The sequence below is a fragment of the Rana temporaria genome, chromosome 1 (genome assembly GCF_905171775.1).
Source record: "Rana temporaria chromosome 1, aRanTem1.1, whole genome shotgun sequence".
Lineage (NCBI taxonomy): Eukaryota > Metazoa > Chordata > Amphibia > Anura > Ranidae > Rana > Rana temporaria.
The window spans coordinates 20,587,300-20,731,478 of NC_053489.1; the positions used below are offsets into that span (position 1 = coordinate 20,587,300).

General features: G+C 45.0%; 1 protein-coding gene across 1 annotated transcript; it reads left to right on the top strand.

Annotated features, from left to right (window-relative positions):
• The first annotated feature begins 44,528 nt into the window (after positions 1-44,528).
• Positions 44,529-111,067, top strand: LOC120927707 (vomeronasal type-2 receptor 26-like). The gene is made up of 6 exons (XM_040338584.1): positions 44,529-44,674; positions 45,827-45,913; positions 64,736-65,027; positions 103,013-103,249; positions 104,934-105,057; positions 110,105-111,067. The coding sequence occupies exons 1-6, from the start codon at positions 44,529-44,531 to the stop codon at positions 111,043-111,045; spliced, it is 1,827 nt and encodes a 608-aa protein (XP_040194518.1). The 3' UTR covers positions 111,046-111,067.
• Positions 111,068-144,179: the final 33,112 nt, after the last annotated feature.

Genomic DNA, 144,179 nt, shown 5'->3' on the forward strand with positions numbered 1-144,179 from the left:
AATACTGGTACTCTGATCCACACAAACTAACTACATTTAGTTCTCTATGTTTTTGGAGTTTTTCTTTTATTATGGAAACTTTCTACTCAAAATTCTGTTATATAGCCGATATATGTTCTTGCCGCTTTATTCTCTTATGCCGCGTACACACGACTGTTTTTAATGTCATGGAAAAAACAAAGTTTTTCTTGACGTGATTCTTGTCAAGCCGCCTGCCTTGCATACACGCGTTCATGAGAAAAACGATGGGAAAAAAACGATGGGGCCCACACACGATCGGTTTGTCCGATGAAAACCGTCCATCGGTCCGATCGTGTGTACAGGGCTTTATTAGTAGTGATATCATAATCAGAAGAAAAAGGAAAAAAGAAAACCAAGGGAGGGGAAGGTGCACAATGGATCTTGACACGACATATATATATATATATAGAATATATAGTAATAATAGTATTCAGGCAAATCATTCGAACATGAAGGGACTAGTTGCCTAGGGGACATTTGATAGCAGTTCAGGATAGCGATTCAGGATTGAAAGAGGAATTGTCCCAAGGATTCTGTATCTTTGAGAATTGAGGCATAGAGTCGCGAATCACTGATGTCATATGTTCCATTCTACGTACCTGTGCTATAGCCAAGATCAATTGGGATTGTGTGGGGGGGGGGGGTTGGGGGATAACCAATGGGTAGGTATTACTCTCTTGGCGGCTAAGAGAATATATGACATCAATTTTTTGGCATGTTTAGATATTCCAGGGATTGGTAATGGACCGGGTCTTTTGGGAAGTCCATCGCCAACACAGACTGGAGCACTGATTGGACCGAGGACCAAAATGGCAGAATTAACGGGCATATCTCGTAAGCATCTCCAGCATTTCTGGGATATAGAGGGATCATATTTATGGATAACCTCTGGGGTCCTATACCAGAACATGAGGACCTTATAAGCTGTCTCTCTCTGCTCCACGCATCTGGAAGTAGTTGCTAGTTTTTAGGTCTATTGGGTCACCTACGACCATTGAGTCGGATCATTAGGGACCGCGTACTATAGGTCTTTTTTTATGGTTGTAGGCTCAGCATAATACTGGTACTCTGATCTACACAAACTTACTACATTTAGTTCTCTATGTTTTTGCAGTTTTTCTTTTATTATGGAAATTTTCTACTCAAAATTCTGTTATATAGTTGATATATGTTCTTGCCGCTTTATTCTCTAAGGCCCAGATTCTCAAAGGGCTTACGACGGCGCAACGCCATGTACGCCGTCGTAAGTCCTAATCTGGGCCGTCGTATCTATGCGACTGATTCTTAGAATCAGTTACGCATAGATATCCATTAGATCCGACAGGCGTAAGGCTCTTACGCCTTCGGATCTTAAATGCATTTTTTTTTTGTCCGCTAGGTGTCGCCTCCGTCGTTTTCCCCGTCGAGTATGCAAATTAGCTAGATACGCGAATTCCCGAACGTACGTGTGGCCGACGCAGTGAAGTTACGACGTTTACGTTAGGTTTTTCTGGAGTAAAGTTGCCCCTGCTATATGAGGGGCAACCAATGTTAAGTATGGCCGTCGTTCCCACGTTGAAATTTATAGATTTTTGTCGTTTGCGTAAGTCGTCCGTGAATGGGGCTGGACGCTATTTACGTTCACGTCGAAACCAATGACGTCATTGCGACGTCATTTGGAGCAATGCGCCCTGAGATATTTTTTGGACGGCGCATGCGCAGTACGTTCGGCGTGGGAACGCGCTTCATTTAAATACTACACGCCCCCTACCCACCTAATTTGAATCAGGCGGGCTTGCGCCGGGTGATTTACGCTACGCCACCGCAACTTTACACGCAAGTGCTTTGTGAATAAAGCACTTGCCTGTAAAACTTGCGGCGGCGTAACATAAATGAGATACGTTACGCCCACCGACATTTACGCCATTCTACGAGAATCTGGGCCTAAAAGTCAAAAATTGTTGCATTTGCCGCTTCAAGAAAACGGATTACTCACCCTAATTTCGATATGTCGAACCTGGTTTGATTTTGTTTTCATATGTCTGTTATATATTATTCTCAATAAAAACGTATTGAAAAATAAATAAAATAAAATAGAAGTCAGTGTACTGACATGCCACGTGTCTTGTAGTGACCATATTTTGGGGGTGGAGAGGGAAGGTTAATAACAATTGAACTTCTCTTATTTGGTCGGTTTTTGTTTGTTAAATATAATACTGAAAGCATTTTATCATATAAGTACAAAAAATACCTGTTGATCCCGTGAGGACAAATCTAGTCACTACCTGTGCACTCCACCACTGCCTCTGTTCTTCCAGGCTCCTGCTGATAAAAGTCTTAATTGCCTGATTTACAAAATCCTTTGATAGGCAGTGATTAGCCAAGTTTCTAAAGAAAATTTTGAGAATTTTGTGGAAATATATCCATAATTTCCTCTAAGGATAGGCTCATACAACTTTAACTTTTTATTTAGATATACTACATTCCCCGGAACATGCATAGCCTAGGGATTAGACCTCTTTGCTTCCATTTATGTGGTCAAGAAGCCAATTTATTTCACACTTTAACCACTTGCTTACTGGGCACTTTCACCCCCTTTCCTGCTCAGGCCAATTTTCAGCTTTCAGCGCTCTGACATTATGAATGACAATTACAACATTGTACTCAAATTTAAATCATTTTTTTTCACACAAATAGAGCTTTCTTTTAGTAATTTTTAATAACTGCTGTTTTTTTTGTTGTTTTTTTTTTATTAAAAAACAAAAAAAAGTTTCATCGTTTGGGAAAAAAAGTTTCATAGTTTGTTATAAAATTTTGAAAACAGGTAATTTTTCTTCTTCATTAATGTGCGCTGATGAGGCTGCACTGATAGGTTGCAAAGATAGGCACTGATGGGCACTGATAAGTGGCACTGGTGGGCACTGATTCAGCTGCAATGGTGGGCACTGAGAGGTGGCACTGATAGATGGCACTGATAGGTGACACTGATAGTTGGCACTGATGGGCACAGATGGACACTGGTAGGTGACACTGATAGGCAGCACTGATGATGAGGCACTGATGGTCGCTGATTGGCAGCACTGATAGGTGGCTGTGGTGGGCATTGATAGGTGGCACTGGTGGGCACTGGTAGGTGGCACTGATGGACACTGATAGGCAACACTGATATGCACCTTTAGGTGGCACTAGAGGGTGCTGTGTGACAGTGAATGGACCAGCTGACACTGAGCTTTGTTCCTGGAGAGCATGGTAAGTAAAACACCAGGTATGTCTCTTTACTCCCTCTAGTGTCGGTGTAACAGGAGGGCCTGTGGAACCCATAATCTCTTGGAAAGTATGAGATACCCTTTTTTAGCTCCCCATGCACCTCTTATGTGTACTATTTGCTGTGATGAGGTGGGGTGTGACTGTATTCTATTGTCTATTGCTTAACGATGTTGCCTTTGTCTGAATAAGTACCAGTAAATTATGTTAGCTTGTCTGAGGCAGCTTTCCATTTACCTAATATTAAGTGTGCTGATGAACTCACCAGTTGTTTGCTAAGGGATGTATTGACACTCAGAATAATGTGTATTGGGGGCTCGTTATGTAACCATTGTGTGATGTTGTGGATGGATCCGGGTCATTGTTCATGTGGTTACTGCAGTATTCTCAAGTGTATATAAAGAGCCTGTATTCCTTCCAATAAAGTTTATATTCCTGTTTGATCCTCAACACTAAGCTTTGTCTCGTATTTGGGGGAGAATCATTCATATGGGGTTCTTGTTCGCCTGGTTGGAGTGTCTGGTAGCTGCCTTGGTGTTCAGGAATGGAATATCCTAAACGACTTTCATACACAGAGTGTCGTTACAGGTGGAAATCAGGAAAGACGTGCAGCTACTCACAGAGGAAAATCCTTAAGATTTTTCTCAGGATTTTCTTCACTTACCTTATCCCCACCGCAGGATACTGCTGAAGATCAGACAGATCCAACCTTCACCCATCACGGCGGGTAGTGTTGTGCCAACCATTTAGGGTTCTGGGTTCCTATTTAAAGGAGGCCTCTTCCCTGGACCTGTAGAAGACTCTGCCAGAAACCTTTGCACATTTTTAATATGTGCCCAAAGTGCTGGATCCCAGAGCCCAGTCCTACAAGAGAGACATTACAGGCAAAACCTCGCTCTCACACGAGGCCCGGTTACCATCCATTTTGGCGTTTTTTCTGGCCTTCTTGAATGGATCATGTGGTATAGATCCTTGACCCCGGGAGGGGTCTTTCAGTCAAGCTTTCTTCTTAGCACATCTTTAACCGTGACCACCAACTTAGACACTGAGGTACTCTCCTTATGGGAGGGGTTATATAGAGGAGGACTTGTCTTCTTTGGGTGTGCCAGTGTCCAATCACCTATTGAGAAAGCTATAACTTATTAAGTAATTAACATAGCTCTGTGTCCCGTGATGTATGAAAAATAAATGTCAGTATTATCTTGTATATCCCTGTTTGTTGTGGTCATTCAGGTGCTTATCTAATAGTTTCTTGAAACCATCAATGCCCCCCCGCTGAGACCACCGCCTGTGGAAGGGAATTTCACATCCTTGCCGCTCTTGAAGTAAATAACCCTCTACGTAGTTTAAGGTTAAACCTCTTTTCTTCTAATTTTAATGAGTGGCCTTGTGTCTTGTTAAACTCCCTTCCGCAAAAAGGTTTTATCCCTATTGTGAGGTCACCAGTATGGTATTTGTAAATTGAAATCAAATCCCCTTTAAGCGTCTCTTCTCCAGAAAGAATAAGATTCCAGTGCTCGCAACCTTTCCTCATAACTAGAGTTGAGCGGACACCTGGATGTTCGGGTTCGGGTCCGAACCCGAACTTTGAAAAAAAGGTTTGGGTTCGGGAACCCGAACTCCGAACCCCATTGTAGTCAATGGGACACAGACTTTCAGAAAAAAAAATGTGCGGAGGTCCCCGCAAATTCAATAACCAGACCCTTTAGGTCTGGTATGGATATTATGGGGAACCCCACCGTCAATTAAAAAAAAATGACGTGCGGTTCCTGGTAAATATCCATAACCAGACCCTTCAGGTCTGGTATGGATATTAAGGGGAACCCCGCCGTCAATTTAAAACAAAAATGACGTGCGGTTCCCCCTAAATATCCATAACCAGACCCATTATCCGAGCATGTTGACCTGGCCGGCCGCAGAAAAGAGGGGGGGACAGAGTGCGCCCCCCCTCTCCTGAACCGCACCAGGCCACATGCCCTCAACATGGGGAGGATGTCCCCATGTTGATGGGGACAAGGGTCTCATCCCCACAACCCTTGCCCGGTGGTTGTGGGGGTCTGCGGGCGGGAGGTTTATCAGAATCTGGAAGACCCCTTTAACAAAGGGGACCCCCAGATCCTGACCCCCCCCCCCTGTATGAAATGGTAATGGGGTACACTGTACCTCTACCATTTCACGAAGGAAGTGAAAAGTATTGTAAAAAAAACACACTGACACCGTAGAATAAAGTCCTTTATTAAAAAAAACTCCAGCGCTGAAAAATCCACTCGTTCCCGGCTTCCAGCGTTGTCCTCATCCTGCGACGGTGATCTCCCGCGATTAGAAGATCCTGCGGCGTCCATGTCATCTTCGATCCATCGCTCAGAAGGTCCATCCGGAGCGCAGCACCCCCGACCTCCTCATCGCCGGACACAGCCCAGCGGAATGACGCGCTGGGGCTGTGTGACATTACATATATAGAGGAGGCAGGGGCACCCGTCACGTGACCCCGCCCCCTCTGACGTACCCTCTGCTACGTCACTGGCAAAGCCCGGCTTCCCTCTTTTTGGGCTTCCCCAGTGACGTAGCAGAGGGTACGTCAGAGGGGGCGGGGTCACGTGACGGGTGCCCCTGCCTCCTCTATATAAGTAATGTCACACAGCCCCAGCGCGTCATTCCGCTGGGCTGTGTCCGGTGATGAGGAGGTCGGGGATGCTGCGCTCCGGATGGATCTTCTGAGCGATGGATCGAAGATGACCCGGACGCCGCAGGATCTTCTCATCGCAGGAGATCACCGTCGCAGGATGAGGACAACGCTGGAAGCCGGGAACGAGTGGATTTTTCAGCGCTGGAGTTTTTTTTTTTTTTTTTTTTAATAAAGGACTTTATTCTACGGTGTCAGTGTGTTTTTTTACAATACTTTTCACTTCCTTCGTGAAATGGTAGAGGTACAGTGTACCCCATTACCATTTCACACAGGGGGGGGGTCAGGATCTGGGGGTCCCCTTTGTTAAATGTCTGATTTCCTCGTGAAGACTGAGATGAAAAATAAATTGAATGCCTTCGCCATCTCCCCATCCTTTGTAACCAGATCTATTTCCTCATTATTTATGGGGCAAATATGGTCTGTCCTCCCTTTTTTACTGTTTACATACTTAAAGAATTTCTTGGGATTTTGTTTTGCTCTCCTCCACTATGTGTCTTTCATGTTCTATCTTAGCCACCCTAATTGCACCCTTACATTTATTGTTGCATTCTCTATAAAGTATGAATGCTGATGATAATCCCTCAACCTTGTATTTTTTGAAGGCCTTCTCTTTTGCTTTTATATGCATTTTTACATTGGAGTTAAGCCATCCACTACTTTTGCTCTGCGTTTTAAATGTATTACCCAATGGGATGCATTGGCTCACGCCCTTATTAATATGCTCTTAAAGCAAACCCATCTCTCCTCCATGTTCTTTGTTCCTGAGATTTTATCCCAATTCATGCATTCTAGCAAGATTCATAGTTTAGGGAAGTTGGCTCTTTTGAAATTCAGTGTCTTTGTATTCCTCTTATGTTTCCTGTTTGTGTGATTTATACTAAAACCAATTGACCTGTGATCGCTGTTGTTACCTAAATTGCCTCGTATTTCCACATCCGTGATCAGGTCTGTATTGTTGGTAATCAGTAGATCCAGTAACACTTTATTTCTAGTTGGTGCATCTACCATCTACAATTGTCCTGCAAGACATTTAGGAACTGGCGAGCCTTAGATAAATGTGTGGATCCCTACGCCCAGTCGATGTCTGGATAATAAAAATCCCCCATTATGATAACACTTCCCATCCTTGCTGCTAGTCCAAATTGTGATAGGAGATCTGTCTCCCCCTCCTCCCTCAGGTTAGGGGGCCTATAGCATACTACCAGTATTTTTTTCCCCTTAGCTTCATCCCTTTGGATCTCTACCCATAAGTATTCCACCTCCTCCCTAGATACTTTAGTGATATCATCTCTCACATTCAATTGTACATTATTCTTGATATATAGGCATACCCCTCCCCCTTTTTTACCCTCTCTATCCTTGCGATAAAGGGTATACCCTTAAATGGTCGCCAGACAATCATGAGAGCTTTTGAACCAGGTCTCTGAAATTCCCACAAAATCCAAATCCTCCTCATGCAACAGTATCTCTAGTTCACCCATCTTGTCCGCCAGACTCCTGGCATTGGTGAACATGTCACATAGTTTAGACTGGTCGCATACTATCCTCTTACTGGGTGTTCTGAGATTTCAACTAGAACTTGCTACTATACTTACCTTGGGTTTATGTACTTTGGTTACCCTACCACTAATGCCCCCAATACTACCCTCTGGAATATGTTCCGCACTGACTATCTCTACCTCTGGACCCTTCCCCCATCACCTAGTTTAATAACCCATCTAACTTTTTGGCCATCTTCATTCCCATCTGATCTGCACCCTCCTCATTTAGGTGCTGTCCATCCCTTCTATAGTACTGGTTATCGACTGAGAAGTCGACCCAGTCCTCAAGGGACCCAAATCCCCCCTGTTATTAAAAATGACCCTTCCTTTTCAATCTGATGCCACTGTAATTTTATATAAATGCAAAGCAATATGACTACCTGGAGTTGTTCTGTACACATTGTGTGTACTGACCACCCCCCCCCCCCCAGAAACATAATTTCCTGCTTGTGTGATTGGCTCCCCAATTTTCCCAGAAGTCTGGAAAAAAAAATGGAGCTACAGGATTTTCATTCCATATATGACCAGTTTGGAGAAACATAGGGATTGCCTACCAGACCTCTCCTTCTGTGAATAATGCCTTGTTACAATGATCTGACAGCTTCAATACATTTGGTTCCACTGATGCCGATAAAGCATTCACGTCACACATGGCAGTGTTCATGATCAGAAAGAGCCTTCTTTCCTTCCTCATCTTGGCTGTAATTACATCTGATCATCTGTGAGCGGTTGGAGATTTTTTTGTCACTGGAGAAAGGATATCCTGCTACATAGACCCCTAGGCTGGGTTAGAAAGCCACACGCCAACAGAAGATCTCTGGTTGGGATCTTCCCTTTCGGTAAGAGGCAGTTTTTTTGGAAGGTGGAGGATTTCCTTTCTATCTCATCACTGTTCTGTGGTTCCTTTTGGTTTGATGTCACCATTTTACTTGTAGGAGAGCAGTGCATTTCCAGCTATTAAACCACCATCTTTCCTTTCCTTTGAATATAGGACATTGATTTGCTCACCCCTTCTCACTGGGACTCATTAGAATGTGTCACAAATAGAGCAACCTATTTGTTATAGTGATTCCAACATATCAATAGCACTATGATTTCAAATATGTATGCTAGTTGGCTTTCTGTTTGAAATATCACGTTATTTGCGCAGCTTGTTTTTTCTATATTGGTTCATTTTGTGTGTGTCTCACATTTAAAGTTGCAGCATTTGTTTTTTGTTAATCTACTTGACAGCACAGTATCACCACAACTCTTTCCCATAAGTCTGCCTAAGATACAAGTCAGATTTCATGCATCCCCTGCAACAAAATTTTTATTTTTGGTCATATATTTCCAGTAGGAACACGTCTAAAGGGATGCAGGCCCAGCAGATTTCCTCATTAGTGCTCTTCAGCTCCATACCGACCAGAAAATTATGAAACCACTCCCATTAGACCCACTTGACACAGAGGCACAGACAAACACACATGGCTTTCTTCAGAATAACAAAAGGTAGAAATCTGCAACAAAGGTTGTAATAATCCTTATAATGTACATCGATCACCCAGAGGGGAATGTTTTTTTTTATCAGCAAAAGTGGAGTTACGCTTTATTATTATTCTTTTTCAGGTCAGCTACGGAGCCACCGATTACTCATTAAGTGACAGACTCCTTTACCCACATGTATTCCGGACCGTTCAGAATGATCATGTCTGTTATTTTGGGATTGCCAAACTAGTGAAACATTTTGGCTGGAATTGGGTTGGAATACTTTTCTCAGATGATGATACCGGAGAGACGGAGGCACAAATTCTGAAGAGACATTTGGATTCCCAGGAGATTTGTGTGGCTTTTGAAAAAAGAATAACTGTAAATGATGCTGCAATGGATCAGTGGACAGACACACTTCATAAAGTAAATTGTAAAGTTTTAATACTTTGTGGTTCCTTCACAAGCAATGCTGAAAAATACATTGTTGAATACACTCGGATCAACAAAAACAATATACTTATCCTCCCCCCAGCCTGGACTTCACAGAAAATCAAGTTAATAACTATTTACCAAAGTTTTATAACATCTTTGAATTTCGAGTTTTCTAATCTACAAATTCTTAGAAATACAAGTCTATTTGATGACAAATTATTGTCAAAACATCCACAAGTTCAGCTTTTGTTGGATGATCTGATCGTTACATTATACAATATAACATCAACTCAAAACGGAAAGAATATTTATTTCAAAAATGTATTTTTTAGTGACAATGGATTTAGATTCTTTCTTGCAATGTCTGGCATACCAAAGCTTCACGGAGAATCTGTACAAGTGTATTTTGCGGTAGAAGCGATGGCTGAAGCTATACATCTTTTCACCAAGTTCAATCGCAGTTTTAATATTAACAGATTTAAGCAGGTAAAACAGTATAGCGCCACCCCCTCTATTTCCTCCCTCTCATGGTAGGTTGAGGTTTACCCCGACTTTGTCTGGGATTTTGGTCTCAAGGCCCGTGACTCAGGTTTTCCAGCTATTTCATTGTTGCCCCCCTGTTTTTTTGTGGCCTTGTCCTCTTCGATCGGTCTTGCCCTTGGAAGTGACTGCCACCTTGGACAGCCCTTCAGATGGCATTCCTGATGTTTCTTCATGGTTCAGCGCAGACTGTCCTGATTGGAGTGTTGGGGACCCACTCGCCCTCGGTTCTTGTAGGCTGTCATGCCCCCCACCCTAATCCCGGACTGTTGTCTGGGTTCCCTGGAGTTTTTTTTATCTTCCGGGCTTTTTGAAAAAATGTGTTTTCAATATTTTTTTTTGTTTTTTCTGTTTTCTTTTGAATGTTTTCTTTTCTTTCTTTGTAACAGCCCCACTGCTTTCATACGTGATCTCCTTCGAGATTGGCCCAATCACCTGGTCAGATCATGCACACATTGAGATCGATATTGTTTTGTCTGCTCCTGCCCCCAGGACGTGCCACTGGCGTCTCAACGAGTCTTTGATTAAGGATCCGTTGATACAAGCCCAGTTACAACAAAAATTGTCAGAATTTTTTTGATCGGTGACGGAGGTTTCCACTTTGTGGTAGGTCCATAAGGCTTTTTTCAGGGGGGGATGTATTTCTGCTAGCTCCCGTCTGAAAAGGGATTCCATGAAGCAAAAAGATGAGCTCCTGATCCAACTTAGAGCTGCAGAAGCACATCTTCTTGATTCCCCTACTGTGGAGCGTCTAAGGGTGGTGGTCTCCTTGCGGAATCGTATCAAATCTTTTAATATGAATACGATTTCTAAATCTTTGTTATGGGCTAGACAGAAATTTTACGAATACGCCAATAAGCCGCACAGAATGCTAGTTAACAGATTGAGACCACGCCCCTTCCTCTCGATCCCTGATCATCTAATGCAGCCAGATGGTACTCCCACATACTGCCCCAAAGCTATGACGCAAGTTTTTGGAGATTTTTTAAGAAGTTGTATAACTGCTTGGGTGGGGATCCGTTGACACTATTCTCTCAGGTTGACTTTTATGTCCTCTTTAGCTTTACCTAAGTTGTCTAGAGAACAACTCTCTATACTTAATGCCCCTGTCTCTCTTGAAGAGATAACCGAGGTTGTGAAAGCTCTCCCCGCTCACAAGTCCCCTGGTCCGGATGGACTCTCATATGTTTATTATAAAACCTTCTCGGAAATTTTAAAGCCCCATCTTCAGTCTCTCTTCTCCTCACTACTCAAGGGCACCGTTCCCCACACTCACTTTCTACACGCATTCCTGACGGTCATCCCAAAACCAGGTAAAGACCCTTCATTGCCAGATAATTACCGCCCCATTGCGCTATTGAATTCGGATTACAAGAGTTTTACTAAATTGTTGGCTAACCGACTTTCCCTGCTTTTGACGACTTTAATCCACAAAGACCAAGTGGGTTTTGTTCCAACGAGACATGCAGGTGATAATACCAGAGGGACTGTAGACCCGATAGATCTTTTAACCAAAACTAAACAGACAGCAGTTGTTCTCAGCCTAGACACGCAAAAGGCATTTGATCGCCTTAGTTGGCCATTTATGTTTGTGGTCCTTGATAGGTATGGGTTTTTGGGTCCTTTTATCCAAGCCTTGCGAGCCATTTATTCCACCCCTACTTCCCAAATACAGCTTTCCTCTTGTCTATCTCAGCGGTTCTCCCTAAGTAATGGCACTAGGCAAGGGTGTCCACTGTCGCCCTTGTTGTTTATTTTGAGTCTTGGGCCTCTGGCGACGGCCATTAGGCAGCACCCAGACATACGGGGAGTTCCGCTGAGGCAGAGAGATTATAAGCTTTCACTTTTTGCTGATGACATTCTACTGACCCTCACTCATCCTTCTACCTCTTTACCTGCTTTACATGATATTCTTTCTATCTTCGGTAGCATGTCCGGGTTTAAGATTAATCAGTCAAAGACAGAGGCTTTACTTTGTCACCGGGGATGCTCACATCTCTCCAAGACAAGTTCAATTATCATTCATGTTTGCAGAGATAACTTGTCTCTTGAATTTGTGGTCCTCTCTCCCAATCTCCCTATTAGGCAGGATCAACGTCCTAAAGATGTCCATACTCCCTAAAATACTGTATCTTTTCGAGACACTCCCTACTTCTGTCCCAATGTCCCAATTGAAACTCCTTCAGAGGCTATGCCTCAGGTTTATCTGGAATAATGCTTCCCATAGGATCGCACAATCAGTAGTTTACACCCTTAAGCATAGAGGTGGGATGGCGGCACCGGACATTATTAAATACTATTATGCCTCTCACCTCCGTATATTAATCTTTTGGGTGTCTTGAAAGGCCCCTTCCAGGTGGGCAGATATAGAAATGGGGATTACTGCACCAGTACATCCCTGTTATATGCTTTGGCCATCGTCCGCTAAATTTATGCCCCAGCTGAGATCTTTATGTTTAGCTCCAATGCTGTTTACCCTGGCTATTTGGAGGAGATGTGTGGAGCGGTTCTCCCTCTCCTCCAAATGTTCCCCCCTGATGAACGTTCTTTTCAATCCAGATATCCCTGATGGCCTGTCATTTGGGAGGATGTATCCCTGGACTCAAGCTGGAATTTTTCAGTTGCGACATTTAGTCAACCCGGTCACACATATTTTTCTATCTTTTTCAGAATTACAAGCAAAATATGATCTGCCAACTTCCCTTCAGTACTCTTATCTACAATTTAAGCATTTTTTCCTCTCCACGTTTCCCTCGTTATCACTAGAGAGACCCACATATTTTAAAGCTTTTATGTGTAGCAGGTCCCTATGCACCTAAGCAGATTTCATCAATATATAAAATTCTACATGAAACCCCCCTCTGACGGACTCCACGCATAACTATATGAAAAAATGGTCTACTATACTAAAACGCCCGATTTCGTTGCTAGATTGGCAGAAAATATGGGCTAACACTTTGAAGATTTCGCGCTGTGTAGTGCAGAGGGAGACTGCCCTTAAAATGTTGTTATTTTGGTATAGGACCCCGGACTTATTGCACGCTCATGACCCTACCCTCTCTAAATTTTGCTGGAGGTGCGTGGGGACCGTGGGCTCTCTTTTTTATATTTTCTGGGAATGTCCTCTCATTGGCCCTTTTTGGATAAAGATTCCCTTGTCACATTTACACTTCATATTGGGCCTGCCCCTTACGGGTCTGCCTAAGACATCGCAGAAACGTATGTCTTTTGTCCTTTTAGCCGCAAAGAGAGCCATCCCTAGGCTCTGGCTCTCCACTTCACCCCCCACTATTCACCAGGTTCTTTCAATTATAGTAGATACACGTAGGATGGAACACTTAACTGCTAAGATTGAAGACACTCTGCCTTTGTTTGAGAGCATTTGGAAATTGTGGGATGATTCCGAGTTCTCATCGGGTTATCTATCTGAACCCTCTCATGAGTCTTGATTCCCATGATGCATATTTTACGTTTATTCTTTCTTTGTTTTTATTTTCTAGTTCTTTTTATATCTTTTATCTGGTAATGGCTGATTTTTTATAGTTCTGTCTGTCTTGGACTGTGGCTAGCTTACATTGCCTTGACACTTGATTATCTTACATGATTTTGTCAGATTGTGCCTGTATCTCCACACTGTCCAAGGTTTGTCTGCTATGTATTACCGAAAGTTGAATTTACTTGTCACAATGTCATATACTGTATACTGTCTTTGAAAATTTCATAAATAAACAATAACAAAAAAAAAAAACATGGGAGTCTATGGAATGGGTGCCTGGATTTGAAAAATAGGTGCTCCCCAGCTGTAGGTTCCCCAGACAGCAAACTTTGCAAACTTGTAGAGGAGAAATGGGGCTACATGTGTGCCAAGTTCTGGGTTCAGGGGACCGGACAGTACTGGGTCCCCAAAGTCACGGGGGAAATTACCGTTTAACATGGGAGTCTATGGAAGGGGTGCCCGGCTTTTAAAAAAATCTGTGCTCCCCGGCCGTAGGTCCCCGGACAACAAACTTTGCACACTTGTAGAGAAAGAGTGTGGCCAGTACTGGGTCCCCAAAGTCTGGGAGATCAGGCGCTAAATAAATAACATGTTGATAAAGTGGGATAGAGAAACAAGGAAAACAAAATATAAACAGTTTGAACTTCAGCTCTAACTTGTTTGAGGTTTTTCTATCTCCCAGTTGCATAAATATGTGAAACAAATAAAAAATCCATTTAAGATCGCAGACAGAATGACCTTCTTTGATGACAACGGTGAATTTCCTTTCCACTACACAATAGCTAATAGGATTGTTGCTTTGGGTTCCATACCACCAAAAAGCTATATTGATGTTGGTTCGTACACACCATGGGCTAAAGAGGAAGACCAAATTCATATTGACCCCAACAAAATAATATGGAGCAAAGGCAATAATAAGGTGAGGAGGAGCACATGTGGCTCTCTCTGTTCATGACATTGGCCACCCATTGTACAGTTTTCACGACAGATGTGTATCGATTATAGTCAAGCAATGACATTTTCTAGTGTTAAACCTCGTTTGCACAGCCGGGATTCTCGTAAGGAAAAAAACATTGTTTTTCCTGACGATATTCTTGGCAAGATTCTCTTGCCGGCCGAGTGTACACACACAGCATTCAAAAGAACCACCTTTCTTTTGAATGGCACAAATGCGGTGATGTCATCGACTACGACGAGCATGCGCTCGTCACATTCGATGCTGTCACCGCCATCTTGCTTCACCCTACCTATGCCTTGGAAGCTACTGTGAATGCGTCAGTCATTTAAAGCATGCGCTGGTTTCCATGGAGGCTGGTAAGTATACAGACCCTCGGGTTTCTCGTCGGGAAACAGGCCAACAAGAATCCCAAAGAGAAAATAGAGAGCATGATCTCAATTTTTCTCGTCGAGATTCCCGGCAGTTTTCCCGAAGAGAAACCATACACACACACATGCTCCATAGCGTATCCATAAAGGGTGCACAGGCGCCACCCCCCCTGATCCATGCATATGGCCCCCTGATCTACATATCAGGGCGCCAGACTATGGATTCCAATGGGGAGGAGTGTTTTTTTTTTTAAGCACCTGATTAGAGCCAGAGGCTTCAAAAAAAGGGTGGGCTTGGGGCACAGAGCACTGCGCCTCAATAACACTGATGCCGCATACACACAACCGTTTTTAATGTCATGGAAAAAAACAAAGTTTTTCCTGACGTGATTCCTCTCAAGCCTGCCTTGCATACACGCGATCGTGAAAAAAAATGCTCTAGCAAAGCGCGGTGACGTACAACACGTACAACGGCACTATGAAGGGGAAGTTCAATTTGAATGGCGCCACCCTTTGGGCTGATTATGCAAATTTTCTCATAACTTGCTTCTGAACACGCAGGTTTTCCCCCCGTCGTTAAAGCCTACACACAACCGGTTTTCACGATGAAAAAAGCGACGATGAAACAAACGACAAGAAGAAATAGAGCAGGTTCTAAATTTTTAATGTGCATTTTTCTCGTCAATAAAAATGCATTGGAGCCCACACATGACCGTTTTTAACGACCAATTAAAAAAATTGCATTTTTTCTTGTCAGTTGTGTGACGATAACGAATGAATTTTCAAAATTTTTACGCTAAAGTTCATTCCTGCCAATCAGGAGGCAGGTCGTGAGAGCTGTTTGCCGATTGGCCAAAGCATCAGGCGATCCTATTGGATGCCTAGCGCTTAGGAGCAACAGAGAGGAGACACACGGCAGAGCAAGCCGCGGGAGGAGAGGACACTGGAGCCGCTGCCCGCAACCCGGAAGAGGTGGAGAGGACACCACAGCCTGCCAGTCCTAGATCGGGTAGGTGTGTGACCGCCAGCATTCCGGAGGGGGGGTGGGGGGTTTGTCAGTGCCATGCCGCCGGCCTCCCAAGGAAGGGTGATTGTTTGCCACCCCCCAGATAAAAAACCCACCAGCCACCACTGTTTCCCAGTATGTTCAGCATAATGGCTTCTTAAGCAATTCATTATTTGTGAATCCTTTTCAGTTTCTTACCCAATTATCATGATCATTTTAAAGTGAAATGGAAGCAATGGATAAGGAGATGCAGCAACATTTTGCAACACAATCTTATTTAATCTTCAATGTTATTTCACACAAGTAGACTTCATTTTTTTTTTACTTGCTTTTAGAAGCTGGAATCTCGGTGTGCGGACACTTGTTTGCCGGGATCCAGAAAAAAGCAAGGATCGTCTATCCACTCTTGCTGCTATGGCTGTGTCCCATGTTCAGAAGGACAGATATCCAATAAGACAGGTATACCTTATTTTTTATATAAAGTTTTATTTATTAATGCTTTATAACTTTACATTGAAAATCACACATGTGAAAAAGCAAATTACCGTATATACTCGAGTATAAGCCGAGTTTTTCAGCACATTTCTTGGTGCTGAAAATGCCCCCCTCGGCTTATGTTTGAGTCAACTTTTTGCGCCTGATCTCCCGGATATTTGGGGACCTGGTGCTGGCCGTAGGTTCCCTGGACCCCATATAGCCCCACTCTTCCTCTACAAGTGTGCAAAGTTTGCTGTCTTGGGGACCTATGGCCGGGGAGCACCGATTTTTCAAAGGCGGGCACCCCTAATATATACTCCCATGTTAAACGTAAGTCTAGTCATGGACACAGTAAGGCATGGGCATAGTGAGGCATGAACATGGACACAGTGAGGCATGGTCACAGTGAGGCATGCACATTGACACAGTGAAGCAAAGTGAGGCACAGTGAGGCACGCAGATGGACACCCTAGGCTTATACTCAAGTCAATAAGTTTTCCCATTTTTTTGTGGTAAAATTAAGTGCCTCGGCTTATATTCGGGTCGGCTTATACTCAAGTATATACGGCATGTCATACTCTAGTGGTGCAGGAAATAACCACATATGGGAGAATGTAATACTACTTGTAGCCTAATGCCGTGTACACACGATCAAAATTTCCGACAACCACACCGTGTTTTTTTTGTTTTTGTTTTTCAGTCGGATGTTGGCTCAAACTTGTCTTGCATACACACATTCGCACAAATGTTGCTCAGAAATTCCAATGGTCAAGAACACGGTGACGAACAACACTACAACGAGCCAAGAAATATGAAGTTCAATGATTCCAAGCATGCGTCAAATTGATTCCGAGCATGGACAGTCGGAAATGGCTACACACGGTTGGAATTTCCGACAAGAATTTTTGCCGTCCGAAAAATTGAGAACCAGCTCTCAATCATTTGTTGTCGGAAACAGCAAATGTCCGATGGAGCATACACACAGTCAGAATTTGCAACGAAAAGCTCCCATCGAACATTTGTTGTTGGAAATTCCGACCGTGTGTACGCGGCATAAGAGTTTTTGGACTATTGAGGAAAACCTTAATTTAATTAGAAATGGAATTCAAACTAACTACAGGCAGTCCACTGGGTTTTCATCAGATTAAAATCATAGCACTGAGATTTAGAACTTTTGGTAAAGTCCCTACCAGTGGTGATGGGAGACGGACAGGAAGGCATCAATTTTTCCCCACCCCACCCCCCCCCCATGGAGATGGATGGGAAATCGGCGACCCCCCACGCAGGAGATGGATGGGAAGGCGGCAATCCCCCCCCAATGAGAGACAGATAAGAAGGCAACGATCCCCCCTTTAAAGTGGTTGTAAACCCCACTTTTTGACTTTTACCTACAGGTAAGCCTATAATAAGGCTTACCTGTAGGTATAAAGAATATCTCCTAAACCTGTACGGTTTAGGAGATATTCCCCTCGCAATGCGCCACTGATTGCAGCGGCGCATGTGCCAGGGGGGATCCTCGGCTAAAGGGCCGGCCGCCGCCGGCCCTTACCAGAATGAAATCTCCCACGCGTATGTGCGGAAGTGACAACATTGCCGCTCCGGCCAATCACAGTGCTGGAGCGGCGATACCCGGAAGACACGCCGGAGCAAGATGACATCTCGCTCGGCGTAGACCAGGTAAGTTCCCTACACCTCGCGCATTATGGCTTTTACTTTTCAGGTGTAAAAAAAATAAAAATGCGGGTATACAACCGCTTTAAGGAAGAGGGAAGGAAAGGTGGTAATCAGAGGCCTTCTTACCTTAGGATGACAAGGATTCAGGGTAGGGCTGCTGTTCCTCTCCCTGAGGGTAGAGCCGGGACCACTGCTTCTTCTCCCGGCTGAACAGATAGTGGGTCCTGAGACCCAATTGGCTGACCAACTTCCTGATTGTCCAGGAGGAGAATCAGAAAGACAATAGTGAATATTAATTTGCTATTGTCATACAACTGGGTGGGCTCAGTAGTTTGCTTGCCGAACCCACCCTTTTTTTAAGCCAATTACAGCCTCAGGCTCTAATCATGTATATTAGGGTGCAAGGATTAGGGGGGTGGTGGTAACCAGCATGCACCTCTCGATCTCATGCATGCGCAGTAGAATGGCGCTCGTAGCTCTGTTAGTTTGTTTTGTTGTCATGACAACAGGCGCGATAGAGGAACGTCCCGCCTCGTTATGACAACACAGATAACAGAATCCAGACGATAAGATCCCCCTTAATTGCGTAATTTCCTTTATGGAAATAACACAATTTTTTCGGCACACAGTCTCCTGGGAATTGATGACACTCATTTCCCAGGAAGTCATGCGGCTTAGGAAGGGAAGAAGACCCACCGCGGTCCAGGAACTAGGCAGATTAGAAAATCTGCCTAGTAACAGCAATTTGCAGGCAAGAAAACTTTATTTTTTGACAAAATGTTTTGATTTAGATTACAGGGAAGCTATTAAAATTAAGTTTAATTTTAGGGTGGACCTCTGCTTTAAACAGAGGCAAAGATGACAGCTTCCCTGGCTGGAAATGACAGGGGGGGGGGGGGGTTACTTACACTTTAACTGTATATAACTGTTTTAAATTATATAGACATTGTAAGGTTCAACATTTTTTTGCCCTTTGGTTAAATCAACCTTTGTAGCTTAATCTTTGATATGTATTTATTGTAATATATACATTTATTACTTTATTGTAATGATTTAAATTCAATAAAAAAAATGTCAAAACAGAGAGCACAAAATAACTTCAAAGTCACAACCCCACACTCACTGAACCCCCTTTTATCCAGGTTTGCCCAACTATTACCAAAATATTCAAAATATAGGCGTCAGGCAGGGGCGTAACTAGAGCATTTGGCACCCGGGGTGGATCCTATATCGGCCCCCCCCCCCCCCCCACATTAAAATGTAAAAACACCCCACTATGCCCCCTGCATACCTCTGCATCCTTCAATATCTCTTTCTCAGTACTGTGTACCCCCTCTCTACAACTGCACCTCTGGGCCCCCTTACATTACACAGCACCCTGCATCTCTGGGCCCCTTTACATTACACAGCCCCCTGCACCCCTTTTCATTGCACAGCCCCCTGTACCTCTGTACCCCTCTACATTACACAGCCTCCTGCACCCCTGGACCCCTTTACATTACACAGCACCCTTCATCACTGGACCCCTTTACATTACACAGCACCCTGCATCTCTGGACTACTTTACATTACACAGCACCCTGCACCTCTGGACCCCTTTACATTACACAGCACTCTGCACCACTGGACCCATTTACATTATACAGTCTCCCACAGCTCCTGAACCCCTGTATGTTACACAGACCCCCCTTCAGTGCAGACCCCCTCCCTTCAGTGCAGACCCCCCTTCAGTGCATACCCCCCTCTTAAGTGCAGACCCCCCTTCAGTGTAGCCCCCTCTTCAGTGCAGACCCCCCTTCATTGTAGCCCCCCTTCAGTTACAGAACCCCATTTCAGTGTAGCCCCCTCTTTAGTGAAGACCCCCCTTCAGTACAGACCCCCTCCCTTTAGTGCAGACCCCCTCCCTTCAGTGTAGACCCCCTCTTCAGTGTAGCCACCCCCGCTCCCCCCTCGCCTCACCACGCCACTATAGTTTGCCTCACCTCTACCTGCTCTTACCTGCCTGTGCGCTGTCACTGCTTCAGTCGCGGGGGTAGCCCGCCCCCATTTGATAAACCACTGGCTTCAGGTATGTGTTTGGTATAAACTAGCTAGTGTGAGGACAGTAAAAGAGCATTTGAAAATACAACAAATAGAAAGAGACTGAACAAAAGCAACAAATATTGTCCACTGACTGGGTAATATGTAAGCAGTTTAGTAAGGTTGAAATAACAGTGGAAGAGACAAGGCAGGTTTTATTTTGAAATAGAAATTAGGGTATTACTTGTGTGGCAATGGGGTTGATTTACTAAAGGTAAATAGGCTGTGCATTTTACAAAGTGCAGTTGCACTCAGCAAATGCAATTGTTCCAAAGCTTAGTAAATGAGGCGAAGCTTCACTTTGTAAAGAACATCCGATCACATGCAAGCAAAAAAAAAAAACACTTTGCTAGCATATGATTGGATGATGGAAGTCAGCAGAGCTTCTGCTCATTTACCAAGCTCTGGGGCAACTACTCTTGCAGAGTAAAGTACACTGTCTATTTGCCGTAAGTAAGTCAACCCCAATAGCCACAAATATTGTTCAGTGGGGACACCATAGGCGTGGCGACCAACAACATAGTGGCCGTAGTAGTAGTAACAGCAGGTGCGGGCCAGGGAACAAATTCCTCTGCGGTCACTGTTCCGGCAATCCAGTCAACCCAATATTCACGGGGCGACTCGGTTGGTTGCTCCACTTGAAACAAATATTCCCCACACTTTTTGCATCGGGCAAAGGGCATGATCCTGATGGCCATCTCTGCACATCGGGGACAAGATAAGCCAAGGGCCTCCACGCTGCTGCTGGTGAACAGCACAAACCACCCTAGCGTCCCCATCCGGATTCCGGTATCGGTAAGGGAAACTCCAGTGACAACAGGAATCAGTTTGAATCCCACTGAAGAAATTGGAGGCCTCAATCTCTCGAACATTACTGGGGGGCATAGGCATGTTGCACAATCCTCTCTCGTGGGAGGGCAATCACTCTGTCCTTTGGCACCAAACTCGCCCTACGTCACATGCAGGGGTGGGTAACTCCCCCCGTGTTGAGTTATTTTCTGGGCACGTTGCAGGCACACATCACTCCGCTGCACGTGCGCCCAGACTTTCAGTACCTGAAGTTAACCCCTTCTTAATCAACACAGTCCAACACCACGACAATTCCAGGCTTTCAATGGTGGAATTAATTGCTCAAATTCCGTTGAAAGAGGTAACAGCCAATCAAAGGCGAGCCCCCACGTGTAGCACTACCCCGAAAGAGCTGCTGGTTTGTTTTGGTTGGCATGTTACCTCTGTATCTCCGCCATCTAGGGTACTTGATGAGAGTTGTAGTAAAGGGAATGTCCACATGACAGGTGTCTTTCTGTGCTTTTATTACCCAGCCGGGTAAAAACGATCAAACAGTGAAAAGGTGAAGGGATAGCAACTAGAAGACAGCAGACCAGGTGTAACTGCATACGGGGAAACAGTCCTGCTTCCAACAACACTTTACTTTGTCACTCCAGCCGGAGTGGGTGTAGCGCACCTGGACAGGCCTCTTTTACAAGCCTGGCAGCCAGAGTGTCACTCAAACTCGGGATCAATTCCAGGCTTTCAATGGTGGAATTAATTGCTCAAATTCCGTTGAAAGAGGTAACAGCCAATCAAAGGCGAGCCCCCACGTGTAGCACTACCCCGAAAGAGCTGCTGGTTTGTTTTGGTTGGCATGTTACCTCTGTATCTCCGCCATCTAGGGTACTTGATGAGAGTTGTAGTAAAGGGAATGTCCACATGACAGGTGTCTTTCTGTGCTTTTATTACCCAGCCGGGTAAAAACGATCAAACAGTGAAAAGGTGAAGGGATAGCAACTAGAAGACAGCAGACCAGGTGTAACTGCATACGGGGAAACAGTCCTGCTTCCAACAACACTTTACTTTGTCACTCCAGCCGGAGTGGGTGTAGCGCACCTGGACAGGCCTCTTTTACAAGCCTGGCAGCCAGAGTGTCACTCAAACTCGGGATCAAGTCTCTGCCACAGACCCTTCCAAAAGAATGGAGACAATTATGGTCCAGAATCCTCTCTCATTAGATTCAGCATCCAGATCTCCTTCAGGTAGTTCTTTGCAAGTTAGCGACTGACAGGCGATCAACATCCAGCCTGTCAGATGCCAGGTAGTCCCTGATGAATGAACAGACCCCCCCTGGAACACCAGCCTCGTGCTTGGTATCCTTCGGACAGGCTCCTCATCGTCCAGCCTCCTCAAATTGGACAGACAGCTCGGGACTCCATCAAGTTGGAGACCCAGTCAAACACTGGGCCCACACAGCAGATCAGTTGCTCCGGGCCAACGTGGTCCCAAAACCAGGAACTCTGCTAACCACGCACACCTCGGCCAGGAGGGCCATATGCGGGGTGTCGTGGAATGGCCACCCCAATGGTGGGTGCCACACGAGGAAGAAAAAGGAAAACCTCAAGGCAATGGCGTCTGCCCCCTTTATACCCCCTCCCAGCATGCACAGCAGGGCGGCAGAGCACTTAACCCCACTGCTGCCACCTGCCATCCGGAGTGAGACCTGAGTCCCTGGACGAAAGGTTAGCCCACAGTACAGCCAAGCTAGAGCAGAGACCTAAATTTAAACAATCAAACTAATTCAGAGCCAACTATTTCTCCGAATTTTCCCCTTAAATTTAACATAGCATTGGCTCTGAAAGTAGCCCGGCACTACATATGCTATTTCAAGGGCAAAAAGTGTAAGTGTTGTAAGTGTTTCAAGATGGCTAGACAGTAGTGTTGGTGAATGGTTCAGCCCATGCATAAGTTTGAGTCGAATATTTGCCAACATGGGGACATCCTCCCCATGTCGAGGTCTAGTATGGTCCACGTGCACACAACCCTTATAATGAAGGATTGGGTATAGCTTAGGGCTCTAGCCAGAAGGAAGGTGTGGTCCAGTCTGAATACATGGAGACAGTGGTAATCTATTCAAAAGTCAGCACTCCATGTTGTTCCATACCTGTTGGACTGAGAGGGTAGGGACAGCCAAGAGAGTCTGGGAGACTAAGAGATCTGAGGTAACTAGGAGAGAGTCCAGGTGACTGAATGAATCGGTAAGTCTCAGCCTAGGGTGTTAGAAGAACCCCTATCCAGAGCCCAGGATTGGGCCAGTACAGCAAGGTGAGTAAAGGCTAAGTGAAGCCCTGTACACACGATCGATTTTCCAGAGAAAACCGAGAACCTGCTCGGTAGCTTTTTTCCCCTACACAAGGCCGGGTTTCCAGGCAGGAAAACTGCCATGTGAGCTTTGGCCAGGAATCCCAGCCATGTGTATGCTCCATCGGCACTGTTTCCTCGCAGTGTTTACCATAGTGAATCTGGCGTGAAAAAAAACGCTGGGAATGCTGATGGGAAAATAGAGAACCAGCTCTCTTTTTCCTGTCGGGAAAATCGGTACGGGGCTTGAGCCTGAGGAACCCGTGGTCAGAGGGACCAATGTAAAGATGTACTACTACTGAAGGAGAGCCAAGTGTCTTGACATTTTTTTGGCTTGTTCTGTTGTGTAAAGCTGAACCTCTGCGTGGACAAGTTTATGGACTTCCTTTTTAATAAAAATAGGCTGCTTTGCCTTTAACCACTTCCCGTCCACGCTATAGCGGAATGACGGCTACAGCGCGGACCTACTTTGCAGGGAGTCCGTCAATAGATGTCCTCCCATTTGCACGCTCCCCGAGCGCCCCCTGCAGGCCGCGTGCGGTGCTCGCTGTGATCACGAGTCAATGAGACTCGGTTGATAACAGATCCGAGTAAGGGACTGATCCCGGCCCCTTACCACATGATCAGTTGTCTGCCAATGACAGCTGATCATGTGCTGTAAACAGAAGCTCGGTAATGTTTTTTTTTCCTCCTAAGGCCCCGTACACACGACCAAACATGTATGCTGAAACTGGTCCGCGGACCAGTTTCAGCATACATGTTTGGTCGTGTGTAGGCGCGAGCGGGCCGAATTCCAGCAAACATTTGCCCGCCGGGCCTTTTCCCAGTGGGCAAATATTCCTGGACGTGTTTTAAAACCGTCCGCTGGAATCCTGCCCGCTCGGACATGTACGGTCGTCAGTACAGACCTACCGTACATGTCCGAGCGCCCGCCGTCCCTCGCATGCGTCAAATGACTTCGACGCATGCGCGGAAGCCTTTAAATGGCAGGCCCGCCCACGTCGCCGCGTCATCGTCGCGGCGACGACGCGGACACGTAGTGTTTACGCGCGGACTTCTGTACGATGGTTAGTACAACCATCGTACAGAAGCCCTCTGGCAGGCATGTACGGTGAAAACGGTCCGACGGACCGGTTTCACCGTACATGTTTGCTCGTGAGTACCCGGCCTTACGCTAATAGCATGACGAGAAAAAAGGCGATCACTGGGTTATGTGCAAGGGACATCGGTCCCGAAGAGTAACAGACACAGGCACCTCATCTGTGCCCATCAGTACCACCTGCCAGTGCCACCTGCCAGTGCCCCCTGCCAGTGTCAATCAATGCATAACAGTGCCACCTATCAATGCCCATGAGTGCCACCTATATATGCCCACCAGTGGTGCCAATCAGTGCCTCATCAGTGCCACCTAGCAGTTCTGCCTATCAGTGTCATCTACCAGTGCCGATCAGTGCCTATCACTGTGCCCATTACTGCCAGATATCAGTGCCACCTATCAGTGCCACCTATTAGTGCCATTTCTCAGTGCCCACCAGTGTCACCTCTCAGTGCCCATCAGTGCCGCCTATCAGTGCCCACCAGTGTCACCTATCAGTGCCCATTAATGCAGCGTATCAGTGCCCATCAATGCAGCCTATCGGTGCCCATCAATGCAGCCTCATCAGTGTACATCAATGAAGGAAAAAAATTAAATGTTTGCAAAATGTTATAACAAAATATAAAACAGCTTTGTATTTTTTTTTTAAATCAATCTTTTTTATCAAAAAGTAAAAACCACAGAGGTGATCAAAAACCACCAAAGAAAGCTCTATTTGTGGAAAAAATGGGTACAGTGTTGTATGACCGCACAATTGTCGTTCAAAGAGTGACAGCGCTGAAAGCTGAAAATTGGTCTGGGCAGAAGGGGGGTTTAAGTGCCCAGTAAGCAAGTGGTTAAACCACAAGTTTGTACTGGTGTGGACTGACTTAAAAATTCTATCTATCTATGTATATATCTATCTTAAATTATTGAATATCTTTAACATTTAAATATTATATACTGTATTTAGGAAATGTATGATTTATTATATATTTTTTAATATTATAAGTATAATTATATTTATATTTATTAACTCTTTATTTAACTATCCCACAAAGCCTTGATGGAAATTCCATTGCTATCTGTGGGACAACACAACAAATGATTTTCTCAGAATCTCTGACCCCCGATGCTCATTGTGTTTGTATTGTTCTTCCTGCAGACAGTGAAAACTGCATGAAATGTCTTGATGAAGAATGGCCAAATGAGAAGAAGGATTGGTGTGTTCCAAAATTGATGGAATTTCTCTCCTACACTGATGATCCCATTGTTGGGGTATTTTCAGCTGTCTCCATCCTCTGTTGTCTTCTGACTGGTTTAATATTGAGGATATTTATACATAACCAGGACACCCCCATTGTTAAAGCCAATAACCGGAACCTGAGTTATCTTCTCCTGGTCTCCATCATGCTGAGCTTCCTCTGTGTCTTCTTGTTCCTCGGCCATCCAGTAGATGTGACCTGCATGCTGCGTGTCACCTCTTTTGGTGTCATCTTCTCAGTTGCCGTCTCTTCTCTACTTGCCAAAAGTATCATGGTGTGTATTGCTTTTAAAGCCACCAAACCTGGGAGTCCCTGGAGGAAATGGATGGGAACCAAACTGCCCAATTTTATCATTTGTGTCTTCTCACTGGTCCAAGTCATAATCTGTGTCACTTGGTTGTCTATTTCTCCCCCCTTCCAGGATCGGGACACTCACTCTTATCAGGGGAAGATCATCATTCAGTGTAATGAGGGTTCAGTTATCGGCTTCTACTCTGTCCTGGGATATATGGGGCTTCTGGCAGCTGTGAGTTTCATTATCGCTTTTTTAGCCAGGACATTACCGGACAGTTTTAATGAGGCCAAGTACATCACCTTCAGCATGCTGGTGTTCTGCAGTGTCTGGATTGCCATGATCCCGGCCTATCTGAGCACCAGAGGGAAATACATGGTGGCTGTGGAGGTTTTTGCTCTAATGGCATCAAGTTCTGGACTTCTTGGCTGTATATTTTTTCCCAAAATGTTACATAATTCTGTTCAGACCTGACCTGAATACAAAAACAGTTATCCGCTAATATGTATGGAGCAACACTGGGTTACCAGTAGGTATAGCATTATCTCTATTATTGGCAATTTTGGTATTTGTGTATTGAGAATGTTAAATTTTAACATTTAATACAAAGGATAATGGATGGTGAGTTTAACTTTTGCTCTGGATACCGCTGGTATCAGACAATTTGGGTTTGTTGGAAACCTTGGGCCAGATCCACAGCCAGGCGGCGCAGCGGAACGTAACCTATTTAGGATACACCGCCGCAAATTTTCGGGCAAAGTGCCCGATCCACAAAGCACTTACCTTGAAATTTGCGGCAGTGTATCCTAAATCCGTCCGGCGCAAGGCGGGCCAATTCAAATGGGGCGAGTCCCATTTAAATTAGGCGCGCTCCCGCGCCGGACGTACTGCGCATGCTCCCGACGCTATTTTCCCGACGTGCTTTGCGTTACGTTACGTTGCGCCGAGTTTTGTGAATCGCGACGTGTAAAAAAGAGATGCGGCGGGGAAAAAAAAAATTAAAAAAAAATTTGACAGCGACGCGGGAAAGAAGGGTATACTTTTACATGGTGTACTAAGTTTACACTTTGTAAAAGCAGCCCTAATTTTGCGATGGCAAACTAACACTTACGGCGACTTAACGAAGGGAAAAAGCTTTGTGGATCTCTGTAAGTGCTAATTTACATACCCGACGCTAGATTACGACGAGAAATGCCCCCAGCGGCGGCCGCGGTACTGCATCCTAAGATCCGACAGTGTAAAACTATTACACCTGTCGGATCTTCTGCCTATCTATGCGTAACTGATTCTGTGGATCAGTCGCATAGATAGAAACAGGGATACGACGGCGTATCAGCAGATACGCCGTCGTATCCCTTTTGTGGATCTGGCCCCTTGTCCCCTGCTGGGTGTAGTGGTTCCTCCCACCAGCCGTTACATCACTACAGAACAATGTAGTCACTTAGTGAGGAGGAACCACAGTGACCAGAGGAGGACAAATTATTCAAATCATCCTAAAGTGTTCCGATACCAGAGACACCCATCACTCTTCCAGAGAGGGAAGATTTCACTCACCATCTTCCCGGAAGATAAATATTAAACATGTTCTTTTCATAAGCTGGTTGTAATGTATTTGTAGTGTCAAGGTCACTTTAAATATATTGTATATAGATTTATCCGACTATATTAATAAAAACATATTGATGGTTTATTCAAAAAACATTTTTTAATATTAGTTAAGATTGATGAGAACATGTCCTCAGTAAATTCACATGTTTTTTGATAAGTTGACTTCATTTTAAAGGATATTTTCTTTATAGGACCTAATAAAAAATCCTCCTCCTTGTGTAAATCCCTTTGAAAACTTCTGCCACAAGGGAGTATTCATCTTCCCTATACAATGCTGCAGAACCAACACTCCCACCCCACACCTTTCCAGATCCTAATATGAAGACTTCCAAAGCTAAAAACAGATTCCAGGTGCTCATTGATCAATCATTGGATTTATTCTGAAAAATACATTTAACATTAGAATTATGTTAGCTTAATATGTTTTGAAATTCTTGTTCTTACTCATAAGGGCCCCATAATAGGATATTTCTGCCACCTCCAAGATCTTATCGTCAAAGAAAAAGCTAAAAAGATTAAAAAGTAACAGCCCCCCGACCCCTTCCTACAAGTATTCTAATCATACACACTAAATATAACATTGTATAAAAAAAACTATATGTAAATTCTCCCCGAATTATAAAAGCCTACATATCTACCTCAACAATTATTATACGAGTTTGCCCCTTTTCTGCCACCTGTACCGTGAAAAAACTTTGACCTGCGTTACCACCAGAAAAAAACACAAAAGGCTTCCCACAAAACTTAGTGACAACACGGTTACAAAGGGGGAATGTACAAGTATGAGGAATGAGGTAGTGTTGGCTGTGAATTGGAGGGACAAGAAAGATGTCTATGTCTTGTCCACCATCCACAATGACATCTTAGCAAAGACACTGATAAGGATTGATAACCCCTGACACAACTTCAGGGCATAACTATTCTGCCTGCTGGCCCAAATTGTGAGAGCAAGAAAAAACAGACTATGAGGTAGATTCATTCACGTTGCGCCGGCGTAGTGTAAATAGGCAGGCGTAAGCCCGCCTAATTTAAATGTGGATGGTAGTGGGTGTGTTGTATACAAATTAGCCGTGACCCCATGTAAATGTTTTCACGAACGAACGGCGCATGCGCGCGCATGCTCAGAATCACGTTGCATATACTCCCTAAGATACGTTGGCTCAATGCTTTCAACATGAACATAACCTACGCACAGCCCCATTCACGTACCACTTAGGCAAACAACGTAACATTCGACGGCTGCTCCAACGTCCATACCTTAACGTTGGCTGCGCCTCATATAGCAGGGGTAACGTTACGCCGGACGTAAGCCTTACGTAAACGGCGTAGTGGGCGCAAGTACGTTCGTGAATCGGCGTATCTAGGTCATTTACATATTCTACGCGTAAATCTACGGAAGCGCCCCTAGCGGCCAGCGTAAATATGCACCCTAGATACGGCGGTGTACTAACACTTACGTCGGTCGGAGGAAGCTGTAATTCAGGCGTATCTAGCTCCCAGAATGGCACGCATAGATACAACGGCGCATCTTTCTACTTACGCAGCGTATCTATAGATATGCCGACGTAAAGCAATGCTGAATCTAGCTCTATGTTCTTGCTTGTCCCAGTGCAAAGAGGAACAGCTTTTATTGCTACTGCAGATTTATAGACAAAATGACATCATTCACATGAGCACATGTGATTGGCTCAGTCCATATAAAGTCTTCTCCTTGCAACGTTTATTCTTGGCACAAAAAGTCCTCGTGGCATATCCAGAAGCACAGGGCCCCCCACTCAAGCTCACAGGGGCTTTCGTCGATGGAGGGGGCTTTGGAGTGGGAAATAACAGCTGTTCTTCATGTATCACTTCAGGGGGGTTGATTAACTCTATAATGTCTCTTAAGGAAAGTAATTTTCTAATACACTCACATACACATGTACATATACATATATACAGGCTGTTTTTCAGCTGATCAAAAGTTTAGGACCACATGCCTTTTAAAAGGCCAAATCTGTGCAAAGATGTGGATTTATTGTCATTTTCTGTCAGGTAGTCTCACGTTGTGATGGCAAAGGCAAAAAAACTCCCTTTTTGAACGTGGTCGGGTTGCTAAACTGCATAAGCAGGGTCTCTCACAGCCCGCCATCGCTGCTGAGCTGGGACGCAGTAAGACAGTCATTTTGAATTTCTTTAATGATCCTGAGGGTTATGGAACAAAAAAGTCAAGTGGAAGACCCAAAAAAAATTCACCAGCACTGAGTCGGAGGATCCAATTGGCTGTCTGTTAAGACACTGGACGATCCTCGACCCAAATTAAGGCCCTTACTGGTGCTGACTGCAGCCCCATAACCATCAGATGGCATCTGAGACTGAAGGGCTTCAAAAACAAAAAAACGTCTTCAAAAACCTTGTCTCCTTGAACGCCACAGAACTGCTCGTTTGGACTTTGCAAGAGAGCACAAAACATGGGACATTCAAAGGTGGAAGAAAGTTTTATTCTCTGATGAGAAAAAGTGTAACCTTGATGGTCCTGATGGTTTCCAATGTTACTGGCATGACAAGCAGATCCCACCTGAGATGTTTTCTACGCACCACAGTGGAGGGGGCGCCATAATGGTCTGGGGTGCTTATTTCTTCAGTGGAACAATAGAGCTTTAGGAAGTGCAGGGGCATCAAACGGCCGCTGGCTATGTCCAGATGTTGCAGAGAGCATTCCTCATGACTGAGGGCCCTCGTCTGTGTGGTAACGACTGGGTTTTTCAACAGGACAACGCTACAGTACACAATGCCCGCAGGGCAAGGGACTTCTTCCAGGAGAATAACATCACTCTTTTGGCCCATCCTGCGTGTTCCCCTGATCTAAATCCAATTGAGAACCTTTGGGGATGGATGGCAAGGGAAGTTTACAAAAATGGACAACAGTTCCAGACAGTAGATGGCCTTCGTGTGGCTGTCTTCACCACTTGGAGAAATGTTCCCACTCACCTCATGGAAACGCTTGCATCAAGCATGCAGAAACCAATTTTTGAAGTGATCAACAATAATGGCGGAGCTACTCATTACTGAGTTCATGTTTGGAAGTTGGATTTCTGTTTTGGGGGGGTTAGTTTTTTTTGGAGGTGTGGTCCTAAACTTCAGCTGAAAAACAGCCTGTTTCAGTTTATTTGTTGTTTTCATTAAATTGAATGCTCAAAAAATGTTTTGTCTCACTCTCATTTCTTCTTGTTGCATGTTGAAGCTCTATTTGGAACCTTGTTAAGCTCCAACAATGTAAAATATGATTTTTTGCCATTTTTCAAGTGGTCTTAAACTTTCGATCAGTACTGTATATCTTTATTTATATATATCTTCATTTATATATATATTTATATATATATATATATACCCTGCCAGTCTAATAGAGGGAAGGAGATTATAGTACAGTAATCAAATGTACGAAAAAAAGATATATAGTTTCATGCTGATGCGGGTGGCACAGTCCATCATATCTCATCTCCAGAGAATGTTTTTGAAGGAACTTCTTAACCATCACCCAGGGAGTATGCAGTGAATATCAGTACCTACATCAGAATCTGAAATGCAAGAAAATACTCGCATGCAGGGCCTTGATCACTCTCTATCACCTCAGTTACCCCATGGAGCCATCAACATACAAGGTGTGTTAAGGCATTGGGGCCGGGGCACACAGGACAGAGGTTAGATGAGCGGATTCCACCTTCATGAGTTCAGAGCAATCATGTTCATCCAGGGTAGGAGCAGGTAGGTTTGCATCATTCTCTTTTTTCTGTGTTTGTCCAAAGACATGGCATGATACCCCCCCCCCCTTGGACAAAACAAAGGAGAGAAGAAGAGTTGGTGGGTTACAGACCACAGAATCTGGGATAGGCAATGGGCGGTGGGCAGGAGAGGATGCATCTGCATTCACAGGGGATAGAGGGGGTAGTGCAATACTGATCACATGGGGTTGGGGCAGGATGGGGCAGGTTGGAGCAGGGCCTGTTTGCAGGGGGGTGGACCTCCAGCACAGAACAGCATTCGGGCGGAACCCATGCTTCCACAATAGCAGTGGGGATGTATGCTCAGCATACATACAGCAGCTTAAACCTTGGGCAGATCACCACCCGGTAGGTAATACCAACAGGGAAAGCAGCAGGGGCACCAGTCCATAAACTTGACATCAGGCAGGGTCATGAAGGGTCCATATCCACAGTAACAGCCCTTGGGCACCACATTATAACAGTATAACAGGAAACAAGCCATATATGTATCAGGTCGTGGGTCACATACCACCATCATGGTAGGTAGGTCACGTGAGGCTGTCTCAGCTAAGGTGGCAGGGCAGAAGGGGAGTGGCAGGTCATGTATCAATATCTAAATTAAGCTCAGCTTTAAAAATAAGCTTCAAAGATAAGCATTGCGAGTTACTAAAAAACTCCTTCTCACGTATCAACATTAACAGTTGCTGTGAACGTGAAACAGATAAAACTCATATATTATCTAACAAAGTAACAGTTGCAATTCACCAGTCTGTCTTTTAAAAACCTGTCCCCTATGTTTTTTTTTTCCTTTTCCCTTGGCCTCTAACAGCCAGCAGACACATGGTTAATAAGACACACAGCAGGAGAGGGGGGGTGAAAGGGGGGGATTTCGTAAGCTGCCAGCAGGCAAAGCAAACAGGGCTACACGGACTGTTCCTTGAAATGAACTTTTACAGAGCAGGAGACTACTTGTATTTTAACTTTAAAGAACTTTAGCTGATGACAGAAACGAACAATTGATTAGACACGCAGTCTAACAAACATTAAACTACACACACACGTAGAATATGACTATTTCAGTCCCTCTGTCTACAGGGCGTTAATTCTTAATATATATATATAACTAAAAAAAAGATATTTTACGTGTTTACAGAACCCTCCGTCAGTACGCATGTAATATACAAGTAAGCTGATAAGGCAATTACCGTGTTTACATCATTACCATACACTTCGTCCTACACATCAGCCTATTTGACACCACGTGTAGCCCAAAACTTTACTAAAAGAACAAGGCTAACGTAATTCTGTGTTTATCCATAACCACATTTCCTGAGACCCCTCTCTTCAGACCAGACATATCCATATGTGAATTCACATATATACATAGCTACCCTGAGACATGCCACTTTGCGTCACCGGCCCAGGAACCCTGAAGAGAAGAAACTGTCCACCCGTCTCCTACAGACATACACTAAAATAGCCACATTCAAGTTAACATAAAACATAAAACGTCAACCGGCAGAAAAGGAACAATGGGTACTCTTTAAAAAGACTTTGTTCAAGAAATTACCCATCTTTGCTTGACTGAAACGGACCGAGAGAATAAAGGGCGTCTGTGCGGGAGTTTTCAGGCAAGAAACATAAAACAAACATCTCTTACCAAATGTATAAAGGTGATCAGCCTCTCCCCGTCCGCACAGTCGCATTCCATCGACATCTCAGTGTGCCGCCAAGAGAACAAAGCCAAGTTGGATGCGCCAATTGATAAGGATTAAACCCCTGACTCAACTTCAGGGCCAAAACCCATTCTGCCTCTGTCTCAAATCATGAAAGCATGCAGAGAGCTGAGGAACAAACTGCTCGCTTCCTTCTGTGTCCAGCATTCAAGAGAAAGGCCGAACCCATTGATTGGCTTTTTAAAGACAACATGACATCAAACACATGAGCACAATTGATTGGTTCAGTCCATACATGGTGGTTTATCCTTGCAAGTCCATATTTGGCACAAACAGCCTTGTGTCATACAGGGCTCTTACACCCAAGCTCACAGGGGCTTTCTTCACTCAGAGCCATATTTGGTCCTTCGGTGGAAGAAGGGGGAGGAGGGGGTTTGAAGTGACATCTGCATGGTATTATTAGTTCCCTTTGTCTCCATTTCAAGCTGAACTTTAAAACATTATAATCTGTCATAGCTTAATTTAAGGATAATAACAGTATTGTAACATATACCCATACATACATATGTATTCATATCTTATATAGATCAAGAAATAAAAGAAGATAAAACAAATAAAGATATAAGAAAAGAAAAACAACATTTCAGTGGCTCAGGAGAAAACTAATCATAACACAAAAATATTTATTTTAGTAACTTCCATCACACTCAGGCCCGTCGCTACAGGACAGGCAAAGCAAACAATTGCTTGGGGCCCCGAGCTGGCCTGGGGCCCCCAACTTCGCCTTTCCAGGCTGTAGCGTGGCCCAGCTCCTCTTCATCCTGTCAGTCCGAACAAGTACCGTGCGGTACAGGAGATTCAGTGTCCTGTTCCCGGACAGACTGACAGGAAGTGCACACTGAGTGCTCACTTCCTTTCAGTCCGGTCGAGAACAGGAAACTGAATCTCCTGTACCGCGCGGTACCCGGCCGGACTGACAGGATGAAGAGGAGCTCGGCCACGCTACAGCTTACAGGGAAGAAGGGGAGGTGAGATAGAAAAACATGGGGGGGGGGTAAAAAGAACACGGGGGAGGCAGGCAGTCTGTATGACAGATCTCCCTATTTCATGGTGGAGCTGTACGGCGATCAGAGTTTCCCAGCCAGTGCTCCGTAGCTGTCATTTGCAGGGTTTCACCCTGGTAACTGGGCAGGAAGAGCTCCGCCCACCCGTGTCCCAGTGTACAGAGACAGGCGTCTGTTGCTAGGCAACTGTAAACACTCTCGGGACCTGGAAAACTCTGTTAGTTTCTGGCCGTTCAGTAAGTCTCTCCCTCCATTGCATAAAGTGTTTATTAAAACATGTACTGTATGTGCCTATTATTTTTCTGTAATGTCAGTACAGAGTGCAGGAGACAACAAATTACAATATTATAGTCCTAAACGCTCCTGTATGGATTTGAATCCTTTTTAAAGATTAGAGTTAGAAATATGTATACATTTGATCATACACTATACAATCTGACTGTATAATCTCCTTTATATCTGCTATCAAATATGTAGCACAAGCACCTGCCTGATTTAATAAAAAGCGTATGTTTTTAGGGGGGGAGTAAGAAGGACACAGGGAGGGGAGTAGGAAGAACATGGAGTAAGCAGAACATAGGTAGTGGGGAAGGAATAAGAAGAACACAGGGGTGTGGGTGAACTTATACTGTATGGCTATGCTGTGGTTCCTGTAGACTTTGCGTGCGTGCGGGGGGGGGGGGGGTTGGTTTGGGGTCTCCATGTCCATTTTGCTTGGAGCCCCCAAATTCTTTCAAACGGCCCTGATCACACTAGCATATTAACCTTGAAAATTAACACTTTTGATTTCTCCCATAGACTTCTAAAGGGAGTTCGGCGGCGGCTTTACATATTAATTGCATTGCGCCCTCTGCTGCGCTGGTTCATGTGCCTAATTTAGGATTCATCCGGCGTGCCAATTAAGCCATGAACCAGCGCAGCGCATTGTTAATAGTAAATCAGCCCCACTGTATATTATACACAGAGAACAATATATATTATACATAGAGCACACTATACACAGAGTGCACACTATAAACAGAGAACACTATACACAGAGCGCACACGGTATATTATACACAGCACACACTATACACAGAGCGCGCACTATACACAGAAAACACTATATATTATACACAGAGCACACTATACACAGAGCCTACACTATACACAGAGAACACTATACACAGAGCGCACACTGTATATTATACAGAGAGCGCACACTATACACAGAGCGCACACTATACACACAGGGCTGGACTGGGACAAAAATTTGGCCCTGGACTTCATCCAGACCGGCCCACTTTAATTCAATAAAACACTGCAGTCCCAGTGTGAAAGCCTGAGTGCTTTCACACTGGGATGCTGCCAGGGCGTTAAAAAAAGTCCTCCAACCAGCATCTTTGGGGCGGTGGAAGAGCGGCATACAAACTGCTCCTGCCCATTGAAATGAATGGCCACTGCTGCTGAAGCGCCTGCAAAGCACTTCAGCAGCAGCGATACACGGGCGCATTTAACCTTGAATTCGGCTGCTAGCGGGGGTTAAAAGCGCCTGCTAGACACCGAATAGTGCAGCTAAAACGACAGTCAAGTGCTGCTAAAACTAGCAGTGTTTTACCGTCCATGCCCACCCCAGTGTGAAAGCAGAATAAGAGTTAGGGAGTGAATGAGACAGAGGGGGGAGCTGAGAGACAGAGGGAGGGAGCTGAGGGGGGGTCAGAGAGACAGAGGGGGGGGGGGTCTGAGAGATAGAGGGGGTTCTGAGAGATAGAGGGGGGGCTAAAAGAGGGGGGACTGAGAGACAGAGGGGGGGACTGAGAGACAGGGGGGGACTGAGAGACAGGGGGGCCTGAGAGACAGGGGGGCCTGAGAGAGTCTCTGTTTAAAAAAACATTTGTTTTTTTAAAACGGCCCACTGAGCCATCGGCCCACCGGGAAACTCCCTGTAGTCCCTATGGCCAGTCCATCCCTGTATACACAGAGCGCACACTATACACAGAGAACACTATACACAGAGTGCACACTATACACAGAGTACACTATACACAGAGTGCACACTATACACAGAGAACACTATACACATTGAAACAGATTCTCAAAAGAGATACGTCGGCGTATCGCCTGATACACCGTCGTATCTCTGAGTCCGCCCGTCGTATCTATGCGCCTGATTCATAGAATCAGTTATGCATAGATAACCATTAGATCCGACAGGCGTAAGGCTATTACGCTGTCGGATCTTAAATGCATTTTTTTTTCGCCGCTAGGTGTCGCCGACGTTGTTTTCCCGATCGAGTATGCAAATTAGCAAAATACGCGAATTCCCGAACGTACGCCCGACCAAATACGTAAGATTTGCGACGCGTAAAGTTGCCCCTGGGTATATGAGGCGCAGTCAATTTTAAGTATGGCCGTCGTTCCCGCGTCGAAATTTGAACATTTACGTCGTTTGCGTAAGTTGTCCGTGAATGGCGCTGGACGCCATTTACGCCATTTACGACGTCATTTAGTGCAATGCACGTCGGGAAATTTTAGGGAAGGCGCATGCGCAGTACGTTCGGCGCGGGAATGCGCCTAATTTAAATGATCCACGCCCCCTAGCCGGATCTTTTTAATTAGGCGGGCTTGCGCCGGAGGATTTACGTTACGCCGCCGCAACTTTACAGGCAAGTGCTTTGTGAATCAAGCACTTGCTCGTAAAACTTGTGGCGGCGTAACGTAAATTAGATATGTTACGCCGCCGCAAAGATGCGGCGATCTACCAGAATCTGGCCCATTGTTATTGTTTAGGGTGGAGAGGCAAGAAGGGAGGTTATTGTTTATGGTGGAGGCAGGAAGGGCAGTTATTTTTTAGGGTGGAGAGGCAGGGAGGGGGGCCGTTTTAGGGTGGAGAGGCAGGGATGGGGGCTGTTTTAGGGTGGGGAGAGGTAGGGAGGGGGGTTATTTTTTAGGGTGGAGAGGCAGGGAGGGGGGCCGTTTTAGGGTGGATAGGCAGTTTGGGAACCCCACAGGCTCTGCAGCAGCAGCTGAGAAGTGAACAGAAGTTGGGGGAGGGGAGCCAGGCTCACGGCAGGACACACTACACACTGAGCTAGTGGAGCAGTCTAGCCGCCCTACAGAGGAGTCTGACTGGATGGGAAGCATGTTGCAGAGAAGGAGTGACAGTGAGAGAGCTCACCTCCGATCCCCGCACCCAGTCACTTACTTCCTGCTCTGGTTCCCCTGCACTCAGGCTAGGTACTGCACCCACCCGCCGCAACTGTGATCACTCCCTGCCTCACATTTAGGGTTGCCACCTGTCCGGTTTTGACCCGGACAGTCCGGGTTTTGACACATGTGCTCAGGTTTCAACCCGTCTGAAACCCGGAAGCATATAGCAACAGTTCAACTGTCCTTTGGCCCCGGCCGCAACATCTAGAATGGTGCATCGATTCCCGAGCCCGCCGCCATCATTGTACACTGACTGTCACATACTACCAGGTGGGAAGCGGGCACCCTGTGTCTGGCTAAACCAGTCATGTGCGTGCGGCGCTCGGGTTTGCGATTGGTCACATGTGGAGGCGGGCTGGACTGTGGGTGATCGTGGCAACCCGGAGTCCCGCCCCCCTGCCTGACGCGCTGTGTTTCTCCTGAGTCCTGACTGAGATGAGGTCTCTGTTTCATCCACTCTTTCACCCACCCGTTTGTCAGCCTGCCCCTTTCTGTAAGCCACCCCCCTCGTCAGTCCCCCTCTCTGTGAGCAACCCTCCCTGTCAGCAACCTCCCCTGTCAGCCCCCCTCCCTGTCAGCAAGCCCCGCTCTGTGTCAGCAACCCCCCTGTCAGCAAGCCCCCTCTGTGTCAGCAACCCCCCTGTCATCCCCCTCTCTGTCAACAACCTCCCCTGTCAGCCCCTCTCTGTCAACAACCCCCTCTGTCAGCCCCTCTCTGTCAGCAACCACCCCTCCATCAGCCCCCTTCTCTGTCAGCAACCCACCCCTGTCAGCCCGCCCCTCTCTGTAAGCCACCCTTCTCTTTAAGCCACCCCCCTCTGTAAGCCCGCCCTTCTCTGTAAGCCACCCCTCTGTCAGCAACCCCCCCGTCAGCCCCCCTCTCTGTAAGCAACCCCCCTGTCACCAACAACCCCCTGTCAGCCCCCTCTCTGTCAGCAAGCCCCCCTCTCTGTCAGCACCCCCTGTCAGCAACTCCTCTCTGTCAGCAAGCCCCCCTCTGTGTCAGCAACCCCCCTGTCAGCCCCACTCTCTGTCAGCAAGCCCCCCTCTCTGTCAGCAAGCCCCCTCTCTGTCAGCACCCCCTCTGTTAGCAACCCCTCTCTGTCAGCAACCTCCCCTGTCAGCACCCCCCTTTCAGCAACCCCCTGTCAGCCCCTCTCTGTCAACAACCCCCCTGTTAGCCCACCTCTGTCAGCAACTCCACCTGTCAACCCCCCTTTGTCAGCAACCCCCCCTTATTTCAGCCTGCCCCTCTGTGTAAGCCATCCCCCTCTGTCAGCCCACCCCCCTCTATAAGCCACCCCCCTCTGTCAGCCCACCCTTCTCTGTAAGCCACCCTCTCTGTCAGGAACCCACCCTTGTCAGCCCGACCCTCTCTGTAAGCCACCCTTCTCTATAAGCCACCCCCTTCTGTAAGCCCGCCCTTCTCAGTAAGCCACTCCCCTCTGTCAGCAACCCTCCTCACTGTCAGCAACCCCCCTGTCATTCTCCCTCTCTGCCTCTGTCAGCAATCCCCTTGTCAGCCCCCCTCTCTGTCAGCAACCCATGTCAGCCCCCCTCTCTGTCAGCAACCCCCCTTCCTCTGTCAACCCGCCCCTCTCTGTAAGCCACCCCTCCCCTCTGTCGCCTACCCCCCTCCTCTGTCATCTACCCCCTCTCCTCTGTCAGCTACCCCCTTCTATCAGCTACTCCCAAACAGCATGCAAACCCCTTCTTTCTTCCCCCGCTCGAGCAGGGCTAATGTCCTGCAGTCGGGTCACACTGCACTATCTGTCTGTGCACTCTCTCTCTCCCACCCAGCTGCCGGCACCAATGCCACCAGAGACAGTGAATGGAGGGCCACTGGACTGATGTCCTAGCAACCAGTGATGCTTTTGCAGGAGACAGAGTGGTATTACAGACCCCGCCCCCTAACAGGTTCACACGCGTCTTTGCAGCGGCTCCTGGAAGGTAAGGGTTTTTTGTCTCGCTGTAATGGAGGTCTCTATTGGGGGGGTCACAGGCACTATCTGATATTTAATCTGTTATTTTTTTTTCTCTATTTGTGGCGTGCCTGTGTATTGCTTTGAATTTTCTGTCTTTTTTTGTAATTAAAAGAAGCTTAAAAGGGTTGTAGAATGCACAGTGACACTTTGTGAACAGTTTGTATGGGGTTGGGTTCAGTAGAGCTGATTCAGGTTTTTGGATGGAGGTAAAATGCTGCTGACACCATCCACTGCATTGCTGACACCGTCCACTGCCCTACTGACACCATCCACCATCCTACTGACACCGTCCACCGCCCTACTTACACCGTCCACTGCTCTACTGACACCGTCCTCTGCTCTACTGACACCGTCCACTGCTCTTCTGACACCGTCCACTGCCCTACTGACACCATCCACTGCCCTACTGACACCATCCACCATCCTACTGACACCGTCCACCGCCCTACTTACACCGTCCACTGCTCTACTGACACCGTCCTCTGCTCTACTGACACCGTCCACTGCTCTTCTGACACCGTCCACTGCCCTACTGACACCATCCACTGCCCTACTGACACCGTCCACCGCCCTACTGACACCATCCACTGCCCTACTGACACCGTCCACTGCTCTACTGACACCATCCACAGCTCTACTGAAACCCATCCACTGCCCTACTGACGCCGTCCACTGCCCTACTGACACCGTCCACTGCCCTACTGACACCGTCCACTGCCCTACTGACACCATCCACTGCTCTACTGACACCGCCCACCGCCCTACTGACACCATCCACTGCCCTACTGACACCGTCCTCTGCCCTACTGACACCGTCCACCGCCCTACTGACACCGTCCTCTGCCCTACTGGCTGACAGTGTCCACTTTAACTCCTCCCACTGTTAATGAAATTTGGCCACAGCCACTGTTCACCGTAGCACACCTCATTACTACTCTCTTTGGGTAACCCAAAAGGTGTCCCAGGTATTTTATAATTCTATAGCCGCGTGTACTACAAAAAAATTGCTGTGCGCCGCAAAAGTGTTCCGGTTTGGCTTAAAGAAAAGGTGGCAACCCTACGTACGGTCCCAGCCAATGAAAAAAAAGGAAAAAGAGCCAGGGACAAATCACTGGAGAGTGGGAGTGTGTGCGGGCGCACAGCTTGCACCCTGCACATGGGCAAATTAGCTTCCCAGCTTGCTCAGGGAGAATCAGTGTCAGCGGCAACTATCCATTGACATTTAAATGAAAGCCAAAAATCTTTCTGGGAAAACGTCTTGTGGACAGATGAGACCAAGATAGAGCTTTTTGGTAAAGCACATCATTCTACTGTTTACCGAAAACGGAATGAGGCCTACAGAGAAAAGAACACAGTACCTACAGTGAAATATGGTGGAGGTTCAATGATATTTTGGGGGTTGTTTTGCTGCCTCTGGCACTGGGTGCCTTGAATGTGTTCAAGGCATCATAAAATCTGAGGATTACCGGAAACCAGGATTGAGCTGAATGCACTTTGAACTGCTTATATATACTAATACAATTTATTTTATTTTTTTCCATTTATCCCCCTCCCCTCTCTATTCTGACTTTCCTGTTACTATATATTTTGAATATATAGCTAATTCTATAAACAGATAATTATTTTGGATAACAATGCCTACCAATTATTATTTGTGGTTGTTATTCTTTCGACCTTAACCACTTAAGGACCCCTTCACGCCGATATATGTCGGCAGAATGGCACGGCTGGGCACAAGCATGTACCTGTACGTGTCTCTTTAAGAGCCCAGCCGTGGGGTTGTGAGCTCCGTGACCGCGCCCGCGGGACCCATGGAGCCGATCGCCGCCGGTGTCCAGCAATCGGTCTCAGGAGCTGAAGAACGGGGAGAGGTGAGTGTTAACACACCTTCCCCGTTCTTCATTGTGGCAGTGTCAGTGATTGTCTGTTTACTGATATAGGGAAAGACGATCACTGACATCACACGTCCAGCCCTGCCCCCCTACAGTTAGAAACACATATGAGGTCACACATAACCCCTTCAGCACCACCTAGTGGTTAACTCCTAAACTGCCATTGTCATTTTCACTGTAATCAGTGCATTTTATAGCACTTTTCACTGTGAAAATGACAATGGTCCCAAAAATGTTTTAAAATTGTCCGATGTGTCCGCCATAATGTCACAGTCATGAAAAAATCACTGATCGCCGCCATTAGTAGTAAAAAAAAATATTAATAAAAGTGCCATAAAACTAATCCCTATTTTGTAAACACTATGGGCTAGAATTGCCTATCTTTAGGCGGGCGTAGCGTATCTCAGATACACTACGCCGCTGTAACTTAGTGAGGCAGGTACCGTATTCACAACGAACTTGCGTCCTAAGTTACGGCGGTGTAGTATACATGAGCCGGCGTAAGCCCGCCTAATTCAAATTGTCCAGGCAGTGGGCATGTTGTATTATAATGAGCCTTGACCCCACGTAATTGACGCTCCTAACGAACGGCGCATGCGCCGTCCGTGAACATATCCCAGTGCGCATGCTCGAAATCACGTTGCAAATAGTCAATGCTTTCGACGTGAACGTAACTTACGCACAGCCCTATTCGCGTATGACTTACACAAACGACGAAAACGATGGAAAAATCTACGCTGTCCTGACGTCCATACTTAACATTGTCTATGCCTCATATAGCAGGGGTAACTTTACGCCGAATAAAGCCTTACGTAAACGACGTAAATCAATGCGCCGGGTGGACGTACATTTCTGAATAGGCGTATCTAGCTCATTTGCATATTCTATGTGTAAATCTACGGAAGCGCCCCTAGCAGCCAGCGTAAATATGCACCCTAAGATAGGACGGCGTAGGAGACTTACGCCGCTCGTATCTAGGCCAAATCTATGCATCACTGATTCTATGAATCAGGCGCATAGGTACGACCGCGCTCATTTGGACATACGACGGCGTATCTGAATTATGCCGTCGTATATTCTTTATTAATCTAGCCCTATAAATTTTGCGCAAACCAATCGATAAACGCTTATTGCAATTTTCCAAAAACAGGTAGAAGAATACGTATCGGCCTGAACTAAGGAAAACAATTTTTTTATATCTTTTTTGGATATATTTATTATAGCAAAAAGTAAAAAATATAATTTTTTTTCAAAATTGTCGCTCTATTTTTGTTTATAGCGCAAAAAATAAAAAACACAGAGGTGATCAAATACCCCCAAAAGAAAGCTCTATTTGTGGGAAAAAAAGGATGCCAATTTTGTTTCGGAGCTACGTCGCACAACCGCGCAATTGTCAGTTAAAGGGACGCAGTGCTGAATCGCAAAAAGGGGCAAGGTCCTTAACCTGCATAATGGTCCGGGTCTTAAGTGGTTAAGATTGCACATGCAGTAACGTATATAGTGCTATGTCTGTTGCCATACCCTAGATCTTTGATCTTTGGTGCAAACTTAATGATATACCTCTTTGACAGACTGTTATCTGTTACTCGCAATAATTTGTACTGTTATAACATTATCTTTAATAAACTTTTGATGCAAAAAAAATACAAAATCTGAGGATTACCAAAGGATTTTTGGTTGCACTGTAGAGCTCAGTGTCAGAAAGCTGGGTTTGCGTCTGAGATATTGCATCTTCCAGCAGGACAATGACCCCAAACATATGTCAAAAAGCACCCAGAAATGGATGGCAACAAAGCACTGGAGAGTTCTAAAGTGGCCAGCAATGAGTCCAGATCTAAATCCCATTGAACACCTGTGGAGAGATCTTAAAATTGCTGTTGGGAAAAGGCGCTCTTCCAATAAGAGAGACATGGAGCAGTTTGCAAAGGAAGAGTGGTTCAAAATTCCAGGTGAGAGGTGTAATGCTGCGTACACACGATCATTTTTCGGGTTGTAGAAAAACAACGTTTTCAGGCTCTAGAAAAAACAATGTTTTTTTCAACTTGATCATTAAAACGGTCTTGCCTACACACGCTCGTGAAAAAAAAGGCTCTAGCAAAGCGTGGTGACGTACAACGCGTACGACGACACTATAAAGGGGAAGTTCCATTCGGATGGCGCCACCCTTGGGGCTGCTTTAGCTGATTTTGTGTTAGTAAAAGACGATTCACGCTTTTTAGTCTGTTACAGCATGACGAATGTGCTATCTCCATTACGAACACTAGTTTTACCAGGACGAGCGCTCCCGTCTCCGAACTTGCTTCTGAGCATGAGCAAATTTTTCACGTCGTTAAAGCCCACACACGACCATTTTTTACAACCTGAAAAACGACAACGTTAAAAACGTTGTTAAAAATTAGAGCATGTTTGAATTTTTTTTTGGCCATTTTTCAGAACCCGAAAAATGCTCTGAAGCCCACACAACATCGTTTTTAAAGCGGAAGTAACCCCATTCATAAAACAGTTACCTTTCCGGCACGTGCCGGAAATGTAACATTCCCATATATGTTCGTCCGCAATGGTCCCGGGAAAGGCTGTTGTCACTCGTGGTCCTAAGGACTGGATCAGCTGGTCCCCTGCCTGGGATGGCGGCTTGTTTCCCGAGTGTGTTGTTGGTGTAACGTCACCTCCGGGTGCGGGAGGATGCGCGCGTTTTCTAGACATGCGTGTCTCTTCTTCAGGCTCTGCAGACGAACATATATGTTATGAAGCTCTGTTTGTGAGTACAATATTTTTTACTTATGTTTTCATCAGAATAAACACTTACCTGCTACGCTTAGAAGGCACCACTTTCTTCTTTCTCTTCGGGTTTACTTCCACTTTCATGACATTAAATTAAAAAACTTAATTTTTTACAGCCCGAAAAATGATCGTGTGTATGCAGCATAAGAAGCTTATTGATGGTTATAGGAAGCGACTGATTTCCGTTATTTTTTTTCCAAAGGGTGTGCAATCAAATATTAAGTTAAGGGTGCCAAGAATTTTGACCTGCCCATTTTTGAAGCTTTGTGTGACATTATGTACAATGTGCTTTTTTTTTCCTCCCTTTTTTTGTTTTGTTCCAATACACACAAAGGGATAAACATGTGTATAGCAACACATGTGTTACTGCAATACTTTTCTGTGAGAAATACTTGATTTTCTGTAAAAATGTCTGGGGTGCCAACAATTTCGGCCATGACTGTAGAACATCATTGTGCATTGTTATATTATAGAGTTTACTTTCAAATAAATTCTGTGTCTTGGTTTAGAGTTGTTAAAGTAAAATGAATAATATTAGAGGTCTATACTTAAGCACTTGAAAAAAAAAAAAAAAAAAACTACCTGCAAAACAACTAAAAGTAGATAGAAGACGATGTCAGTATATTGAGAACGATAGAAGCTGTATGGTACTGAACTGTATAAAAGGAGGGTGAGAGGAGCCAGCTCCTTGTATCGTCCTTGTGACACACATGCTGCAGAGGTCGGTGTCACAATGAAACCTAAGAAGAATCCAGTGAGCGGAGCGATGGTCATATTATGTCTCTACATCTTCCAGTTCTGTTTGATGCCGCAATGTGTGACCCTCTGGAGATCGGGGATGGGAAGTCCAGCCTGCTCCCTCAAGCTTCCTGATGTCATTGATGAATTTGAATATTTTCAGGATGGAGATTTGATCATTGGAGGAGTGCTCACTCTGAGGTCAAAAATCGAATATCTAGGACTGCCTGAAGAAAAGACATACAGGTATGTAACTTACTTGCTAGGAAGAGGGGGGGGAGTGATCGGGGTGACAAAGAACAACTAATAGGACTTTACACAATGATTAGAAGAAATACATGTGATGGAAATATTGTAAGAATGTAGCAAGATGCCAGGCCTTGTTTAGTCTAATAAGAACTTCCAGGTCCAGGAGTTGTTGAATGTTGACATCCTTCTTTGTAGAGTGGGTTGTAAGGCATAGTGGGTGCAATGCAACGTAGATTCATGGGCGCCAGACACTTGGTTACAAAGAGATTTTATTTCTCTTGAATAGATTTTTGGGAGAGAGGGTTAGGCCCAGGACACCCTTAGGTGGTTGCAATGTTAATTGGCAGACTCTGAGGCTTCTACAGGTAGACAGCCATGCAGGGAAAGGCATCCAGCAAGACACCACATCTGCATGTGTAGGAATGCTGTCTCCTATGGCAACTGTTCCTAACACAAGTTGAAAAGGATTGATAACCCCTGACACAACCTTAAGGGCATAACCCATTCTGCTCTGATTCAAACCATGAAAACATGCAGAGAGCGAGGGAGACAACCTGCTTGCTTTCTGTGTCCAGCCGTCAAGAGGGGAGTCTTTATTGCTAGCATAGATTTATAGACAAAATGACATCATTCACATGAGCACAACTGATTGGCTTACTCCATATAAGGGTCTTTCTGTTACATGTTCTTCTTGGCACAAAGTCCTCGTGGCACACTCAGAGCACAGGGTCCTCTATTCAAACTCACAGGGGTTTTTTTAATGGAAGGGGTTTTGGAGTGAGTACAAGGGAGGAGTTTGGAGGAGGGGTAACAGCTGTTTAGTATTAATAGTTCTCTTGTCTTCACTCCGAGCTGAGATGTTACTGTAACCCTATATACTCTGTTACTTCATTTAAGGATAATAACATTTGTTGCAATACCTGCACACATATATATTTATCAAGAAATAAAAGAAGTAAAACAATATAATGAAAGAAAGGCAACATTTGAGTGGTTTTAGTATAAGATAGCATAAACACATAATATTCATTTTAGTATCTTCCATGACAGTCCCCCCTTAAAATGACTATTTTATCAGTACTGTCCCTATGCTCTCTTTGTCCCTGGTTTGGCCTCTCAACTGTCAACTCTTTTATGTTTTTCGCATAGCGTCCAGACAGGGCTTATCCGTAGTCCTTCTTCGACAAAACTTCAGGAAGCAGTCAAACACTATGCTTTCCCTCACTTGAGAATGTGGTATGTGTTTTTCTTAACAGGTAAGGACAGTAATGGAGGATACGGTCAATGCAACAGAACATTATCGTAACCAATATAAGCAGAAACAAAATTGCTATACCTGAGTACAGATGCGTTATCACCCAAAAATACTGTCCCCAGGTAACATTCTAAGTACACCCCCCTTGTTAGCTAAAATCTTGTCTAGGGCCATACGTTTTTTTTTTTGTGTGAAGTGGCCTCTAGTTGTTCAGCTATACCTTGGAGTGCATCCCTGTTATAGTTAACAAACCTCTGTTGGTTATAGTAAATATAATTAATCCAATCTACATTCTCATTTGAACCCTCTTTATCCCATTACTAAATCAAATTTTGTAAAAGCAACAATCTTACCAAGTTATTGTATTATTCTTCTTACTATACTTTCAATTATAACCATTTTAATTTTGCAAAAGAACATTGATTTATATTGGGCTTTCCTAAATATTTTATTTCTGAAACAAACTTAATTATATTGAATTACCCAATTTTTCAGAACCAATCATACAGTATGATCGACTAAACCACATATGCTCTTGTCACACCATGACTGTTAAACACAATTTCTATTCAACACAAGGCAGTCTTAGTTCATCCTTCAGTGAAGACAAACATACTGGAAGTTCCACTGTGCTAATATATGGATCCATTTATAAAAGCACAATATTCCTCCCCAATAAAAAAAATTGTCAACCTAAAGCCTGAAAAAGTGACTTTTTGACTCATGACTGTGGCTCTATCATACTGCATCATTTGTTCATGATGGATTTATACACTATTTTAACTGACCTTTCTTTTTAACATGCAGTTGTCACTAGACAACGCTCAGTCAAAGCTGTGTATACTGACACCTCGTGTCCTCCTTAAAATAACAAGATGGTGCAAAAACACACACATTTTATTAAAATACCAATCATAATCCACATACACTTGTGCATTGCAAATGTTATTTAGGCTCAAAAATGTTTAAAACCATTACTCTAGAAAGCCACATCTTCTAAATATATTTTCCTCATGTGTGAACTCCATTACAGGTCTCTGATTTCAACAGACTCACAGAAGGGTAATTTACCACAGCGTGTAACCTGATCTGCATCTCTATGCTAGAAGCTTATTCCTTTCCTGGTCTCCAGAGAAAAACATCTGCTAGCTACTAGAACTGATCTTCCAAGCTTTCTACGCCATACATTATACAATCTGATTACAATCGGATTTATCGTTTTTCAAATTTTTAACCTTTCTAAAAAAAAAACAACATATTTGGTTTGTAAATCTGCCAAAAATCATGTACATTACATTATAATATGATGTTTCTTGACTACAGCAGCGACAAAAATTGTTTAGGGGACAAACTCGTGAAATTCACAGATTAGTTCCAGCCTAATGAACTGTGAATTGGCTATTTTCCCGAGAAACTCCTCCTCCCAACCAGAGCCTCTACTCTCATCAGAAACATCAAATTAAAAAACTTTTAACACTTGTTTTTTTTTTTTGTTTTTGTTTTTTAGATTGAACATAACTTTCATATTTTAATATTTTTTTCTGGGTAACCTTAAGTAAATTAGAACAATCTACTACCTTAATTTAACAACCAAACCCCAGTTTGGAATCTTTTGTAAACATTGCTCAATCCTCAACTTATTATTAATTCCTGCAACCAAATCTGTAGGATTTACTGTTAAACACTAAATACCATGTTGTTTACCATTATCTGAATTTTAAACAGTTCTTTACACAATCTTAATCAATAATTTTCTCTTAAAACTTTGTTCTGATCCCATGTTTGTGCTTTTGAATGACCACATGTAATAACACATTTTCCTGTTTAGGGCTATTATATTCATAAACATTTACATGCAGCATTAAACTCAGTTTCCTCATTAAAGAACTTCTTTACACTCTGGCATTAATTACTCTATGGAATATATCACAGTGATTATGGGACTCAGGGACTCCAAACCTGCAGATACTTGGTCTCTTGCTTTAAACTTATCCGGGACCCCCTTGGACCCCTCTGGCATCTATATCAGAGCCTATATCCCCAGTCATCAACTATATTCCAACCCACAGATTCCCAGTGGTCACAATCATCACCTATATCACACATATATATGGTTCCTTGACATGTTACCCAGCCAGTCTAATGGAGGGAAGGAGATTATAGTACAGTAATCAAATATAAGAAAAAATATATATAGTTTCATGCTGATGCGGGTGGCACAGTCCATCATATCTCATCTCCAGAGAGTGTTTTCAAAGGAACTTCTTAACCATCACCCAATCACCAGGGAGTATGCGGTGAACATCGGTACCTAAACCAGAATCTAGAATGCAAGAAAATACTCAAACATGGATATTATTTTTCAAGAGCGGTCACATAATTTCTCCAAGTATCAGACTGTAATTGCAACTGTTTTGGGTAATAAAAAACTAATCTAGAGGCTGTTTCAAACAAGATTTCAAAAAGGGGGTAATGAATGCTTCCCCCCTGGGGCCACTTTCCCACTTCTCTGAGGCTGGTGTTAAGGTATGTGAAACGTTAATGTGGTACCCAGGACCTTGATCACTCTTTATCACATCAGTTACCCCATATCTGAATCTGGAGCCATCAACATACAAGGTGAGTTAAGGCATTGGGGTCGGGGCACACAGGACAGAGGGTAAATGAGCGGATTCCACCTTCATGAGTTCAAAGCAATCATGTTCATCCAGGGTAGGAGCAGGTAGGTTTTGGCCATTCTCTTCTTTTTGTTTTGTCCATAGACATGGCATGATACCCCCCTGGACAAAACGAAGGAGAGAAGAAGGGTTGGTGGGTTACAGAACACAGAATCTGGTATGGGCAATGGGTGGTGGGCAGGATAGGATGCCATCTGCGTTCACAGGGGCTAGTGCAATACTGAGCACATGGGGCAGGATGGGTCAGGCTGGAGCAAGGCCTGTTTGCAGGGGGAGGGACCTCCAGCATAGAACAGCATTCGGGCAGAGCCTATGCTTCCACAATAGCAGTGGTGTTGCTAAGCATACATACAGCAGCTTAAACTTTGGGCAGATCAGCATCCGGTACAACAGCCAGTGTTCGATAGGTAATACCAACAGTGAAAGCAGTAGGGGCACAAGTCCATAAACTGAACATCAGGCATGGTCTTGAAGGGGCAATAGCCACAGTAACAGCCCTTGGGCACCACATTATCACAGTATAACAGGCAACAAGCCATATATTTATCATGTCGTGGGTCACATTTCACCATCAGGCTAGGTAGCTCATGTGAGGCTTTCTCAGCTGAGGTGGCTGGGCCATAAGGGCAAAAGGGAAGGTTGGTCTGGAACTCAGTGATAAATACAGGCAGGGCCCCACAGATCACACAATCTGACTGATAAAACGATAAAAATAAGTGTAGGCTGGTCATCTATCAATATCTAAATTAAGCTCAGCTCAAAAAAAATAAGCTTCAAAGATAAGCATTGTGAGTTACTAAAACTCCTTCTTATACATCAACATTATCAGGTGCTGTGACGTGAAACAGATAAAACTCACATATATATCTAACAAAGAAACAGTTGCAATTTACCAGTCTTACTTTAAAAAAAAAAACTTTTCCCTTTCTTTTTTCTTTCCTTGTCCTCAAACAGCCAGCAGACACATGGTTAACCTGGCTTCTCCTGGGATCTACAGACAGACAAAACCTGACACTTCCAAGCTTGTCAATAGGATTTTAAAGTCTCCTGGTCAAGAAAAAAGGTGGGAGGGAAAGGCTGTGTTAGCTTCTGTCCCCCTTAAAATGCATTTAATGATGCATAGCAGCTTATGATATGAACAAAACAGTAAACAACACACACACAGTTAGAATATGACTATTTCAGCCCCTCTGTCTGCAGGGCGTTAATTCTTAACCCCTAACCCCGAATATATATATATATATAACTAAAAATATATACATTACGTGTGCATGTAGCCCTCCGCTAGAACACACGTAATATTCATGTAAGCTGATAAGGCAATTACTGTGCTACATCAGTACCAAAAACCTTGTCCTACGCATCAGCCTATTCAACACCTAGATCAGCCCAAGAACTTTTCTAAAAGAACCAGACTATCTAAATTCTGTGTCTATCCATAATCTTATTCCTCGAGACCTCTCTCTTCAGACCAGACATCTCCACATGCGTATGTTACCAAACCCAGCAATACCATACACATATATAGATATCTACCCTGAGACACGCCCAATATTTGCGTCACCGACTCAGGAACCCTGAAAATAAGGTATTGCCTACCCACCTCTTACAGACATCCACTAAAACAGCCACATTCAAGGTAACATAGAACATGACTAGGCATGTGCATTTCGTTTCGTTCTGAATCGAAATTCGGACGAATTTTTCATTATTCGGACATTCGGATGCATACGAATTCCCGAATTGCAATATTAATGAATTTACCGAATCTGAACGAACGTTTTCGATTCCGAATCGAAAACCCGCGGACGAAATTCGATCGGAATTCGATTTTTTTTTTTTTTTGGAATTCCGATCGAATTTCGTCCGCGGGTTTTCGATTTGGAATTCGAAATTTTTTTTTTTTTTTTTTTTTTTGGAATTCCGATCGAATTTCGTCTGCGGGTTTTCGATTTGGAATTCAATTTTTTTTTTTTCTTCGAATTCCGATCGAATTTCGAAATTATATTCGAAGAGAGAATTTTCGAATTCGACCGGATTTTTCGAAATTCGGTCGAAAACGAACGAGTTTCCGAAAACGAATTTAACACATGTAACAAACCTAACTTAACGAAATTAATTAAATAACGAATTAAAACGAAACGAAACGAAACAAAATTTTCCCTTTTGCACATGCCTAAACATGACAGAACATGAAATTATCAACCGGCAGAATAGGGTGACGGGTTCTCTTTAAAAAAAGACTTTGTTCAAGAAATTACCCATCTTTTCTTGACTGAAACAGACCGAGAGAATGGAGGGCATCTGTGCTGAAGTTTACAGGCAAGAAACATAAAACAAACGTCTCTTACCGAATGTGTCCGCACAGTCGCACTCCATCGACATCTCGGGGTGCTGTATTTGGCCAAGAAAACAAAGTCCACGCTAGGCGCCAAAATGAAATAGACATGCTATAGCACAACTCTAGAGCATAAAAACCCATTCTGCCGTTGACCCAAATTATGAAAACATGCAGAGAGTGAGGAACAAACTGCTTGCTTTCTGTGTCCAGCCATCAAGAGCGGGAGTCTTTATTGCTAGCATAGATTTATAGACAAAATGACATCATTCACATGAGCACAACTGATTGGCTTAGTCCATATAAGGGTCTTTCTGTTACATGTTCTTCTTGACACAATGTCCTAGTGGCACACTCAGAGCACAGGGTCCTCTATTCAAACTCACAAGGGCTTTCTTCGATGGAGGGGGTTTTGGAGTGAGTACAAGGGAGGGGTTTGGAGGAGGGGTAAGTATTAATAGTTCTCTTGTCTTCACTCCGAGCTGAGATGTTACTTTAACTCTATAATATGTTACTTCATTTAAGGATAATAACATTTGTTGCAATACCCACACACATATATATTTATCAAGAAATAAAATAAATAAATCAATATAATGAAAGAAAGGCAACATTTGAGTGGTTTTAGTATAAGATAGCATAACACAAAATATTAATTTTAGTAACTTCCATCACAAAGTTGTAATGAGCTGCTTTACTTCCTCTAGAGTCACTTCTTTTTGATCAATAGAATTTTATTGAAATGTATGATATATGTCAAGAATAAGTAGATAAGTAAATATACAGATGAACAGTTACAGTATCTGTCGAGCAATGTTAGATTGTATCATATACCATCTATGTATACCTGTATATAAGAGGTAGTATAGGGACATCAAGATGGATAATATTTGGTCATGCCATTTGTTAGGTTTTCGGTATAGGACAGAGGCAGAAGGGTTGACTGCCATCCCGGACACCCCGGTGGGTGCAATACTGTTATAATGTATACCTTAATTATGTAAATCTATGTTTTCAAAGTACTATATATACTCGAGTATAAGCCGACCCGAGTATAAGCCGAGAACCTAATTTTACCACAAAAAAACTGTGAAAACGCATTGACTCGAGTATAAGCCAAGGTTGGGAATGCAGCAGCTACTGTATGTATTTGCATGTCTCACTATGCCCATTGCAACCTCACTGTGCCATACCTCACTGTGCCTGTTGCAGTCTTACTGTGCCATACCTCACTGTGCCCATTGCAGTCTCACTGTGCCATACCTCACTGTGCCCATTGCAACCTCACTGTGCCATACCTCACTGTGCCCATTGCAGTCTCACTGTGCCATACCTCACTGTGCCCATGCAGTCTCATTGTGTTATACCTCACTGTGCCATTGCAGTCTCACTGTGCCATACCTCACTGTGCCCATTACAGTCTCACTGTGCCATACCTCACTGTGCCTATTGCAGTCTCACTGTGCCATACCTCACTGTGCCCATTGCAACCTCACTGTGCCCATTGCAGTCTCACTGTGCTATACCTCTTTGTGCCCATTGAAGTCTCAGTGTGCCATACCTCACTGTGCCCAAGTACCTGCAATCTTGACAGGCATCCATTTTTAAAAGTCGCGGGCTTCCTCTTGGTGTTCCGTTCCGTGATAGGCATTTGACACTGTGTTCTGCCTATCACGGAGGTCCGCTAATCCTCTGACTCAGTTTCTCAGCAGACACTGTGTTCAGTGTTCTGCCAATCATGGACATTCTTTCATCTTTGAACAAAAGGACATCCGTGATTGGTGAAACATCGAACACAGTGTATGCTGGGAAACTGTCCGAGGTGAGAGGACCTCCATGATAGGTGAAACACAGTGTCAAATGCCTATCACGGAACGGAACACCAGGAGGAAGCCACAACTTTAAAAAAATGGACGCCTGGCAAGAATTCAGGTACTAACTCGACTATAAGCAGAGGGGGGTATTTTCAGCCCTACAAAAAGGGCTAAAAAACTTGGCTTATACTTGAGTATATACGACAATTCAAACATTAAACTTAAAACCAATGAACAAGAACAATAGAGTTCCCAGATAGTGAGGTTAGGAACCAAGAGCCTTGACACTTCCCGGGGAGCTAACCCAGTTTATCCATGGTCGCCACAATCTATAGGTGTGATCCTTGTTTTTGTTTCTTAATGTTAGTGTTTTTTCATAGATGAAATGTACATGGGTTGTGTTCACCACATCTCCCAGTGTGGGTGGGTCAGATTTTTTCCAATTTCTGGTAATGTTGAGTCTCGCTGACAGTAATTTATGAGTAATGGTATGTCTATATGGTTTTGGTTAGTTTTCCATGTCAAGGGACAATAGTGCAAGTGAAGGCCTCAGTGGAAATGGTGTTTGGGTAATTTCAGAGTAGGTGGAAGATAGATTTCCAATAATGAGTTAATTTGGGGCATTTCCAACATATATGGAGCATATCTCCCCTCTGTCCACACATCCTCCAGCATTTAACGTCTAGTTTAGTGTCGTATTTGGACAGTCTATCAGGGGTAAGGTACCAACGTTGTGTCAGTTGGATTGATAGCTCCCAGATGGGGGAACAACAGGTGAAGTTGCAAGCTTTAGCCCATTGATCTATGGTATAGGTACATCCCAGATCCAATTCCCATCTAAGTACTGTAATAGGGTTGTCTTGATAAAGATATTCTTTTATTGAAGGAGATTATAAAAAAAGTGAAATTCCCTTTTTTTTTTTAAGTGTATTTTGTGCGTGTACTCGAGAGAGGAGCTGGACTGCAGGAGTTGGGAGTAGGCAGGCCTCCCCCAGAGGCAATCTGCCACCTTTCTCCATGCCCCGGGTGGCAATGGCGGGTGTGTGAGGGGGTCCTCCCACACAGCCCACCCTACCTGCTCCGCTTTGAAGCCCAACGGGGCAGAGGGACTCCCTATAAGGGAGTGAGAGGATTCGCCCGCTCAACCAGCCCCGTTAGTCCTTCGCCTCTCTTTTTTAGAGACCGCGTGGTCAAAGTGCGTGCATGTTAACCCAATTTCGAGTGCGTGTAAGTGTGGTGGTTTTTGTGGGAGGGGGTGGGCGTACTAAGCGCAGGCTTTCCTCGCATAGCACACCCACCGGGGGTCGGACTGAGACCACCAAACTCAATTCACATGTAGCCGAGACCGGGATCCGAACCCCTAGCTGCAGAGGTGAATGGCTTGTCAGCGCAGTGCCAATCGCGTTGAGTCACCGCAGCTCTCTTGAAACACTGCACCTTTTGGTGCGGTGTGGGGTTTTAAAGAAGATCCAAGCCAATTGGGGGATTGTGCAGGCCCATGTAGGTAGTTTGGCTATGCAGTGTAGAGTGCAGATGTTAAGGAAAAGGTCTGAGTTTGGTAACTGAAATTATTTTTGTATGGTGGGATATGATTTGATTTTTTCTTTACTGAGCAGGTCAGTTACTGTATATACTCGAGTATAAGCCAAGTTTTTCAGCACATTTTTTTGTGTGCTTAAAATGCCCCCCTTGGCTTATACTCGAGTCAACTTTATGCGCCTGATCTCAGGGATCGTGGGGACCCGGGACCCAGAACTTGGCATACATGCAGCCAAACTCTTCCTCTACAAGTTTGTTAAGTTTGTGGTCTGGGGGACCTACGGCTGTGGAGCACCGATTTTTCAAAACCAGGCACCCCTTCCATAGACTTCCATGTTAAATGGTAATTTCTCTGGTGATTTTGTGGACCCGGTACCGGCCGGGTGTAGGTCCCTTGGTCCCGAAGCTTGGCACACATGTAGCCCCATTTCTCCTCTATAGGTGTGCAAAGTTTGTGGTCTGGGGGACCCACGGCTGTGAAGCACCGATTTTTCAAACCCGGGCAACCCTTACATAGACTCCCATGTTAAAAGTCAGTTTAGTCATGGACACAGTGAGGCATGGGCACAGTGAGGCATGGGCACAGTGAGGCATGCACATGGATACAGTGAGGCAAAGTGAGGCACAGTGAGGCATGCAGATGAACACCCTAGGCTTATACTCGAGTCAATACGTTTTCCCATTTTTTGTGGTAAAATTAATTAGGTGCCTCGGCTTATATTCGGGTCGGCTTATACACGAGTATATACGGTATATATGTTATTCCTTTCGCTTTCTACATTGCAAAGGATGTTAAGTGAATTAAATTATGCAGTGCTTCTAGAGGAATTCGGAGAGTGGATTTGAGAGAGTATGATGAGCTACTTTTTGTAAATCGGTCCCAGGTTTTGAGTGTTGCTAAAATTGTTGGGAAGACACAAGGAGGGATTTTTGCTCCAAGTGTAATAGAGTAAAGCCATGTAGACAAATTTCCACCTGGGATAGTAAAAAGCTTCCATTTTCCCCCATAAGGTGGAGGGAGAAGATAAAAACCATTCTCTCGCTTGTGTGAGTATAGAGGCGTAGTAATCCTGAAAGACTATGTAACCAGTGCCTCTCGCTTGAAGGTGCTTAATTAGTTTTACATGAGTGCATCTAGATCTTTTACCTTGCCATATAAGTTTGGATAGTATAGTTTGAAGTGATTTAAAGTAGGTAGATGGAATTGGGATTGGGAGGGATCTTAATAGATAGAAGATTTGGGGGAGATGAAGCATTTTAAAGGCTGCTAAGTGCCACATCCAGGAGAATTCCAATGACGCCAACCTGGTGAGGTCCTCTTGTAGTTTAGTGCAAAGTGGTAAATAGTTGTGATGAAATAGTGATTTAGTTAAGTTGGTTAATTGTACACCTAGGTCGGGTATACTTTTATCTGCCCAGGTATAAAGGAATTGTTGTTGGAGATGGTCACTTGTGGCATTGTTCACTCCCAGGTTTAAGATATATGATTTTAGTTTTGTTCACTTTGTAATAAGAATATTAATATACCAGGCCAGCATCTTCTGAATCTCCAGTAAGGAGTTAACTGGATCTGTGACCATGAGAATAACGTCATCAGCAAATAAATGGATTTTATGCTCCTGGTCTGCGATGGATATTCCTGATATTTTTTTGTTGGATCTGATGCTCTCAGCTAGGGGTTCCATAAGGAGGTTAAAGATTAGGACGGAAAGAGGACAGCCTTGTCTTGTTCCATTCGAGATTTGGAATGGTAGTGATAGGTTGTCTGCTGTATATACTTGAGCCGATAGGACAGAGTTCAAGGCCATGATGGCATTATAAATTTGTCCATGTATCCCGAATTTGGCCAGTACTGATGAGAGGTAGTCCCAGTTAACCCTATCAAATGTTTTTTTCCGCATCTAAATATAGGAATTTAAAAGGTATGACTGATTTCTCTACTTGGTGGATAACATGAATTACACTTCTGGTAGCTTCTGAGGCTTGGCGGCCTTTTGTAAATCCCGATTGGTCCTTGTGAATAAGGGTTGGTAAAATATTAACCATTCTATTGGCTATAAATTTTGCATAGATTTTTAAATCGATGTTGAGCAAGGATATAGGTCGGAATTTTTTTGGTGAGATGGGCTCTTTTCCTGGCATTGGGAGGGTCACAATTATTGCACTAAGCATTTCGTGGGGACACAGTGGCAGCATTTGATGGGGCACAGTGGCAGCATTTGATGGGACACAGTGGCAGCATTTGATGGGACACAGTGGAAGAATTTGATGAGGCACAGTGGCAGCATTTGATGGGGCACAGTGGCAACATTTGATGGGCACAGTGGCAGCATAACATATGGAAAGTATGACATAAACAGAACAACAACCAGATGGACAGCTCTTAATGGACTGGATGTTTGTATGTGGAGAGTCACAAGAGTCAATGTTGACATGAAGTAAGACAAATGTTTATTCCTCAATGAGCAAAAATTATAATGGTTAAACAATGAAACACTTTGAAATAAAAATGGAAAGAGCCAACGATACCACACAGGTTCCTATGGGCGTTAAGGGGTTACCATCCTTCAGCAGACTAGCCGATAAGGCATGGAGAGGCGGCAATGTCCATGCTGTGCAGATGGAAGCCTGGTCTGGGAAGGGGGGAAGAAGGATGACTGAGGGACAGAAAAGCCTGGAGCAATAGAATGTAATGGAATCAGCGCAGGGTGGTCATGACAGGGTTAACAGGGGAAGTGAAGTGTAGGTAGGAGGTGCTGTGGTAGAGTTGTGTGGGAGGGGTTGGGTAGCAGATAAAAGCTGGCCCCTCCCAATGAGAGACAAGCACAGCGCGGGGGAAAGTTCCCACCCACCCTCCCTAATTTTTTAGGTTATGGGGTGGTATGTTTTGGTTGTCTTGTTTTCTGTTTTTCTTCCTGATAGGTCGATGGATCGTTGGATGTCGTGGCAGTGGCGGGTGTTGGTCTTTGCAGGGGAGGGAAGATATTGCAGAAGGAGGAGTTTTGGGAACTCTCATTGCTATGGGTCCCGATAATGGAGGTTAGCTGGGAAGTGGTAATGAGGGCACTGCGGTCAGTGGTTGTCTCTGAGCCAGCTAGTATGCTGGAGGCCTATTAATACACTGGGAAGGTACCGCAGTGCATTATGGTTTTCTCCCACATATGGGTATAGAGTTCCTGCTAAGACCAACACTTGATAGATTTATGTTTTTTTAACAGATGTTCATGTTAATTTTGTTATTTATATATATTTGTTTAATAAAATAAGGCTGCTACGGCCTTTTATAACTCCAACACTGATGTGGTCTCAATCAATAAGGTTAGGAGAAATAGTTGGGGTTGGATTAAAGAGGGGGAATAGTTACATCTGTTATACATCAGTCATGAGGAATGCAGGCGTTAGTTGAAGGTGTGACTACCAGTCGCTGCAGAGTGGTGTGGGGCGCCTTGCAAAGGAGGCTGTAGAACTGTGGCTGCCAGCCACTCGAGCCAACCGGTAAGCCAAGCAAGGCCGAGGAGTCGGCGTGCCTGGATGAGGCGACTGCACGGTATCAATGGGAAGGAGGTAGGTGGAAGCCCATAACCAGGGTGGAATGCAGGCTCGTCTGTTGCCATGATGACGTGTTTCGCACAAATGCGCTTTGTCATGGATGTTGACAAAGCTTATGCGCATAAAACACGTCACGGCAACAGACGAGCCTGCGTCTCACGCTGGTTACAGACTTCCCCCTTCCTCCTTCCCACTGACACCCTGAAGTCGCATCATCCAGGAGGCTGGCAGCCACAGTTCTCCATCGAGAGGTAAGATTCTTCAGTCTCCTTTTCCAGATACCCCACTGTAACGGACATATGCATGCTGACGGGACAGTTATAGTCTTCATGCAGGGAGGACTACAAGGAACTGCATGGCTTGTCACAATTGGATGTACCACATTGTATTCTGAGCTCAAAGGGTTAATTGGACAAGTCTCTTTCATTGCTGAATGCTAATGTTCCCTTCATATAGCTAATGAGAACTCTCTCTTGTGTAGGTAACAGCCCCCCCTGTGAGGTGTATGCTGATGGGGATTATGTGTGAGTGATAATTGTTTTAAAGGTTAATTGAATTCTATTGAGAAAGGAATGTGCCTGGCCAGAAAATGTTAAGTGGTTTGCGGTGCCGAAGCGTCTAGAGACTGGTCAAGTGATTAATTCAAGGAGATGTCATTGTTTCAGGGGGTCTGTGTTGAAGCCCCCTACTGGGTGAAGGGGGGGGGGGGCGGAAACTGTCATTGTTCTTGTAACAGTTGTAAGCAGATATAAGCAGGTGAAATATGCCAAATAAAGTCAGTCTGCTTGACCCTTCAAACGTAGCCCGTCTCGTTTCTTGGAAGGGCGTTCGATGGGATATACCGGCGGTACTTGCATATCGCAGCTTGCCAGGGAAAAGGACGTCTCCAACGGCTGAGACCCTCACACCAGTGGGTAGCCATTACACCCACACCACTCTGCAGCAAATGGCAGGCACACCTCCAACTCGCGCCTGCATTCCTTGGTCCATCGGTCATCTTTCCTCTCCCCTTCCCAGACCAGGCTTCCATCTGCACAGCATGGACATTGGTGCCTCTCCATGCCTCATTGGCTAGTAATCTGAAGGATGGTAACCCCTTAATGCCCATAGGAACCTGTATGATATCATTGACTCTTTCCATTTTTATTTCATTGTTTTAAACATTATAATTTTTGCTTATTGAGGAATAAACATTTGTCTTTCTTCATGTTAACATTGACTCGTGTGACTCTCCTCATACAAACATCCAGTCCATTGAGCGCTTTCCTTCATCTGGTTGTTGTTTACTTTGTGGAGGCCTTTTCAATGACATTTCCATTATATATTTGATAGATTTATTCATAATCTCTGATCCCTCCTGTGCACACATAGTCATACATAGATATTATCTACATACCGTGTGTATAAATATATATATAATACGGCCCAGATTCACGTAACACTTACGCCGACATATCTCGAGATAAGCAGCGTAAGTGTAAATTTGCGCCGTCGTATCTTTGCGCCGTTCCCACAGAACTAGATAAGCCTGAAAATAGGCTTCTTCCGACCGACGTAACTTTCCTACGCCGGCGTATCGTGTGCGCATATTTATGCTGGACGCATCTGGCGCTCTTATTGATTTCCTATTCAAATATGCAAATGAGGGAGATATGGCGATTCACGAACGTACTTGCGCCCGGCGCAGGCTACACGCGGTGCGCGAATGTTGTACGTCTGGCCTAAAGTTATCCCTCATAAAGCAGGTGTAACTCAGCAACAGACGTGCACAGGTTAGCTGGAGAGCAGCTGCAGCAGCACCGTTACGGACAAGCTGAGCAACCACACTTGCAGGACAACACATCTGTATGCCAACATGCCAGGGGCAGCCATGGTCATAGCACTACTACTGTGTCCACAGGCACGTAGGAGGGCACGGGAGAGGATATACCGAACGCGCATGAACATCTTTGGCATGGGGGAATCAGAGGTGTATCACATCTTCAGATTCAGCCCTGATGCCATCCTGGAATTAGCCACAGCCCTGCATGATGACATCACCAGCAAGACACAACGCTCACATGCAGTGCAGCCACTGGTCGAGGTACTGGCAACACTCCATTTCCTTGCCAGTGGATCTTTTCAACGTACAAGTGGAGTAATGTCTGGGATGTCACAATCCACCATGAGCAGATGTGTGCACCAGGTTGTCCCCGCAATCCTCACACGCATGTCCCACCACATCATCAAACCCACCCATGAGCATCTGCGGCAGAAGGCAATGCAGGATTTCTACAGAATTGACGGATTCCCGCGCATCGTGGGGGCCATTGATTGCACACATGTGGCACTACGGCCCCTCCGTGCCACAGAGCACATATACCACAATCGTAAGCATTGGCATTCCATCAACGTACAGGTGATAGCCGATTCCCAATGCCATATATGGCACGTTCCGTGCCAAACACCCCGGGGTCAGCCACGACAGCTACATATACCGTCAAAGCAACATCCCAACAGTTTTCGAACAAAACAAGTACAGGGACAGCTAGCTGGTTGGTGAGTGACATGGGTGTCAGGCATGACTGTCCGACCCCATGATGCAGACATCACGAGGGGCACATGCACGACTAACAGCCTCCTGTCTTTTCCCTTCCAGGTGACTCGGTATATGCACTTGGGCCCCATCTCATGACTCCATACCGGAATCCCCAAACCAGAGGAGAGAGAAGATACAATGCTGCACACATACATACCCGTGCAGTGGTGGAGCGCACATTTGGCCTCCTGAAGTCCCGTTTTCGATGCCTGCATAAGTCCGGGGGGACCCTGTTGTATTCCCCAAACTTTGTGTGCCAGATCATCGGTGCATGTTGCGTGCTGCACAACTACGCCATGAGAAAGGGCCTGGAGATTGACATATGTGATGACCTGACCCCCAACCACACAGTCCCTCCCTGCCCGAGGCTACCCCATCTGCTGAGGGAACAGCAGTCAGGAGATGCCTCGTGGAACGCATCTTTGCACGTTAAACAAACACATTCATCATGGCACACGGAGAATGCATGCATGCACACCACTGTGGTGTGTAAATTACACACACCACATCCATCTCACATTGGATTAGCCCAAGTCCACCGCACGGGACTTGGGAGCAGCAACGCCGCGCCAAGGCCCCATTGGTGTTTCTGTCCATTCATACCACATTCACATGGTCGTAGGGATAACCTCTCCCTGACGACCCAGGGTGACACACCTTGCTTGCAGGTATGTCACCCACACATTCACACACCAGTCACACTGTAGCCTGCACTCCTCACCATGTGCGTTCACTACAAAAACAAAAACGCTCATAACCTGAGCATAAACAAAAATAAAACGCTCATAACCTGAGCATAAACAAAAATAAAATGCTCATAACCTGAGCATAAACAAAAATAAAACGCTCATAACCTGTGCAAAGATAATAAAAAAAAGGCAATCAATTGCCCTGTCATGGGCCACGCCTGGTGCCACGGCTCTGGCTCCTTAGTTGTCTGGTGGGGCATCAGGAGGAGGCTCATCCCCAGGTCTGCCACTCCAGGCAGGTGCTGGCTGCCTGCCCTCCAACGCCAGGGCAATGCGGGTGAGGACCGCATTATTCTGCGCCTGCATCCGCAGCTGGGGGGTGGTGTTGTGCTGCTGGTGGCGCCTTGTCTGCCTCCCCTCCACCTTGATAGCATCAGTATTGGCCTTTACAGCCACTGCCAGGCTCTTTACCTCTGCCATGAGGCATGATGTTGTGGCCTGCAGCTCCCCAACGCAGGTGAGAATCGCAGCACAGTTCCCACTGACATCCTGCAGGCTGTCATGTATCTGTTCTGAGGAGGCCAGGCTGTCTGCAACACCCCGCAGGTCCCTGGCTACAGCACCCATATGGCGGGTCTGGCGGGCCTGATCCCTCGCAAGATTTTCCTGGAGGGACTCAGGAACATCCCTTGTCTTGAGCGTCGCCTTCCTGGGGGCAGGAGAGGCTTGGGGCCGTGTGTACGGGGAGGTCCTTGAGGGGCTTTCCCTGATGGTGGAGGAGGGTGAGGGGCTTCCCCTGATGGGGGAGGAGGTTTGGGAGGGTCCAGGGATGATGGGATCCTCAACAAGTTAGACAACTTCCTCAGGTCCCCATGCTCCTCCACAACTTCCTCTAGAGGAGAGGTGTGGGCACACTCATCCGGGGATGGCGTGGGTCGTCCAGCAGATGACAATGGCCCAGCTCCCTCCAGCACATCTGTGGATGACACAAAGCATTCACATTTTGGTGGACCCACACACTTGTCACATGTTCCCTTCCACCCCCTCACATGCTACACACTGGATAGGGGATAAAACACACTTACCTGTCCTCAAGGCCTGGTCACCGGAATCAAATCCCTCCATGCCCTCCACCTGCTCCCGCTGCAGACAATGGGCGATGACCTCCTCCTCATCGGTCAACCGCAGAGCAGAGGCTGGTCCTCCTTCCGTGCCCCTGGTGTGCCTCCTCATAAGGGCCAGCTTGTCACGGACCCGATGTCTCAGGTCATTTATCTTTTTGTTCACATCGTCGGGGGTCCTGGTCTCATTACCAATGGCATTGACCTCCAGGGTGATCTCCTCCAGGATCTCCCTCTTACGTGCCCTGCTGGTCCAGGCACTGTGGGCACCATGGAGGAACTGATCAAATTTAGCTATTGCCGAAATAATAATAGCCCTCTCCTCCTTAGAAAAGTTATTCTTCCTCCTCTCCTTGCCTCCATTTACAGCTGCCGCCATCTCTTAGCAAAAGTACCTTGCTTCAGGGGGGAAACAAGCAGGATGTACTTTTGTGCCGGTTGGCGTATGGCTGGGCGTATTTATGCGCTCGGCATAAGCCAGTGGGCAGGCGTATCCCAGGAAGTTGCACCGGCGTAGTTGTGAGCATGCGCACAGGGGAGCGCTCATACGTCCACGTCACTGCGCATGCTCCGTTCATGATACTCCGGGCGTAAGACACTGCTCAACTCTCGGACCATCATTTGCATAAGGTCACACCCACTTACACTTACGCTGGCTTACGTCAACAAAATTACGTTACGCCGGCGCAACGTTGGGAGCATTTCCATTGTGAATACTGTGCTCGCCACTCTGCCCAACATCGGCATAGCGTATATTCGATACGCTACGGTGGCATAAATATGCGCCGATGTATGTGAATCCGGGCCTACATATATAACACACAGATAACATTATATCCATCTATCAAATTCCGCTTTTCAAGAAGACAATATACAGTTCAGTTTTGGTCACCAGTCCTCAGAAAAGATGTTGTTGAATTAGAAAGATTTCAATGACGTTGAGCAACAAAATTAATAAGAGGGATGGAGGAGCTCAGCAATTAGGTCTGATCACATAGCTTTTTTTTTTCTTTTGCAAAATCTTTTTATTGAAGATTTCATCATCTTTTTTTCAGGGTTTACTTCCTCTTTAAAGCATGTCAGAGGAGTTTTAATCCTCCTCTGACTGTCATATGAGGCTGCATGGCCCCTGGCTTTCTGTCTGGACAGTGCTGATTGGCCCTGTGCTGATCACATGTACCCTCCCCCAAAAAAAGGGAGGATCAGAAAAGACAGAATCAAGCAGCCTTTTTACACAATGTGGAGGATTAACCCCTTAGGTTCCACAGTGCGTATAACAAGTGTAGCGCTACCCCCTCAGGAGCCGCTGGTTGTTGTTGGGATCAGCATATTAAGTTACCTTTCAGTGTTGTCTGGGGGTGTAGCTGATGAGTAGAGTAGTGAGCGAATGTCCAGTCAATGAACAAGAGCTTTCAAATGCTTTATTTCCAGGCAAAACACGGCCAACATCAACATCAAACAGGGAGAAAAGGTTGATGAAGCAAGAGAGAACTTTGCAGTATCAGGCCTGGATATGAATCGAGCAATCCTGCTCTCAGTAGTATCAATTGCAGTTTGTTGCCACTCTAGCCAGAATGGGTGAAGTGCCCCCAGATAGACTCCTGCCACGAGCCTGGCAGCAGAAGTGTCACTTTAGATTGCTGGGAAGAACAGGCCTCTGCCACAGGCCTGGCTCTACGGCCCCTGCCACAGGCCTATTACTTTGAATGAGCTAAATGGACGAATTGAGCAAATCCTCCAAGTAGATTTAAGCATAGGTCACCGGATGACAGCAAAGTGTACCTGTCAGCATTCCGGTCACCAGATCCCTGATGGTTCGTTCAAGCCCTGTTGGACAACCTGTCTCCGGGTTCTCCTCAAGCCAACCCCCCAATCCAGCGGCACCCAGCCTGGGATCCTTTCAATAGAACTGGGGACCCAGTAAGTCACTGGGGCCCCTCTCAGGAACATGGAACTCCACATAGAATGCGACCCCGGCCTGGTAGGCCATCGCCGGGGTCCATTGGATGCGCACACCCTAAAGGTGGGTGTCGCACCTGGAACCCGCGAAGGACCAAGGAAAATGGCGTCTGCCACAGATATACTCCTCCTCCCCAGCATGCTCCGAGAGGGAAAACTCCTCCAATTGACTGCTGGGGAAAAGTGGCTCTGCCAGAACCCCTCTAGCGCCACCTGTCGCCCAGGGGTGGAAACAACACCCCTGGAGCGCAGACTGACCTACAGGACAGTTCAGGAATGACAGCAGCCCAAATTTAACAAATTGCGAATGGGAGCAAAATAATTCTCCCATTCCTCACTAACTTTAGCATAGTGCCCATACTGAAAGTAAGGGGGCGCTACATAAGCATGCTTTACTGCATACAGTATACAGACTGATTTTACTGTTGTGGGTTTAGTAACACTGTAAGCTGATCACATGTATGAATATTTGAGAAATATTTTAAATAGATATACAAATTGTTAACTTACTGCTTTTGGGTGGGGTGTCTTTTTATAGCTCATCTGTTGGGTATTACATGAACCTCCTAGCTTTCCTCTACGCAATTGATAATATCAACCAGGATCCAGACATCTTACCCAATATCACTCTCGGCTTCCATCTATATGACTCATGGCTGGAACCCAAGAAGGGTGTACAGAGTGTTCTGCAGATCTTATCTGGACCAAATGGGACAGTTCCTAATTATTCATGTAAAGGACAAGGCAAGCTGGCTGGTGTTATTGGAGATCAATATTCATCCACTACAATCCCAATCGCCCAAATCCTCGGATTGTACAGATACACACAGGTCAGTGGAAACGACTTGTACATTTGTAATACTATTCTAGGTCACCAGAGACAACAATATACATTTTACAAAGACATGGCGGTCTGTGAAAGTTAAAGTGTATGTAAATGCAAAGCCGGTCAAACACATGAAAAAACACCTGGCACCATCACTAATGGTTTTTCCCCATTTTTCATCTAGAAAATCCAATGTAATTATTTTTTTTGGGGCTTTTATCTATAGCCATGTGAATACTTGGCCCCCTCTTCTCCTGTTGCTTGGAGGGATGGCGGTAGAGACTGCCAAAGACTTCTGAGAGTGGCTGCCAATTACAATGGTGAGGGCTGGGTTATGGGATAGGAGGAGCCACTGTTAATCCTACATATTTTTTCACTCCCGTTAGGCTCCCATTTTTCTACTTCACCAACAGCAATGTTTGACAAGTTGGGCAGGGGTATTTGATTGACAGTGGCTCCTCCGGTCATAAGGTAGACTATTCACAGCAGGGCAGAGGTCCACCCAACCACCAGGGCCATTCAGAGAGATACGTACCTTATACACCTGGAGTATGTACACAAGTAATGGCAACATGGGAGCCATCACAAATTTTGGGGCCCTTTACACAGCTTTAGGCAGGGCCCCACTGGAGGAGCAGAGAACTGGGGGGAGGGTGGTGGTGACGAAAAAAAAGTGTAATCTCTTCTCTCCTGACATGAGATAATAAGCGGGGGGCCCTGGGGACCATCGGGCCCCTTACCGGTGTAATGAAAAAAATGGGAGCGGGCTGGCCTGGCATGTAAGGGGCCCTGGTGACCATTGGGCCCCTTACATGTGTAATGCAAAAAAAAGGGAGGGGGGCAACCGGGCTCCTGGGGACCATCAGGCCCCTTACAGGTGTAATGCCTGCACCCCCCTGATAGTGGCCCTGAATAGAAATAAAGGGTAGAGGTCAAAGCCACTACACAAGTTGGTTAGAGAAGAGGATAAGCAGTAGACACCGGGAGCATGCTCACAAGGGTAGCAGCACTGCAGAGTGTAGAAAAGCCGTCAGATCTTGCCACTGCCAACAAGAAGAAAGAAGTGACTAGCAGGATGAAAGGATATTTTGGATTAAATGTATTAAATAAAATCGAAGGCCCTTGTCATGATCCATACACCACTTAGCTACTACTACCAAATTCCTGCCGGTCGGTCACTTATTGTCCTCTCCCAATTTCCCAATTTAGTTTCTTCCCTTTTCTTCTTCTTCTGCCTGCTCTCACTTCTTCCTGATATCCCCCTAATGGGTTTTTGCTGTCCCTCATGATTGCCCTACTCAGAGATTTTGACCATAAGTAGTCGCCAGTTTTTAGGTCTATCGGGTCATCTATGACCATTGAGTCGCATCATTAGGGACCATGTACTATAGGTCTTTTTTTTATGGTTGTAGGCTCAGCATAATACTAGTACTCTGATCCACACAAACTAACTACATTTAGTTCTCTAAGTTTGTGTAGTTATTCTTTTATTATGGTAACTTTCTACTCAAAATTCTATTATATAGCCGATATATGTTCTTGCCGCTTTATTCTCTTATGCCACATACACACGACTGTTTTTAAAGTCATGGAAAAAACAAAGTTTTCTTGACGTGATTCTTGTCAAGCCTGCCTTGCATACACGCGTTCATGAAAAAATGCTTGAGCAAAGCGCAGTGACGTACAACACGCACAACTATAAAGAAGAAATTCCATTCAAATGGCTCCACCCTTTGGGCTGCTTTTGCTAATCCTCGTGTTAGTAAAAGTTTGGTGAGAGACGATTTGCGCTTTTCAGTCTCCATGCTTTTCAGTACATTACAGCGTGACGAATATGTTATCTCCATTACAAACCAGAAGGAGCGCTCCCGTCTCATACTTGATTCTGAGCATGTGTGTTTTTTCCCCCACGGTATTCGCAATGAGAAAAAGAACAACGGGAAAAACGACGAGAAAAAATTTAGCAAGTTCAAATTTTTTTCTAATTATTTTTGCGGGCAGTTTTCATGTCGAGAAAACTGCTATGGAGCATACACACGACCAGTTTTCATGACCAATCTAAAAAATTGCAGTTTTCTTGAAAAGTATCATTATCATCTTATAAAGAAAAAGAGAAGCATCTCTTACACACTATTAGATATCTGATGCGATGGATTTTTTCGTCGGATAACGGATGAAGCTGACTTTCATCAGTCTTGCCTACACACCATCGGTCAAAAATCCGATTGTGTCCAACGCAGTGACGTAAAACACTACGACGTGCTGAGAATAATGAAGTTCAATGCTTCCGAGCATGTGTCAACTTGATTCTGAGCATGCGTTGATTTTTCTCCGATAGAGTTCCCCACAGACGATCATTTTTTTATCCATAGGAAAATTATAAAACAGGTTCTATTTTTTTCACTGATGGGAAAAAAAACGATGGGGCCCACACACGATCGGTTTGTTCGATGAAAGCCGTCCATCGGTCCGTTTCATCAGACAAACCGATCGTGTGTACAGGGCTTTAGTAATAGTGACAATATGGCAATACTGGCAGGAAACCATAAATGATGGCACGTATATACCCCATCACAAATGGCAATTGAAAAATACATCAATTATAAATTCATCAATAATAAGTTAAAATACATAAAACACATAAAAATACATCAATTATAAGTTAAAATGTGCATTATTCATTAGTTAAAACAGTTAAGATCCAACTCAATATTTAACCCTAACGGCTGCATCGTTCTTAAACGATGTATTCACTCCATTTAGTTTTGGGAGACAGTTTTTTTGAGATCAGTGCCTCTCCAGTGTTTGGTAACCCTGTCTATGCCGTAAAAGATACGTTTGCGGGGATCTTTATCATGGCAGTCTGCAAAATGCTTCGAAACACTGTGGTTGGGGAACCCTTTAATAATATTCGCCACATGCTCGTTAATTCTCACTTTGAGTTCTCTAGTGGTAAGTCCTACGTATTGTAACTTACAAGGACATTCCAGAACATAAGTTACATATTCAGAGTGACAGGTAATGAGGGGCTTTATCGTGAATTCTTGTTTAGTGACATGGGAAATAAATTAGCTCTTTTTCTTTCCCAGCCTATTGGTGTTTTTGCATGATCTACATCGGGTGCAATAGTGAAATGCAGATCCATCTAAGATGGTCAAAGGTATCTCAGGTGGATCTGGAACATTGGCCGTTATCTTGTTTCTAAGGCCCGGGGCTCTCCTATATATAAAAGTAGGTTTGGGTGGCAATATTTTGGCCAAATCTATATCATTCAATATGATAGGCCAACATTTTTTGAATATTTTTTCCACACTCCTATATTGCCTGTGAAAGCCGGAAAGGAAAGGCACCTGGTCAACCCGAGAGGTACCCCCCTTGGACTCATACAAGGTTAGGCGGTCCATTTTGGACACCTTATTATGAGTGACCTGTAACATAGGTAGAGGATATCCTTTTTCCACAAATCGTTTGGTAAGTATATTTGCTTGCTGGTCAAAATCAGTAATTCGGTCACAATTCCTTCTAATTCGCATATATTGGCCCTTAGGGTGATGGCAACTAGAGGTAGGCACAAACCCATTACTATCTGTAGGTTTGAAATAGGTTTTTGTGTCGACCTGGATGCCTTGTTTGTATAGTGTTAGGTCCAGGTAATTAATGGAAACAAGGCTGTACTCAGCGGTAAACTTCAGACCATATTGATTAATATTCATATTCAATATGAATGCATCTAAAGTAGGTTTGGAACCTTCCCACATTAATAGAATGTCATCAATATATCTTTTATAGTATAATAAAAAAGAAAGAGAGAGCGGGACTTTAAATGAAGCATGTGCAGGGATCAAATTACAATGGATAGGGGGAAAATAATAAATCTGGAATAAGTTATTAATTTCAAGACTTTCAAATAATGCACCGTCCATGACTATATTGCATTATTAAAGAAATTTGGTAAACATATATATATATATATACTTGACAGAAAAAGCTGGGGTATTTAATATAGAAAAAAGGGGGGGGGGTTTATTTGGGGCTATAAAATAGATGACAAACTAAAATACAGGTGAAGCAATAAACATTTCTAACCAGGTTCCTCCTTACCATCCAATCAGCAAGCCAAGTTCAACGGTCTAACTATACATATTAAAAGCAGAGGATTGGTCGCACACATTTGCAAATATATGTTTTAAGCTGCAGAGCCATCGCCAAGGCTCCCTGCGATTCTGCAGTCCTAACTACACATTTTTTAAAGTCTCCTCCAATTTTTTTTTTTTTTCATTTCTTACCAGGCATAGGTGCAGGTGGGGACACACCCCCCAATCACCTGTCCTTCATCTACCCATCAGTTTGTACATGCCTCCATTGAGGAGACTTTAAAAAATGTGTAGTTAGGACTGCAGAATCGCAGGGAGCCTTGGCGATGGCTCTGCAGCTTAAAACATATATTTGCAAATGTGTGCGACCAATCCTCTGCTTTTAATATGTATAGTTAGACCGTTGAACTTGGCTTGCTGATTGGATGGTAAGGAGGAACCTGGTTAGAAATGTTTATTGCTTCACCTGTATTTTAGTTTGTCATCTATTTTATAGCCCCAAATAAACCCCCCCCCTTTTTTCTATATTAAATACCCCAGATTTTTCTGTCAAGTATATATATATATGTTTACCAAATTTCTTTAATAATGCAATATAGTCATGGACGGTGCATTATTTGAAAGTCTTGAAATTAATAACTTATTCCAGATTTATTATTTTCCCCCTATCCATTGTAATTTGATCCCTGCACATGCTTCATTTAAAGTCCCGCTCTCTCTTTCTTTTTTATTATACAATCAGGGATGGAGGTGGTTTACTAACCACCTCATTTAAAGTCCCATATTTGAACCCCCCCCCCTTTATTCCAAAATGATGAGGGATGGAAGCATGTGAGTTGTGGGACTCGATTGTTTAAATCAGGTATCTGCATTGATTTTATCTATTGCTGCAGTTCTTTTTTGTGTTTTTTTTTTCATTTCTTACCAGGCATAGGTGCAGGTGGGGACACACCCCCCAATCACCTGTCCTTCATCTACCCATCAGTTTGTACATGCCTCCATTGAGGAGACTTTAAAAAATGTGTAGTTAGGACTGCAGAATCGCAGGGAGCCTTGGCGATGGCTCTGCAGCTTAAAACATATATTTGCAAATGTGTGCGACCAATCCTCTGCTTTTAATATGTATAGTTAGACCTTTGAACTTGGCTTGCTGATTGGATGGTAAGGAGGAACCTGGTTAGAAATGTTTATTGCTTCACCTGTATTTTAGTTTGTCATCTATTTTATAGCCCCAAATAAACCCCCCCCCTTTTTTCTATATTAAATACCCCAGCTTTTTCTGTCAAGTATATATATATATATATATGTTTACCAAATTTCTTTAATAATGCAATATAGTCATGGACGGTGCATTATTTGAAAGTCTTGAAATTAATAACTTATTCCAGATTTATTATTTCCCCCCTATCCATTGTAATTTGATCCCTGCACATGCTTCATTTAAAGTCCCGCTCTCTCTTTCTTTTTTATTATACAATCAGGGATGGAGGTGGTTTACTAACCACCTCATTTAAAGTCCCATATTTGAACCCCCCCCCCTTTATTCCATCTTTTATAGTATATCAAAGCAAGATCATTGACATTGAATATGGTTTCTTCTTCCCACTTATTTAAAACCAAATTAGCCACACTGGGGGCATAACGAGCCCCCATCGCAACACCCCTGACTTGCTGGTAGAATTTCCCCTGTGACCAAAAATAGTTATTCCCCATAGCTTGTTTTAAACCTTCAACCAAAAACTGAATTTGGGCCGATGGTATTGCAGATTTGCTCTCAAGAGTCTCAGTGACTGCCAAAATCGCATCATGTTGTTTAATATTAGTGTACAGCGATTCGACATCGACTGTCACCATCCAGGTATTTTCCGTTACTGTCACGCAGGGCAAGGACTTGATAAGTTCCCTACTATCTTTCAAGTAGGCTTTGCCCTGAGTGACCAAGGGTTGGAGGTATATATCTAAATACTCCCCCACCCTTGAATAAAGGGAGCCAATCCCACTGATGATGGGCCTCCCCGGGGATTAGATCTATCTTTATGGATTTTGGGGATTATATACAAGACAGGAATCCGTGGTACTTTGGGTATAAGGTACTGTGCTTCTTTTTTATCCAAAATAGATAGTGCTGTGCCCTTAGTGACCCAAAGCAACAGTTGTGCCTTAAGTTTGGTTGTTGGGTCTCTTGCTAGAGGCTGGTAAGTGTCAATGTCTGCTAATAAACGCTGGATTTCTCCATAATAAGATTCTTTAGTAAGTACCACCACTCCTCCGCCCTTATTTGCTAGACACACCACTATGCTTTTATTTTTCTCAAGTTATTTAATACCTTCACTAATGAGATTATTTTTGTGGTTGGTATGTGTGACTTCTAATTATTTTATTTCTTCTTGCACCATATTCTTAAAAACTTCCACATGATGGTGTGTTCCCTTTTTGGGATTGAATACTGAACTGTTCTTTAGACCACTATGTAAAAATTCTGTAACATCTGATTCAAGTGGACTGCCAATTTGATGTGAAAAATGTTTCTTAATATTTAGCTTCCGCACATATTTTTCCACGTCAATAAACAGGTCAAACTTATCAATATTCTTGTTAGGGGCAAATTTCCTTCCCTTAGATAAAACTGTTAATTCTGCTTTCGTAAAATCAACGCCCGCTAGGTTAAATATTCCTTCCATTAGTTGTCCTGTGGCCTTTTTCTTTCTGGTTCCCCCCTTCTGCCCCTTTTCCTAGGTTTTCTCTGGGAGGTTGTGGTGTGGAAGTGGGGATTTTGTAAGGCTCCTTTCATCCCTTCCATTCCCCCCCGGTGGTTGGTTATACTGATAATGGGAGGGTCTCCCTCTGTAATTTCCCCTAAATTGTCCCCTTGGAGGTCTAGGTGCATATTGTGAGGGACCCTGGTTGTATTGGGAATAACTATAATCCACTGGTCTATTGTCCAAAGGGCCATATCTATTATGGCTGGGTACCATGTAAGGGGTGCCATAATAATCATTTGAAGGCCCATAATTTCCCTCATAGACTGGTGGTGAACCTCTACCTCCCTGGTGATTAGGTCCTTTTGATTGAGACAGTGTTTTTACTTTCTTTGGTAACCCCTGTTGTATAAGGCATGGGATTTCCACCTTAATAGAATTGCCATTTTCAATGTCACTTCCGCCTGCTGTTCAGGCAGTGTGTGTGTGAAATTCACACGCTAATCATGAGTGTTCCGCCCTTAGATTACTAAAATGTGAGTGTCGCTTCCGCCCGGAGCTGTTGTGGTGCGCATGCGCAGTTGAATCTGGCTCAGTTTACCTATTAGAAGAATTAGTATATAAGGGAGGGATCAGTAGCTGTGTGGCCAATCCCATGAGTAAGTCCTATGTGACGAAACATGTCGGGGCGTGGTCACACAGTTAGCATCTGAACCAACGTGATACGTCAATGCGTGTGGCACATCAAGTTTGACAAGGAATCAGGAAATAAAGCTTCCAAACAGAGTGTTTGCAGTGCGGTGGAGTGGTGAGAATACCTTTGGCTGATCTTAGATCCGCCGTGATCATTATTACACCAGTTGAGGATATTGAGGAGAATTTTGTTGCTGTGATTCATTGCTGAATTTTAAAGTTAGTTTGTGAGTGCAACTTTTGAAGATTTGTGCGTGGTGTTTTATTAAAACTGACCATTCGGTATTACACTATTGTGCACTTCCTTTTTTTCTTATCATCTATGTGGAGCTATTTGGATCACACTGTTGGGAACAGAAATCCTGTCTAACCTATTGGAGAGGTCTTGGTTTAAGCTTCTTTGCCAAAGCATGCGAGTGTTATGCCGCGTACAGACGGTCGTTTTTTGTGATGAAAAAAACCCGACGTTTTAAATCATGAAATAAAACAACGTTTTTGAAACTTCATTTGTACACCATCGTTTTTTCAAAATGCTCTAGCAAAGCGCGGTTACGTTCAGCACTCTTTTCCATTGAATCTAGCTTCATAACTTGCTTCTGAGCATGCGCGGGTTTAAAAACGTTGTTTTAAACGTCGTTTTGCCCACACACTATCATTTTAATTGACACAAAAAATTGAATTTTTTAATTTAATTTGAAAAACGACACAAAAAATTCAAGCATGTTCGAATTTTTTTTTTGTAACTTTTCAGAAGACATAAAACAACGTTTTCCCCACACACACGGTCATTTTAAATGACGTTTTCAAAAACAACGTTTTTTTCATCACAAAAAACGACCGTCTGTACGCGGCATAAGGCATATTTTTTTGATGAGTGGTCAATTTGATGGGTGAAGGAATCACTGAACACATTTGGTGTGGTGGAAGACTCTGAAGATTACAAGATCATTTATCACTTGTTTTTCACTTTACATTTTTTTCACGGGTTCTATATATATTTAAAATTTCTGTTTATTTACAGCATTTCACATTCATTTTTTGAAAGCTATTTTTCATATTAGTTACATTTATTTTTGTATCTATTATTTGTGTTTACTTTTTTGAGAGGAATATACACATATTCACTTTAGCGCTGCTGTATATTGATTTCTGAAGCAGGACTGACTCCTATATATTTCTGTCCCTATAAGCAAAATCAGGAACCTTTCCCTAAAGTATCAAATGCAGAGTATCTCACAGGAATATATGCAGCGCTGGTGTAATATGATTTCTGAAGCAGGACTGACTCCTATATATTTCTCTCCCTATAAGAAAAATCAGGAACCTTTCCTCAAAAGCAGCCCTCAAAATTTGCACTCGCCTCCTCACATTTGGCGAGGGAATTTATGTGCAGTGCAAGTGAGGAACAGGGGTGGACAAGTCTGACAGCTTCCTGGCTGATCGCTTCTGGCAGAAGCAGTGCAGGCTCTTTTTTTTTTTTTTTTAAAGGACATCAGAGTGGCCAGAGGGGGATTCCCTGATCGATACCGCAACCCCCCCCCCAGGGGCGTACTAAGGGGGGTGCGGGGGGCGTGCCGCACCAGGTGCCACACACTGGGGGGTGTCAGGTCAGCTCCCCCCCTCCACGAATAAAAAAAGACAGCGCAGCCGCGGGTTTAACTTTGTGCCGATGATAGACTAGATATGTAATGGAGAGCCCGAGCGGAGCAGGTAGTGTCTTTGCGAAGGGGGGGTTGCGAGCTGCACCCGAGCCAGTCGGCACATCTGAGACTGGGGCCACAATCCCCTTCTCTCACGGCTCTGATCAGTCTCGGGCAATGGCTGTCAGCAGAGCAGAGAAGCCGCCTCCCCGCTCCTCCTTTATGTCTATACAGTGCTCTGCATGCAGGAGGAGGGGGAGGCGGCTTCTCTGCTCGGCTGACAGCCGCTGCCCGAGACTGATCAGAGCCGTGAGAGAAGGGGATTGTTGTGCCAGTCACAGATATGCCGACTGGCTCGGGTGCAGCTTGCACTCCCCCCACCAAGCCACTACCTCTGGCTCTCTGTCTGCGGTGTGTGTTCTGAGTCAGATACATTATAGGTCTGAATGGGGGGGTCTGTATTGTAAGAAGGGGGGGTCTGTATTGTAGGAAGGGGGGGGGTCTCGGGTCTGTATTGTAGGAAGGGAGGTCTATATTGTAGGAAGGGGGGTCTATATGGTAGGAAGGGGGGGTCTGTATGGTAGGAAGGGGGGGTATGTATGGTAGGAAGGGGGGGACTGTATGGTAGGAAGGGGGGGTCTGTATTGTAGGAAGGGGGGTCTGTATTGTAGGGGGGTCTTCACCGTAGCGGGGGTCTGTACTGTTGTGTGGGTCTGTACTGTTGTGGAGGTCTGTATTGTAGGAAGGGGGGTCTGTATTGTAGGAAGGGGGGTCTGTATTGTAGGGGGGGGTGTTCACCGTAGCGGGGGTCTGTACTGTAGCGGGGGTCTGTACTGTAGAGGGAGTCTGTACTGTAGGGGTCTGTATGGTAGGAAGGGGGGTCTGTATTGTAGGAAGGGGGGTCTGTATTGTAGGGGGGGTCTTCACCGTAGCAGGGGTCTGTACTGTAGCGGGGGTCTGTACTGTAGAGGGGGGTCTGTATGGTAGGAAGGGGGGGTCTGTATTGTAGGAAGGGGGGTCTATATTGTAGGAAGGGGGGTCTGTATTGTAGGAAGGGGGGTCTGTATTGTAGGGGGGTTCTTCACCGTAGTGGGGGTCTGTACTGTAGCGGGGGTCTGTACTGTAGGGGGGTCTGTACTGTAGCGGTGGCCTGTACTGTAGAGGGGGTCTTCACTGCAGATGGGCCTGCACTGTAGCGGGGGCCTGCACTCTAGGGAGGGGGTCTGCACTGTAGGGGGTCTGTGTAACATGTAGGGGCCCAGAACTGTTAAGGGGGGTGTCTGTGTAACATACAGGCATCTAGAGGTGCAGGGTGCTGTGTAATGTAAAGGGGTCCAGAGGTGCAAGGTGCCATGTAATGTAAAGGGTCCAGAGGTGCAAGGGCTGTGTAATGTAAAGGGGTCCAGAGGTGCAGGGTGCAGTGTAATCTACAGGGGTCCAGAGGTACAAGGGCTGTGTAATGTAAAGGGGTCCAGAAGTACAGGGTGCAGTGTAATGTAAAGGGGTCCAGAGTGCTGTGTAATGTAAAGGGGTCCAGAGGTGCAGGGTGCTGTGTAATGTAAAGGGGTCCAGAGGTGCAGTGTAGTGTAAAGGGGTGCAGGGTGCTGTGCAATGTAAAGGGTCCAGGGGTACAATGGCTGTGTAATGTAAGGGGGTCCAGAGGTGCAGGGTGCAGTGTAATGTAAAGGGTTCCAGAGTTGCAGGGTGCTGTGTAATGTAAAGGGGTCCAGAGGTACAAGGGCTGTAAAGGGGTCCAGAGGTGCAGGATTCAGTTTAATGTAAAGGGGTGCAGGGTGCTGTGTAATGTAAAGGGGTCCAGAGGTGCAAGGTGCTGTGTAATGTAAAGGGGTCCAGAGGTGCAGGGTGCTGTGTAATGTAAAGGGGTCCAGAGGTGCAGGGTGCTGTGTAATGTAAAGGGGTCCAGAGGTGCAGGGCGCAGTGTAATGTAAAGGGGTCCAGTGGTCCGGGGGCGCGCATCGCGGCGATCGTTGTTGCAGGGTGTCAGTCTGACACCCCGCAACACCGATCTCGGTAAAGAGTCTCTCACGGAGACTCTTTACCACGTGATCAGCCGTGTCCAACCACGGCTGATCACGATGTAAACAGGAAGAGCCGTTGATGGCTCTTCCTCACTCGCGTCTGACAGATGCGAGTAGAGGAGAGCCGATCGGCTGCTCTCCAGACAGGGGGGTTCGCGCTGATTGTTTATCAGCGCAGCCCCCCTCGGATCGCCACATGGACCACCAGGGAAGCGCACCCTGGACCACCAGGGAAGGGCAAAAAAAAGGGAGGGCAAAAAAAAGTCTGAAAAAAAAAGTCTGGAAAAAAAAAAGATGCCAATCAGTGCCCACAAATGGGCACTGACTGGCAACATAAGTAAATCAGTGCCGCCCCACAGTGTCCATCAGTACCGCCCCACAGTGTCCATCAGTGCCACCCCACAGTGTCCATCAGTGCCACCCCACAGTGCCCATCTGTGCCACCCCACAGTGCCCATCTATTCCACCCATAAGTGCCGCCCATGAGTGCCCTTAAGTGCCGCCTATGAGTGCCCATTCCTGCCCATGAGTGCCCATCAGTGCCGCCAATGAGTGCCCATCAGTGCCACCCATGAGTGCCCATCAGTGCCGCCTATGTGTGCCCATCACAGCCGTCTATGAGTGCCCATCAGTGCCGCATACCAGTGCCGCCAATCAGTGCCACCTCATCTGTGCCCATCAGTACTACCTCATCGATGTCCATCAGTGCCATCTCATCTGTGCCCATCAGTGCCGCCATATCAGTGCCCGCAATTGAAAGAGAAAACTTACTTATTTACAAAAAAAAAATATTTTTCAAAAATTTCAGTCTTTTTTTAGTTGTTGCGCAAAAAAAAATTGCAGAGGTGATCAAATACCACCAAAAGAAAGCTCTATTTGTGGGGAAAAAAGGACGCCAATTTTGTTTGGGTACAGTGTAGCATGACCGCGCAATTGCCATTCAAAGTGCGACAGTGCTGAAAGCTGAAAATTGGCTTGGGCGGGAAGGTGCGTAAGTGCCCTGTATGGAAGTGGTTAATATAGAGATTTATCTCTCTCTTTCCTTCTCTCTTTCTCTCGTTCTCTTTCTCTCTCTCACTCTCTCTCTCTTTCTCTCTCTCATTGGTATTTTAATGAAATGTGTGGGTTTTTGCACCATTTTGTTATTATTGAGGAAAACATGAGGTGTCAATTTACAAGGCTTTGACTGAGCTCTCTCTAGTGACAACTGGATGTTAAAAAGAAAGGTCGGTTAACATAGTGTATAGATACAATATGGACAAATGATGCAGTGTGATAGAGCCACAATGGTGAATCAAAAGGTCACTTTTCAGGCTTTGGGTTGACGAATGTATTTATCGGGAAGGAATATTGTGCTTTTATATATGGATCCACGTATTAGCACGGTGGAACTTTCTGTATGTTTGTCTACACTGAAGGATGAAACTAAAGGCTGCTATGTTTGTTTAAATAGTCATAGTGTGACAAAGCACATGTGGTTCAGTTGATCATACTCTATGATTGGTTCTGAAAAATAGTGTAATTCAATATAATTTAGTGTCTTTCAGAAATAAAATATTTAGGAAAGCCCAATATAAATTAATGTTCTTCTGCAAAATTAAAATGCTTATGATTGAAAGTAAGAAGAAAAATACAGTAATCTGATGAGGTTGTTGCTTTTACGAAATTTAATTTAATAATGGGATAAAGAGGGTTCCAATAGGAAAATATATTGGATTAATTATATTTGCTATGATCAACAGAGGTTTGTTAACTATAAACAAGGATGCACTCCAAGGTATAGCTGAACAACTAGAGGCCACTTCACAAATTACTTTGTAAAATCATATGGCCCTAGACATGATTATAGATAACAAGGGGGGTGTATTTATAATGTTACCTGGGGACAGTACTGATAAAATAGTCATTTTAAGGGGGGACTGTGATGGAAGTTACTAAAATTAATATTTTTGTGTTATGTTACTTTTCTTCTGAGCTACTCAAATGTTGCCTTTCTTTCATTGTATTCTTTTATTTCTTGATCTATATAAGATGTGTGTGTGTGTATATATATATATATATATATATATATATATATATATATATATATATATATATATACAGGGAGTGCAGAATTATTAGGCAAATGAGTATTTTGACCACATCATCCTCTTTATGCATGTTGTCTTACTCCAAGCTGTATAGGCTCGAAAGCCTACTACCAATTAAGCAAATTGGGTGATGTGCATCTCTGTAATGAGAAGGTGTGTGGTCTAATGACATCAACACCCTATATCAGGTGTGCATAATTATTAGTCAACTTCCTTTCCTTTGGCAAAATGGGTCAAAAGAAGGACTTGACAGGCTCAGAAAAGTCAAAAATAGTGAGATATCTTGCAGAGGGATGCAGCACTCTTAAAATTGCAACGCTTCTGAAGCGTGATCATCAAACAATCAAGCGTTTCATTCAAGATAGTCAACAGGGTCGCAAGAAGCGTGTGGAAAAACCAAGGCGCAAAATAACTGCCCATGAACTGAGAAAAGTCAAGCGTGCAGCTGCCAAGATGCCATTTGCCACCAGTTTGGCCATATTTCAGAGATGCAACATCACTGGAGTGCCCAAAAGCACAAGGTGTGCAATACTCAGAAACATGGCCAAGGTAAGAAAGGCTGAAAGACGACGACCACTGAACAAGACACACAAGCTGAAACGTCAAGACTGGGCCAAGAAATATCTCAAGACTGATTTTTCTAAGGTTTTATGGACTGATGAAATGAGAGTGAGTCTTGATGGGCCAGATGGATGGGCCCGTGGCTGGATTGGTAAAGGGCAGAGAGCTCCAGTCCGACTCAGACGCCAGCAAGGTGGAGGTGGAGTACTGGTTTGGGCTGGTATCATCAAAGATGAGCTTGTGGGGCCTTTTCGGGTTGAGGATGGAGTCAAGCTCAACTCCCAGTCCTACTGCCAGTTTCTGGAAGACACCTTCTTCAAGCAGTGGTACAGGAAGAAGTCTGCATCCTTCAAGAAAAACATGATTTTCATGCAGGACAATGCTCCATCACACGCGTCCAAGTACTCCACAGCGTGGCTGGCAAGAAAGGGTATAAAAGAAGAAAAACTAATGACATGGCCTCCTTGTTCACCTGATCTGAACCCCATTGAGAACCTGTGGTCCATCATCAAATGTGAGATTTACAAGGAGGGAAAACAGTACACCTCTCTGAACAGTGTCTGGGAGGCTGCGGTTGCTGCTGCACGCAATGTTGATGGGGAACAGATCAAAACACAGACAGACTCCATGGATGGCAGGCTTTTGAGTGTCCTTGCAAAGAAAGGTGGCTATATTGGTCACTGATTTGTTTTTGTTTTGTTTTTGAATGTCAGAAATGTATATTTGTGAATGTTGAGATGTTATATTGGTTTCACTGGTAAAAATAAATAATTGAAATGGGTATATATATTTTTTTTGTTAAGTTGCCTAATAATTATGCACAGTAATAGTCACCTGCACACACAGATATCCCCCTAAAATAGCTAAAACTAAAAACAAACTAAAAACTACTTCCAAAAATATTCAGCTTTGATATTAATGATTTTTTTGGGTTCATTGAGAACATGGTTGTTGTTCAAAAATAAAATTAATCCTCAAAAATACAACTTGCCTAATAATTCTGCACTCCCTGTATATATATATATATATATATATATATATATATATATATATATATATATATATATATATATATATATATAATGTATACATATGTATGTGTGAAAATATACTACAGTGCTGTCACTTTCCTTAAAATACATTATAGGGTTAAAATCTCGGCTCAGTAAATGATTAAGTGAAGACAGCTGGCCCCTTCTACTGCACTCCTAAACTCCCTCCTTCCGGCCCACCCCATCGACTGAAGAATGAAGCCCCTGTGAGCTTCAATGGGGATCCCTGTATGACACAAGGACATTTGTGCTAATTAAAGACTTTTGAAACATGTGCAGTATGCCAAGAACAGACGTCACAGGGGCGTGTAATAAGGGACCATACATGTGGACTGACCTATCATATGTGCTCATGTGAATGATGTCATGTTGTCTTTAAAAAGCCAATAAAAGTCCCGCCTCCTTCTCTTGAACGCTGGACACAGAATGAAGCAAGCATTTTGTTCCTCAGCTCTCTGCATGCTTTCATGATTTGGGTCAGAGGCAGAATGGGTTTTTGCCCTGAAGTTGAGTCAGGGGTTTAATCCTTTTCAATCCTTGTTCCCTGATGGCGTTACATCATCATCATTGCCAGAATCATCTGATAGGGGATCTAGAGCAGCAGAAGGACACCTACCCCACTTTCTGCTCTCCTGCGAAGATGCTGCGATTAAAGCAGCAATTTTTCCCTCTAAACCATCCAATGCTGCTGCTAAAGTGTCATCAGTGACATATGCAGGAGCTGCAATATTGGGAGAGGCTGCAAACCTGACATGGGGCAATGGCTCATCCTGGGCGGCTGCATCAGGTCTTTCAGGGGAGGATGGAGTCAGGCATGCATGTCTAGGAATCACAGATCCAGATGGCAACGCCTTAGTGCCTCTCTTTCCTGTCCCTGAACCCCTTCTATGGGGAGACATAGTCCTAAGCTACAAAGCAGAGGTACTAAAACAGGTGCATCAACTGCTGAGCTAGTCCAGCAATAAACAAAATGCTGCTAAATTGCACAGCCTGATGCTGAGTAGGTGTCTTAGGGTATGCCTGAATCTGATCCACACAAAGGTGCTTACGTGCCCCAAGCTGTAAAGCAGCTCTTGCTTCACAGAGCTCTGGCGTCTGGGGTTTTTGAAAGGCCCACCCTGCGCCTGCGCTGTGTGACAGTGAATGGACCAGCTGACACTGAGCTTCATTCCTGGGGAGCATGGTAAGTAAAACACCAGGTATGTCTCTTTATTCCCTCTAGTGTTGGTGTAACAGGAGGGCCTGTGGTACCCAGAATCTCTTGAAAAGTATGAGATACCCTTGCTTTAGCTCCCCATGCACCTCTTATGTGTAGTATTTGCTGTGATGGGGTGGGGTGTGACTGTCTTCTATTGTCTATTGCTTAACGATGTTGCCTTTGTCTGGATAAGTACCAGTAAATTGTGTTAGCTTGTCTGAGGCAGCTTTCCATTTACCTATTATTAAGTGTGCTAAAGAACTCACCAGTTGTCTGCTAAGGGATGTACAGTATTGACACTCAGAATAATGTGTATTGGGGGCTCGTTATGTAACCATTGTGTGATGTTGTGGATGGATCCGGGTCATTGTTCATGTGGTAACTGCAGTATTCTCAAGTGTATATAAAGAGCCTGTATTCCTTCCAATAAAGTTTATATTTCTGTTTGATCCTCAACACAAAGCTTTGTCTCGTATTTGGGGGAGAATCATTTGTATGGGGTTCTTGTTTGTCTGGTTGGAGTGTCTGGTAGCTGCCTTGGTGTTCAGGAATGGAATATCCTAAATGACTTTAACCCCTTTCATACACGGGTGTCATTACAGGCGGAAATCAGGTAAGACGTGCAGCTACTCACAGAGGAAAATCCTTAAGATTTTTCTCAGGATATTCTTCACTTACCTTATCCCCGCCACAGGATTCTGCCGAAGATCAGACAGATCCAACCTTCACCCATCACAGCGGGTAGTGTTTTGCCAACCATTTAGGGTTCTGGGTTCCTATTTAAAGGAGGCCTCTTCCCTGGACCTGTAGAAAACTCTGCCAGAAACCTTTGCACATTTTTAATACATGCCCAAAGTGCTGGATCCCAGAGCCCAGTCCTACAAGAGAGACATTACAGGCAAAACCTTGCTCTTAAACGAGGCCCGGTTACCATCCATTTTGGCGTTTTTTGTGGCCTTCTTGGATGGATCCTGTGGTATAGCTCCTTGACCCTGGGAGGGATCTTTCAGTAGAGCTTTCGTCTTAGCACATCTTTAACCGTGACCAACACCTTACACACTGGCAAAAAAACTGAGGTACTCTCCTTATGGGAGGGGTTATATAAAGGGGGACTTGTCTTCATTGGGTGTGCCAGTGTCCAATCACCTATTGAGAAAGCTATAACCCATTAAGTAATTAACATGGCTCTGTGTCCCGTGATGTATGAAAAATAAATGTCAGTATTATCTTGTATACCGGACCAGAGTCTTGTAGAGTGTTTAAAAATATATTACCCAATGGGATGCATTGACTCATGCCCTTATTTAATATTCTCTTAAAGCAAACCCATCTCTCCTCCATGTTTTTTGTTCCTGAGATTTTATCCCAATGTATGCTGTAACAGAATGACCCGTGACACCCAGAGACTTTTGAGGGAGGGGGGATACTCCTGTGCCAGCGGCCCTAAGAACTCTTGGGTCTAAGTTCACCCTGTGCCCCTTTTGGGCATAGGGTGGCTAATCATAATTCATGTATTGCATGGGATGGGACATTAATAATAATTCATGTATTACATGAGATGGGACATTAATAATAATTCATGTATTATATGAGATGGGACATTAATAATAATTCATGTTTGCAGGATGTCTTGAGATATCACAAGTTGTTGGCTATTCAATGTGGGGACACATTCTTTTGAAAGGTGTTAATTGCATCTACTCCTAGACATTTCATTAACCATTGTGTAAGGCTGTAGAGGTGTTAATTCAGGTCTGCTCCTAAGACCTTTCCATTGTGTGATAACACTGTTAATAGCCCATTGATGATCAGGTGTGACTACCTGTTTGTCGGAGACAGAAAGTCTGTTTAAGATGTGGATTGAGAAGAGATCATTGTGTGATGGTGTTTTGTTTGAGTTCTGTTATTGAAGGAATGTGCAGTGATTAGATCATGAATTATAGGCCGGTGCCGACATGTCTAGAATGTTTAGTAATTAGCTCAAAGAATGTGATTGAAGCCCCCCCAGGGTGTGATGTGTGGGTGGGGACAGTTTGATTGTTCCTGTGATTTCTGTAACCTGTGTACTGCATGTAAGAAAGCTAAGTGTACCAATAAAGTAGTATTACATTTGAAATCAGAAGCACAGAGCTGTGTGTCTCGTGTCTGGGGGGAATTCTTATGGGTCGTGTTCGTTTGCCTGATTGTGGATGGGATGGAAGGTCGTAAACGGTGGTGACCACACTTGGTGGCTAGCAGCGGGATAATTCCATTGCTTAAAGGACGGCTACAAGGACACAGGACAATGGAGACGCTGTATGATCGGCTGAAGCTCTCTTCCCTCAAGGACTTACTGGAGAGCCGGGGCAGATCGGCCTGCAATTGTAAGAGAAGGGACATTATTGCAGAGCTTGTCCAAATGGATAGAGCTGAAAGGCCCAGCGTAACAGAAAGGCCCAGCATAACAGACAGGACACCCGATGAAGAGTTTTTTAACCTGGCTGTTAGACGTGGACTGGCACAGTATGGACCTAATCCTCCACCGGAGACCATAGACCGGGTTATAGCGGCTGTGGATGCCACTTGGCTACAGCAAAGAGGTGCTGCAGCAGCAGAAGTCACAGCAGCACCAACTGAAGAGAGGGGAGAAGTACAGATGCCAGTCACCATGAAAGTGGAGTTCCAGGGAGCCGGGGAAATTGGCCCCTCTCCCAAGCAACAAGCTGTGGTGGTAAAGCGTTTACTCCCAGCTGAATCACTGGCAGCAGGGCAGGGTGCTACTGGCTGCTGCACACAACTGCAGCTTGAGCTGACATCGGGGGATGGGACTTTGGTCTCCCTTCAAAGTGACCCAGCAGAAGAGCTGGCAAAGGAGCAGAGTGCCACAAGCCTCTGCTCTCCACTAATGGAAGAGGGAGTTCCTGGGGCAGTGGATGGGACTGTGGTCTTCACTGACACAAGTCCAGAAAATGGTGCATCATTTAGACAGGAGAATGTCGGCTTTGCTTTGCAAGCATCAGGGGATTTTATACCACCAGTGGATGGGACTAAAGTCTCCACTGGTATACCCCAGGGATGGGGGCCAGTTGGCCCAGATCCCCAACAACATGATGGACTGAGCCCAGTCACCCTGTCTTCTCTCCAGCGGCTGAAAGGACTCCAGGGAGAAGGGCCAGTCCAGGCCTCTCCCCAGCGGCAGGCAGGTTCTCGGAGAGAGACAGAGGTTGGCAGGGTGAGTAATGCTCTGTTTGGAGCAATTTATTTGGGGTACGGTATGGATACCAGCATTGGAGGACTGGAACTACTGACTGACTTCGGAGTCAACCTGTCTGGGATCTCCTCCGGTGTCAGTCTCCCACCGAAAGGGGAGAGATGTAACAGGATGACCCGTGACACCCAGAGACTTTTGAGGGACAGGGGATACTCCTGTGCCAGCGGCCCTAAGAACTCTTGGGTCTAAGTTCATCCTGTGCCCCTTTTGGGCATAGGGTGGCTAATCATAATTCATGTATTACATGAGATGGGACATTAATAATAATTCATGTATTATATGAGATGGGACATTAATAATAATTCATGTTTGCAGGATGTCTTGAGATATCACAAGTTGTTGGCTATTCAATGTGGGGACACATTCTTTTGAAAGGTGTTAATTGCATCTACCCCTAGACATTTCATTGACCATTGTGTAAGGCTGTAGAGGTGTTAATTCAGGTCTGCTCCTAAGACCTTTCCATTGTGTGATAACACTGTTAATAGCCCATTGATGATCAGGTGCGACCACATGTTTGTCGGAGTCTGTGTAAGATGTGGATTGAGAAGAGATCATTGTGTGATGGTGTTTTGTTTGAGTTCTGTTAATGAAGGAATGTACAGTGATTAGATCATGAATTATAGGCCGGCGCCGACATGTCTAGAATGTTTAGTAATTAGCTCAAAGAATGTGATTGAAGCCCCCCCAAGGTGTGATGTGTGGGTGGGGACAGTTTGATTGTTCCTGTGATTTCTGTAACCTGTGTACTGCATATAAGCAAGCTAAGTGTACCAATAAAGTAGTATTACATTTGAAACCAGAAGCACAGAGCTGTGTGTCTCGTGTCTGGGGGGAATTCTTATGGGTTGTGTTCGTTTGCCTGATTGTGGAGTGTCGATAAGCTGTCTTGGATGGGATGGAAGGTCGTAAACGGTGGTGACCGCTACAAATGCATTCTAGCAAGATTCATAGTTTAGGGAATTTGGCTCTTTTGAAATTAAGTGTCTTTGTATTCCTCTTATGTTTCCTATCTGTGTGATTTATACTAAAGCCAATTGACCTGTGATCGCTGTTACCTAAATTGCCTCGTATTTCCACATCTGTGATCAGGTCTGTATTGTTGGTAATCAGTAGATCCAGTAACACTTTATTTCTAGTTGGTGTGTCTACCATCTAACATTGTCCTGCAAGACATTTAGGAACTGGTGAGCCTTAGATAAATGTGTGGTTCCCTACGCCCAGTCTATGTCTGGATAATTAAAATCCCCCATTATGATAACACTTTCCATCCTTGCTGCTAATCCAAATAGTGATAGGTGATCTGTCTTTCCCTCCTCCCTCAGGTTAGGGGGCCTATAGCATACTACCAGTATTTTTGTTCCCCTTAGCTTCAACAGTTTGGATCTCTACCCATAAGGATTCCACCTCCTCCCTAGATCCTTTAGTGATATCATCACTCACATTCACTTGTACATTATTCCTGATATATGGGCATACCCCTCCCCCTTTTTTTACCCTCTCTATCCTTGCGATAATGGGTATAGACTTGAATGGTTGCCAGACAATCATGAGAGCTGTTGAACCAGGTCTATGAAATTCCCACAAAATCCAAATCCTCCTCGTGCAACAGAATCTCTAGTTCACCCATCTTGTCCGCCAGGCTCCTGGCATTGGTGAACATGCCACATAGTTTAGACCGGTTGCATACTATCCTCTTACTGGGTGTTCTTCAATTTCAACTAGGTCTTGCTACTCTACTTACCTTGGGTTTATGTGATTTGGTTACCCTACCACTAATGCCCCCAATACTACCCTCTGGAATATGTTCCGCGCTGACTATCTCTACCTCTGAACCCTTCCCCATCACCTAGTTTAATAACCCCTCTAACTTTTTGGCCATTTTCATTCCCATCTGATCGGCACCCTCCTCATTTAGGTGCTGTCCATCCCTTCTATAGTTATCGACTGAGAAGTCGACCCAGTCCTGCAGGGACCCAAATCCCCCCTGTTATTAAAAATTACCTTTCCTTTTCAATCTGATGCCACTGTAATTTTATATAAATGCAAAGCAATATGACTACCTGGAGTTGTTTTGTACACAGTGTGTGTACTGACCACCCCCCCAGAAACATAATTTCCTGCTTGTGTGATTGGCTCCCCAATTTTCCCAGTCTGCCTAAGATACAAGTCAGATTTCAGGCGTCCCCTGCAACAAATGTTTTATTTTTGGTGATATATTTCCAATAGGAACACGTCTAAAGGGATGCAGGCCCAGCAGATTTCCTCATTAGTGCTCTTCAGTCCCACACCAGCCAGAAAATTATGAAACCACTTCCATTAGACCCGCTTGACACAGAGGCACAGACAAACACACAAGGCTTTCTTCAGAATAACAAAAGGTAGAAACCTGCAACAAAGGTTGTAATAATCCTTATAATGTACATTGATCACCTAGAGGGAAAAGTTATTTTTTCTATCAGCAAAAGTGGAGTTACGCTTTAATATTCTTCTTTTTCAGGTCAGCTACGGAGCCACCGATTACTCATTAAGTGACAGACTCCTCTACCCACATGTATTCCGGACCGTTCAGAATGATCATGTCTGTTATTTTGGGATTGCCAAACTAGTGAAAAATTTTGGCTGGAATTGGGTTGGAATACTTTTCTCAGATGATGATACCGGAGAGACGGAGGCACAAATTCTGAAGAGACATTTGGCTTCCCAGGAGATTTGTGTGGCTTTTGAAAAAAGAATAACTGTAAATTATGCTGCAATGGATCAGTGGACAGACACACTTCATAACGTAAATTGTAAAGTTCTAATACTTTGTGGTTCCTTCACAATCAATGCTGAAAAATACATTGTTGAATACAATCGGATCAACAAAAACAATATACTTATCCTCCCCCCAGCCTGGACTTCAGAGAAAATCAAGTCAATAACTTTTTACCAACGTTTTATAACATCTTTGAATTTCGAGTTTTTTAATCTACAAATTCTTAGAAATACAAGTCTATTTGATGAGGATTTATTGTCAAAAGGTCCACAAGTTCAGCTTTTGTTGGATGATCTGATCGTTACATTATACAATATAACATCAACTCAAAATGGAAACAATATTTATTTCCACAATTTTTCCACTTTTAGTGACAGTGGATTTAGATTCTTTCTTGCAATGTCTGGCAGACCAAAGCTTCACGGAGAATCTGTACAAGTGTATTTTGCGGTAGAAGCGATGGCTGAAGCTATACATCTTTTTACCAAGTTCAATCGCAGTTTTAATATTAACAGATTTAAGCAGGTAAAACAGTATAGCGCCACCTTCTGTCAATTATTTTAAGATGACTTTTTGTATATAAATGTAAGAAGTTTTTTTAAGGAGTATTTTGACCAAACATTTTGAGCTTTAATAAAATGTTATACAGGATTTATATAGAATTGATATAGCCCCTTATTCAGGCGTCCGGCCCCTTTTCGGACTCTGGGCGCCTGAATTACAGCGGCAGGAGTGTTTTTTTTTAAGCACCCGATTAGAGCCATAGGCTCTAATAGGCTTCAAAAAAGGTGGACTCGGAGCGCAGAGCATTGCGCTTGGAGTCCACCCAGATGTATTAGAAAGAAAATTAATATTTATTTTTCTAACACTGAACCGCCTTTCCGCCAATCAGGAGGCACGAGTCTAATGCCTGTCACCTGATTGGGTAAAGGCACAGGCATTCCTTTTGGACGAATGGAAGAAGAGACGCTCCGGAACCATGGAGGATACAGGAGCTGTTGCCTGACCCGCTGCATATACCACAGCTCACCGCCATCACCCACTGCCTGACGAGCCACCATAATGGGGTAAGTGACGGTCAGACAGCTATCGGGTATGGGGGCGGGTTGTCACAGTGGCTGCATTTTATGGGCAAAGAGGCTGTATTTTATGGGCACAGAGGCTGCATATGATGGGCACAGAGGCTGCATATGATGGGCACAGTGGTTGCATGTTATGGGCACAGTGGCTGAATATGATGGGCACAGTGGCTGCATTTGATGAGCACAGTGGCTGCATTTGATGAGCACAGTGGCTGAATTTGATGGGCACAGTGGCTGCATTTTATGAGCACAGTGGCTGCATTTGATGGGCACAGTGGCTGCAATTGATGGCACAGTGAGGCTGCAATTGATGTATTTTTTTCTGAATTGTTCAGTTTGTTTGCGCCCCCCTTAAAAATTTTGAGCACCAGCCGCAACTGTATAGAGCCAACTGTTTTCACAGTACTTTACAAAATAAAGGGAAATAGTACCGTTTCAATTCAATTCAATGCAAGAGGGTTATGAGGGCCCTGCTCATGGGAGCTCACAATCTAAAAGGGAGCTGCAAGTGATGCAAAAGGTAATAACTGTGTTTTATGAGTACCTACAGGTAAGCCAATAATAAGGCTTATCAGTAGGCACTGTAAATATCTCCCAAACTTGCACCGTTTAGGAGATATTTACTGTATACCCTGCCGCTGATGTCATCGGTGCATGAGCACTAAAGGTTGCTCTTGTTGTTTCTTCAGGGCCCTGTGCCGTGACCGGCGGCACCCATGTGCGGGAGTGACGTTATTGCGGCTCTGGCAAATCACAGCGTTAGAGCCCACAAACCCAGAAGAAACACCGGGGAAGATGTCAGCTGTGTCAGCGGTGTGCGGACACCGCTGCAGGGCTTTGTTCTAAGGTAAGTATTTCATAATGAGCTAGTATGCGATGCATACTAGCTCAAAATGCCCTTGTTTTACAGGGTTTTTTTTTTTTTAGGGTTTACAACCTCTTTAAGGCAACAGCGATTGGTTGTGATTTCAAAAGGAGAGATCAGAGTCCAAGATTACCGCTTGCATGCTGACATGAGGGTATGGACTAATGATTGTGTTATTTATCTTCAAAGGAAAAGTCAGGGGAGGGGACATGGGGGAAGAACCAGGGACCTGCGTTGAGGCCAGTGGCTGGTGAGGCACTGGTTTGTATCACAGGTTACATATTCACAAGTTATTTAACCAGCATAAGGACTTGTTTTAACATATGTAAACAGTGTTTAAACCACACATGTGAAGTATTGCTGCAAACGTTAGAGTGAGAGCAATAATTCTAGCACTCGACCTCCTCTGTAACTCTAAACATGTAGCCTGTAAACAATTTTAAAGCATCGCCCATGGAGATGTTTAAATACTGAAGTTTGGTGCCTTTCCACAAGTGTGCGCAATTTTAAAGCGTGACATGTTGGGTATCTTTACTCGGCGTAACATCATCTTACACATTAAAAAAAAAAAAACTGGCAATTTTTTTTTTTTTTATTCATGAGGAGTTTGAAAAATTGCCGGCAAATACCGTGTGACATAAAAAGTTGTAACGACCACCATTTTATTCCCTAGGGTGTCTGCTAAAAACATATATATATAATGTTTGGGGGTTCTGAGTAATTTTCTGGCAAAGGGAAACCTGCGTTGCTTCAGAGGGGGATGAGGTCACCCGTACACGTCACTGGGAAACCCCAGCATTTTCCCTTGTCAGAGGGGGATGGGGGTCACGTGACGGATGGCCCCGCCCTCAGATACATAAGAGCTGTCAGGCTGGCGCCGCGTCATTGGCTGGGTGCCTTTGGCGGAGGCAGGATCGTATATGTGTTCCTCACTGGAGTCGCTGGAGATCATCCATCGCTGGAGATTGAGCATGGATTTATTGGATTACATCACTGGAATCTCTTTTTATTTATTTTTTATTTTGTATTCTAATAAAGGACTTGTCCCAAGCCATCTCCTGTGGTTTTTAACATTTTGACACTTTCTTTTTGTGATATGGTAGGGGTACAATGTACCCCTTACCAATTCACATAGGGGGGCGGGATTTGGGGGTCCCCTTTGTTAAAGAGGGCTTCCAGATTCCGATAAGTCCCCTGCCCACAAACCCCCACAACCCTTGCCCAGACATCCTCCCCATGTTGAGGGCATGTGGCCTGGTACAATTCAGGAGGCGGGGCACTCTCTCGTCCCCACTTCTTTTCCTGCGGCCTGCCAGGTTGCGTGCTCGGATAAGGGTCTGGTGTGGATTTTTGGGGGAACCCCACGCCATTTTTTTTATTTTGGTGCAAAGTTCCCCTTAAAATCCATACCAGACCTGGAGGGCCTGGTAATTGAATTTTGGTGGACCCCCACACATTTTTTTTATTTAGCACAGAGTTCCCCTTAATATCCATACCAGACATGAAGGGCCTGGTAATTGAATTTTGGTGGACCCCCACGCATTTTTTTTCAATGACTTTTATCTGTATTGCCGGGACCCGACAATTCATTACAGCCGAGAGTAGTTTAAAATGACTTTTTTCCTTCAGAAATATCATTTTGTGCAGAGACTGTTATAAACACGGGAAACATGCGTTACTTTACAGGCATACTATAGACACCCCCCAGGTATGAAATTTAAAGGAATATTTCACTTTTATTGTTTCACTTTAAGCATCATTAAAATCACTGCTCCCGAAAAAACTGCAGTTTTTAAAACTTTTTTTGCATTGATACATGTCCCCTGGGGCAGGGCCCCAAACACTTTATGACAATAACTTGCATATTAACCTTTAAAATTAGCACTTTTGATTTTTCATGTTCGTGTCCCATACACTTTAACAGTGTTTGCGTGTTCGAACACATTTTTTGCCTGTTCGCATGTTCTGGATGTGAGCCTAACTGGAGTGTATAAAGAGGGACTGCCTGCCTCTTAAAGAAGACCCAGTCTCCCTTGAGAGGAATATATAGTGGAAAACTGAGCCAACTGTGCTGCCTGGTAATAGAGCTAAAAGTTTGGTAGGCCTAATCCGTCTTAAGTCGGAGTAGGATGTCCCTTGCGAAATTATGCCCTTGGTCTCCCCAGACAAATCCAACAACCCTGGATTGAAATGTAGACAGGATAGATTTATTGTTAGGGATGGGGAGGGAGTGGAACAAATATAAAAGACGAGGCAATAGATTAATTTTGACTGCGTTCAGTCTACCTAGCCAGGACAGGCCTTCCTTTGACAATTTATTTAGGTCCACCTCTAATGAGCGGAAAATGGGAGGGTAGTTGCCAGTGTATAGGTTTCCAATGCATTTAGTCAGTTTGATGCCCAGATAGGGGATTGGGTCTCCTGCCCAAGTGAAGGGAAAGTGTTGTTTAAGTTTGTCGATTAGTGCTGTATGGACTGATATGTTGAAGGCCACTGATTTAAACACATTGACCTGGAGCCCTGAAATGGTTCCCAATTCCTGGAGAAATTGGAACACATTGGGGTTAGAGATTAGTGGAGACGTCAGGAATAATAACAAGACACCAGCAAAGAGGGCACACTTGTGTTCCTCTTGGCCGCATTGGACCCCTTTAATGTTCTTATTCGCTCTTATGGCTATGGCCAGTGTCTCGATTGTGAAAATCAAGGGCAATAGAGGACAGCCCTGTCTGGTTCCTCTGTGAATGTCGAAGGTCGTAGAGTAGTGACCCTTTAATCGCAACTGAGCTTTATAGTAGAGTAAAGGGTGTGTGTTATTTTCAGAAATCCGGCTCCAAACCATCAGCATTCTAGAATATCAAAAAGGTAGGGCCACAACACAGAATCAAAGGCCTTCTGCAGGTCCAATGACAACAGGTAGCCTTCCTGATTGGGGACTCTGTCCCATGGGACTGCAGAAGGGAAATAAGATTAATTGCCCTTCGAACCTGGTCCGGTCCCTGTTTTCCCGGGATGGAACTGTCTCCCTGTGGATGTTACTAGATGTGAAGCTTGACATCCTGGTGGCTAGGATTTTTGTCATAATTTTGAGGTCGTTATTGATTAACGAGATAGGACGGTAGTTACCAACCTTGCTTGAGTCTTTACCAGGTTTGGGTATGATGGATATAAAAGCTGAGTTTGAAACGCTAGGAGGGGGGCTCTCTCCCAGAGGGAGTTAAAGAACCGGGCCATGTAGGGTGCCAGTTGTGGTCTGAATTTCTTATAATAACTGACCGATAAGCCGCCAGGTCCAGGGGTTGAGGCTAACTTCAAGGATTTAATAACTTCCAGTATTTCATCGGATGAGAAGGGTTTGTCAAGTAGCTCTTGGTGCGATTGCGTTAGGTGGGGTAGATTAAGGCCCTAAAGAAACTTTTCTCTAAATTTGAAATGTGTGTGAGGCGTTTAGTAAAAGTAAAAGTCATGGAACGAGTCCATAATTCCCGCTTGGTTCTGTGTTAAAGTGCAAAGTTTAGGGAAGACCAAGGCGCAAGTCTGCAGGCTTAGTTTAGCTGCAAGCTTGGAGCCTATTTTTTCCTTCTGATAATAAAAGTGTGCCCCTATCCAGATGCTTCTCAGCTGAGGTGGTGAGCGAGAGATTTAGTTTAACTTGCCCCGAGTCGAGTCTGGCCAGGCTGTCCGGGGTAGGGTTTATGACGCTTACTCAGCAGACAGAATTCCTCCGTGAGCTGCAGTGGTCCATAGGGGGCGCTTGGGCACCGCCCCCCCTCCTGGAGTCATTAAAAAAACAAAAAAAAAAAACGGGCCCTTTAAGGCTTTTAAAATGTTGTTCTGCAGCGCCGCGCAAATAACATACATTCATGCATTGCATGAATGTATTTTATTGTGGCCAGCTGCCGCTGGTCTATTCAGATGGCCGGACATAGGGCGACGGCTAACTGAATAACGGCAGGTTGAAGTGAAACATTTACAAATCTCTTTTAGACCATCCCACACCTCCCCAGCGGGCGACATGTGCCAACCCGGTATACAACAATTGGGAGTGAAAAGCTTGATGTTGGCACCCGTTGCCCGCCATGGGAAAGGGTGAGACAGCCACCTGTAACAATAAAGCTGTCCCTCCTAGGAGGGAATCAATGACCCAGTAAAGGCGGGGCAGGAGGTGGGGTCTCTTAAAGTAGCATCCGCTGAACCCTGGGCTCCACTATTCCATAAGGATAGGAAACAAAAAATTAACTACTGCCTAAAGCTGGGTATTTGATCAAATAAATTTGCGGTAGAACCCCTGAATAAATAAGAATACTAGGGTAAACAAGGAAAAAGTGTGAAGTCCGGACATTTATGACTGTTCATTAAAGCTTATGATTAGGGTTGAGCGAACACGAACTGTAAAGTTCGGGTTCATACCGGACTTTTGGGTTTTTGGTACCCGGACCCAAACAATTTGCTGTAAGTTCGGGTTCAGGTTCGGTGTTCGGCAATGTAATGGTGCGCTGCAGGGCAGCCAATCACCATTTGTTTTAATTGTGTGATCTAGAAGCCATCACAGCCATGCCTACTAATGGCATGGCTGTGATTGGCCAGTGCAGCATGTGACCCAGCATGTGACCCAGCCTCTATATAAGCTAGAGGCACATAGCATAGCTCGTCACTCTGCTTTAGATAGTGTAGGGAAAGGCTGCTGCTGCTTGTAGGGAGAGAAATATATAGGAGTCAGACTGTCCTGCTTCAGAAATCAAATTACATCAGCACTGCATATGTTCCTGTGAGATACTCTGCATTAGATACTTTAGGTAAAGGTTCCTGATTTTGCTTATAGGCACAGAAATATATAGGAGTCAGTCCTGCTTCAGAAATCAAATTACACCAGCACTGCATATTTTACTGTGAGATACACCCTTTAGATACTTTTCTTCTATTGTGCAATTCAAAAAACACCCATTTAGGGCAAAAAAATATATTTTGCAGTGTTTCCTTCAGTGTTTGCAGTTTTTCCTCCATATCTGTACGTGTGAGATAAACACTTTAGCTAGTGTTCTTCTATTGTTCTATTCAAAAAACACCCATTTAGGGCACAAAAATATAATTTGCAGTGTTTGCAGTTTTTCCTCCATATCTGTACAATACGTGTGAGATAAACACTTTAGTGGGCCAGATTCAGGTAGGGAGCGTGTATTTGTGTGCGGGCGTAGCGTATCCTATTTACGCTACGCCTCCGCAACTTTGACAGGCAAGTGCAGTATTCACAAAGCACTTGCTCCGTAAGTTGCGGCGGCGTAGCGTAAATAGGCCGGCGTAAGCCCGCCTAATTCAAATGTGGAAGATGTGGGCGTGTTTTATGTAAATTTATTGTGACCCCACGTAAATGACGCTTTTTCCGAATGGCGCATGCGCCGTCCGTGAAAGTATCCCAGTGCGCATGCTCCAAATTAACCCGCAAAAAGCCAATGCTTTTGACTTGAACGTAAATTACGCACAACCCTATTTGCGAACGACTTACGCAAACGACGTAATCGACGGAAAAATCGACGCTGGCCCGACGTCCATACTTAACATTGGCTGCGCCTCATATAGCAGGGGTAACTTTACGCCGGAAAAAGCCTTACGTAAACGGCGTATTTGTACTGTGACGGCCGAACGTACGTTCGTGAATAGGCGTATCTAGCTGATTTACATATTCTAGGCGTAAATCAGTGTACACGCCCCTAGTGGCCTGCGTAAAAATGCAGTTAAGATACAACGGCGTAGGAGACTTACGCCGGTCGTATCTTAGTCAAATCTATGCGTAACTGATTCTAAGAATCAGGCACATTGATACGACGCCGCACACTCAGAGATACGACGGCGTGCCAGATTCAGGTAAGGAGCGCGTAACTCTGTGCGGGCGTAGCGTACCCTATTTACGCTACGCCTCCGCAACTTTGACAGGCAAGTGCAGTATTCACAAAGCACTTGCTCCGTAAGTTGCAGCGGCGTAGCGTAAATAGGCCGACGTAAGCCCGCCTAAATCAAATGTGGAAGATGTGGGCGTGTTTTATGTAAATTTATTGTGACCCTACGTAAATTATGCTTTTTCCGAACGGCGAATGCGCCGTCCGTGAAAGTATCCCTGTGCGCATGCTCCAAATTAACCCGCAAAAAGCCAATGCTTTCGACTTGAACATAAATTACGCACAGCCCTATTTGCGAACGACTTACGCAAACGACGTAATGGACGGAAAAATCGACGCTGGCCCGACGTCCATACTTAACATTGGCTGCTCATATAGCAGGGGTAACTTTACGCCGGAAAATGCCTTACGTAAACGGCGCATTTGTACAGCGACGGCCGGGCGTACGTTCGTGAATAGGCGTATCTAGCTGATTTACATATTCTAGGCGTAAATCAGCGTACACGCCCCTAGTGGCCAGCGTAAATATGCAGTTAAGATACGACGGCGCAGGAGACTTACGAAGGTCGTATCTTAGTCAAATCTATGCGTAACTGATTCTAAGAAACAGGCGCATAGATACGACGCCGCACACTCAGAGATACGACGGCGGGCCAGATTCAGGTAAGGAGCGCGTAACTCTGTGTGAGCATAGCGTATCCTATTTACGCTACGCCTCCGCAACTTTGACAGGCAAGTGCATTATTCACAAAGCACTTGCTCCGTAAGTTGCGGCGGTGTAGCGTAAATTGGCCGGCGTAAGCCCGCCTAATTCAAATGTGGAAGATGTGGGCGTGTTTTATGTAAAATCATCGTGACCCCACGTAAATGACGTTTTTTTTTACGAACGGCGCATGCGCCGTCCGTGAAAGTATCCCAGTGCGCATGCTCCAAATTAACCCGCAAAAAGCCAATGCTTTCGACGGGAACGTAAATTACGCCCAGCCCTATTCGTGAACGACTTACGCAAACGACGTAATCATTGGAAAATTCGATGCTGGCCCGACATCCATACTATATAGCAGGGGTAACATTACGCCGGAAAAAGCCTTATGTAAACGGCGTATCTGTATTGCGACGCCCGGCGTACATTCGTGAATAGGCGTATCTAGCTGATTTACATATTCTAGGCTTAAATAAGCATACACGCCCCTAGCGGCCAGCGTAAATATGCAGTTAAGATACGACAGCGTAGGAGACTTACGCCAGTCGTATCTTAGTCAAATCTATGTGTAACTAAGAATCAGGCGCATAGATACGACGCCGCACACTCAGAGATACGACGGTGTATCTGGAGATACGCCATCGTATCTCCTACCTGAATATGGCCCTTTAGCTAGTGTTCTTCTATTGTTCTATTTTTATTTTGTTTATGTTATTTTAAGTTATTTCCCTATCCACATTTATTTGCAGAGTACTTGCCATGCTCTTACCAACATTTTGCTCCCATTTGCAGCCCTCTAGCCCATTCCATTAGTGTTTTACAGACATTTTAGTACTGAAAAGTTCGGGTCCCCATTGACTTCAATGGGGTTCGGGGTCAAGTTCGGGTCATGTTGGGTCCCGAAGCCCGACTTTTTTCCGAAGTTCGGCCGAACCCGTCGAACCCAAACATCCAGGTGTCCGCTCAACTCTACTTATGATATGAAAAAAAAAGGGGGATGAAACCAGGAACAAAATCCGTGGTAGTACTGCACTGAGCAGCAATTGGAAGCAAAATTCCTTAAGGATCTGTGGGCCATTCCTGAGGTTTACTCAGGATAAGCAAATCACCATTACTATGGCAAGAGTTAGGCCACAATCTCAGTCTAAAAGGAAGTCAGTAGAATAAGGCGGTATGGAAAGTTCATCTTCTTGCTCATGGTGGAAAGGATTTTCTTGATCTTTTGGGAAGTTGTTTCTGTTACACTTGAGTTATGGGGCTCGTAGGTGATGGTCTTTTGGAAGAAGGTGCTCCTCTAGTAGTGGACATCGGTGGTAAATCCTGAGTGATCCATCCAAGTTGTAGTAGGAGTCATTCCCCATCATGGAAAGAGGAGAAACTGTATTTTTTTTTTGCGGTATGAGAAGTTTAAGCAAAGCGGGAAGGCCCATCTATAGGTGATCTCTTTGCCTGCCAGGACTTGGAGTAGCGCCTTCAGTGCCCGTTGCTTTTGTACCGTGTATGGGGACAGATCCACAAAAATTTGAATCTGGTGTCCCATGATTGTCCGTTTTTTCTGACGGAATGGTAGGGATTTAAAAATGAAAAAAGTGCGCTTACCAAAAAGTGACAAGAAAATAAAGCCGCTAACTCAAAAATGTTATACAAACATATAAATCATAAACAAAAGGTGGAGTAGCGCTAAAGACTGAAGGGCCTTCATATAACTACTAAATTGATGAGAAGGCTACATAAAAGTCCAATAAATATCAAAAAATGTGAACAAATTGATAATAAACAATTGGTTAATAGTCCAAACGTGTATCAAACTTGAGTGTAACACACTGCTGTAACAACGAAGGAAAAAAGTCTGGCTCCAAATGGTAAATGTAGCTTGTTGACCCTTACCAGAATGGAAGATCCTAACGGACCTAGTCAAGCTGAAATCCCTCGATGGTGTATGTTGAAATGGAGCTTGTCTGTTAAGACGATCCTTCCAGGGGTCACCAATCCGCCAATAAAGCAACCAGAGAAAAACTGATATGGTGTAAATCCGTGTGATAAATAAAGCATAAAGCGCATCCCCCAGTGACTGGCAACAGACAGTGTGAACAAAAGAAACCACCACCAGTACACACACTGACCCTTACCAGAACCTGTGATCCATCAGGATCAATCAAAGCAGAGGGGATGTAGACAATGTGCAGTAATGGAACGTCTCAGCCATTAATAAACGAATACACCAGCAGGTCCAAATATGTATGAGGAAGAAAAACTCACATAGCGTGATACCGTAGAGGTTTTTAATGCAAAAAAGCAGTACACTTACAGTTCAAATTCGAAGTGTCAGCGAGGATAAAAAAGCCGGCCGGCCGGCGTGTCAGAACGAAGGTCCTCAAATCGCGGTGACGTCAGCACGTCGCCTCCCAAATCGTGCTGACGTCACCGCGATTTGAGGACCTTCGTTCTGACACGCCGGCCGGCCGGCTTTTTTATCCTCGCTGACACTTCGAATTTGAACTGTAAGTGTACTGCTTTTTTTGCATTAAAAACCTCTACGGTATCACGCTATGTGAGTTTTTCTTCCTCATACATATTTGGACCTGCTGGTGTATTCGTTTATTAATGGCTGAGACGTTCCATTACTGCACATTGTCTACATCCCCTCTGCTTTGATTGATCCTGACGGATCACAGGTTCTGGTAAGGGTCAGTGTGTGTACTGGTGGTGGTTTCTTTTGTTCACACTGTCTGTTGCCAGTCACTGGGGGATGCACTTTATGCTTTATTTATCACACAGATTTACACCATATCAGTTTTTCTCTGGTTGCTTTATTGGCGGATTGGTGACCCCTGGAAGGATCGTCTTAACAGACAAGCTCCATTTCAACATACACCATCCAGGGATTTCAGCTTGACTAGGTCCGTTAGGATCTTCCATTCTGGTAAGGGTCAGCAAGCTACATTTACCATTTGGAGCCAGACTTTTTTCCTTCGTTGTTACAGCAGTGTGTTACACTCAAGTTTGATACACGTTTGGACTATTAAGCAATTGTTTATTATCAATTTGTTCTCATTTTTTGATATTTATTGGACTTTTATGTAGCCTTCTCATCAATTTAATGGTAGGGATTACATTTTTAATTAAGTCCTGAACTGCCAGGTGGGTGTCCTTAACGGATTCTGGGAGACCCCCAATTCGGAAATTGTAACATCTCTACCTATTCTCAAGGTCATCAATTTTGGAGGTGGCAGTCTCTAGTTGGTCTGGAGCTCCTGGATCCCTAGCAGTATTTTGATTTATTCTCAGAGGTGCTTGTTCTGATTTTTGCTCAATCACATAAATTCTGGTCCCTATCTGCTGCAGATCTGCATGTATGGAGGCTGTGATCTGTTCTCCAGTGTGAGATAGGCCTCTGGACAGGATTTGGGAGAAGGCGGCCATTATAGAGGAAAAATCTGTGGGGGAGAGAGATGGATCTCTGGCCTCTGTGTTCCATGGACAGCAGTTCCTGCTGTGGGGTGAGGGCTCCCCCTCCTAGTGTTCTCCCTAGGAGAGATTCAGTTGAGGCAGGTGAGGGGACCCCAGGTAGGGAGATACTCACTGCGGCATCAGATGTTTGGAAGGGCGGAAGGGCTTCATGATCCTAGTCAGCTATAGAGACAGTCAGGCAGGACAGGCCTCACGAGGAGACGGCCACCATCTTGGGATGGCCAGTCTGTGCTGCTGCCGAGTATAGGGTAGGAGTGAGGCTCCTTCGGGCAAAGCCTGAGGATATCGGGCTGATGAGAAGTGTGTCCCCGGATGGCAGGTGTGCGTGCCGGAACTAGTGCTCAGACGGCTGCTACGGTGATCATTAGACCAGAGTGGCGCGAAGCTCCCGGTCTATGCGGCCATCTTGGACGCTGCCGCGCATGCGCCTACATACAGTAAATTCCAATGAATAAACTGGTATTATCAGCAAAGGGTCCAACAAGAGTCCTAGTGGAATTGGGGCTTGTCAAAAGGAGAATAAAAGACAACAGCAAATATTAATTCGCTAGTGTCACATAAGTGGGTGTGCTCAGGGTACAGTGCTCTAAATCAATTAAAACTGATTCTATTTGAATGTTGGGAAAGAGTTATATTCTTTCTATTCTATTGTATTATTGTATTATTTTCTCTTCTATGTATAGTTTCTTCTATCATATATATATTTTTCTATTCTATTCTTTTCTTCTGTATTCAAATTTGAATTTCAGAAGATGCTTATATTCTTTTTATATTATTCTGTTCTGTTCTTTTATTTTCTATTGTGTTCTGTTTTACTATATTATATTCTATTATTTTCTGTTATATTATTTTCTATTCTATTTGTTTTCTCTTTTATTCCTTTGTTTTCTATTCTATTCTCATTTATTGTCTTTGAAATTAGAAATTAGAAAAATATTCAAAATTGATTCGAATTTTTTTTTTTTATTGTTTATCAAATTTTTATTTTTTATCATCGTTATTTCAGATTCATTTAAATTTGGTACTGATTTTGTAAAAATTGTAATGACATGGACATGCAATAAAGTCTGGCAGTTTACCTTCTCATCCATGTGTCCATTAGAGGCCTGATTCTCTTTCTGGCTGCCTTTTATCACCTCTCCTCCCTGTATGGCTCCACCCCAGGCCATCACAGGAACTGTATATTAACTAGTGCACTGCAGGTCTGCTTTGCTGTTCAACTTTGTTTGTTAGCTTGTGTTCCTGTTTGCCGTGTGCTACGTTAACCTTTCTGTGTACCGATTTTGGCTCGTCTCTGACTATTCCTGTTTGCCTGTTACCCTGACTTTTGGCCTGTCCCTTGTTTACCCTCGTCTGCCTGTTGCCCCGACCTTGGCTTACCCATCACTATCCCTTGTGTCCTGAGTGGCTGCTTCCCCTCTCTCCCTACGGAGCATGACCTGGTGGACTCCATGGGCCATGACCTGGGTTCAGTTGCAATGAAGGCCATCCTCACCACTAGAGGCTCTGGTGAACACCTGCTGGACCTTAGACTCTGCGCCCTGGGGAATCTTGGGCTCACGTTTCCTGTCCATCCGCAGCAGTCCGCTATTGGGTTCACTACCTTGCGGAGCACCCCTCTCTCCAACGGGGTGCATTTGTCACCTCGCCACAGGTGACCTGACATGTAAAAACAAAAATGTATCCAAATTTCAATTCGGAACGAAACAAACTGCACGTGTCTAGGGCATTCTGATATTTGCATATCTTGCAATCATTGCAGATCCAGGCCACTGCTTACATTGGGGACTGACGGCTCTTAAAAAGAGACCTGAGGCTGGGTGCTGTGATGTCTTCAGAAATCTATGTACAGCACCCTTCCAGTCCCTCACACCAGCCATGATCTGTCTACATTGCATAGGAAGGCACATAGACCCAGTGATGACATCAAAATAAGTCTAAAATAAGGTACCGTATATACTTGAGTATATAAGCCGACCCGAATCTAAGCCGAGACACCTAATTTTACCACAAAAAAATGTGAAAACTTATTGACTCAAGTATAAGCCTAGGGTGTCCATGTGCATGCCTCACTGTGCCTCACTTTGCCTCACTGTGTCCATGTGCATGCCTCACTGTGCCCATGCCTCACTGTGTCTATGCTTCACTGTGTCCATGCCCTCACTGTGTCCATGCCCTCACTGTGTCCATGCCTCACTGTGTCCATGTCCATGCCTCACTGTGTCCATGCCTCACTGTGTCCATGCCTCACTGTGTCCATGCCTCACTGTGTCCATACCTCACTGTGTCCATGCCTAACTGTGTCCATGCCTCACTGTGTCCATACCTCACTAGACCGACGTTTAACATGGGAGTCTATGGAAGGGGTGCCTGGCTTTGAAAAAGTAGGTGCTCCCCGGCCGTAGGTCCCCCAGACAACAAACTTTGCAAACTTGTAGAGGAGAAATTGGGCTACATGTGTGCCAAGTTCTGGGTCCAGGGGACCGGCCGGTACTGGGTCCCCAAAGTTACCGGAGAAATTACCGGTTAACATGGGAGTCTATGGAAGGGGTGCCCGGCTTTTAAGAAAATCGATGCTCCCCGGCCGTAGGTCCCCTGGACAACAAACTTTGCACACTTGTAGAGAATGAGTGTGGCCAGTACTGGGTCCCCAAAGTCTGGGAGATCAGGCGCAAAAAGGTGAATCGAGTATAATCCAAAGGGGGACATTTTCAGCACAAAGAAAGGTGCTGAAAAACTTGGCTTATACTCGAGTATATCCCCTTCCCGACCGCCGCATGTACATATACGTCGGCAGAATGGCACGTACAGGCACATTGGCGTACCTGTACATCCCTGCCTAGACGTGGGTCGGGGGTCCGACCGGGACCCCCCCTGCGACTTGCGGCGGTCGGGTCCCCTCGGGGAGCGATCCGGGACGACGGCGCGGCTATTTGTTTATAGCCGCTCCGTCGTGATCGCTCCCCGGAGCTGAAGAACGGGGAGAGCCGTGTGTAAACACGGCTTCCCCGTGCTTCACTATGGCGCTGCATCGATCGAGTGATCCCTTATATAGGGAGACTCGATCGATGACGTCATTCCTACAGCCACACCCCCCTACAGTTGTAAACACACACACAGTGTACACCAAATCCTACAGCGCCACCTGTGGTTAACTCCCAAACTGCAACTGTCATTTTCACAATAAAGAATGCAATTTAAATGCATTTTTTGCTGTGAAAATGACAAAAATCCCAAAAATGTGTCAAAATTGTCCGAAGTGTCCGCCATAATGTCGCAGTCACGAAAAAAATCGCGGATCGCCGCCATTAGTAGTAAAAAAAAAAAAAAATTAATAAAAATGCAATAAAACTATCCCCTATTTTGTAAACGCTATAAATTTTGCGCAAACCAATCGATAAACGCTTATTGCGATTTGTTTTACCAAAAATAGGTACAAGAATACGTATCGCCCTAAACTGAGGAAAAAAAAAATGTATATATGTTTTTGGGGGATATTTATTATAGCAAAAAGTAAAAAATATTGCATTTTTTTTCAAAATTGTCGCTCTATTTTTGTTTATAGCGCAAAAAATAAAAACCGCCGAGGTGATCAAATACCACCAAAAGAAAGCTCTATTTGTGGGGAAAAAAGGACGCCAATTTTGTTTGGGAGCCACGTCGCACGACCGCGCAATTGTCTGTTAAAGCGACGCAGTCCCAAACTGTAAAAACACCTTGGGTCTTTAGGCAGCAATATGGTCCGGGGCTTAAGTGGTTAAACAGTAAGTAATAGAAGCAGAAAGGATATTAAATAAATAAATAACATGTTGATAAAGTGGGATAGAGAAACAAGGGAAAACAAAATATAAACAGTTTGAACTTCAGCTCTAACTTGTTTGAGGTTTTTCTATCTCCCAGTTGCATAAATATGTGAAACAAATAAAAAATCCATTTAAGATCGCAGACAGAATGACCTTCTTTGATGACAATGGTGAATTTCCTTCCCAATACACAATAGCTAATTGGATGTGTGCTTTGGGTTCCAAACCACCAAAAAGCTATGTTGATGTTGGTTCGTACACACCATGGGCTAAAGAGGAAGACCAAATTTATATTGACCCCAACAAAATAATATGGAACAAAGGCAATAATAAGGTGAGGAGGAGCACATGTGGCTCTCTCTGTTCATGACATTGGCCACCCATTGTACAGTTTTCATGACAGATGTGTAACGATTATAGTCAAGCAATGACATTTTCTAGTGTTAAGCCTCGTATGCACGGTCGTGATTCTCGTAAGGAAAAAAATGCTGTTTTTCCTGACGAGATTCTTGGAAAGATTCTCTTGCCGGCCGAGTGTACACACACAGCATTCAAAAGAACCGCCGTTCTTCTGAATGGCACAAATGCTGTGACGTCATCGACTACGACGAGCATGCGCTCGTCACATTTGATCCTGTCACTGCCATCTTGCTTCACCCTACCCATGCCTTGGAAGCTACTGCGCATGCGTCAAAGTCATTTCAAGCATGCGCTGGTTTCCATGGAGGCAGGTAAGTATACAGACGCTCGGGAAACAGGTCGACAAGAATCCCAACGAGAAAATAGAGAGCAGGATCTCAATTTTTCTCATGGGGGTTCCTGGCAGTTTTTCCGACGAGAAACCATACACACACACACATGCTCCATAGAGCATCCATAAAGGGTGCACAGGCGCCACCCCCCCTGATCCATGCATCCGGCCCCCTGATCTACATATCAGGGCGCCAGACTATGGATTCCAATGGGGAGGAGTGTTTTTTTTAAGCACCTGATTAGAGCCAGAGGCTTCAAAAAAAGGGTGGGCTTGGGGCACAGAGCACTGCGCCCCGATAACACTGATGCCGCATACACACAACCGTTTTTATTGTCATGAAAAAAAACTACATTTTTCTCGACGTGATTCCTCTCAAGCCTGCCTTGCATACACACGATCGTGAAAGAAAATGCTTGAGCAAAGCGCGGTGATGTACAACACGTACGACGGAACTATAAAGGGGAAGTTCCATTCGAATGGCGCCACCCTTTGGGCTGATTATGCAAATTTCCCTTCTCATAACTTGCTTCTGAGCATGCAGGTTTTTTCCCCGTCGTTAAAGCCTACACACGACTGTTTTTCATGATGAAAAAAATTTTTCTTGTCGAGAAAAATGCATTGGAGCCCACACACAACCGTTTTTAACAACCAATTTAAAAAATTGATTTTTTTCTTGTCAGTTGTGTGCCGATAACAAATGAATTTTCACTATTTTTACGCTAAAGTTCCTCCCTGCCAATCAGGAGGAAGGTCGTGAGAGCTGTTTCCCGATTGGCCAAAGCATCAGGCGATCCTATTGGATGCCTAGCGCTTAGGAGGAACAGAGAGGAGACACATGGCAGAGCAAGCCGCGGGAGGAGAGAACACTGGAGCCGCTGCCCGCAACCCGGAAGAGGAGGAGAGGACACCACAGCCTGCCAGTCCTAGATCGGGTAGGTGCGTGACCGCCAGCATTCCAGAGGGGGGGTGGGGGGTTTGTCAGTGCTGTACCGCCGGCCTCCCAAGGAAGGGTGATTGTTTGCCACCCCCCAGATGAAAAACCCACCAGCCACCACTGTTTCCCAGTATGTTCAGCATCATGGCTTCTTAAGCAATTCATTATTTGTGAATCCTTTTCAGTTTCTTACCCAATTATCATGATCACTTTAAAGTGAAATGGAAGCAATGGATAAGGAGATGCAGTAACATTTTGCAACACAATCTTATTTATTCTTCAATGTTATTTCACACAAGTAGACTTCATCTTTTTTTTACTTGCTTTTAGAAGCTGGAATCTCGGTGTGCGGACACTTGTTTGCCGGGATCCAGAAAAAAGCAAGGATCGTCTATCCACTCTTGCTGCTATGAATGTGTCCCATGTTCAGAAGGACAGATATCTAGAACGACAGGTATACCTTATTTTTTATATAATGTTTTATTTATTAATGCTTTATAACTTTACATTGAAAATCACACATGTGAAAAAGCAAAAATTACTGTATATACTCAAGTATAAGCCAAGTTTTTCAGCACATTTTTTTGTGCTGAAAATGCCCCCCTCGGCTTATATTCGAGTCACCTTTTTGCGGCTGATCTCCCCGACTTTGGGCACCCGGTACTGGCCGGCCGTAGGTCCCCTGGACCCCATATAGCCCCACTCTTCCTCTACAAGTGTGCAAAGTTTGCTGTCTGGGGGGACCTATGGCCGAGGAGCACCGATTTTTCGAATCCGGGCACCCCTAATATATATTCCCATGTTAAACATAAGTCTAGTCATGGACACAGTGAGGCATGGTCACAGTGAGGCATGCACATTGACACAGTGAGGGAAAGTGAGGCACAGTGAGGCATGCAGATGGACACCCTAGGCTCATACTCAAGTAAATAAGTTTTCCCAGTTTTATGTGGTAAAATTAGGGGCCTCAGCTTATATTCGGTTTGGCTTATACTCAAGTATATATGGCATGTCATACTCTAGTGGTGCAGGAAATAACCATAATATGGGAGAATTTAATACTACTTGTAGCCTAATGCCGTGTACACACGATCGGAATTTCCGACAACAAAACCTTTTTTTTCTTTTTTTAGTCGGATGTTGGCTCAAACTTGTCTTGCATACACACATTCGCACAAATGTTGCTCTGAAATTCCGATGGTCAAGAACACGGTAACGTACAACACTACGACGAGCCGAGAAATATGAAGTTCAATGATTCCAAGAATGTGTCAAATTGATTCCGAGCATGCACAGTCGGAAATGGCTACACACGGTTGTAATTTCAGACAATAATTTTTGCCGTCCGTAAAATTGAGAACCAGCTCTCAATCATTTGTTGTCGGAAATTCCGACAGCAAATGTCCGATAGAGCATACACACATGGAGCATACCTGACCGTGTGTACGCGGCATAAAAGAGTTTTTGGACTATTGAGGGAAACCTTAATTTAATTAGAAATAGAATTCAAACTAACTACAGGCAGTCCACTGGGTTCTTATCAGATTAAGATCCTAGCACTGAGATTTAGAACTTTTAGTAAAGTCCATACCAGTGGTGACGGGAGACAGACAGGAAGGCATCAGTTTTTTTCCCCACCCCACCTCCCCCCATGGGAGATGGATGGGAAATTGGCGATCCCCCACACAGGATATGGATGGGAAGGCGGCAATCCCCCCCCCCCCCAATGGGAGACAGATAGGAAGGCAACGATCCCCCCTTTAAGGAAGAGGGAAGGAAAGGTGGTAATCAGAGGCCTCCTTACCTTAGGATGACAAGGATTCAGGGTAGGGCTGCTGTTCCTCTCCCTGAGGGTAGAGCCGGGACCACTGCTTCGTCTCCCGGCTGAACAGGAAGTGGGTCCTGAGACCCAATTGGCTGGGAGTCCTAAGACGGGCTGATCCTGATGGCCATCTCTGCACATCGGGGACAAGATAAGCCAAGGGCCTCCACGCTGCTGCTGGTGAACAGCACAAACCGCCCTAGCATTCCCATCCGGATTCCGGTATCGGTCAGGGAAACTCCAGTGGCAACAGGAATCGGATTGAATCCCACTGAAGAAATTGGAGGCCTCAATCTCTCGAACGCTACTGAGGTCACAGACATGTTGCACGATCCTCTCTCGTGGGTGGGCAATCACTCTGTCTTTTGGCACCAAACTCGCCCTACGTCACACGCAGGGGTGGGTAACTACCCCCGCGTTTAGTTATTTTCTGGGCACGTTGCAGGCACACGTCACTCCGCTGAACATAGTCCAACACCACGACAATTTCAGGCTTTCAATGGTGGAATAAATTGCTCAAATTCCGTTGCCAGAAGTAACAGCCAATCCCGGACTAGCCCCCACGTGTAGCACTACCCCGAAAGAGCTGCTGGTTTGTTTTGGGTGGCATGTTACCTCTGTATCTCCACCATCTAGGGTACTTGAGAGTTGTAGTAAAGGGAATGTCCACATGACAGGTGTCTTTATGTGCTTTTATTACCCAGCCGGGTAAAAATGATCAAACAGTGGAAAGGTGAAGGGATAGCAAATAGAAGAACGCAGACCAGGTGTAACTGCATACGGGGAAACAGTCCTGCTTCCAACAACACTTTACTTTGTCACTCCAGCCGGATTGGGTGTAGCACACCTGGACAGGCCTCTCTCACAAGCCTGGCAGCCAGAGTGTCACTCAAACTCGGGATCTCCTTCAGGTAGTTCTTTGCAAGTTAGCGACTGACAGGCAATCAACATCCAGCCTGTCAGATCCCAGGTAGTCCCTGATGAATGAACAGACCCCTCCTGGAACACCAGCCTCATGCTTGGTATCCTTTGGACAGGCTCCTCATCGTCCAGCCTCCTCCAATTGGACGGACAGCCCGGGACTCCTGCAAGTTGGAGACCCAGCAGATCAGTTGCTCCGGGCCAACGTGGTCCCAGAACCAGGAACACTGTTACCCACGCACACGTTGGCCAGGAGAGCCATATGCAGGGGTGTCGTGGAATGGCCACCCCAATGGTGGGTGCCACACGAGGAAGAAGAAGAAGACCTCAAGGCAATGGTGTCTGCCCCCTTTATACCCCCTCCTAGCATGCACAGCAGGGCGGCAGAGCACTTGACCCCACTTCTGCCACCTGCCGTCCGGAGGGTGACCTGAGTCCCTGGACGAAAGGTTAGCCCACAGTACAGCCAAGCTAGAGCAGAGACCCAAATTGAAACAATCAAACTAATTCAGAGCCAACTATTTCTCTGAATTCTCCCCCTACATTTAACATAGCACTGGCTCTGAAAGTAGCCCGGTGCTACATATGCTATTTCAAGGGCAAAAAGTGTAAGTGTTGTAAGTGTTGTAAGATGGCTAGACAGTAGTGTTGGCGAATGGTTCAGCCCATGCATAAGTTTGAGCCGAACATTTGCCAACATGGGGACATCCTCCCCATGTCGAGGTCTGGTATGGTCCACGTGCACACAACCCTTATAATTAAGGATTGGGTATAGCTTAGGGCTCTAGCCAGAAGGAAAGTGTGGTCCAGTCTGAAGACATGGAGACATTGGCAATCTATTCAAAAGTCAGCACTCTATGTTGTTCCATACCTGTTGGACTGAGAGGGTAGGGACAGCCAAGAGTGTCTGAGAGACTAAGAGATCTGAGGTAACTAGGAGAGAGTCCAGGTGACTGAATGAATCAGTAAGTCTCAGCCTAGGGTGTTAGAAGAACCCCTATCCAGAGCCCAGGATTGGGCTAGTACAGCAAGGTGAGTAAAGGCTAAGTGAAGCCCTGTACACACTATCGGTTTTCCCGAGAACCTGCACGGTAGCTTTTTTCCCCTACACACGGCCAGGTTTCCAGGCTGGAAAACTGCCATGTGAGCTTTGGCCAGGAATCCCAGCCGTGTGTATGCTCCATCGGCACTGTTTCCTCGCAGTGTTTACCATAGTGAATCTGGCGGGAAAAAAAGCTCTCATGGCAGTTTTCCTGGCAGGAAAATCAGTCGTGTGTATGAGGAACCCGTGGTCAGAGGGACCAATGTAAAGATGTACTACTACTGAAGGAGAGCCAAGTGTCTTGACATTTTTTTGTGGCTTGTTCTGTTGTGTAAAGCTGAACCTCTGCGTGGACAAGTTTATGGACTTTTTAATAAAAATAGGCTGCTTTGCCTTTAACCACTTCCCGTCCATGCTATAGCGGAATGCCGGCTACAGCACGGACCTACTTTGCCGGGAGTCCGTCAATAGACGTCCTCCCATTTGCACGCTCCCCGAGCGCCCCCTGCAGGCCACGCGCGGTGCTCGCTGTGATCACTGAGTCAATGAGACTCGGGTGATAACAGATCTGAGTAAGGGACTGATCCCGGCCCCTTACCACGTGATCAGCTGTCAACCAATGACAGCTGATCACGTGATGTCAACAGAAGCTTGGTAATGTTTTTTTTTCCTCCTTACACTGATAGCATGAAGAGAAAAAAAAGGCGATCACTGGGTTATGTGCAAGGGACATCGGTCCCGAAGAAGAACAGACACAGGCACCTCATCTGTGCCCACCAGTACCGCCTGCCAGTGCCCACTGCCAGTGCCCATCAATGCATAACAGTGCCACCTATCAATGCCCACGAGTGCCACCTATATATGCCCACCAGTGGTGCCAATCAGTGCCTCATCAGTGCCACCTAGCAGTGCTGCCTATCAAGGTCATCCACCAGTGCCGATCAGTGCCCATCACTGTGCCCATCACTGCCAGATATCAGTGCCACCTATCAGTGCCACTAATAAGTGCCCACCAGTGCCACCTATCAATGCCCTTCAGTGCCACCCATCAGTGCCACCTCTCAGTGCCCATCAGTGCCGCCTATCAGTGCCCACCAGTGCCGCCTATTAATGCCCATCAATGCAGCCTATCTGTGGCCATCAATGCAGCCTCATCAGCGGACATCAATGAAGGAAAAAAATTACCTGTTTGCAAAATTTTATAACAAAATATAAAACAGTTTTGTATTTTTTTTTTAAATCAATCTTTTTTATCAAAAAGTAATAACCACAGAGGTGATCAAAAACCACCAAAAGAAAGCTCTATTTGTGGGAAAAAATTGGTACAGTGTTATATAAACGCACAATTGTCGTTCAAAGAGTGACAGCGCTGAAAGCTGAAAATTGGTCTGGGCAGAAGGGGGGTTTAAGTGCCTAGTAAGCAAGTGGTTAAACCACAAGTTTGTACTGGTGTGGACTCACTTAAAAAATCTATCTATCTATGTATCTATCTATATATCTATCTATGTATCTATCTATGTATCTTAAATGATTGAATATCTTTAACATTTAAATATTATATACTGTATTTAGGAAATGTATGATTTATTATATATTTTTTTATATTATAAGTATAATTATATTTATATTTATTAACTCTTTTTTTAACTATCCCACAAAGCCTTGATGGAAATCCCATTGCTATCTGTGAGACAACACAACAAATGATTTTCTAAGAATCTCTGACCACCGATGTTCATTGTGTTTGTATTTTTCTTCCTGCAGACAGTGAAAACTGCATGAAATGTCCTGATGATGAATGGCCAAATGAGAAGAAGGATCAGTGTGTTCCAAGAGTGGTTGAATTCCTCTCCTACACTGATGATCCCATTGTTGGAGTATTTTCAGCTGTCTCCATCCTCTGTTGTCTTCTGACTGGTTTAATATTAAGGATATTTATACATTACCAGGACACCCCCATTGTTAAAGCCAATAACCGGGACCTGAGCTATCTTCTCCTGGTCTCCATCATGCTGAGCTTCCTCTGTGTCTTCTTGTTCCTCGGCCATCCAGTAGATGTGACCTGCATGCTGCGTGTCACCTCTTTTGGTGTCATCTTCTCAGTTGCCGTCTCTTCTCTACTTGCCAAAAGTATCATGGTGTGTATTGCTTTTAAAGCCACCAAACCTGGGAGTCATTGGAGGAAATGGATGGGAGCCAAACTGCCCAATTTTATCATTTGTGTCTTCTCATTGGTTCAAGTCATAATCTGTGTCACTTGGTTGTCTATTTCTCCCCCCTTCCAGGATCGGGACACTCACTCTTATGAGGGGAAGATGATCGTTCAGTGTAATGAGGGTTCAGTTATCGGCTTCTACTCTGTCTTGGGATATCTGGGTCTTCTGGCAGCTGTGAGTTTCATTATCGCCTTTTTAGCCAGGACATTACCGGACAGTTTTAATGAGGCCAAGTACATCACCTTCAGCATGCTGGTGTTCTGCAGTGTCTGGATTGCCATGATCCCGGCCTATCTGAGCACCAGAGGGAAATACATGGTGGCTGTGGAGGTTTTTGCTATAATAGCATCAAGTATTGGACTTCTTGGTTGTATATTTTTCCCAAAATGTTACATAATTCTGTTCAGACCTGACCTGAATACAAAAACATATATCCACTAATATGTAAGGAGCAACACTGGGTTACCAGTAGTTATAGCATTATCTCTATTATTGGCAATTTTAGTATTTTGCTAGTGTATTGAGAATGTTAAATTTTAACATTTAATACTTACCTCTTAAATGGATGGTGTGTTTAACTTTTGCTCTGGATACCACTGGTATCAGACAATTTTGGTTTGTTGGAAACCTTGTCCCCTGCTGGGTGTAGTGGTTCCTCCCACCAGCCGTTACATCACTACAGAACAATGTAGTCACTTAGTGAGGAGGAACCACAGTGACCAGAGTAGGACAAAGTATCCAAAACATCTTAAAGTGTCCGATACCAGAGACACCCATCACTCTTCCAGAGAGGGAAGATTTCACTCACCACCTTCCCGGAAGATAAATATTAAACATGTTCTTTTATAAGCTATATGTAATGTATTTGTAGTGCAGGGTCACTTTAAATATATTGTATATAGATGTATCCGGCTCTATTAATAAATACATATTGATGGTTTATTCAAAAAACATTTTTTAATATTAGTTAATGTTGATGAGATCATGTCCTCAGTAAATTCACATTTTTAGTGATAAGTTGACTTCATTTTAAAGGATATTTTCTTTATAGGACCTAATAAAAAATCCTCCTCCTTGTGTAAATTCCTTTGAAAACTTCTGCCACAAGGGAGTATTCATCTTCCCTATACAATGATGCAGAACCAACACTCCCACCCCACACCTCACCAGATCCTGATATGAAGACTTCCAAAGCTAAAAACAGATTCCAGGTGCTCATTGATCAATCATTGGATTTATTCTGAAAAAGACATTTAACATTAGAATTATGTTAGCTTAATATGTTTTGAAATTATTGGGCCTGATTCTCAAAAGAGATACGCAGACTTAACTGCTGTTCAGCCTGCGTATCCCTGTGCCTAACTTTGGAAACGATTCTCAAAAGGCTTTTTCCAAAGTTAGGCAGAAAATCTGACATGTGTAAGACACTTACACGGTCAGATTTTAGGATGCAGTACCGCATCCGCCACTGGGGGCATTTCTCATTGAAATCCAGCTTTGCGTATGCAAATGAGGACTTAAGCAGATTTTCAAAGCATTTCAGCACTTTGATTTCTGCCTAAGTTCCGAATTTGCCGGCGCAAAATTAGGGCTGGTTTTACAATGTGGAAAGTTAGCCAAACCTTGTAAAGGCCCATTCCAGCGACGGCATTTGGTATGCATTCCTGAGGGAGAACTCCACGGCAATTTTTAAATTCAAAACCGGCATGGGTTCCCCCCCAGGAGCATACCAGGCCCTTAGGTCTGGTATGGGTTGTAAGGAGACCCCCCCACGCCGAAAAATTGACGTAGGGGGTCCCCCTACAATCCATACCAGACCCGTATCCAAAGCACGCTACCCGGCCGGTCAGGAATGGGAGTGGGGACGAGCGAGCGTCCCCCCCCCTCCTGAGCCGTGCCAGGCCGCATGCCCTCAACATGGGGGGGTTGGGTGCTCTGGGGCAGGGGGGCGCACTGCGGGCCCCCCCACCCCAGAGCACCCTGTCCCCATGTCGATGAGGACAGGACCTCTTCCCGACAACCCTTGCCATTGGTTGTCGGGGTATGCGGGCGGAGGCTTATCGGAATCTGGGAGTCCCCTTTAATAAGGGGGCCCCCAGATACCGGCCCCCCACCCTAAGTGAATGGATATGGGGTACATCGTACCCCTATCCATTCACCTGGAGGCAAAAAGTAAAATGTAGTAAACACACAACACAAGGCTTTTTAAAATAATTTATTATTCTGCTCCGGATGCCCCCCCTGTCTTCGTTATTAGCTCAATTACCAGGGGGGGCTTCTTCTTCCGCTCTCCGGGGGTCTTCCGCTCTCCGGGGGTCTTCTCCGCTCTCCGGGGGGGGCTTCTCCGGACTCCGGGGGGCTTCTTCCATCTTCTCCCCTCTTCCGCTGTTGACTCGGCGAACCCCGGTTCTTCTGCAGCTCTCCGGTGCCTTCTTCTTCAGCGCTGGCTGCCTGCTATGTTTGTGTGTTAGCTCGATTTCAAACAGGCAGCCGGCACGGTCTTCTGTGGCGTCAGGGTCTTCTGGTCTTCTCCCCTCTTCCGATGTTGCCTCGTCGCCTGTTGTCGCTGTAATGATGGAAGCGCGCCTTGCATCCCATTTATATAGGCATCACCGTCCCATCATGCTCCGGCAGGTACCCACGTGGTGGGTGCCTACCCACGTGCACCCACCACGTGGGTACCTACCGGAGCATGATGGGACGGTGATGCCTATATAAATGTGATGCAAGGCGCGCTTCCATCATTACAGCGACAACAGGCGACGAGGCAACATCGGAAGAGGGGAGAAGACCAGAAGACCCTGACGCCACAGAAGACCGCGCCGGCTGCCTGTTTGAAATCGAGCTAACACACAAACATAGCAGGCAGCCAGCGCTGAAGAAGAAGGCACCGGAGAGCTGCAGAAGAACCGGGGTTCGCCGAGTCAACAGCGGAAGAGGGGAGAAGATGGAAGAAGCCCCCCGGAGTCCGGAGAAGCCCCCCCCGGGAGCGGAGAAGACCCCCGGAGAGCGGAAGACCCCCGGAGAGTGGAAGAAGAAGCCCCCCCTGCTAATTGAGCTAATAACGAAGACAGGGGGGGCATCCGGAGCAGAATAATAAATTATTTTAAAAAGCCTTGTGTTGTGTGTTTACTATATTTTACTTTTTGCCTCCAGGTGAATGGATAGGGGTACGATGTACCCCATATCCATTCACTTAGGGTGGGGGGCCGGTATCTGGGGGCCCCCTTATTAAAGGGGACTCCCAGATTCCGATAAGCCTCCGCCCGCATACCCCGACAACCAATGGCAAGGGTTGTCGGGAAGAGGTCCTGTCCTCATCAACATGGGGACAGGGTGCTCTGGGGTGGGGGGGCCCGCAGTGCGCCCCCCTGCCCCAGAGCACCCAACCCCCCCATGTTGAGGGCATGCGGCCTGGCACGGCTCAGGAGGGGGGACGACGCTCGCTCGTCCCCACTCCCATTCCTGACCGGCCGGGTAGCGTGCTTTGGATACGGGTCTGGTATGGATTGTAGGGGGACCCCCTACGTCAATTTTTCGGCGTGGGGGGGTCTCCTTACAACCCATACCAGACCTAAGGGCCTGGTATGCTCCTGGGGGGGGAACCCATGCCGATTTTTTCTTTGAAAATTGGCATGGAGTTCTCCCTCTCAGGAATGCATGCTGAGCGACGCTGACATTTTTTTTTAAAATTATTTGTTTTCCCGGCGCGTCTTTTTTTTTCACCCGTCGCAACTTTAGTGTCCCGTCGAAATTCTCAAAGCCGACCGGCGTTAATTACGTTCGCGCGCTGCACGTCGGGAAAATGACGTCACACGCATGCGCAGTACGGCCGGCGCGGGAGCGCGCCTCATTTAAATTTTAAACGCCCCCAGGAGAGGAGGACCGCCTTACGACGGCGGCACTTAAGTTACACAGCGTGTAATTTCTACCTAAGTGCTTTGACGATCAGGCACTTAGGTAGAAATTTTAAGTCAGTGTAACTTAACTGCTGAAATTTAAGTTACGCAGACTTTTTGAGAATTTGGCCCATTGTTCTTACTCACAAGGGCCCCATAATAAGATATTTCTGCCACCTCCAAGATCTTCTCGTCAAAGAAAAAGCTAAAAAGATTAAGAAGTAACAACCCCCCGACCCCTTCCTACAAGTATTCTAATCATACACACTAAATATAAAATTGTATAAAAAAACTATATGTAAATTCTCCCCGAGATTATCCCAACCTTGATAAAATATATTAAATATGGCCACTAATAAACTATTTTTCCAAGCGATTTGCAGAAATATATGTTCCAGACCAAAACATTTGTGTCGACGAAACCCTTGTCCAATTCACTGGCTGACTGCAATTCATACTTTATATTCCCAGTAAGAAAACCAGGTACTGATACACACTCAACAAATTGTGAGAGAGAACAAGTGGATATGTGCAAGTGCATGCAAAGGCAAAGACTCCCTGCTCCAGCCCCCTAAGTGCCCAATGTACATTGGAACCAGCTAAAAATATTGTCTGGGACCTGGCTTAGCTTATGCTCAAAAAAGGCTACATCTCTACCTCAACAAGTATTATATGAGTTTGCCCCTTTTCTGCCACCTGCACCGTGAAAAAAAACTTGACCTGCGTTTCCACCAGAAAAAACACAAAGGGCTTCCCACAAAACTTAGTGACAACACGGTTACAAAGGGGGAATGTACAAGTATGAGGAATGAGGAAGTGTTAGCTGTGAAGTGGAGGGACAAGAGAGATGTCTATGTCCTGTCCACCATCCACAATGACATCTTAGTGAAGATTCCCAGAAGACACAGTCCATTGTAAAGCCTAAATGCATCCACGATTATAATCTGTTTATGGGAGGGGTGGGTTTAAACGACCAGATACTACAGCCATATTTACAAATTACAAAGTCCCTTTACTGGTATAAAACAGTCACAATTTACCCTTTTCATATGGCCATGTATAATGCGTTCGCCTATCAGAAGTCAAGAGAAAGACCCAGTACCTTCCTCAAATGTTTTGAAGAAATTGTCACTGCCCTGATCTACCAGCAAGGAAGCATTTGCTCTGATTGTGTGAGTTGACTTCATGAGCAACATTTTCCAGAAAACATTCCCCGCACAGAATCAGGAAGAAAATGCCAAAACAATGTTGTGTTTGCAGCAGAGGTGGAGTTAGAAGAGACACCAGTTATCATTGTCCCCAATGTCCCTCCCATGACTCACAGTAAGGGTCCGGTGCATCCCTGTTCTCCATTTCAGGGACGAATCAGACCAGATTTTTTGCCTGAATTCAGATCTGAAACGGAGCCAAAGACGTAGAGGACCCTTGTGCAATCTGTTCTGTGGCCGCCACAGAGATGTGTGAACTGACTCCATTGAGAGCCAGACACACTCTCCTGTCATGCAAATTGTATGCGGGAAAACCCATTAGTGTAAACCCAGACTTAGACATTATCACACATCCCTAAGATATTAGTTTCCCTTATTTTTAACAGACTGTCATTTCCCAGTTTTGCATAACTGTGCGGATCATTTGCCTGCTACCACGTTTCTATCTTCCACATTAATTGACCCTGGCCTGTTTACCAACAATGCCTCTGCCTGCTGGATTGTTTCTTGTGCACTGACCTTGGCCTGCTAATAGACCATTGTAATTGGTAAGACCTAGTCAATAAACTCAAACAAAGGCTGCTTGCGGCCTGGTCAATTGACTATAGATCGAAGGAGGAGGGGGAGTTGTTTGGGATTTTCGAGGCACTGATATGCAACAATGTAAAAAATAGTATAAATATTTATTTGACAAATTATAATAATACAAAAAATACAGGACATTTGGGACAAACCCCACAAATCAGATCGATCACAAGACCGTAGGTCTAATCGGTGGAGTCGTAGTCTCGACCGGTTTCGCAGTGTAAAACTGCTTCTTCAGGAGAATGTCTACAGAGTATACAAATAAAATGTAGTAAAACAACAAGCAATTATGTACAATAATTTGATAAGAAAGAAATTTCATAGGGTCAGTATTGTGCTTTGTAGGAGAGTCACAGGACTACTCACCTTGGTTTGCCAGAGTGATCATAAACCCGCTCGGGCAAAAACCCCCTAGGGCGCACGTGGGGGATAATAAGGACGGGCTCTGGTGGAGGAAGTTAATAGGTTAATCCTGGTGGTTGGTATACTTAAGGACGGTTGTGCAAGAATAAGCCGGAATGGAGTGAGGAAAACGTGAAGGGGAGGGTAAATTAGGAGAACGGGGGGGGGGAGGAGAGGAGGGGGGAAGGGGGGAGGGGAAAGGGGGGGTTTGTTAGTTAAGGAGAGATGGGGGAGGGAAAAGAAAGGGAGAAAGGATAAAAAAAGAGAGAGAGAAAAAGAGGAAAAGCAAAATTAGGAGGAAAGGGCAGGGATTGACAAGAATACTTGTAAAAAGAGATGGGAGAAAAGAAAGGGACAAAGAAGGAAAAGGAAGGGTAAGAAGGAAAAGGAGAGGAAAAAGTGAGAAAAGGGAAAGAAGAGAGGAAATAGGGGAAAGAGAAAAGAGAAGGGAGAAAAGAATGTCTGACATGAAGAAAGAAAAATTAACTAGGACAACCAGAAGTGCTGATAAGTGAATGAATTCATTCACTTATCAGCACTTCTGGTTGTCCTAGTTAATTTTTCTTTTGGGTACCTTGGAATTTTTACCACCCTTTCTTTCCTCCCCCTTCCCATCACCATTTATTTTTGTCACTTACCTTTATTCCTTATCCTTCATCACTTTCATCCCCATCCTTCTTCATGCCAGACATTCTTTTCTCCCTTCTCTTTTCTCTTTCCCCTATTTCCTCTCTTCTTTCCCTTTTCTCACTTTTTCCTCTCCTTTTCCTTCTTACCCTTCCTTTTCCTTCTTTGTCCCTTTCTTTTCTCCCATCTCTTTTTCCAAGTATTCTTGTCAATCCCTGCCCTTTCCTCCTAATTTTGCTTTTCCTCTTTTTCTCTCTCTTTTTCTCTCCTTTCTCCCTTTCTTTTCCCTCCCCCATCTCTCCTTAACTAACAAACCCCCCCTTTCCCCTCCCCCCTTCCCCCCTCCTCTCCTTTCCCCCCCCGCCCGTTCTCCTAATTTACCCTCCCCTTCACGTTTTCCTCACTCCATTCCGGCTTATTCTTGCACAACCGTCCTTAAGTATACCAACCACCAGGATTAACCTATTAACTTCCTCCACCAGAGCCCGTCCTTATTATCCCCCACGTGCGCCCTAGGGGGTTTTTGCCCGAGCGGATTTATGATCACTCTGGCAAACCAAGGTGAGTAGTCCTGTGACTCTCCTACAAAGCACAATACTGACCCTATGAAATTTCTTTCTTATCAAATTATTGTACATAATTGCTTGTTGTTTTACTACATTTTATTTGTATACTCTGTAGACATTCTCCTGAAGAAGCAGTTTTACACTGCGAAACCGGTCGAGACTACGACTCCACCGATTAGACCTACGGTCTTGTGATCGATCTGATTTGTGGGGTTTGTCCCAAATGTCCTGTATTTTTTGTATTATTATAATTTGTCAAATAAATATTTATACTATTTTTTACATTGTTGCATATCAGTGCCTCGAAAATCCCAAACAACTCCCCCTCCTCCTTCAATCTATAGTCAATTGACCAGGCCGCAAGCAGCCTTTGTTTGAGTTTATTGACTAGGTCTTACCAATTACAATTAACAGGGATGCTGGCACATTTTACAGATATTGTTATCTAAATTTAAAAGAGGCAATACTCGCATTTTACACTGCTAATAGACCATATTTTTTTTTCTATCATTCGGACTGATTTTTTTTTTTCACAATCAAAGTTTATTGAAAGTTTATGAAGTAACACGTGTCTAATAAGGCACATTGAGGGATAGTGTCAGTTAACAATAATTGTGATGATCGATTTGCAAAAAATTATAATAAAGCAAGTTATTTGGAGGTATTTTGGCATGTTAGGAAAGGGTAGAAAAAGAATGGGGAGTGGGGAAACATACATTTTAAGAGTAAATAAACACTTACCGTATATACTTGAGAATAAGCCGACCCGAATATAAGCCAAGGCACCTAATTTTACCACAAAAAAATGTGAAAACTTATTGACTGAAGTATAAGCCTAGGGTGTCCATCTGCATGCCTCACTGTGTCTCACTTTGCCTCACTGTGTCCATGTGCATGCCTCACTGTGCCCATGCCTCACTGTGCCCATGACTAGACTGATGTCTAACTTATGGAAGGGGTGCCCGGCTTTGAAAAATCGGTGCTCCCCAGCCGTAAGTTTTCCAAATAACAAACTTTGCACACTTATAGAGGAGAAATGGGGCTACAAGAGTGCCAAGTTCTGGGTTCAGGGGACCTATGACTGGCCAGTACCGGGTCCCCAAAGTCACCAGAGAAATTACCGTTTAACATGGGAGTCTATGGAAGGGGTGCCCGGTTTGAAAAATCGGTGTTCCCCGGCCGTAGTTGCCCCGGACAACAACCTTTTCTCACTTGTAGAGGGAGAGTAGGTAAATATGTGTGCCAAGCTTGGGGTCCAGGGGACATACGTCCGGCCGGTACCAGGTTCACAAATTCCCAGGAGATCAGGCGCAAAAAGGTGACTTGCGTATAAGCCGAGGGGGGCAAAAAATATGTGCTGAAAAACTTGGCTTATACTCGAGTATATACAATAATTACAAAGAAAATGTTTAAGATTCACCTAAATAAAAAGTCATAATAGGTAATAATGATACTTGAATGGTCATGTAGTATGTGGTAGCAGTGTTCAGGACTACGTTGTTATAGCATGGATCTAATTAATAGTGTTGCTCACGAATATTCGCATTGCGAATATTCGACTCGAATATAGCATATTCGAGAAATCGCGCTATATTTCGAAATTCGCGGTGAATATTCGCAATTCCGAATATTCGATTTTTTACAATTTTTTTTTTTAATCAGATCACATCCTAGATATCTCCATCGACGTCTAAAAGCATTGCTGGTATCATTAGAGACCCTGGGCCGAGTAGCTGAAGCGTTCATTGAATTTTCCAGAAAGATCGCAATGCGATTATTCGGCAAACGCAATATCGCGCGATTATTTTCCTCGCCCCGATCTTCCGCATCAGAGCGATTTTTACAGTTTCATTTTTAAAACAGATCACATCCTAGTGATCTCCATAGACGTCTGAAAGCATTGCTGGTATGATTAGAGCCATTGGGCCGAGTAGCTGAAGCGATCATTTTATATTGCCGAATATTCGCAATGCAAATATTCGGCAATAGGAATATTGCGCGATTATTTGCTCCGTCCTTTTGCATCAGAGCCAATCAGAGTTCTCCTTCCACACTCGTCACAGGTTAGCAACCAATAGGAACCTGCCTGCATGGACATTATATAAGCTCACTCCCAGCACCATTTCATTGCAGATTCAGAAGCTGGCTATAGAGTGTGGAGGCTGTTTCTGTTCTTGATTGATTTAGATCATCACCAGCATTGCTATTTAGTGATTCCAGTGGATCTTTTCCAGTATATCAACTGCTTTTTTCAAAGCAATAGACCCAAGAGCTTTTTTCAAAGCTACGTTTTGTGCTGTTTTGTGCTGTTTTTTTCATTTGTGTTACTGTTTGATCCTGCAATCCTCGCTGTTCAGTTATATTTGCAAGAGATTTCAGAACACATTTTGCTGAGCTTTATAAAAGAGCTTTTCTAAAAGCTAAGTTTTGTTCATCTTGTGTTACTGTTAGATCTTGCAGGTTCGCTGTTCAGTGATATTTGATAGGCATCTCAGTTCACATTTTGTTTAGTTTTCCCTAAAGAGCTTTTATAAAAGCTAAGTTTTGTGTTCAGTTTAGTTAAATTTTGTGTAGTAAGTGTACACACTGTTAGTGTACATTTATTTCATCTAGCTTAGCTTAGTGTGTGTTTAGTGTCTGTGTTTTGTGTTAAAAAAAAAAAAAAAAAAAAAAAGTTAGTGTTTGTTTAGTGCTTTTTTTTTTTTCTTTAATTTTGTAGTCCTTGTCTGGTGTACTACTTTTCTTATAGTTTAGTAGCTGTCTGTGTACGTCTTTGTCTGCGTGCCTGTCTTGTAAAAAATACACAAAAACACATTTTGTTCACATTTACCCCCCCCAATAAAGTTTACCCCCCCCACACACATATTAGCAATAATGAGCGGCATCCGTGGCCGTGGCAGCAGGGGTAGGGGAGTTACTCCCAGTGCTGGATCGCTGCCAGCACGGGGTACCTCTCGTGCCCCTACTAGTGGTAGAGGATCGGGTGCAAGGGGAGTACGCCTGATCCGGGAGTTCTTCCCATCGGGCAGCCGCCCGATATTGCCATCTCAGGCTGAAGTAGTGGTGGACTACATGGGGCACAGCAGTGCCACTGAGTCGTCGGTCCCGACTCACAGTAGTACCACCATTACACCGGTGCCTGTACTACCCCCCCCAGCCCCCAAGAGTCCAGCATCTTACTGTTCGACAGCGACAGTGAGAGGGATCTCTTGGGGGAGGCCATGCATCAGGCAGACCTCCAGCTCTGTCCTGATGGTCAGGACCTTTTTGAAGGGATGGATGAGGAGGATGGGATACCTGCTGGCAGTATCCCAGAGACATCCCTTCAAACTGGTGCTGCTGTTTTGGTGCAGGAAACAGCAGCACCTAGTCAGACCCAGGCGTGGGTGAGGGGACAGCGGAGCCAGGCTAGAGGCTCCATGTCACGTGGTTCCCTCAGACCAACACATCTCAGCCCTTGGTCTGACATCTCTGGGGGCGAAGAGGGTGACCCATCATGGTTGCCATCTGACGCGTCGGCTCACTACGTCAGTGACGACGGGGAAGGTAGGCACCCTGGTGAAACGGTGCGCCAGGTCACCACCAGGGAGACCATCGTCAGGGTCTCCACTGGTGATGGCAGCAGGAGGTGTCAGGAGGAGGAGCAGCAGCAGCAGCAGCAGCAGCAGGCAGCTCCACCTGTGCGCACCGAGTCCCAGCAGGTGCAAGTAAGCGTCACCCCATCTGACAGGAGGGCGGTGCTGAAGTCACCTGTCTGGAATTTCTTTACCCTGGTGGCAGACAACCCTACCGTGGCCATCTGCCGGATTTGTAAAGTGAGGGTGAAGAGAGGGAAGTGTTTGGCTCGGGTGGGTACCACAGCCCTGAACCAGCACCTGAGGATAAACCACTGGGCGTTGTATGACGAGATGAAGCGTGGTGGTGGTAGCAGCGCCACCACCACAAGTGAGCAGGGTACAGCAGCCCCTGCCACATCTTCATCTGTTTCCAGCAGGTCATGCCCCCCCGCTCCCTCTAGTAGAGGTACTGGTACCGGCAGCCAGACCTCTACTTCCACAGCACCCTCCACGTCTGTGTCCCGCACTGCCGTCCGGCGCCAGGCGTCGATTTCAGACGCCTTTGACCGCACCACTCCCTTCCCCCCTGGAGACCGACGTGTGCGTTCCCTCAATGGGCTCCTGGCAAGGGTTATTGCCCAACATCTGCTGCCCTTCAACATAGTTGACAGCAACCCCTTCAGGAAGATGTTGGAGCAGGCCCAACCCCAATGGCGTGTCCCCAGCCGCCATTTCTTTGCCAGGACTGGTGTCCCTGCCCTACACCAGCACATTGTGCAGAATGTAACCCTGTCGCTGGATCACGCTGTCAGCGACAGGGTTCATCTGACAATGGATGGCTGGACCAGCAGGCATGGGCAGGGACGCTACATCAGCTTCACGGCCCATTGGGTTTCCCTCCGAGGCGTCGGTGAGGGATCGTCGGCAACCGATCTTGTGGTGCCGCCCCGGGGTGTCCAGGGGAGAACTGCTGGTCTCCCTCAAGCCACTGTCTCCGCAGCTGCTGAGCCTCCCAGCAAGCGCCCCCGTAGCTACTCAAGTGTGGGGCACGTGCGCTGTCAGGCCGTGCTCCAGCTTGTTAGTTTAGGGGACCGGAGACACACTGGAGAAGAAGTGCTGAAAGCACTTCAAGCTCAGGTCCAGAAGTGGCTGACACCCCGAAGGCTCCAGCCAGGTATGGTTGTCTGCGATAACGGCAGCAACCTACTCGCCGCCCTACATGCTGGCAGTCTGACGCACGTGCCCTGTCTGGCACATGTCCTCAACCTGGTGGTGCAGAAGTTCCTGCGCACTTATCCAGGGTTGAGTGACATTGTGGCAAAGGCGCGTAGGATTGCCAGCCACTTCAGGCGCTCCCCAACCGCTACCGCGTCCCTGTCCAAATTGCAGCGGAAGTACAATCTGCCCCTTCACAGGCTGATTGTGGACAGTGTGACGCGGTGGAACTCCACCCTCCACATGCTGAAGAGGTTGTGGGAGCAGCAAAGGGCGGTGAGGGAGTACCTGATGGAACTAGGCACTGAGAGGGCTTCACCACAACTCCCTTTCATCGCCTGTGCGCAGTGGGGGCAGATAAACCAGGTCTGCCAAGTGTTGTCCTCCTTCGAGCAGGCGACCAAGATGGTCAGCAGTGAGCAAATTGGCCTCAATAGCGTGCTGCCAATACTGTTCATGCTGGAGAGGACACTAGATCGCCTGCTCGAGGCTGGGGAGAGTGCCTTGGTGGAGCAGGAGGAGTCAGCAATGCTCCACCGAGACCAGGGCCAGGACGAGGAGGAGGAGGAGGAGGAGTATGATGATGATGAAGAGGAGGAGGAGGTGGTTGCTGGTGTCGTCCCGGAGTCAGGGCCTGGTCAGGAGGGAGAGCCGGTGTTGGGGGCACCGATAGTCCGGGGGTTGGGCATGTCTGAGTTTGACCAGCAGCGCCTCAGGGATGAAGAGTCGCACCTCATTCACCTGGCCAGCATTGAGGAGTCACAGCGGGCTGTGCTCTTCCCCATGGCTGCCCACATGCTGAGATGCCTCAGGAGGGACCCCCGGGTTAAGACCATCAAGACGAGGGATGATTTCTGGATGGCCACCCTTTTGGATCCCAGGTGCAAGGGGAAACTGGAGCAGTTCATCCCAGCCAGCCGGAGGCAGCACCGGATGGAGGAACTGCAGGCAGCCATTGTCAGACGGTTGGAGCAGGCAACTCCCCGGCCTCCAGTTGTCCCCCCTCATCTCACCCAGCAGGTGGCTGCACCCAGCTGCAGCCGAGCAGGGGACCTAATGGAAGAGATGAGGATGTTCTTCCAAACCGAGCGACCCAGTACCACCACCAGCAGCAGCAGCAGCAGTCACCACCAGCGGCTGGCCCACATGGTGGCAGACTACATGGCGTCCGTCGGTGCTTCTGACAGTATGAGCACCGACGACCCCATGGAGTACTGGGTTGCCAGATTGGACACCTGCCGCGAGCTCGCTCAGTATGCGCTGGAGTTATTGTCTTGCCCCCCCTCCAGCGTACTATCTGAGCGGACATTCAGCGCGGCAGGTGGGGTGGTCACGGACAAGAGGACCCGTCTGTCCACAGACTCCGTGGACAGACTCACATTCATAAAGATGAATGAGTCCTGGATCGGCGGTGACTTTCTGGCACCCGTCGTCGGTTCAGGGCGCTGAAGGGTCCCTTGCCATGCATTCCCTGATGAAGCCCCGGACCTGATGTATTTACAGTGCTGAATATAACTATTTCAACATCAGAGAAAATCAATGTTAATATTTGGTACAGTAGGCTTTCTTTGCAATTACAGCGGTCAAACATTTCTTGTAGTTTTACACCAGCTTTGCACACACTGGAGGAGGGATTTTGGCCCACTCCTCCACACAGATCTTCTCTACATCAGTCATGTTTCTGGGCTATCGTTGAGAAACACGGAGTTTGAGCTCCCTCCAAAGATTCTCTATTGGGTTTAGGTCTGGAGACTGGCTAGGCCACGCCAGAACCTTGATATGCTCCTTACAGAGCCAATCCTTGGTTATCCTGGCTGTGTGCTTTGGGTCATTCTCATGTTGGAAGACCCAGCCTCGACCCATCTTCAAAGCTCTAACTCAGGGAAGGAGGTTGTTGCCCAAAATCTTGCAATACATGGCCCCGGTCATCCTCTCCTTAATACAGTGCAGTCACCCTGTCCCATGTGCAGAAAAACACCACCAAAGCATGATGCTACCACCCCCATGCTTCACATTAGGGATGGCGTTCTTGGCATGGTACTCATCATTATTCTTCCTCCGAACACGGTTAGTGAAATTATGATCAAAAAATTATATTATAGTCTCATCTGACCACATGATTTTCTCCCATGACTCCTTTGGATCAGTCAAGACAATTATGTCAGCAGTTATTTCACACCCTATATACTCTTATTAAGACTGCTGTACATCATGGCAACTCCTGCCCATGTGATATGACTCTGTATCAACTACTACTGTTAATACTACTACTGCTGCTGCTTCAGCTGCTGCTGCCGCCCAGTCAATACACCTATGTCAGCAGTTGTTTAACACTCTATATACTCTTATTCCTACTGCTGTTCATCATGGCACCTCCTGCCCATGTGATATGACTCTGTATCAACTACTACTGTTAATACTACTACTGCTGCTTCTGCTGCTGCTGCCGCCCAGTCAATACACCTATGTCAGCAGTTATTTCACACTCTATATACTCTTATTAAGACTGCTGTACATCATGGCAACTCCTGCCCATGTGATATGACTCTGTATCAACTACTACTGTTAATACTACTACTGCTGCTTCAGCTGCTGCTGCCGCCCAGTCAATACACCTATGTCAGCAGTTGTTTAACACTCTATATACTCTTATTCCTACTGCTGTTCATCATGGCACCTCCTGCCCATGTGATATGACTCTGTATCAACTACTACTGTTAATACTACTGCTGCTTCTGCTGCTGCTGCCCAGTCAAGACACCTATGTCAGCAGTTATTTGACACTCTATATACTCCTATTCCTACTGCTGTTCATGATGGCACCTCCTGCCCATGTGATATGACTCTGTATCAACTACTACTGTTAATACTACTACTGCTGCTTCTGCTGCTGCTGCCGCCCAGTCAATACACCTATGTCAGCAGTTGTTTAACACTCTATATACTCTTATTAAGACTGCTGTACTTCATGGCAACTCCTGCCCATGTGATATGACTCTGTATCAACTACTACTGTTAATACTACTACTGCTGCTTCAGCTGCTGCTGCCGCCCAGTCAATACACCTATGTCAGCAGTTGTTTAACACTCTATATACTCTTATTCCTACTGCTGTTCATCATGGCACCTCCTGCCCATGTGATATGACTCTGTATCAACTACTACTGTTAATACTACTGCTGCTGCTTCTGCTGCTGCTGCTGCCCAGTCAAGACACCTATGTCAGCAGTTATTTGACACTCTATATACTCCTATTCCTACTGCTGTTCATCATGGCACCTCCTGCCCATGTGATATGACTCTGTATCAACTACTACTGTTAATACTACTGCTGCTGCTTCTGCTGCTGCTGCTGCCCAGTCAAGACACCTATGTCAGCAGTTATTTGACACTCTATATACTCCTATTCCTACTGCTGTTCATCATGGCACCTCCTGCCCATGTGATATGACTCTGTATCAACTACTACTGTTAATACTACTGCTGCTTCTGCTGCTGCTGCCCAGTCAAGACACCTATGTCAGCAGTTATTTGACACTCTATATACTCCTATTCCTACTGCTGTTCATGATGGCACCTCCTGCCCATGTGATATGACTCTGTATCAACTACTACTGTTAATACTACTACTGCTGCTTCTGCTGCTGCTGCCGCCCAGTCAATACACCTATGTCAGCAGTTATTTCACACTCTATATACTCTTATTAAGACTGCTGTACATCATGGCAACTCCTGCCCATGTGATATGACTCTGTATCAACTACTACTGTTAATACTACTACTGCTGCTTCAGCTGCTGCTGCCGCCCAGTCAATACACCTATGTCAGCAGTTGTTTAACACTCTATATACTCTTATTCCTACTGCTGTTCATCATGGCACCTCCTGCCCATGTGATATGACTCTGTATCAACTACTACTGTTAATACTACTGCTGCTTCTGCTGCTGCTGCCCAGTCAAGACACCTATGTCAGCAGTTATTTGACACTCTATATACTCCTATTCCTACTGCTGTTCATGATGGCACCTCCTGCCCATGTGATATGACTCTGTATCAACTACTACTGTTAATACTACTACTGCTGCTTCTGCTGCTGCTGCCGCCCAGTCAATACACCTATGTCAGCAGTTGTTTAACACTCTATATACTCTTATTCCTACTGCTGTTCATCATGGCACCTCCTGCCCATGTGATATGACTCTGTATCAACTACTACTGTTAATACTACTGCTGCTGCTTCTGCTGCTGCTGCTGCCCAGTCAAGACACCTATGTCAGCAGTTATTTGACACTCTATATACTCCTATTCCTACTGCTGTTCATCATGGCACCTCCTGCCCATGTGATATGACTCTGTATCAACTACTACTGTTAATACTACTGCTGCTTCTGCTGCTGCTGCCCAGTCAAGACACCTATGTCAGCAGTTATTTGACACTCTATATACTCCTATTCCTACTGCTGTTCATGATGGCACCTCCTGCCCATGTGATATGACTCTGTATCAACTACTACTGTTAATACTACTACTGCTGCTTCTGCTGCTGCTGCCGCCCAGTCAATACACCTATGTCAGCAGTTATTTCACACTCTATATACTCTTATTAAGACTGCTGTACATCATGGCAACTCCTGCCCATGTGATATGACTCTGTATCAACTACTACTGTTAATACTACTACTGCTGCTTCAGCTGCTGCTGCCGCCCAGTCAAGACACCTATGTCAGCAGTTGTTTAACACTCTATATACTCTTATTCCTACTGCTGTTCATCATGGCACCTCCTGCCCATGTGATATGACTCTGTATCAACTACTACTGTTAATACTACTGCTGCTTCTGCTGCTGCTGCCCAGTCAAGACACCTATGTCAGCAGTTATTTGACACTCTATATACTCCTATTCCTACTGCTGTTCATGATGGCACCTCCTGCCCATGTGATATGACTCTGTATCAACTACTACTGTTAATACTACTACTGCTGCTTCTGCTGCTGCTGCCGCCCAGTCAATACACCTATGTCAGCAGTTGTTTAACACTCTATATACTCTTATTCCTACTGCTGTTCATCATGGCACCTCCTGCCCATGTGATATGACTCTGTATCAACTACTACTGTTAATACTACTGCTGCTGCTTCTGCTGCTGCTGCTGCCCAGTCAAGACACCTATGTCAGCAGTTATTTGACACTCTATATACTCCTATTCCTACTGCTGTTCATCATGGCACCTCCTGCCCATGTGATATGACTCTGTATCAACTACTACTGTTAATACTACTGCTGCTGCTTCTGCTGCTGCTGCTGCTGCCCAGTCAAGACACCTATGTCAGCAGTTATTTGACACTCTATATACTCCTATTCCTACTGCTGTTCATCATGGCACCTCCTGCCCATGTGATATGACTCTGTATCAACTACTACTGTTAATACTACTGCTGCTTCTGCTGCTGCTGCCGCCCAGTCAAGACACCTATGTCAGCAGTTATTTGACACTCTATATACTCCTATTCCTACTGCTGTTCATCATGGCACCTCCTGCCCATGTGATATGACTCTGTATCAACTACTACTGTTAATACTACTACTGCTGCTTCTGCTGCCCAGTCAAGACACCTATGTCAGCAGTTATTTCACACCCTATATACTCTTATTAAGACTGCTGTTCATCATGGCACCTCTTGCCCGAGTGATTTGACACTGTATTGTCAATGTCTACTACTACTATTACAGCTCAGTCAAGACACCTGTGTCCCAATTTTTTGGTACACTATTGACTACTATGACCACTACTGATGCTGTAAAGTATTCCCCAAGTGTTTTTATGCTATGTATTACTATTACCACTACTGCTTGTAAATCATGCCTGTGTGATACTTAGTGGGAATGCTTTAATAAGCATTCCTAGTATGGATACCCGTAAATGTATTAATCTTAATTAGTGTGAAGGCTTTAATAAACATTTCCAGTATTGATATCCATAAATTTAGTAATCTTATTATTCCTTACGTTTTTTGGTTCTGCGTAACTTCGGCATACTTTCAGCTATTGAGACCATTCAACTGTAAAAATGTTCGTCTCGTTCAGCTAATGATGGGACTTCTTCAAGTTTTTTTCTACTTTTTACACTTTTATAAATTTTAATCTTTTAGACCCTTTTTTTAAACATTGAAGTCAATGAGAACATCCTTTTCCCCTTTGAATTCACATGCCATGCCAAAAGTTTCAGCTACTTCATACTTTCACTTACAGACACTGAAAAAACTTTAAAGCGGTCACAAAATATTTAGCTATCCGGCTATGACTTTTCAGATCGTTATCGTTTACAATTTTTTGGTGAAAACGCAATTTACGTTTTGCGAATTTTTCACAAAAATGCAATAGGTTATAATGTAATCCTATGGAGGGGATTTAGAGTCTGTCATGTGACCTTAACATTGGAGATCTTTGTAATTAAAAATATCTTTACAAAAAGGGGAAACAAATTGGTCTCACGCCCACAAGATCTACTTTTCATACACAATTTTTATATCAAAACGTAGCTATGCTTGTCTGGTTTATGGCAATGTGACCAATTCTGCGATACGTATTTTAGTTTTAATTATTGGAGCAACAGCCAGAAATTATGTCTCATAGACTCTCATGTGAAATTATCTAAAACATGTTGCTGCAGAACTCACAAAGACGCTCTTTTCTAAATCGCAGACATGGCCACATTTTTAAGTTTATCTACATAAATTTCATATCGATGCGTTTACAAGGGCCGTGTATTTAAAACGGTGTAGTCGTTGTATCAATTGCATGTACGTTTGAGGATTTATTAAGCTTTGTTTGGAGGCTTAAATCATGTATTAGATCTGTGAATTAAAAGCGTTTGTAATGTTATTTCTTTCCATAAATAACTTTCCTGACCTCAGTGCAATATTCCTCCTCACTGACCTGGGGGGGAGGGGAAACCTATTGAGGGGGGAGGGGCGACCAGGAAGTCAGCATACTCTATACTTTGCAGATAGAGAAAGAAGCTGTGTGTCCTAAAGATAGTGTAGTGGTTATGGTGAATGTCTTTGGCAAGGGGCTCACCAATTAAGCTATTCAGCATTCCCACTCGCATTTTCCTCAGGAAATGCATTGTCTAGTTATATTATATTTTAATACTCCTGCTGCTGCCTCCATGCTGAGTAAAGCTTCATGACCTTTCTGGCACAGCGGATCCACCAACAGCCTCCGCTACAAGCTACCAGACCGGACTACCAGACCGGATCTAAACAGCAAGTGTAACTATAACAATGAACCTTATGTTAAACCCTGTTTTGCGGCATTTATACTGCAACCATTGGGCTGACTGCAAGAGCTCATCTGCATTCTCTCTCTTTCTTGCTCTCCCTCTCTCTCTCTTTGTATATATATATATATTGTTGCTTTTGTTATGTTCATTTTTCAACAGTTTATTTTGTGTTCGTCGTGTCTGTGTCGTGTGCTTTAGTTTGTCCTAGGTTAATGTTAAATAAAATAATAGTATAAAATGTTTTTGCTTATTATGAAGTTAAATGTGTTGATGTTGATTTGTTTGATGTGAAGTTAGATGTGTTGAAAAACCTACAACTCTATCTCAAAAAGAAATGAAACATTTCCAAAAAATAAGTTTTTTTAATACAAAAATAAATTTAAATATAGCTCTCAATCCGTTTCTGAATGCGGTGCATTTCCGCAATCTGACCCGATAGCTGCTGCTCTAGCAGAGCATTTTGTTGGGTGAGGTAGCTCATCTTCCGCTGGTTCTGAAGGATCTTCTGGTGCGTCTTTTCGATGAGTATATTTTGCCTCCTCATATCTCTTGATGCTTTTAGGATATAATAAAAAAACATTTGGATTTCAAATAACGTTACCAAATAAATAAATATTTTTTTTTGCTTATTAATCAATCATTATCATGTGTATACACTTGTTATGTGTCTAACACATCCCGGGAGTGCAGAATTATTAGGCAAATGAGTATTTGGACCACATCATCCTCTTTATGCATGTTGTCTTACTCCAAGCTGTATAGGCTCGAAAGCCTACTACAGATTAGGCATATTAGGTAATGTACATCTCTGTAATGAGAAGGTGTGTGGTCTAATGACATCAACACTCTATATCAGGTGTGCATAATTATTAGTCAATTTCCTTTTCTTTGGCAAAATTGGCCAAAAGAAGGATTTGACAGACTCTGAAAAGTCCAAAATAGAGAGATATCTAGCAGAGGGATGCAGCACTCTTAAAGTTGCAAAGCTTCTGAAGCGTGATCATCAAACAAAAGAAGCGTGTGGAAAAACAAAGGTGCAAAATAACTGCCCATGAACTGAGAAAAGTTAAGCGTGCAGCTGCCAAGATGCCACTTGCCACAAGATTGGCCATATTTCAGAGCTGCAACATCACTGGGGTGCCCAAAAGCACAAGGTGTGCAATACCCAGAGACATGGCCAAGGTAAGAAAGGCTGAAAGACGATGACCACTGAACAAGACACACAAGCTGCAACGTCAAGACTGTGCCAATAAATATCTCAAGAAAGATTTTTCTAAGGTTTTATGGACTGCTGAAATGAGAGTGAGTCTTGATGGGCCAGATGGAAGAGCCCGTGGCTGGATTGGTAAAGGGCAGGGAGCTCCAGTCCAACTCAGACGCCAGCAAGGTGGTGGTGGAGTACTGGTTTGGGCTGGTATCATCAAAGATGAGCTTGTGGGGCCTTTTCGGATTGAGGATGGAGTCAAGCTCAACTCCCAGTCCTACTGCCAGATTATGGAAGAGACCTTCTTCAAGCAGTGGTACAGGAAAAAGTCACCATCCTTCAAGAAAAACATGATTTTCATGCAGGACAATGCTCCATCACACGTGTCAAAGTACTCCACAGCGTGGCTGGCAAGAAAGGGTATTAAATAAAAAAAAGTAATGACATGGCCTCCTTGTTCACCTGATCTGAACCCCATTGAGAACCTGTGGTCCATCATCAAATGTGGGATTTACAAGGAGGGAAAACAGTACACCTCTCTGAACAGTGTCTGGGAGGCTGTGGTTGCTGCTGCACGCAATGTTGATGGTGAACAGATCAAAACACTGACAGAATCCATGGATGTCAGGCTTTTGAGTGTCCTTGCAAAGAAAGGTGGCTATATTGGTCACTGATTTGTTTTTGTTTTGTTTTTAAATGTCAGAAATGTGTATTTGTGAATGTTGAGATGTTATATTGGTTTCACTGTTAAAAATAAATCATTGAAATGGCTATCTATTTATTTTTTGGTTAAGTTGCCTAATAATTCTGCACAGTAATAGTAGTCACCTGCACACACAGATATCCCCCGAAAATAACTAACACTAAAAACAAACTAAAAACTACTTCCAAAAAAATTCAGCTTTGATATTAATGAGTTTTTGGGGTTCATTGAGAACATGGTTGTTGTTCAATAATAAAATGAATGCTCAAAAAATACAACTTGCCTAATAATTATGCACTACCTGTATACTTCTAGCATCAATACCATATTATGGTTCTACAATCTGACAGGTGCGCTTTATATGTTGTCCATTTTTATATCTACATTTTGTTGTTGAAATGTTATTAATCATTGTGCACATATTTACCTTCCTGAATGAGGCTCACAGGACCGCTCTCTTCCTCCTGCTCTTCTGCTTGAGAAGTTGGGGTGGTGGGGGGGGAAGCTCCTCAGCTTGCTCCTCAACAGGAGCTGGGGTTGGGGAGTGGGAGGGCCCTGGCTGCTCCTCCTCATGCATCTCCTCCTCTGCCGCATCCTCCTCTGCCGCATCCTCCTCCTCCTCCTCATCGGCCTGGCGCCTTCTGCGCTTGGCGCGGACAACTGGCATTGGAGCTCCTATAATAACACAATGTTCATATATTATAAAAATGTTTTCTAATGACGTATGCAAATTCTGTGTACTCTGCTGTATTGTATATGAATACAAATTGATTTATATAGACAGTTAACGAATGGGACAATGTTATATTAAAGGGTCTTGTGGGCACTACAGGGGACTGAGCGTGAGCTGGGATGCAACCATGTTAAAATGAGCTGTTTTTGTCTACTTTGTTTTGTTCAGACCATCTCATGTTAAAAAAAGGGCCTGATGGAGCACACGGGATTACTATAACAACCCCACGCCTAACACAGGAATTTAGTGGTAATCTATATATATAAAACTCAACGTGTGTGTTTGTGCATAAATGTATGTATGTATGTATGTATGTATGTATGTATGTATGTATGTTCCAGCATCACGTACAAACGGCTAAAGATATTTATATGAAACTTGGCACACAGGTTACTTATATGTCAGCCACAAACATAGGATAGGTGGTTTAAACCTTACCCACCCCCACTTGCCATGGTCGGGGTTTTTCTTTAAAGTCCCATGCAAAGCAATGGGAAAATTATGTTCCCACATAACTTCTGTGTTCCTGTCTGCTGTCCCATGTCTTTTTTCAACAGTACTATGAATACCTTGGCTGGTGGTGATATATGTTAGCACAACATGGCATCTTGGTTAACAACATCTGACCTTACATGAATTACATATGACCTTACATAACTGTCACCAAAGGAGCTGCGGTGGCTCCACGCGATTGCCACTGCACTGACAAGTGATTCACCTCTGCAGCTAGGGGTTCGGATCCCGCTCTCGGCTACCTGTGAATTGAGTTTGGTGGTCTCAGCCCCGCCCCTGGTGGGTGTGCTATGCGAGGTTGGGTTGGGAGGACCCCCTCACACCCGCCATTGCCAACCGGGGCATGGAGAAAGGTGGCAGATTGCCTCTGGGGGAGGCCTCCCAACTCCTGCAGGCCGGCTCCTCTCTCTTTCGAGTTCACGCACAAAATACACTTTTTAAAAAAAAAACATAACTGTCAACAATAACTTACCTGGATGATATTTAGCCCGAAGACGTCTGACCTCATCCATTTGGCGCCTCTTCAGGTCAGACCACTTCTTCACAATTACATTGTGGTCGTGTTGGCCGCCAAAGTCAGCGATTAGGGCGCTGACCACAGCCCTTTTCTCTGGCTGCCTCCGCAGCTTATCGTATCCTGTTTCCAGGAACTTCTGCAAGATGAAGAACAAAGTATATTGTAATACTTCTGTTGACAGCCTTATGGATATATGACGTAAATGTATGCTATTCAACAATTGGAAGCATTCTCGCCTTATTAATCAATGACAGGGGTAACATGACAGATTTTATATCCTGCCATTTCGGTCGCCACCTTTTTTGCATAAATATAGCAGCCATTATCATTTGCATAATTATGAATATATTATTAACAACACAGGATACACGTATAGAGGAGATATGCGTTGCTAACTCTTTTCCCTGTCAGGAGCCTAACGCCCCGGGGGTCAGAGACGGGACCTTTTCGGAGGGCCACTGACGTATGTACCCGTCGCAGTTTTTTGTGATGTCACTCTTTAGGTGTGTGCACATTTTTCACTGCATCCGGGTGGAGTTTTTGGGTTGTGTTTTGCACGCCACAGGCTTTTCAACAGGAAAAAAACAGCTGGAGGCAGGATGGTTGCAAAACACTACGGGTTTGTTACCTAACTCTGGGTTTCAAGACCAGTCCACCTCCAGCTGTTGCAAAACTACTACTCCCATCAGCCACGGTCTGTCAGTGCATGCTAAGAATTTTACTTTTGCTGCATCTAGGGTGCCACAGTTTAGAGACCCGTGCATAAAGGCCTGAAAAACGGGGGCCTGCAGAACTTACAATACTAGAAGTGCCAGCATTCCCAGGCATGCTGGAAGTTGTAGTTCTGCAACATCTAAAGGGCAATATGTATTCGAACGTCCTTGGGCCTTGAGGACACTGAAGTCAGGACGTTCGCATACGTCCTATGTCCAAAAAAATGTTAAATTCATTATGCTAAATAACAAGGAAAAGTGCCTAAATACACATTTGCCAACCAGGGTGTCTGCAGCTGTCCAGGCATGCTGGGACTTGTAGTTTTGTAAAAGCAGGAGACACATTTTTTGTGAAATACTAATATCTGATCATATATACTAACTTTTAAACTAGACTAAAATGCAGTTGAAGATGATGAAATAACAGTGGTCAAAATACTTACACAAATCAGCAACTTTTCCTCAGACTTAGTGAAATTGCTTCCAACCATGTTGCTGTGTGATTGCGCTGCGATCATAAGTTGGAAACTGGCAAGGCTCCAGGAAATGGTCGCGTGTTGTTCGCGCAATTGCGCATGCGCGATCGAAAAATCGCAATCGCAATATGTTTTTTGGTTAAAATATACATATTCGATTTCAGAGTGCTGCTACAGCAGTTTTCGAAATATCTGCAATCAATTTCGCATTCGCATGTTGCGATATTTCGATAAAATATCAGGAATATTCTGAGCCAATCAGAGCGCTCCTCCAGCATATCTCGAAATTGCGCAATAAATATCGCATTCGCATGTTGCGATATTTCGATAAAATATCACGAATATTCTGAGCCAATCAGAGCGCTCCTCCAGCATATCTCGAAATTCCGCAATAAATATCGCATTCGCATGTTGCGATATTTCGATAAAATATCACGAATATTCTGAGCCAATCAGAGCGCTCCTCCAGCATATCTCGAAATTCCGCAATAAATATCGCATTCGCATGTTGCGATATTTCGATAAAATATCACGAATATTCTGAGCCAATCAGAGCGCTCCTCCAGCATATCTCGAAATTCCGCAATAAATATCGCATTCGCATGTTGCGATATTTCGATAAAATATCACGAATATTCTAAGCCAATCAGAGCGCTCCTACCGCAGTTATTAAAAAATCGCAATTATTTTCGCATTCGCAATAGCGAAAAATCGCAATCAATTAATTTCGATAAAATATCACGAATATTCGAATTTAGCGAATATATCTCGAATATTCGAATATATATTCGAGATATATCGCGAAATCGAATATGGCATATTCTGCTCAACACTACTAATTAATAACTAGGAGTGTTGGAGTTACAGTTCATCTGATTATGTGACTAGCCACCAGGGTTGCATGGAAGTTGGTATTATTTTCTTTCTTCATTGCTAGATTTTCTTCCATTTTATAGGTAATGTTGACTCTGTCTAGCCAATCTATGACTTTTGGTATTGTTATAAAGATTTTCTTTAATCTAATATCTACAGTAGGTGACCGCGATATTGTGTCAATCTCGCTCCCTTTCTCGGTGAGATTGACCACCTACGAGCCCCATCGCGGGAGCCAGCGCCGAGCTGGCTTGCCGTGATGGAGACAAACCCGTCATAGAAGCAACGGAAGATCCGACTTGGATTCCCGCCAATTCTAGCTGCGGCATTTGGTATGCATCCTAAGAGGGAGAACTCCACGCCAAATATTAAATAAAAAACCGACATGGGTTCCCCCCAGGAGCATATCAGGCCCTTAGGTCTGGTATGGGTTGTAAGGAGACCCCCCTATGCCGAAAAACTGACGTGGGGGTGTCCCCCCACAATCCATACCAGACCCGTATCCAAAGGACGCTACCTGGCCGGCCAGGAAAGGAGTGGGGACGAGCGAGCGCCCCCCCTCCTGAGCCGTACCAGGCCGCATGCCCTCAACATGGGTGGGTTGGGTGCTCTGGGGCAGGGGGGCGCACTGCGGGGCCTCCCCACCCCAGAGCACCCTGTCCCCATTTTGATAAGGACAGGGCCTCTTCCCGACAACCCTGGCCGTTGGTTGTCCGGGTCTGTGGGCGGGGGGCTTATCAAAATCTGCGAGCCCCCTCAAATAAGGGGGCCCCCAGATACCGGCCCCCCACCCTAAGTGAATGAATATGGGGTACATCGTACCCCTACCCATTCACCTGGAGGCAAAGTGTAAAAGTAAATAAACACATGACACAGGGTTTTTAAAATAATTTATTAGTCTGCTCCGGGGCCCCCCCTGTCTTCTTTAGCTCTTTTAGCAGGGGGTATTCTTCACCGCCTTCTGGTTCTCTTCCGCTCTCCAGGGGGTCTTCTCTGCTCTCCGGGGGGTCTTCTCCGCTCTCCGGGGGTCTTCTATCTTCTCCGCTCTCCGGGGGGTCTTCTCCGCTCTCCGGGGGTTTTCTTCTATCTTCTTCGCTCCCCGGTTCTTCTCCCGCTCGCTCTCCGGTGCCTTCTCCTTCAGGGCTGGCCGCTATCTTTGTGTGTTAGCTCAATTACTAGCAGGTGGCCAGCCCGCTCTTCTGTGACGTCTTCTTCTTATCTTCTCTTCTTCTGCCTTCTTCCGATGTTGACACAACGCCTCTTCTCGCTGCAATGACGGGTGCGCGGTTTGCATCTGATTTATATAGGCCTCTCTTATGATGTCACAGTCCCATCATGCTCCGGTACCTACCCACGTGGTACCTAACGTGGGACCTCACTCCCCAAAGCATTGACATCTGTGGCAATCTGCGCCAGGATCTCCTTCCTCCTGGCCTGGGTGGTGATGGCACTCTCTGCCCCATGGAGATAAATATCATACTGGGCCATGGCCCTGATAATGACCACCTTCTCCTGTGGGGAATAATTTGACTTCCTCTTCTTTTGAGCTGCTGGAGCAGACATGGCTCAAAAACAATCAGCTGCAAAGAAAATAACAAAAGTACCTTGCTTCAGGGGGGGAAACAAGCGGATGGACTTTTGCACTGGACGGGCGCATGTCTGGGCGTATTTATGCCCTGGGCGTATCTCACTGATTACGCCGGGCCTAGTGCTGAGCATGCGCAGAGAGGCGCTGAACATAGTCAGCGTCACGGTGCATGCGCCGTTCGTTTGGCCCTTCATTTGCATGGGGTCCCGGCTCATTTCAATGGAACACGCCCACTTCCTTCCTACTTTGAATTACGCCGGCTTACGCCTAGGAATTTACGTTGCGCCGGCGCAACGTTGGGCGCAAATACTTTGAGGATACGGTACTTGCCTCTCTAAGTTGAGCCGGCATAGCGGAAATGAGATGCGCAATGCCGGCCTATATATGCGCCGATGTACGTGGATCTGCCCCAGTGTCTTTTCTACCAGAGAGATAGATAGATAGTGTGACAGGAAGTCAGGTAAATCTGTGGGTAAATCTGACGGCACATACATTTCTGCCTTGTTTAAACAATACACCAATTGTTATTAGGCGTTGGCTGCAAAAGTAGCCAGAAAAGGTCTAAGGGCGTTGGAAAACTTCAGCTGTTCAGAATGAGGCAATTAAGGCCTCTATAAGTAATCCAGAGGATTACCACTGATTTGCTGCATCCTGAGGCTTTCCGAGTGAATGAGAGCAGTAGCTGAAAATCTTCTGAGGAGGTGAGGAGGTGATGGATTTGTCTGTGTGATAAAAATCAAAAAGAGACTATTGTTTTTCTGCTGTATGACCAGTAGTGTCTGCCCAGCACTAGGCTGTGCCAGACTCCATAGATAGGTTCCTGTGTGGTGAAGGTAGACGCTCCAAGTGGCCAGGGTTTATTTTATGTTTGATTTTGTTAATGCTGTTTGGATGCTTGCACTTGTTTCCAGCAAGATGGAAGAATAAACCAAAATCTTTGTTTTCAACCATCTTCGACTGCCTGTCTGTATAAATTCAGTGTGTAGTGAACCCATCTATGGGGTCACACACCCCGCTACCGAGCTAACCCCTTACACTAGATAGATAGATAGATAGATAGATAGATAGATAGATAGATAGATAGATAGATAGATAGATAGATAGATAGAACAGGCAGGCTAGTCAGTTTAGTTAAATTTACAGTGTGTAGAGGATATATATACATTCTAGCGTTGTACATATATTTATACACTGTATAGCTTAGCTAGATCAGCTATTCCTATTGTTAGGCAGTAGATTGTGCTAGCTGCAGTGCTCTAACGTGTTGTATTGCCTGCATGCTGTTTAGTTTACACCTAAACATAGTACTCAGTGTTAGTGAATGTGTGCTATTAATTTGCACATAAACACAGTTGCTGTTACTGCACGTGGGCTATTTAATTGCACATAAACACAGTCACTCCTACTACACGTGTGCTGTTTTTTTGCCCATAAACGCAGTCGCTCTTAGTGCACGTGTGCTGTTTTTTTGCCCATAAATGCAGTCGCTCTTACTTCACGTGTGCTGTTTTTATGCCCATAAACGCAGTCGCTCTTACTGCACGTTTTCTGTTTTTTTGCCCATAAACGCATTAGCTGTTACTGCACGTGGGCTATTTAATTGCACATAAATGCAGTTGCTGTTACTGCACGTGGGCTATTTAATTGCACATAAACACGGTCGCTCTTATTGCACGTTTGCCTTGTTTTTGCCCATAAACGCAGTCGCTCTTACTGCACGTGTGCTGTTTTTTTGCCCATAAACGCATTAGCTGTTACTGCACGTGGGCTATTTAATTGCACATAAATGCAGTTGCTGTTACTGCACGTGGGCTATTTAATTGCACATAAACACGGTCGCTCTTATTGCACGTTTGCCTTGTTTTTGCCCATAAACGCAGTCGCTCTTACTGCACGTGTGCTGTTTTTTTGCCCATAAACGCAGTCGCTCTTACTGCACGTATGCTGTGTTTTTGAACATAAACACAGTCGCTCTTACTGCACGTGTGTTGTTTTTTTGCCCATAAACGCAGTCGCTCTTACTGCACGTTTGCTGTTTTTTGCCCATAAACGCATTAACTGTTACTGCACATGGGCTATTTAATTGCACATAAACGCAGTCGCTCTTACTGCACGTGTGCTGTTTTTTGCCCATAAACGCAGTCGCTCTTACTGCACGTTTGCTGTTTTTTTGCCCATAAACGCAGTCGCTTTTACTGCAAGTTTGCTGTGTTTTTGGCTATAAACGCAGTCGCTCTTACTGCACGTGTGCTGTTGTTTTGCCCATGAACGCAGTCGCTCTTACTGCATGTTTGCTGTGTTTTTGCCCATAAACGCAGTCGCTCTTTCTGCACGTGTGCTGTTTTTTTGCCCATAAACGCAGTCGCTCTTACTGCATGTTTGCTGTGTTTTTTCCCATAAACGCAGTCGCTCATACTGCACGTGTGCTGTTTTTTTGCCCATAAACGCATTAGCTGTTACTGCACGTGGCCTTTTTAATTGCACATGAACGCAGTTGCTGTTATTGCACGTGGGCTATTTAATTGCACATAAACGCATTAGCTGTTACTGCACGTGGGCAATTTAATTGCACATAAACGCATTTGCTCTTACTGCATGTGGGCTATGTAATTGCACATAAACGCAGTCACTCTTACTGCACATGTGCTGTTTTTTTGCCTATAAACGCAGTCTCTCTTACTGCCCATTTGCTGTTTTTTTTGCCCATGAACGCAGTTGCTCTTACTGCACATTTGGTGTGTTTTTGCCCATAAACGCAGTCGCTCTTACTGCACACGTGCTGTTTTTTTGCCCATAAACGCAGTCGCTCTTACTGCATGTTTGCTGTGTTTTTGCCCATAAACGCAGTCGCTCATACTGCACGTGTGCTTTTTTTTTTGCCCATAAACGCATTAGCTGTTACTGCACATGGGCTATTTAATTGCACATGAACGCAGTTGCTGTTATTGCACGTGGGCTATTTCATTGCACATAAACACAGTTGCTGTTACTGCACGTGTGCTATTTAATTGCACATAAACGCATTAGCTGTTACTGCACGTGTGCTATTTATTTGCACATTAACACAGTTGCTGTTACTGCACGTGGGCTATTTAATTGCACATAAACACAGTTGCTGTTACTGCACGTGGGCTATTTAATTGCACATAAACGCAGTCACTCTTACTACACATTTTTTGCCCATAAACGCAGTCGCTCTTAGTGCACGTGTGCTGTTTTTTTGCCCATAAATGCAGTCGCTCTTACTTCACGGGTGCTGTTTTTTTGCCCATAAACGCAGTCGCTCTTACTGCACGTTTTCTGTTTTTTTGCCCATAAACGCATTAGCTGTTACTGCACGTGGGCTATTTAATTGCACATAAACGCAGTTGCTGTTACTGCACGTGGGCTATTTAATTGGACATAAACACAGTCGCTCTTACTGCACGTTTGCTGTGTTTTTGCCCATAAACGCAGTCGCTCTTACTGCACGTGTGCTGTTTTTTTGCCCATAAACGCAGTCGCTCTTACTGCACGTGTGCTGTTTTTTTGCCCATAAACGCAGTCGCTCTTACTGCACGTTTGCTGTGTTTTTGCCCATAAACGCAGTCGCTCTTACTGCACGTGTGCTGTTTTTTTGCCCATAAACGCAGTCGCTCTTGCTGCACGTTTGCTGTGTTTTTGCCCATAAACGCAGTCGCTCTTACTGCACGTGTGCTGTTTTTTGGCCATAAACGCATTAGCTGTTACTGCACGTGGGCTATTTAATTGCACATAAACGCAGTCGCTCTTACTGCACGTGTGCTGTTTTTTTGCCCATAAACGCAGTCGCTCTTACTGCACGTTTGCTGTGTTTTTGCCCATAAACGCAGTCGCTCTTACTGCACGTTTGCTGTTTTTTGCCCATAAACGCATTAGCTGTTACTGCACGTGGGCTATTTAATTGCACATAAACGCAGTTGCTGTTACTGCACGTGGGCTATTTAATTGCACATAAATGCAGTTGCTCTTACTGCATGCGTGCTGTTTTTTGCCCATAAATGCAGTCGCTCTTACTGCACGTTTGCTGTGTTTTTGCCCATAAACGCAGTCGCTCTTACTGCACGTGTGCTGTTTTTTTGCCCATAAACGCAGTCGCTCTTACTGCCCGTTTGCTGTTTTTTTGCCCATGAACGAGTTGCTCTTACTGCACGTTTGGTGTGTTTTTGCCCATAAATGCAGTCGCTCTTACTCTATGTGTGCTGTTTTTTTCCCATAAACGCAGTCGCTCTTACTGCATGTTTGCTGTGTTTTTGCCCATAAACGCAGTCACTCATACTGCACGTGTGCTGTTTTTTTGCCCATAAACGCATTAGCTGTTACTGCACGTGGGCTATTTAATTGCACATGAACGCAGTTGCTGTTACTGCATGTGTGCTATTTAATTGCACATAAATGCATTAGCTGTTACTGCACGTGTGCTATTTATTTGCACATAAACGCAGTTGCTGTTACTGCACGTGGGCTATTTAATTGCACATAAATGCAGTTGCTGTTACTGTACGTGGGCTATTTAATTGCACATAAATGCAGTCACTCTTACTGCACGTGTGCTGTTTTTTTGCCCATAAACGCAGTCACTCTTAGTGCACGTGTGCTGTTTTTTTGCCCATAAATGCATTCGCTCTTACTGCACGTGTGCTGTTTTTTTGCCCATAAACACAGTTGCTCTTACTGCTCTTACTGCACGTTTGCTGTTTTTTTGCCCATAAACGCAGTAGCTCTTACTGCACGTGTTCTGTTTATTTGCCCATAAACGCAGTTGCTGTTAGTGCACGTGTGCTATTTAATTGCACATAAACGCATTAGCTGTTACTGCACGTGTGCTATTTATTTGCACTTAAACGCAGTTGCTGTTAGTGCACGTGTGTTATTTAATTGCACATAAATGCAGTCGCTCTTACTGCACATGTGCTGTTTATTTCAGGACAACAAAGAGAGGCAGAGAGTCACGAGGGCAAGCAGGATCTGCATCTCGAGGCAACGCTGGTGGTGGACATGGTGCATCCTCTTCAGCACGTGGCCGTCTGACATGCTCATCCTTCTTTTCGGGAGCTGGCCATATTGAGCCTCAACATGCAGAGAAATTAGTAGAGTGGATGACCAAGCCGTCCTCATCCTCCTCATCTTCTCTCACCCAGGCTGAGCTTAGTTTGTCTGGCAAAGCAGCTGCCAAGGCGTCCTCTTCCCTCTGCACAATGGCATCACACAATCCTTCTCTAGTCCCACCATGTTCTCCTGAGGAGTCCCCCGAACTGTTTCAACACAGTGTTGGGTACATGCTACATGAAGATGCGCAGCGTTTTGAAGGCTCCGATGACGGAACACAGATAGAGGAAGGCATTGATGTGAGCCCAGAGAGAGCGGGTGCCCGAGAGGCACTGCAATCTGGCAGTCATGTTCCCCCAGCTGCAGCATACTGCCAGGTTTTCGACAGTGATGAGGAGGGAGGGGATAATGAGGTCACTGACTCTATGTGGGTGCCTGATAGGAGAGAGGAGGAGGAAGAGTAGGAGGAGGAAGAGGCACAGGCACATCTCCAAAGAGGCAGGATGCCCTCCAGGGGCCAGCTTAAGGGCAGCACACCAACTGCATTACATCGCAGAGCTGATGTGTCTCAACGGTACTACAAAAGTTCTTTGGTGTGGGCCTTTTTTGAGACATGTGCATCAGATCACACCGTTGCTATTTGCAACATATGTCTCAAGCGTATTTTGCATGGCCAAAACATCACACGCTTGGGCACCACATGCTTGACCAGACATATGTCGACCTGCCATGCAGTTCGTTGGCAAGCATACCAGAAAGACCCACACCAAAGAACAAAGCGGACCTCCCCTTGCCCCTCATCAGCTGGGAGCTCCAACCCCACTAGACCCTCAGTCCTCTCTGAAGCCTGCACTGATAGGACTGAAGGTGTAGAAATAGGTGAGTCACAACCTAGTAGTACATGCGGGAAATCTACTGATGGTAGCAGAAAAATTTCCCTGCCCCAGCTGCTGCAGTGCCGAAAGAAGTACTCTCCCAACCATCCACATGCCCAGCGGTTGAATGCTAGCTTAGCGAAATTGCTAGCACTTCAACTGCTACCTTTTCAGTTGGTAGATTCTGCCCCCTTCTGTGAGTTTGTGGAATGTGCGGTACCTCAGTGGCAAGTACCCAAACTAACTCTCTACCGGCATGTGGAAGGCAATGTCCATGCCTCGCTGGACAGGGTGGTCAGTGGTAAGGTGCATCTTACCGCTGACTCATGGTCCAGCAGGCATGGACAGGGACATTACCTCTCTTTCACGGCGCATTGGGTGACTCTGCTGGCAGCTGGAAAGGACGCAGGGCAAGGTACAGTAGTGTTGGAGGTTGTTCCGCCACCACGCCTCCAAAACACTACTACTGGTTGTGACACACCTCTCTCCTCCACCCCCTCCTCTTCTTCTTCCTATGTGGCCTCTTCCTGTGCTAATGTTTCCTCTGAACCAGCCATGCTCCGTAGGCATACGAGGGGCTACGCAGGAATGCAGGCCAAGAGATCCCATGCGGTGCTAGAGCTGGTGTGCTTGGGAGACAGGAGCCACACTGAGGCAGAGGTTCTGTCAGCTCTACAGGGGCAGGCTCAGAGGTGGTTGATGCCATGCCAGCTTAAGCCAGGAATGGTGGTAAGCGACAATGGCACCAACCTCCTCTCTGCCCTGCGACAGGGAAAACTGACCCATGTGCCCTGTTTTGCTCATGTTCTCAATTTGGTGGTGCAGCGGTTCTTGGGCAGGTACCCGGGCTTACAGGATGTCCTGAAGCAGGCCAGGAAAGTCTGTGTGCATTTCCGAAGGTCATACAATGCCACTGCTCGGCTGACAGACCTCCAAAAGGAATACAACCTGCCCAAGAACTGCCTAATC

Excerpts from the sequence above, each read along its gene's own strand:
- LOC120927707 (XM_040338584.1), top strand. The coding sequence starts at position 44,529 with ATGGGAAGTCCAGCCTGCTCCCTCAAGCTTCCTGATGTCATTGATGAA. Across the intron at positions 103,250-104,933 it reads GGAACAAAGGCAATAATAAG|AAGCTGGAATCTCGGTGTGC; the intron begins GTGAGGAGGAGC and ends ACTTGCTTTTAG. Across the intron at positions 105,058-110,104 it reads ACAGATATCTAGAACGACAG|AATCTCTGACCACCGATGTT; the intron begins GTATACCTTATT and ends TGATTTTCTAAG.